This window comes from Alligator mississippiensis, chromosome 11, assembly GCF_030867095.1.
Source record: "Alligator mississippiensis isolate rAllMis1 chromosome 11, rAllMis1, whole genome shotgun sequence".
NCBI classification, from domain to species: Eukaryota; Metazoa; Chordata; order Crocodylia; family Alligatoridae; genus Alligator; species Alligator mississippiensis.
The window spans coordinates 64,947,006-65,088,388 of NC_081834.1; the positions used below are offsets into that span (position 1 = coordinate 64,947,006).

Consider the following 141,383-nt stretch of genomic DNA (forward strand, 5'->3'; position numbering starts at 1 on the left):
CCTCAGGAATGTATCCAGCTCAGGTTACCTAAAGACATAGGGTAAGGTGTGTATCCAGCCTGCACTAGTGCGTGGGATTATTCCATCCTCAGTGCAGGACTTTGCACTTGTCCTTCTTGAACCTCATGGCCCAATCCTCCAATTTGTCTAGGTCACTCTGAATCCTAGGCCTACTCTCCAGTGAATCTACTACTCCCCCCAGCTTGGTGTTATCTCCAGACTTGCTGAGGATGCATCTTCCAGGTTGTTGATGAAGACATTGAACAAAACTGGCCGCAGGACTGACCCCTGGGGCACACCATTTGATACCAGCTGCCAACTAGACATAGAGCCATTGATTACTACCCTCTGAGCCAGATAATCCAGCCAGTTTTCTATTCACCTTACAGTCCATTCATCCAGCTCATACTTCCTTAGCTTGCTTGTGATAATGTTGTGCTAAACCATATCACTCCTGCCTTGCTCCAGCACCAGCAGTGGCCAGGTTCCTCTTTCCTCCGCCTGCTCCCTGCCCTGATCCCCACCCACTCTGTCCCTCACTGGCCCAGGGGCTCCAGCCATGCCTGATCTCCATCCTTCCATGATTGGAGGGGCAATGCCAGAGGTATCTGCAACACCTGTGTTCTCTAAATCCTGGTGTTCCCATATGGTGGGGGGATTTGGGAAGAAAGAACAGGAATCTTAGAGCAGCAGTTTGCTCAGTTTGGGAGGAAGAGAGGACCATCTAGTGGAGGGGAAGTTGATGCTGGGGAGGCTGGGGTGGGTGCCCAGGGGGGTGGGGTGAGAAAAGCAAAGGAGCAGAGAACCCCGGAGGGAAGAGGGCCTGGTCACTGCCTGGGATAAGATGTCAAGGAGAGAGCAGTCAGCCTTGTGCAACACAGAAGGGAACTGGAGGGGGAGGGAGAAGATACCCCTGAATCTGGCCAGGAAGAGGACATGGCTCTCCGGGGGCTGTGGGGAGAAGGACAGGGCAAAGCAGGAGGAAGCATCAGTGGCTCCCATAAAATGGGGCAGGGACACATCTGGCCCTGGAGAATGGATGCACATCCCTGTTGGAGACAAGTAGAAACGGGCTCCAGAGGTGATCCTGGGAAGTACAGACCAGTGCAGCTCATTTCTACTCCAGGCAAATTGAGGGAATATAGAATGAAACCCGTGGTCACAGAGAAATGTGAAACACTCGGGAAGAGACACCATGGTTATGCTGGCATCCTCTGTTCTGACCCACAGGCTGCCAGGGCCCAGCCAGCTGGGGAGATGGTCTGTGGGATGGTGAATTAGGATCAGATTCACTCTGAGGTCTGTGGCTCTGCATTTCAATGGATATGCCAGAAAGGCATGTTCCTGATAGAAGTGAGATGCTGATGGGACCTCCCTGTGCAGTTTTGGCCGAGTGGTAAAGGTAATGGATTTGAAACCTTTGGACTCTCCCTGAAGAAGTTCAAGTCCTATTGTTTTTTTCTTGCACAGAGAGATTGTGGCATCTCCTCGCTGGAGATTTCAAACATGGGAGTCTATTAGGGATGGTGTAGGAACAGCACAGCCTGTGTCTGTGTAGCAGATCAGCCACGATGACTCCTGAGGCCCCCAGCAGCTGATTGATGATGCACTGCACCCCCTGCATTCAGCGCAGTAATTACCTACAGTATAGATAATGTTAAAAAAAGACACAACCAACTAGACAAAAATAGTCAAAATATATTGTATCATTAGTCCTGTAGACTTTGTAGTTAAATGATCATCTCTTACACAGATTCATGAAACAAAATCTAGCCTTATTGAACATCTTAATAGTGCCTCCAATATTTCCCTGTTGGTCACTTTTACACCTAAGGTAATATAACCACAACTGAGCTAAGGTTTTTACCGTGAGCTAAGAACAGTTTGCAGGGCTGTAAAATAATAACAAAAAAAAAGAGACATCGCCAGGGTTGGCTAACAGACAGGAGAATGGCAGAAGAACGTTTGAATAACAAAACCTCAAGACTATTTAGAAGGATAGAGGGTCATTAACACCTGTGGAGCAAAGAGAGATTAATAGGAATCAAGGAGAGGATATGAATGATAAAGTCAATGGAATCTCTCAGCATTGCCTGAATAGAAACAGTGCTGCCCACCCCGGCAGTTGGTTTTCAGGTTTGGGCAGAGCAGGAATCAAAACGGGGTACAACTGCACCTGCACAAGCCTCCATGGATCTGCCCCAGAGACTCCAAACTAAGCTGTTTCTGCCACCAGGGCACTTGGACCAGTCATGGGAAAATGCTCCCTAAAAGGGAACTGAAGCCATGTACTCACAGGTATCTGGGCACATGTCTTGCTCGTAACAGGCACTCACATGCAGGGAAAAAACAGGGGAAAACACCATATGGACCATGTGTCCAGTGACAACAAACCAGCACAGCTCCATGGACAGGCAGGAACAAGGTATTAAGTTGTTAAAAACAGCAAATGAGAACAAGAAAAGTGTGTACCATCCCCAAGGGCTTCCTCAACAAGAAATGAAGCCATAATTGACACTTTGCATGAGCCTCTTATATATTAATTGAAGCAGACATGATTCAACTTTCATCCCAAAGGCAAAAAAGGGGCTGGTAGTTGGTGCTTGGAGGGGACAGCCTGTGTCACTTTTGTCATTGCAGTGACATGGGTTCCCTCAGGGCTGGGCTGGGACTGGGCACAGGATCAGGGGAGCTGCATTTCTGCCTCCCTCATGGTGATCAGGATTGAAATATGGGCGCAGGGTCCCAGAGTAGGTGTCAGTGAAAGTGAAGAGGTGGGACCTGTCAGTCACATTATAAAATGAGACCTCACCTGCCTCATAGTCCAGGAAAACCCCCACCCATCTGGGCCGCACATGCATGGAAAGTGGAGGCAGGGGATAAGTGAGGGCCTTGCATCCCCCAGCCCTCAGCTGCATGACCCAGTACCCATCACCAGGTGTGAACATGACCCCCCCTTTCTGCGCACAGACTCCCTGCACACACCCAGAGTCCAGCATGTCTTTCCTCCCACCTCCACCTCTCAGTAGTGCCTCCCACTCACGAACCCCTCAGAGCCCAGGACACAGACACAATGATCAAATCTCTTAAGGTTGTCAGGAAGATACTGTCGTGTTTCCACGTCTCGCATGTCTCTGATCCTCAGACAGGACGAGGTTGGGATTTGCTGTGCCTGGGTCCAGAGTCACGTCCACTGGGAAGAAACTCACAGATCAGGGCTGGGGCAGGCGAGGCAGGATGCCACAGGGCATTTGTTGCATCCTAAGGAATCACCTGTCAGTCTCTAACTATGAAATCACCATTGCCTAGGGAGGAAATTGGGAGAACAGGAAATGGTCCCGGGGAGAGAAAGAGATGTTCCCACCTGGTTTGTTTGTTCCCTAGGGCAGAGCGGGGACAAGGGGGCGTGAGGAAAGGTGTAGGTGCTAGGGAGTAAGGGTACATCAGGCCCTTGGATAGGGCCCATGAGATGAAATCAGTTCACCGTAGGCTGGGCTGCTTTGCCTTGGTGGCACAGTTGCAGGTGGGTGGCAAGAGAAGCAGCTCAAAACCCATGATGAAGTTTCACGGGCACTACAGGGAAGAGGGGGTGAGGAAGGGCAGGCAGTGAGGCTGGGCAGGAGAGGGCTGGGAGACAGCAGAGCGGCACAGAGAGCACATTGCCCTGGGAGAAGGGGGTGGCAGGGATGAGAAGAGAGGCCAGGCCCTGGGGGACTCTGTGCTCTGGGGCCTGGTTTACTTGGTTTGTGCCCTGTCCCTCCCCACCCCAGGCTGGGCTGCTCCACCCCAGCTGGGACCCTCCATGTCAGCCCTATGGGAACAGAACTGCAGCCAGGGCAGCCCCACACCCAGCTCTTCCCCACACAGAGCCCAGCCCAGGGGAGGGCCGTGCATCAGGGCTATGGTCACTGGGTGGATGGAGGAAAGGGGTAAGGGCTGTGGGGAGCACCCACATATAGGAGTACAGGGTCCACTGTTGGTGATGAACAGAGATCTGGGTTTTCCATTTCCCATGGAAAAACAGAGAAAACCATTCTCCGCTGGCATGTGGCCAGAGCACAGGTCCATGGCAGGCTCTGCAGCCATGGCGAGGGATGGGGGTGGGGGCTTGGACTTGCACACTTACCTGGAGGCCCGTGATGGCAGTGATGGCTGCTGCCTCCAAAACCTCCTGCTGCCACCGCGGAGCTCTGCCTGGAGCTGTGCAGCTGGCTGCCGGGCAGCAGAGGCAGTGTGGTGGTGGCCAAGTGGCATGTGGCCTTCCCCACCACCCCATGTTGCGCCGCTGCCTCCGGCTGCACAGCTCTGCGGCGGCAGTGGGAGGTTTTGGAGTCAGAGGAAGTTGCCGCTGGCAGCGGTGCAGCGCAGGGTGGTGGGATGGCTGCGTGCCATCCGGCCACCACCACGTTGCCACTGCTGCCCGGTGGCCAGCCACACAGCTCCAGGCAGAGCTCCGAGGCAGCAGTGGGAGGTTTTGGAGGCAGCAGCCGTCACCGCCATAACAGGCCTCCAGGTAAGCGGCAGCGCCCCCTGCAAGCCCAAGCCCCTGCCCCCATCCCTCACCATGGTTGCAGGGCCTGCCACAGAGCTGTGTCCTGGCTGCATGCCAGCCTCCCTCTCCCCCTCCCTGGGGCAGCCAGCCAGGCAGCATGTGTGCGGCCTGCACATGGTGGGCACCACCACACTGTGCCCCGCATCGCTTGCCTGTAAAGCCCCATTGCAGTAAGGCACCCCTGCCCTCACCCCCTGGCCCTGCTCCCAGCTGCGATGTGCTGCCTGGGGCTGGCAGCACCCCCTGCTCCCTCAGCCCCCAACCATCTTCCCAGGCCTGTCCCACAGCCCGCAAACCCCACTTACCTCTTGGATCCAGGGGTGAAGGGCATGGCTCCACAGTGGCAGTGCTTGCACGCAACCCCCCCCCCCCCCCCCCCGTGTGCCACCGCTGAGCCGTGCAGCTGGTTGCTGGGCATGCCACTGAATTCAAGCTCCCCATTTCACCGCCTAGCTTGGCAGCACATACGTGGCCTACACACGGTGGTTGCCACTGCACTACTGCTGCCATGCCCTGTACCACTTGCCCACAAAGCCATGCAGGTGGCTGTGGGATGGTAGCACAGGGCGCAGTGGCAGAGTTGCAGCGTCAGCCTCCGTGTGCAAACCTCCTGTCAGGCCAGCTGGCATGTGTGTGGCCCACAGAGTGGCACCCCTGCCCTCACCCCCCGGCCCTACTCCTGGGAGTGGGCACAGGGGCACACTCCCCCGCTTCTTGATCTACCCCCCAGCACCTTTCCTTTCTCCTGCCCTGCCCCGCCCCTTCCCCCACACACACTTACCTGCTGGGTTGGGTCTGCATGTCTGTGGGTGTGAGGGGCAGCTACGAGGGGCATCAGGAGGGCTGCTGAGACTGTGGGGGAGGGGGAGTGTGGGGCACCAGCAGCACTGGGAGGGCCTGTGGGGGGCCTTTAATTTTTATCACAGATTTTGGGTTTTTAATCAGAGAATCTGCAGTTTTTAATCAGAGAAAACCAGGATCCCTGGTGATGAGTCTGGGGTCATTGATGAGGGAGAAGCCTTTTCCACACTGACTCCCCCTCCCTCTGGGCTGAGCTGCACTGGGAGCAAGGATCAGTTCACCTGCAGGCAATGCATCTGCTCTAGGGGCCTGCACTGGGCCAGCTGCACTGGGCCACAGGCACCCCAGACATGCAGTCTGGGATACTGCTGGCACAAGGGACTCCTTCCCATAAAGCACTATGCAGTCCCATGATGAGTTGTTACATGGAGAAGTCCCAACTCTGAATAGACAGATGAGGGATTCAAACACATCTGAGTAACTTAGGACCAGAAATCCCAACAGCTGTGAATAGGACTTCATGCCAAATCCAGTCTTAGGAAATAGCAGGAGACAGGCCCAGCTCTTGGGAAAGGGCAGGCTGAGGAGGGGAAGCAGACTGGTCTGTTCAGAGCATTAGTATAAAAAATATCTTCTCCTTTCTTTTATCCCCATGACCTGCTGTGACATTTGCCCTTAGGAGGAAATTGGCCCCTACTCCCTTCCCAACATCAGGCTGAAGATGGAGACTGCGCCAGCTGTACTGGTCAGTCCAGAGTGATTTCTTCCCCAGGGGCTGTGAGATGCACAGACTTGCTCCAGCTGCTCCTGGGCACCCCCAACATGTACACTGCTCCCAGAGCCCAGCCCAGAGCTCCAGGAAATGCCTGTGCCTTCTACCCCTCCTGCACTCAACAACCAGCCAGAGACAGAACCATGCCCTGCAGCTCCCACATACTAATCTGGGTGCAGCCTGGCTCAGGGCTGGCCGGATCCAGCCAGCCTGGTTCCAGGAACATCTGACCTACAAGGGCATGGTGACAGCTCTACACACCTGGATGTGTTCATGGGTGTGTGGAGTAGGACATGCCCGGTTCCCCCAGAGCCTGCTCCACTTGGGAGACCTTGTCTACAGTACAGAGCTGACCCGGTCAGCAAAGCCCTTTTAGAATGAATGCACTGATCCTCCTGAGCCCAGGCACGAGTCTCTCAGCTCAGGTTGAAAGCAGCTGCCTGGGTTCAGCTCTGTGTGGGTCACGGCTGGACTGGCTGCATGTCTGCAGTGTCACTACCAGAGAACTGCTGCAGAGAGCCAGTCTGGGAGCTGCCAGTTGGGTCCCTGCCTGTTGCAGGCTGGAGGGGGCTGGTGGCAGTAGGCACTGGTCTGCATTCTCAGGGCACTCTCAGGCCTGGTTGAGGCCAAAGTCTGTGCTACCTGCCCTTCCTGCTGCATCAGGGAAGGAATCATTATGTCCCTCTGTGGAGGCAGAGAGCTGAAAGGACAGTAAGCACCACTGAAAGCCATGTAGAAAGGGCCAAGAAAGAGATTCCTGGGAGAAGAGAGGAATTTCCCTGGGAGATAAAGGCAAAGGAAATGTCTGGCTATGGACAGGGAGTGAGGAGGGAGGAAGGAGTGAAAGATGGGGGCAGAAAGCTTAAACATGCCAAGAGGAAGCAGCAGGCTAAGAGAGCTGCGCTGGCCATGGGGATGGAAGAGAAGGACCAGAAATCTGTGCTCTGAGTTTTAAGAATGGCTGAAAAGGCAGCTGGAAAGGGAGCAAAGGGAACAACTTCTTGCCATAGGACCTGGCTGACATTGGGGTACTGTATCAATTATAGTGCCCACTCTCTAGGGATTGCAGCCTGTTGGAGCACTCGGGGACTTTCCCCATTGAACACACAGGCCTAGATTTCCCTGCATCCCCTTCCCATGAGCTGATAGACATGGGAGTCTAACAATTAAACAGGAGGTGGAACGGCAGTGACTGGGCCTGGGATACTTGGAAAAGGAGAATTCCAGAGCACTGGCACTTTGCTGTCCAGCCCTGGTCTTGGCACTAACTCCTCTCTCCCAAAGAAGCGGATCCACTTGCTTGACCTTATTTTCCTGTTTGCAACTTCACAAATTGCAGTGAACCTGCAACTGTGTCTGGCAGGGAAATTACAGGGGAATGTTTCCCCTGCTGATCCAGACTCCCTCAGACATGTGCTGTGGAGACCACTCCAGGACTCAGAGGTTGTCTGCTCATAAGTCAGTCACATCCCCCTGTGCTATGTGTGTTACAGTGCACTCACCACAGGTATTGCTGCTGCCAATTAATCTGACGTGCTCCCATGTACTTCTGAATTTTCTTAGCATTTCCACCATCCCTGGGATGCTGAACACAGTCTTCAGTTCTGTAAAAACAGCTTTTGCTACCTGAAGCTCTACATTCTTGCTCCTAAGAGGAACATATCCCCTGTTATTGCTCAGCCCAGCTCTTCCAAGGAGATATTCCTGCCATGCCCCAAGGAGGAATCTACTGGGAAGGGGAAAAAAGAAGACACAGCATCTGTCCAATGTCCTCTTCACATCCTAGTAAGGGAAAAAGAGGAACAATAGTGAATGGGGTGAAACCATCTGCACCAAAATTCAGTGAGTTCAGTGACTTCTCTGTTTTATGCTGTAGCAGGGCACCTGTACCAGGCCCTGTTACACACTGTATATGCCTGCTGGGTCGGAAGCAACTTAGGAATTTGCTGGTGGGACTTGGCAGTGTGGCATAGACACTGAAGGCTCAGGAACTGACTCCCCGTGGCAGGCCATGATGGGAGAGGTTAAGCTGGCCAGTGCACAATCACATGCAGCGGGAGCCAACTCCTGTTGCACCTTGTGACTCCTGCCGGATATTCAAAGGGCTGCCAGCACCTTTGTTGGACCCCCCAGAGAGGAGACAACATGGGTAGGCAGAATGCCATGTGAGTCACATGGAGATGCAGAGCCAGAGCTTGAGCCAGAGCCAGAGCCAGAGCCAGGTCTGAGGCCAGAATGAGTATCAGGGATGGAAAGTCCAGCCATTGAGTGACAGCTGGAGCGATCAGACAGACCTGTGGTGAATGGAGATGGTGAGTGAGGAGAGGTGGTTGGAAGGTCCTAATGGGACCAAGGTGCATGAGTAAGAACCAAGACTGGTGAAGACAGGGTGAGCATTGCCCCAAAGAAAATTCAGTTGATAATCCAGAGAATAATAGGCTATTAATTGATTTATTATGAAGAAATTGATTGATTTGATAAGACAGTGAGTAGTGAACTATTAATTGATAAATGAGGAAGATAGCTGATTGGGTTGCTAACCCAGCTAATGAAGAACTATTCATTGATGAATTATGAAGACAACTGATTGAGTTGATAACTCAGGGAATAACAGACTACAATTTGATAAACTTAATTCATATGTAGTGAGAGTGTTATATTGTTTGGAGAGTGTAATGGACTACTACTTCAGGAATTAGTTCCAATTGGAAGGAATGGCAATGAGCATTGATTGAATTGATGGGGAGGAATTGATGAACCACTGATTGATAAAAGAAGAAGTGGAGTGCTAACTGACCTAACCAGGAAGTGGGGCAGGTGCCTGGATAATCAACCTGATTTCCTACTGGTGATGGTGACAAATGGGTATTACTTTGGGGCAATGGACTGACTTTCTGCTATTACCTCTGTCTCAGCATTACTTTGCTCTGAACATTGGCTCAGCCACCTCCAGATGTCCTGTCTTGTCCAATTCATGCCTTCTGGGGTAGTACCACAAATAAATGTGGGGCTGAAGGCCATCAGAGACAAACTGACCCAGGAGCTGGATGGTGCACGCTTTCACAGGGACTCAGACTTGTGAAACAGGACCATAAGCCTAAATCCAACTGAGTGTGGCATGGAGCAGGATGTGGGGGAGGAGGATCCCTGTAAAAAGGATCTCCACCATCTCACTATACCACTAAACCTTGGATAACACCTCACCTCCTTTTTCTTTTTCTACTATCAAAACATCAAAGCATGGCAGGCAGAAGGAGGGAACTTGAGGCAGAGGCATGACTAGGAGAGATGTTCCTGGACACATCCACTAACATATACACATCACGTTTTTTGGTGTGTGAAAATCCTTAAGTCAGCCTTTATCTGGTGCACTTGAATGCAGCCATGGGGGATGGACTGACTCTCTGCTATTATCTCTGTCTCAGCATTACTTTGCTCTGAACATCGGCTCAGCCACCTCCAGATGCCCTGTTTTGTCCATTTCATATTTAGCAACTTGACATTTTTCCAAATCAGATTTCCTTCCAGCACAAACTGGCAGATTTCCACAATGATGGAACCTCTTGCCTGAATCTTGGTTCAGTTCCCACCAATTTTAGCATCCAGGCAGGGGGGCTACTTTTTTCCAGAAGGCAGCAGCAGGGAGGGGGAGGATCAGAAGCACAGACTGACCTTCAGCAGCTCAGCAGGTGCCTGCAGGCTCTTTTTCTCTCTCTCTGAGATCAGCTTGTGCAGAGAGGAGCTTTGCTTAGAGAGTTGGGCTACATTTTCCTCCAGGCTCTTCAGAGTCTCCCTCTCCTGTTCCTCCCGTCTTTGCAGAAGCAGCTGCACCTCCTCACATACAAAGCAATGCAATTTCTCACAGTCAGACTTGATTCTCTCTCTCTGTTGCTCTACTTTGTCCTTTCAGAACAAACAGCAAAAACAAGAGTGAGGTGTGATCTTTAATTTCATATTTGCATTGGCAGAGAGAGACCATCAAGTCAGTATGTGCCTCCCTTTTTCTTCAGACATGCTGTCATCAGATATACATTAGATAAATGAGATAAAGCCTCTGCTGCACTCCCTCCCTCAATGTGGGGGCCTTGATCTGCCCACTCCCGCACAAGTCATTCTCCTTCACTGAATAGGCAGACTGGTACTTGCCTGCTGTGCTGGGCAGCCAGTCATCCACAGGCTGGGCTGAGATCCTGGCTGCATGCATGCCCCTCCCCACTCCTGCTGCAGCCACCCAGAGCCTGTGGCTCAGCTGCCTTGTGGCCTTACCTACTGCCTTGCATTTGGGGGGGCTGAGCCCTGTAGCCTGGGCCTTCTGCCACCTATGCAGGTCAGTCTAACAATAACTAGAAACGGACTGCCCCACCCAGATGATCTCCTACACTGCTCCCTCTCTCCACACTCCTTTTCTTCCCACAGGAGAGCACGGGCACCGCACAGTCCCACAGTCCAGGGAGTGAGGCTCTCCCTGTGGACCTCAGCAATTCAGGGGAATTTGGGAGTTTCCTCCTCCTGCTGCTGCTTTCTTCTTTCCTCCAAGTCTTTCCTCCAAGCAAAAAAGCCCTCTTGGCTGAACAGGGAACTCCAGGAGAGTCTGGGGGCAAAGAAAGAGATGTATAGGCAATGGAAGCAGGGAGCAGCCACCAAGGAGGAACGTATCTCCCTGGCGCGCTATTGCAGGGAATCAGTTAGACATGCCAAGGCAGGGCTTGAGCTCAGGCTGGCTTCAACAATCAAGGACAATAAAAAGTCCTTCCTCAGGTATATAGCGGGCAAAAGGAAAGCTCAGAGCAACATAGGGTCCCTGCAGGACAATTCGGGACAGTTGGTGGTTGATGCAGGGAAAAAAGCAGAGCTCTTCAATGAGTTCTTCACTTCAGTATTTCTAAGTACCGATCATGCCAATTCCCCCACCTCGAATATTGACGAATGTCCACATGGCACCAGTCCGCCTACGACTAGTTCTGAAATAGTTAAGGAGCTCCTGGAGGAGCTGGATGGGTACAAGTCCGCAGGCCTGGATGACCTCCATCCACGGCTGCTGAAAGAATTGGCCAGTGTCATAGCTGAGCCGCTGGCACAGCTGTTCGAGCACTCGTGGTGCTCCAGCCAGGTCCCTGAGGACTGGGGAAGGGCCAAAGTGGTGCTCATTTTCAAGAAAGGGAGAAGGGATGAGCTGGGTAACCTTAGACCAGTCAATCTTACCTCTACTCCTGGGAAAATGCTAGAGAAAATAATCAACGAACACATTTATGAAGGCCCAACAGGGGAAATGATGCTGAGGGGAAACCAGCATGGGTTTGTCACTGGTAGATCCTGCCTGACAAACCTTGTAGCCTTCTATGACCAGGTCACACACTGCCTGGATGCAGGAGCTGAGGCTGATGTCATCTTCCTGGACTTTAGGAAGGACTTCGACACAGTTGCACAGCCTGTCCTCATTGGGAAGCTAGCAGAGTGTGGAGTGGACGCCTACACGGTTAGGTGGGTGGCCAACTGGTTTAGGGACCGCACCAGAGAGTGGTGGTGGATGGTTCCTTCTCGGCCTGGAGGGAGGTGGGCAGTGGGGTCCCGCAGGCTTCAGTCTTCGGACCGATAATATTCAATATCTTCATCAGCGATTTGGATGAGGGCATGGAGAGCACCCTCTCCAAGTTCGCTGATGATACCAAGTTATGGGGCAAAGTTAGTACACCGGAGGGCAGGGAGCAGATTCAGGCTGACCTGGACAGGTTGGATCAATGGGCAGAGAGAAATAGGATGCAATTTAATAAAGATAAATGTAAGGTACTCCACCAGGAAAGGAGGAACACACCTCCCCAGCACACCTATAGTTTGGGGATTATCCTTCTCAGCAGCTCGGAGGCAGAGAGGGATCTTGGAGTCATAACTAAGCCGGCAGTGTAACAAGGCCATCAACAAGGCCGATTGCACCTTGTCGTGCATTAGCAGGTGCATGACTAATAGATCAAAGGAGGTGATGCTCCCCTCTATGCGGCACTGGTCAGGCCGCAGTTGGAGTACTGTGTCCAGTTTTGGGTGCTGCACTTCAAGAGGGATACGGGGAATCTGGAGAGGGTCCAGAGGAGGGCCACTTGCATGATTAGTGGCCTTTGTGATAGACTCTACGGGGGGAGGTTGAGAGAGCTGAATCTCTTCAGCCTTCACAGGAGATGGCTGAGGGGAGATCTTGTGGCCGCCTATAAATTTATTAGGGGAGGTCAACGGGGAATAGATGACGCACTGTTTACTAGGGCTCCCCAGGGAGTGACTAGGAATAACAGGTGTAAACTAGTTGAGAGTGGATTTAGGTTAGATATTAGGAAGAAATTTTTCACAGTAAGGGTGGCCAGGATCTGGAATGGGCCTCCAGGAGAGGTGGTGTTATCACCTGCTTGGTGGTCTTCAAGAAGAGGCTAGATAGTCACCTGGCTGGGGTCATCTGACCTTAGTCCTCTTTCCTGCCAGGGGCAGGGGGTTGGGCATGATGATCCATTGTGGTCCCTTCCGACTCTACAATCTATGAGTCTATGAATCTATGAAAGTCTCTGCTATCTCCAATCAGAGTATGGGGCTGTGAAAATCCTTGGGAACTTTCCAGACTAATTTTCATTATGGTGAGATCAAGCATAGAAGTACGCAAGAGAATATTGTAGGTACTAGTAATACTGTTGTTGGAAGGCCTGGAAATTCAGGGCAACAGCAGTTTCTGCCACTTTAAATGGGCTGGAGAGCCTGGAGACACAAGGACAAAGACATGAATGTGGGAATATATACATACATACATACATACATACATACATACATACATACATATATATATATATATTTTAGAAAATTTGTCGTGTTCCAGGTCAAATTAGCCAGATCAGTTCTGGCTAATCAGTTTTGGATCATTCAGAAACCATCTGTGGCCCTGCTACCGGAAATTATCCTCCACCCCAGACTTTTCAGCTTGGGGCTTTAGATACTTCCAAAGTGTTTGGCAGGCATCCTACAGGCAGGACCAAGCCCGGAGGCTTGGGGTTCGGATGCCCCCAAGTTTCACTTGTCCTCAGCCAACCACCACAGGAGGAAGCAAGGGGGAGTCCCCCAATTCCATAAAGTCGGCGTGCAGCTGAGATCCTCCCACTGGAAGCTGGCCAGTGGGAAGCTAACTCTGAGGCTCTTGTAGGAAGTACTGTCCACATCTGGACTGGGGTGTACCCTCCACTACACAGCACCATTTTAAATCCATTTCAGCTTGGGTCTCAGACCAGTGCAGTAATTAGCCATAGCCACTGCCTTCTTCCCTGCTTGATCTTGGCCAACAAGAGGCCGAGAAGCGATAGACAAAATGTATCTGCACAATGGACTCCTCCAGATCAATTCTGTTTCATACCTTGTAATGGCTGGCAGCCTCCTCAATGGGGACCACTGTGTGACTGCAGTGATCCTGGGACTCCCTGCATACCACACAGATGGCTTCTCCATCCGCCTCACAGAAGAGCTTGAAATTCTCTTGGTGCTTCTCACACTGATTTCCCATCTGCTCCTTTCCTGGTTTCAGACACTGCTGTTTCACCTTCTCCACCAGGTTTCTCTGTTTCGAGTAGGGCTGGAAGCTCCCTCTGTGGAACCGTGCTCTGTAGCTGGGACAGAAGAAGGTGTCACCTGAAACATGAGCACAGTCCTCACAGTGTTGGGTGAAGAATTAAACTGAGTGGAGAGAAGGGAGGGATGAGAGCAAGAAGAGAATAGGAGCAGAGTGGACAAAGGATGGGGGAGGCAGGCTGTTCATGGGGAGGAGAGCAGAGATGGGAAACTACTAGGGCTGTGCGAGGCTTCGGACCATGCTTCAGACACAGTTGCACAAGCACCTATATCATGAGTTTTGTCTGTCAGCAGCTAGAAGTCAGGGCCCCAGTACCCAGAACCCCCGCACCTATATCCTTGACAGCTGGCAGGCTTTATGGCCTCAGCAGGGGCTATCAGGCCTGCAGTTTTCACCCTGCTGCACCTTAACACACAGTGTCACCCATGTCACGAGTTTTTCTTGTCTGCAGCTTGAGGTGCAGTTTCCCCAAACCCCTGTACTTATCTCCTTGAAACCTGGCAGGCTTTGTGGTCTCAGCAGGGGCCACCACCCCTGCAGCTTTAAGCCTGCTATGCCTTAACACACACAGGGTCATCTATGTCACAAGTTTTGCCTGTCAGCAGCTTAAGGTGCAGTTCCCCTCAAACCCCTGCACCTATTACCTTGAAACTTGGCAGGCTTTGTGGCCTTACCAGGGGCTACCATGCTTGCAGTTTTGACTCCACTGTATTTTTCACATTCCAGTCTGTTTTTCTGTCCCAGGTTGTACCATCTTCCACATTCCTGAGGCTTCACCTCATTCACAGCACACAAACTCACACAGACTCACTTGCTGCTTTTCCTCAGAAAATGGTTGACACAATTAAGATGGGTACCACACATGTCTAAGGCCTTCACCCCACTTCTCTGGTAAATGGGTGGACTTTGACATATAGATGTGACATGAGTTTTGCTTTTAAGCATTTGGGGTGCAGTTCCCCCCAAATCCCTGCAATGATCTTCTTGAAACTCTGCAGGCTTTGTGCATTTAGTAGAGGCTACTACTCCTGCAAGTTTCATCCACATAAGACAAAAAATAACCAAGTTATAGATATTTCATTGATTCCCCATTATACCTTATGGCCAGATCTCCAAGGCAGCTCTGAAGCTTCAGAGTTGCTTTGGCCGGATCGAAGTGGGAAACTGATTCAGAGCTCTGGATTGGATGTCTGGCATCCAAAAAGGCTGGATCTGAAGCTGGATTGAATAGCTGCCTATTTGCACAGTCCTAGAAACTACGCTTGACCTACACGTTAGACCCTGACTCCATGCGGCACCCAATGACTAGGGAGATGATGATCCAGTTGCTCATGGGTCCTGTTACTCATTAGCCAAAGGAAGCAGGGAGCAAACACCAGTACACATTGCTCACCAGAGCTTTATTCAGAATGGAGACAGCTTCGGACAAAGGTCCCAAAAAACCAACAAACCGGGGGACCTGCACTGACAATAGTTTTTTTCCACATTTATACACTTTGGTTTATACTCATTAACGAATGTGAATACTTCACCCTCGCTCCTCCTTTTGCTCCACCCATATCTCCTCCTATCTCAAGCTCTGCCTCTGTTTACTGTTTGTTTCATTAGCATGGAATTGCCTATGCATTCATTTAATTTACATGCCTCTTTGCTATGAACGCATGTCTAAGGTCTTCACCCCACTTCTCCGGTCAATGGGTGGACTTTGACCAAAATCTGGAAGCTTCTGGAGGCTCCTTCACCAACCGCCATTCAATTTTTTGCACACGTTCATCTTGGATTCTGCTACCAATTATGTGTTGTTTTTCACATTCCAGTCTGTTTTTCTGTCCCAGGTTATACCATCTTCCATGTTCCTGAGGCTTCACCTCATTCACAGCACACAAACTCACACAGACTCACTTGCTGCTTTTCCTCAGAAAATGGTTGACACAATTAAGATGGTTACTTAGCATAAGCAAATGGCTGGCTTAGATATTGTTCTGCCTTGTGGTCAGCAGCTTTTGCTAGGCCACAGGTTAAAGCCTTGTTTCAGCTGCAAATCCACTACTTCCCAAGATAGAAATATTTTCACCCTAACATTCCCTCACAGAATTAGTATAGGCAGCAAAAGAGAAACCCACCTGATTCTTCAGAGGTCATCTCTCTCTCCACACAATATACCCCTTGGCCCTGGCAAGGTAGATGGTGCTTTTGTGTTGCTTGGATAAAAGGACTGCCCTTTTGGCCATCATTGGTGATGAGTGGGAGAGTGCTCAGACTACTTGCTTTCTAGCCTGGGACTGAGCCAGGAACTGGGATGATGATACCATAGGGATAATTTCTTGCTTTTCCATTAGCATGAATATGCAGCTGAATTGATGTGCTTTTTATAAATGCAGCATATATATACAAGAACAAGGGGGGAAAAAGGAAACAAAAGATAACAATAAAACAAACAATTCAGTAGCCTTCTTGATCTTTGGTACGGCTGAACTCTGCAAGGTCATGAAGGTGATGTTCTGTATGATGTCTCATTTTTTGTAGCCACTTTTTAGGTATTTCATAGCTTATCAAGAAGTTTTGCTTTACATTTTATATTCCAACATAATTGACATCACAATTACTTATAATAATAGCATTTTACAGACATAGTAAAACACAGTTACTACACATAACACAGTTGTCAGGAATCAGAGCAGCCGCCAGCAGCTGCTTTCTGACTTCCACCGGAGCAGTAAAACTTTCACCTTAACAGGCGGGTGATTAATGGATGGGGTGAAATTAACCAGGCACAGACGCGTGTTGGTTGCAGGAGATTGTTTACTTATGTTGCCCAGATAGTGACGTGCGACGCAGGCTGAGCCTTTGTTCTGTTACAGTTGCATCGATTACAGTCAAGCGTACGGGTTGGGGTTACAGCCAAGTAATGATGAATGTGGTGCCGGAACAAACTATCGGGCCTGCAGGGCTTTAATATGTCAAGATTAACGATGACAGGGAGTCGTTAGTGGTTGATCAGAACACCAAGTCACTCTGGTGATGAGCTCAGGTTTCTCCTCAGAGATTTCCCCAGAGTTCTCGAACTTGGGCGGAAGCTTCTAAACTATTTATAGACAGAGGTATCTAATGGAGGTATCCAATGATGAACTGCTAAATGGAATCTTTAATTTTCTGGCAAGCAGCAGTTCTTTGTGCTATCAGGTTGCAAGGTAGTGGGTCAGATTTCCTGTCTGTTACGTGTGAGGGGCCTGAGCTTGTTTCTTGACCAATTATATACAGTTTTCACTCGGGTTTTATTGCAGGGATTTATGGCAGGGCTATTCCCTTTTACTCTGACCAATCATAAATCATGCTTAAGTTTCGTTTCTTGCTAGTAGGCTTAAGTTTCATTTCTTGGTTGTGACGTGGGCATAAATTTAAGTTTCTTGCTTGTGACATGGGCACTGATTAATTGGGTTGTGACAACAGTAAAACTTGATTTCTTTCTTGTATTCAGCAAAGTTTATGATGCTTCAGTGATGATTTTATCCTGTATAACACAAGAACAAAAAGGGAGGGTCTTACCCGCTTTTGGTTAGTTTATTTTTAAGCTCACACTTCTGGCTGGCTTTGCTTGGCTTATAGTTAGTTTATTCTTAAGCTCATTCAAAAATGTCCTCTCCTTGTGTTGGCTACAAATGTCCAACTTGGGATCCTTAAAATTCTAGTTTATTAGGTGGATTGAAACACTATAATCATAAACCTTGGGGCTGGTCCCCACACACACACACATGCACACACATATACACACACAGTAGCAGGCTACAGAGTCAGGTATACCTATCCTACAAGCGCTGGAGTCTGTTGCTGAGGCTTCTTTCAGCGTGGTGTTATCTTCCAGAAGGGGGTCGCCGGCTGGTCCTTCTGGCTGGACAGGTCTAGTCGAGTTGGAGATCAAGAGGGCGCCGTTGAGGGTCACTTTTCACTGCCTTTTATCTGTCCTTGGCAGACTTTGATGACTCCCCAGTTTTCTGGTTTGCCCAATCCAGGGGTCATTGACCCTCGTGGGACTTCTCCCCCCTTGGTGGCTGCTGGACAGCATCTGTCAGCCCCAGGGGTCGTCCGCATGTACGTGCAGGTTTGGGAGTCTGTTGATGAATTTAGAATAGGGCTCTGGGAGCGGTTGATCTGGAGATACTCAGCCCAAAAGTTGGTCCCTTGCATTGATTAACTCATGCCAGGGCTTCTAGCCCTTGATCAGTGACGTTTAGAGATTTCCTGGTTGTTACATTGTCTTCTATTGAGTTCTTCCGTTAGCTGATCTGCAGCTTCCCAGGTGTTAATCGCTGCCTGCTTCCATGTTACACATTCAATCATGTTACACATTCAATCACTGATTCACTCACTCTTTCACAGGCCAGCCTGATACAGGGAAGGACAGTTTGATTCCTGCCCTTGTTAACATTGTTACAATGTATAATTTACTTATGAAACTAAACATATTCAGTTGAAAGTTGAAAGGTGAGGAGTATAAAATATAAGCTACAAATGCCATGGCACACAAATAAATAAAAATACCAAAATATGAGGGGAGACACAAAATGCACACATACAAATTTTAAAACACAATTCCTTATCTTAAAGTGAAAGAAAGAGGAAGGAAGAAAGGTAGAAAAAGAGAAACATATCCAAAGAAGGGAGAGCAAATGCAGGCAAGAGGAAAAGGGGGCTTTCTGCTACACTTGCACCTTGCAGAGGCTGCTTTTACAGCAGTGGTCTTTTAAAGTGGTGGGCATTTTATGCCACACATTTCTTTTCCTTGGCTTGCACCAAGGGTTTTTTCTGTTGGAATATGCTTCCCTTAGCCTTTTGTTAATGAAGGATAACTTACAAGGAGGTAGGAGCTAGGTTTTTGAGGCATTCTATGTTTGTCTCTGCCTATTCTCCAGGGTGGTTATTCTGCAGCATTTTGCAGAGCCTACCCTGCTACAGGTAGCTCTACTACACTAACCACACCTAGGATTGTGGCAGTTTTAGGTCATACTTAGTATTACACTCTTTACTTTCCTGCTCTGATCTTCTTTACTTCTTATGGACACAGTTTCTGACTTCTGGGATTTTTGGCCCCCCCTCAGGATAGCTGAGATTGCAGGCTCCCAGCTTTGGCAGCTCTAACAGTGATTTTTTTCTTTGTGCCCCTTCCTTGGACTGCTAGACTACTTGGTCTTTTAAGGCTCTGCAGACTCTTTATTAGATTTTTCTTTTCCTTTCTCTTTCTCTCTAGCAACTCTCTAGAATCCTAACACTTTTTCTAGGTTTTATTTAAATTTTAGTTTTCCCTTCCTTAACAGATTTTAACCATAACTTTTCTGGGCTACAGACTTCACAATCTGTTCTCATTAGTGGTCCCTTCTTGCCTTGCTCTTTGCAAACTAATTTATTTATTAAATTTCTCTTTTTTACAGCTGTACAGCCCAGCAAGTCACTTAAAGACTAAGAAAATTCCTTTGAAAGACCATGGGTGACAAATTACACACTACATATACCGTATTTTCTCGCATATAGTCCGCAGGACCTGGTATCTCTCTGATAGAAAGGTTATGTGAATGAACAAGGTCCTTTGATGCTAAGGTCTTTGGGAGAATAATTACAGTCTTCTGTGCAGAAAGAACAAGAGCAGGTATGTGTTTGATGTAGAGTTTATAAAGTGTAAGTTACTAGTTCATGTTATAGTAAAATAAAGTATTATATAAGCAGTACAGCTTCAGAGAAATCAAAAACAGTTAGAGAAATGTAAGACAGACAAAGGACCTTGTTCATTCACATAACCTTTCTATCAGAGAGATTATTTTCTTTGCTTTTTTAGCTTCCCATTGCAAATACAACAGAAGATTCTTACTTAATTTCAAGCGGACCATAGCATATACTCATGTTCATTACTCTGCCTGACTGGGACAGCAAAGTCTCCTGGCCAGCAGTAACAGACAACATCTCCTGCACGATACTTATAACTTATTTTCTATACAACTCTACTTTACTACAAGTTTCAGCTAACCCCGCTAAAACAAATTACTCTGCATCAACAAATTCTCTGATCAGTTAGGTTACTACTTTTGTGTCCTGGTGAAGTTGCTGGGTGGGCACAACTTTTAGACTGACCACAACACTTGCCAGTCAATAATAGGTGAATTTATTGATACAGAGCAAGAACAAAAAAGCAACAATACAAACAATTAAAGAATATCATTCTGCTTTGTGGTTAGCAGCTTTTGCTAGGCTACAGGTTAAAGCAGGGGTGGATAAAATATGGCCCATAGGCCAAATCCAGCCTGTGGGGCTATTCTATCCAGCCAGTGGGGCCCTTAAAAAATTCAGAAAATTAATATTTATCTGCCCTTGGTTCCCTTAAAAAATGACAGGAGCCAGGGGCAGTAGGACTCAGGTGAAGCCCTGGTGGGTTCCTGCAACAGCAGAGCCCCCTCAGCCCCCCTACACCAGCTGGAAGCCTCAGCAGGAGCTTCTGGCCTAGGACCATGCAGCTGCACTGCACCAGAAACTCAGGTATTCCCACAGATGCTGGTGATGATGTCGGTGGTGGGAAGAGGGGGGTGGGGGGCAGCAGCTAGTGGTGAGTGGGGACTGCTCACCAATGCTGATGACAGTGGAGGCAAGTAGCAAGTGGGAATCACGTGTAGATTTTGGACATAAAAACATCACATGGGTTCAGCAATGTTACGTCTCAGCTCTGTGTTCTTGGGCAACCCTGGCACAGGACACAGCCTGTCTGACTCACAAAGGACTCACTTCTTCCCCCCCCCCCCACCAAATGACACTGATTAAGATGCAGTGGAAGACACACCTAAGACCCTCCAGATCAGGGTGACAAGAGTGAAACAACTGCCCTAGGCCTCATTTGCATCCGAGATGGAACCAGATGACCATTCATTTACATGAGAGATGGAGAACAGAAAGCCTGAAGCAGAGACTGCAGTGAATTCTGGGATCAGAGAAGCAGGGGAGGACTGCATGATGGGGAATCTGTGCTCCACATGCTAATCAACCCATGTTCACACACACCCAGCTCAGCATTTATCAGACCAGTTCTAATCTGGATTTACAAAGGACTTCCCCCCCCCCCCAAGACACACACACACCTCTAAGTTTAATAGGCATCTCGGGCTGTACAGTCCCCGGTCCCACTATGGGAGGCCTATTTAAACTTGATTGACTAAAACTCGGTTGCTGGGTTAGGGAATGCTGAGGCAAGAGACCGAGTCAGAGCGGGTATGGGCAACATTTGAACAACGGTTAAGGGTTCATCACAGCATCCAGCCCATTGGAGCCCTAACCACAGGTGTTGTCATACTTTTCCCGAGATGACTGGTGGAAGTCCTCCTGCCCAAAGGTTATGAACACTCCAATAATTGCCTTAAGTCTGTTAAAAGACTATAGTAAGATCTGGAAAAGTCATGCTAAGCTGAGGCTTGTTCACAACAAGTGAAAATACAAAACCCTGATGCTGCAAGCTATCTATTATTTCTGAAGAAACCATGAGATATCCCATCAGTATATCTGCTGAACATAGGAATTTCAAGCTGGTTCCCAAGTGTCTGGTTACTCCCTAACCTTATGTCTTTCCTGATTATCAATCAGTTTCTTGAGATTTGGCCCTTTCCTCATTCTCTAAAGGTCCACCCTCTGGGCCCTCCAAACAAGGGGTAACCCACCCAATTGGGTGAGTTTCTTGAGACCCCTGACTGGTCCATGCTGGGGCCAGGACTGGAAGGGTTGAAGGGCTGGGGGCCACTGTGAGGAACACGCAAGAGCTGAGGGCCTGGGGTTCCAGCTGGCCTGGAGGTGGGCCAGGGCTAGAGAGCTGAAGGTCCTGGTGGGGGAATCACACCCAAAGGGGGATCAGTTCAGGGAGCTATGTAGCCTGGTATGATGGCGGAAGAGTCCGCCTGAGGGGAGGAATCCAGGTGGGGTTCAATAGTAGGATTCTGGGGCCCAGCAAGGGGCTGGTGATAGTGAAAACATCTAGATGCTATCTGCGAGGCATGGGCTGTGGTGTAGGGAAGGAAAGGAGCCGCAGGTAGTGCCCCCTAGCATCAGGGCAGAAAATGGGCAGCCTCCCGCTTATTAACATCTACTAATAAAGATAATAAAGTTAATAAAGATAAATGTAAGGTACTTCACCTGGGAAGGAGGAATCCCCAGGACACCTATAGGTTGGGGAGTATCCTTCTCAGCAGCTCGGAGGCAAAGAGAGATCTTGGAGTCATAATTGACTCTAAAATGAACATGAGCTGGCAGTGAAATGAGGCCATCAACAAGGCCAATCGCACCTTTCATGCATTAGCAGGTGCATGACTAATAGACCAAAGGAGGTGATGCTTCCCTTCTTTGCGGCACTGGTCAGGCCACAGTTGGAGTACTGTGTCCAGTTTTGGGTGCCGCACTTGAAGAGGGATGTGAGGAATCTGGAGAGGGTCCAGAGGAGGGCCACTTGCATGATTAGCGGCCTTTGTGGGGTAGGTTGAGAGAGCTGAATCTCTTCAGCCTTCACAAGAGATGGCCGAGGGGAGATCTTGTGGCCACCTATAAATTTGTTAGGGGAGGTCAACGGGGAATAGGGGAAGCGCTGTTTACTAAGGTACCCCAGGGAGTGACTAGGAATAAGGGGTGTAAACTAGTTGAGAGTTGATTTAGGTTGGATATTAGGAAGAAATGTTTCACAGTAAGGGTGGCCAGGATCTGGAATGGGCTTCCAAGAGAGGTGGTGCTATCACCTAGCTTGAAGGTCTTCAAGAGGAGGCTAGATAGTCACCTGGCTGGGGTCATCTGACCTCGGTCCTCTTTCCTGCCAGGGGCAGGGTGTTGGACACAATGATCCATTGTGGTCCCTTCCGACTCTACAATCTATGAATCTATAATAAAATATTAACAACAAGGTGTGGTGGATGAGAACACGGGTGGTTAGCCCAGGAACAGGTGGGCAGGCTGCAGGGAAAGCAGCCCTAAGCAGGCCCCCTGTTACACCTTCTCTGCACCTTTTCAAGCTTATCCACATCCTTCTTGAAGTGCAGTGCACAGAACTGGACACAGTACTCCAGCTGTGGCCTCACCAATGTCAAATAGAGGGGGAGTAGCACCTCTCTGGATCTACTGGTATCACATTGGCTGATACATGCTACAGCTCTATTTGCCATTTTGGTGACTTCGTTACACTGGTGGCTCATATTCATCCTTTGGTTGACTGTAACCCCCAGGCCCCTTTCACATGAGGTGTCAGCCAGTGGACCACCATCAATAGTATAGTTGTGGTGAAGGTCCTTCCTACCCAGATGAAGGACCCAGCACTTGTCCCTATTGAACCTCATCTGCTTACATTCAGCCCATAGGACCAGCCTGTCAAGGTCATTCTGGATCCCTGCCCTATCAGATGTGCCTGCATTTCCACACAGCTTGGTGTCATCTGAAAACGTAAGCATTGCACTTTCTACTCCATCCAGGTCATTGATAAAGATGTTAAAGAGCATGGGCCCAAGCACTGATCCCTCCAGGATGAGGCCATCCCATTGATTACAACTCACTGGGATCAGCCTCTGAGATAGCTGTTAACCTACCTCACTGTTGACTGGTCCAGGCCAGCACCCTCCAACTTAATTGACAGGATCTCATGGGAAACAATATCACAGGCCTTGCTGAAGTCTAAGTAGATAACGTCCACCTCCTGTCCCATGTCCAGCTGGCTAGTTACCTGATCATAAAAAGACACTGTGTTCATTAGGCATGACCTCCCCTTGACAAAGCCATACTGGTTGTTTCTCAGTACCCCATCAGTTATGAGCTTGTGGTTGAAAGCCTCCTTGACAATTTTTTTGAAGATTTTTCCCAGGATTGAAGTCAGACTGACCAGTCTATAGTTTGCAGGGTCATCCCTCTTTCCTTTCTTAAAGATAGGCACAATGTTAGCCTTCTTTCAGTCATTCAGGACCATTCCTGAATTCCACAACTCTTCAAACAGCCTCGCCAGATGAAGGTCAATTGGCCCAGCCGACTTGAAAACAGCCATATGGTCTAAGAGTACCTGTTCAGGACTGATTTTATATGGACTGCTGTCATCAGCATATTCTTTGGGCCTCTGGACAGGTGATGAGTTCCCATTTGATTTCAAGAATACTGATGCAAAGTAAGTATTTAGGAGCTTCGGCTTTTCATGGGGATCAACTGTGGGCTTTCCCCTCCGTATTTAGTAGGGTCCCACAGTGGAGCTTGATTTTTTTTTTCTTGCTTTCTATGTACCTATAGAAGGACGTTTTGTTGTCTTTTATTTTGGATGCCAGCTTGATTTCCATGCATGCCTCGGCTTTCCTTGTCTCATACCTGCAGACCCTGACCATATGAGTTTACTCCTCTCCGGATCGTGAACCATTTTTCCAATACATGTACACTTCTTTGTTCTTTTTGAGAAGTTCCCTAATGTCCCTGCTGATCCAAGTGGTCTCTTAGCCTCCTTCCCTTTTTTTGACTGCTGACATATAAAATTAATGCAAACAAATTTTTTAAATAAATTACACTAAATATTTTGGATAGAAAAGGCAGGGTCAGAACAGGAGACTCATGAAATACCAGGTTCCTTCTCAACAACAGCACCATGGTCCTGATTGGAGACCTCACAGCAGTTAGATGAAAAGACAATTTCCTTATTAGCGTTTCAGGCTCTCAGCAGGCACAGGATACATCTGCATCGATAAGATTTTCTTTGTACTCACAAGAGCTGGAAAATTGCTCTTAATGATGCAATGAAAACAGAGGGGTTAAAGTCTGAGTTGTGTGGGTCACATGCTTCTCATAGATTTCATAGATTTCATAGACATTAGGGCTGGAAGGGACCTCGGAAGATCATCGAGTCCAGCCCCCCGCCCAAAGGGCAGGACGTCAGCTGGGGTCATAGGATCCCAGCAAGATAAGCATCCAGTTTCATCTTGAAGGTGTTCAATGAAGGCGCTTGAACAACCTCCGGTGGCAGGCTGTTCCAGACCTTGGGGGCTCGGACAGTAAAGAAATTCTTCCTTATGTCCAGCCTGAAACGATCTTGTAGTAGTTTGTGAACTATTAAAGGAGTTTGCCTTCTATTAAAGGCATGATGAATTTTTTTGTTTTTATTAAAAAAAGGACTAATGAGCAGCCTGGCAAGGAGGTCACTTTGTAGCAAATTATGGTTTACAGGCCTTGTCACAGAGGTCCTCAGCAGGGGTCGGAGGCAGGATGACCAGGGCACAGACTGCAGGCTCTCAGGACACGCTGTACTGGTCCCTCACATCACATATGGTGCTGTGTCTTCCATCAGGGTGCTTGGCTTTCCTCTGGCACAATTATCTGGCTGGCTGCAGATGAAGTTCCTCTTTGAGGAGCACCTGGAGCTGCTGACACCATCATCATTCACATAGGCACAGTCCCCCTCTCCTCTGATTGGAAACCTGCAACGACAGCAGTGGGGTTGTGTTGTAAAGATGACACCCTTCCCAGCCATGTACAGAGCAACAGCCTCAGGGGAATAGGCTAGGACTCAGCATCTGGGTTTGAACCTAAAGTCACAGTTATGGGAATATCTATGCCTTTGTTTTGGCATATTACCCCCAGTCAAATGTCCTGCACCACCTGTGTTCCCTTGCTGGGCTGTTGATGGTACAGCTGGCTAGGACGCTGACTGATTTCTAGGCCCCTCAGTGCCCAAGGGAGTCATGAACATGCTGCAGGGAGATGAGAGCTGCGGAGAATTTCACCTCAGCCCCCAACAGCCAGGAGGGCTTCTGTGAGCAGACTGGAGGGCTGCTGGGGCAGGGGAGACGGGAGCTTCTAGTGGGGGTGGGCAGTTAATGTGGGTGAGAGGTTGAGTCTGGGAACAGAACCATGTGGCAATGTAGATGTGCCCTACCTGCGTGACCTCCTTCAGCAAGTCACTTCTAGCTGGAAAACAAGCGGCCAGGTAGGTAATCGGTGTTTGAAACTTTGGCCTGTTCCATGCAGGGAACCGAATGTAGCAAGTTTCTTGTAGGTCCTTCTGATCAGGGCAGGGGGGAAATGGGACTTGTATGTTGGGAGAGGAAGGGGAGAGGGATATCCCCCTTTAATGGCTGCCCCATCAAAGGAGGCTTAGGAATTTTCTCCAGCTGGAAACCTGTGACAGGACCCGCTTCTGAGGGTGGCTGTAACACCCTCCAGTGACCAAATTACCCTCCTTCCTCAAGGCTTCAGGGTCACAAGGAGCACATCTGAGGGGGGCCTGCAGGGGAGATCATGCTCAGGGCAATCAGCATGGGTTCATCAAAGGCAGGTCCTGCCAGACCCACCTGATTTCCTTTTATGACCAGGTAACTAAATCCTTGGATGATGGTGTTGCCATGGATGTAGTCTTTCTAGAATTTAAGAAGGCCTTTAACACTGTCTTTTACCCCATCCTCATCAATAAATTCAGTGACTGTGGCATTGATGCCTACACAGTTGGATGGGTCAAAAATGGGCTGATGGGGCGCACCCAGAGTGGTGGTGGACGGGTTGTACTCAACCTGGCGAGATGTGAGCAGTGGAGCCCCCCAGGGTTCGGTCCTCGGGCCTGCACTGTTTAACATCTTCATCAGCGACTTGGACGAGGGGGTGGAAAGCACACTGTCCAAGTTTGCTGATGACACTAAGATGTGGGGCGAGGTGGACACACTTGAAGGGAGAGAGAGGCTGCAACTAGATTTAGACAGACTACAAAAGTGGGCAGATGAGAATAGGATGGGGTTCAACGTAGACAAATGAGGGTGCTGCACCTTGGGAGAAGGAATCCACAGCACACATACAGGCTGGGGAGTTCCCCTCTTGAAAGCACAGAGGCAGAAGGGGATCTTGGAGTCATTATTGACTCCAAGATGAACATGAGCCGCCAATGCCAGACCGCAGCCAGCAAAGCCAACTGCATCTTGTCATGCATCCAAAGATGCATCTCAAGCTGGTCCAGAGAGGTGATCCTCCCCCTCTATGCGACTTTGGTCAGGCCGCAGTTGGAGTACTGCGTCCAGTACTGGGCACCGCACTTTAAAAAGGATGTGGCCAGCCTGGAGAGGGTTCAGAGGAGGGCCACCCACTTGGTGAGAGGGCAGCAGGACAGGCCCTACGAGGAGAGACTGAGGGACCTGAACCTGTTCAGCCTCAGCAAGAGGAGGCTGAGGGGGGACCTGGTGGCTGCCTACAAGGTCATCAGGGGGGATCAACAGCAAATAGGCAGAGCCCTTTTCTCCCCAGCACCGCCTGGGGTGACGAGGAACAATGGTCATAAGCTGATGGAGAATAGGTTTAGGTTAGAGATCAGGAGGCAATATTTTACAGTTAGGGTGGTGAGAATCTGGAAACAACTTCCCAGGGAAGTGGTCCTTGCCCCTACCTTGGGCAAATTCAAGAGGAGGTTGGATGATCACCTCTCTGGGGTCTTGTGAACCCAGCATCCATTCCTGCCTGTGGCAGGGGGTCAGGCTAGATGATCTGTTCAGGTCCCTCCTGAGCCTAGCTACTATGAAACTTGCTCACTGACATGCAGCTGTGCCCCAAAGGAGAGTGTACTTTCCTTCCTGAGTGTACTTTCCCTCCCTGAGTGTACTTTCCCTCCTGAAAGTCCCTGATTGTGTCCCCTGGATCCACATGACCTAGCTGATTGGGCCCTACTGACTCTATCCATGCCCTCTGGCACCAAGCAGCCTTTGGGGCATTAATGCAGCAAGGTGTCAAGAAGGCATTCGGTGTTGAGCCGTGTATGGGACAGGGATGTGATGGGGCTGGGGTCAAGGAGTCAAAGCCTGAGAGAGTGGTCCAGGGCTGAGGGCCTCAGCAAGAGTCATGGGGCCAAGGCTGGAAGAAACCTGAGGCTTAGACAGAGGGGTTAGAGCCCAAGGGGCAGAGCGTGCAGACAACATGGGAAATCCCATGAAAGTAATGGTGGAGTGACACCTGTGAGGCATGAGCATGGCTATGAGGCAGTGTTAGAGAGGCCTTAATTGTCTCCAAACCTGCCCTATGGCTACTATCTGGTCCCTCAATTATAAACATAAACCAAGATACAAGCAAACTGCTTCCAACTAAGATCAAGCCCATTTTGGTTCACTGTCCCACAGCCCTTCATGTTCTCATCTTGGCTGTCTCCTTCCACCCTGATGGAGTAGTGGAGATGCCTGCAGGCCCATCTCCTGCCTGAAGCTCCTCTCTTTGTAGAGGGCAGGGCTAAACCTTCTGCTCCCATGCTGGAGCTGAGCTTCCAGTCCCTGGGCACCAGCCCTCCAGTCACATGGCTCTTCCATCCTGCTCAGGTGCTTCCCCTTAGCCCATGTAAGCCTCCTGCTCCTACTGTTACCTGGCTGCTTAGTCCCATATAGCAGCTACTAACCCAGCTCTTCTTTCTTGCTTCAAGTGACAGGGTAAAGGCCCCTATTACAAAGCCAAACAGCACAGGACCCTTAGCTCCAGCAGTGAAGGCCCAAGCTGTTACACAGGTATTTGCTTCCCTCATGCTGAGAAAGTGAATAGGATGAGCAGACTCACAGGTCATTGAATATGGTGCCATTGGTCCATCTCCAGCGATGATTTGTTTCCTTCCAAAGGCCAATCCAGTAGTAAGGTCTCCCTTTATGACGTAGCATGAATTTCTTAGGAAGATACCACATACATTATACATCACAGCTATTTGCACACCTAGCTCTCACTTCCTAATTTTCAGGCTTTTAAAACAGGGACAAGGCAGAAGAGTCCCTGCCCCCTTTTCCCTGAATACCAAACATAATTTTTTTGGTTAAGAAAAAAAAAAAAGACAACCCCCACTTTAACACTTGCTTTTGAAACGAAATGAGAAATCTTGAGAAGACCCAACAGTATTTCCCCCCCCAATAAACTAGTTAAACAATGCTTCTGCCCTCAGTACAAATTTCCATTTCTTTACCAGCTCCAGAGAGCATTTGCTCAGAGCATTTGCTGTCTGGATCTTGGGCTTGCAGGAAATTGCTGGCTCTGGGATAGTAAACTGTTTGGCTACAACATTTTTGGCTCTGGTTACAGTAAATGTTTACTTATTTCTTCTTTACCAAGTCATCTGGGGAGTTGATCACAGCCAGGGAGGCTCCATGCAAAGAGCAGTTGCTCTGACTCGAGTTCCAGGACTCTTCTGTGTCTGAGAAGAGAAAACACTTCCCTTGATATCCAGGCCAGTTGTCTGGGCAGGCAGCAGTGCAAGAAGGGCAGGGTGGAGATTTTCTGGCTGAAAACAGAGAAGGGGCATAGTGGTCAATCATCCAACAACTTCTTCCTAGTATCTGCACTGAAGAGGGAAACCCCACCAGGGAAGAGACGGGACTAGGACCCACACCTCCCTACAGATCTAGGGGCCTGGTCCTCAGCTGCAGGAGGCAGGAGCATCGGTCACAGGAGTCAAGGTGGTTCCATGACCAGAAACATCCCCTTTGCATGTGAATGCGCCTGTTTGCCACCTGAACTGGGGCCAGACCATGAATGACAATATCATGGTGGGGATAGACAGCCCAAATTCAAAAGCAAAAAGCAAAACCTTCATCTTGCAGCCAGGGGGGAAATCCAGGAAAGGCTTGGGCCTGTGGATGGATGCCCCACACGCCCTCCGAACATCCTCTTTTCTGGAAGGCCCACTGTGGGTGCTCCTGTGATGGCTGCCATCTGGGCTGCCCCAAGGGGAACTGAACAGGGACCCAGAGCTAATACACAAGTGGCCACAGGGTCAACAAGTGACCCAAACAGAGGGATGAGGCCTGTGGAGACTCCAGTCTCCCAGTGCACACACTCAAGCATGAGCAAAGATGTCTGTGCAGGCTCACTAGCTAGAAGGCCACATTTGGGAACAGGGCTGGCTCTGTGCTCCCTGAGTTTGGGGAGCACACAGAGCTCTGCTAATGATTGCTGCCACTAAGAGCAGCCTCAGGGTCCCCTGGGAAGCAGAGAAAGTCTGCTGAACAACAGAAGACCAACCTCAACTTTCATCTGTCCTTCACGCCCCCCAACCCTGCACCCTATATCATACAAAGCATTTGCTCCAGTCCCCCTAGCTGCCTGGACTGAGGGTGGGAATGGGAAGAGATGGGAGAAGATGTTAGAGCAGGGGTTGGCAACCCCTGGCACATGTGCCAAGCATGGCATGTGAGGCCATCTTCCTCGGCACGCACTGGGGCTTGAAAGGCAGCATCTGTTTGCAGCCTCCTGGTTGTATCCAGCCCTGGCTCTGGGTAGCTGCTGTTAGCCAGGAGCCCGGGCTGCTCTCAGCAGGCAGCTGGGAGGCTGTAAGCCCTTCTGGGAACAGCCTGGGCACCGTGGCTGGCAGAAGCTACACCAGAGCCTGGGCTGGCTGCAGCCAGGAGGCTACAAACATCTGCTGCCTCCCCGCCCTGGCCTGGCTCCAACGGGCACCTGCTGCCTTCCCGGAGTCTGGGGCCAGGAGACAGCTGGGGCCGGGGGTGGGGAGGCAGCAGCTGTTTGTAGCCTCTCAGTTGCAGCCGGCCCAGGTTCTGAGTAGCTGCTGATAGCCATGGAGCTCGGGCTGCTCCCAGCAGCTGGCTGGGAGGATGAAAGTCCTGCTGGGAGCAGCCCAGGCTCCATGTCCATGCTCCACACAGAGAGTAGTGGTGGACGGGTTGTACTCAACCTGGCGAGATGTGAGCAGTGGGGTCCCCCAGGGCTTGGTCCTTGGGCCTGCACTGTTTAACATCATCATCAGTGACTTGGACGAGGGGGTGGAAAGCACACTGTCCAAGTTTGCTGATGACACTAAGATGTGGGGCGAGGTGGACACACTTGAAAGGAGAGAGAGGCTGCAACTAGATTTAAACAGACTACAAAAGTGGGCAGATGAGAATAGGATGGAGTTCAATGCAGACAAATGCAGGGTGCTGCACCTTGGGAGAAGGAATCCACACCATACATACAGGCTGGGGAGTTCCCCTCTTGAAAGTACAGAGGCGGAAAGGGATCTCGGAGTCATTATTGACTCCAAGATGAACATGAGCCGCCAATGCCAGACTGCAGCCAGCAAGGCCAGCCAGACCTTGTCATGCATCCAAAGGTGCATCTCAAACCGGTCCAGAGAGGTGATCCTCCCCCTCTATGCGACTTTGGTCAGGCCGCAGTTGGAGTACTGCATTCAGTGCTGGGCGCCACACTTTAAAAAGGATGCGGCCAGTCTGGAGAGGGTTCAGAGGAGGCCACCCACTTGGTGAGAGGGCAGCAGGACAGGCCCTACGAGGAGAGACTGAAGGACCTGAACCTGTTCAGCCTCAGCAAGAGGAGGTTGAGGGGGGACCTGGTGGCTGCTTACAAGCTCATCAGGGGAGATCAACAGCATATAGGAAGAGCCCTTTTGTCCCCAGCACCACCTGGGGTGACAAGGAACAATGGTCATAAGCTGATGGAGAATAGGTTTAGGTTAGAGATCAGAAGGCAATATTTTACAGTTAGGGTGGCCAAAACCTGGAACCAACTTCCCAGGGAGGTGGTCCTTGCCCCTACCTTGGGCAAATTCAAGAGGAGGTTGGATGATCACGTGTCTGGGGTCTTGTGAACCCAGCATTCATTCCTGCCTGTGGCAGGGGGTCAGGCTAGATGATCTGTTCAGGTCCCTCCTGACCCTAGCTACTATGATACTACTATAATTTGATCTTCAACAAAGTAATTAGTGGGTGGATAAAGGGAATGCAGTGGATAGATACAGTGTGCTCAGACTTCAGTAAGGCTTTTGAGGAATAGGAACAAGCAAAAAGTCACTATAAAGGACTGACGTTACAATGGCAGGAAGTTTAGAGCAGGGTTCTATAGGGATCTGTCCTGGATCAGATGTTACTGATCAGGCTAATAATTTGGAATAGAGAGGTCCCCAGCAGGGTCTGCAGATGGAACCAAACCAAAAAGGACTTTGGAGGAAAAGAACAGAATTCAGAAGGGCCTTGACAGGCTGGAAAGCTGGGCTAGAGACAGCTTGATGAAGTTCAGTGCAGAGAAATGTAAAATGCTACATCTAGGGAAGGATGGCAAAACTGGGAACCAACTGTCCACGTGACAGCCTTGCTGGGAAGGATGTAGGGGTTATGGTGGATCACAGACTCCACGGAGTCAGAAATGAGATGCAGCTGCAAAAGAAGCAGATATGGTTGGGGTTGCAAGAACAGGGGTACTGGGTGTTAGATGCAGGAGGAAACTGCACCCCTCTGCTCAGTGCTGGTTAGACCTCATCTAGAGTGCTGTGTGCAGTTCTAGGCTCCACATTTTAAGAAGTATGTAAAGAAGATAGAGGAAAGCTCCAGAGGTGAGCAACAAAAATGACTAAGGAGTTCAAGGAAAGCTGGATGAGCAAAGGTTGAGAGAACAGGACATATTCCATGCTCAGGAAAAGAAAACTAAAAGAAGATATGACATATCTGAAGGGCTGCCCTGAGGGAGAGAACAACTCTTCTCTTTTGCTACGGAGGGCAGCATACAAAGCAATCACTTCAAGGTATTGGAAATCAGATGTAGATTCAATCTCAGGAAAATCTTCCTTACTATTAGGTCAGTGAGGCAGTGCAACCGACTGCCCAGGGAAGCTGAGGAATCTCCTTCCTTGCAGGGTTTCAGTAAGAGGCTGGACAAGCACTGAACAGGGATGATTTAAGAGCAGTGCTCCTGCACTCGGGCAGGGGGCTGGACCAGATGACCCTGGAGTCCCTTGCCAATCCTGTGATTGTGTTTCTATTTTTTAGGAAGGCCTAACAGTCACTAAGAAACAGCATGACTCCCAATCCCCACCCAGTTCAGCCCTAAGCCACACAGTTTGTCTCCCTCTATAAAAAATGGCCTTCTCCCCTAGCAGGAACACTGCCTTGGCCTGTGAAGATCAAGCAGCTAGCCCCTTCCCTGTAGCCCCAACAGCTGGGGCCACCCACCCACTGAAGTCTTAGCCAACAGTGCATGTTTCCTCTTATGAAGAAGCCTCAAAGGAGACCTTGGTTCCCCTGCCTGGGGCAGGGTACACACAGCCCATCTCACATGTCCTGAGCCACCACACCATGGCAGGCTTTCTATCCAGATTCAAGCAATTCCAGGCCATGAAAGGCATTCTTGAGACTTTGCTAGATACACTACTTTAGTTTTGCTTTCCCGGAAGCTTGTTTTGCTGCTGGCAACCTTTCTCAGAAGGGGACAAAGTGGGAATTCCCTTCTCTCATTGTGATCTGCAGTTGAAAGCGTAGTACTTACCCGCCTGCGTTGACTTTGTGAATATTGGAAATCCAAGCACCCCTTCTCCTTTTGAACAGAGAATGGGAAAGTGTTTGGAAAGACCCTGGGAGGAGAGATGGGGAAAAGGTTCTTCCTATGGAAGCATGCAACAGAGAAATAAGTGGGAAAGGCAGGGGTAGATCAGGGCATGGCAGCTGGATCAGGAAGGCAGAATGGTAAATTTGCCCTGCAGAACAGGACAGTAACAGCTCTTTACTCACCCACCAATGCAATGATGATAATGAGCAAAATTGTGATGGTCAGGCTAACTGCAATTGGGACCCATTTCTCCTTAATGTACTTTAGGCTGGAATCTGCCACAAAGACAAAACAGAAAATCATTGCACTTGGAGGCATCCACCAGATCATGAGAGATGCATGTCATGTCTGGCATGGGAACATGTATCCAGCTGCTTACAACTTCTTCAAACCCCCACTCCCCCCCTTCCTCTCTTTGCCCTGGGGCTGCTACTAGCTCTAGCTCCTCATTAAGTCCAGCTGCTGGTCTGAGTGCTGGGTGTGGTGGCGAGGTGTCTACAGCGTCTGGGGACAGCTTCAGAGATGCTAATATCAGCCTTACTCCAGACTCTGGACAAACGCTGGGACCAGGCAACCCAGATATAAGCAGGCATTTGGTCATTCCCACCACGGAGTCAGAAGGGACTGGATGCGATGCAGCCACATCACTTCCTTGTGTGCAGCAGACCTCAGGAGCTGGAAGGTCCAAACCAGGCCAGCCCCATGGGCCCATCAGCTTTGACTTATGACAACAGATGGAACTGTTGCAAACACATGGTGCGAAGTTATTTTCATTTCATGTAGCATGAAAGCCCACCAGGTTCTCTCATTTACTTAAATTGAAAAAGTGAAAAACAACACATTGACAAATTTTGTGGGGGAAAAGGCAGCTGTTTTACAATGAATGTAATACATTCCTTCCTAAAATCTGATCAGCTCATGCAGACACTTTCAGAGGGCCCTGCCAGCCTTCGCGGCTATCAGATCAAAAACTCAGGAGCCAGGAACTGGTTGATCAGAAGATAAATTCTTTGGGCCAACACTGAGATCTGCTCTTCTAGTTTGGGGCTCCCCAGAAACAGGGGCCTTGCCTTTCGAGAGGACACAGAACTAGTTTTGAAGATGAGACCAGCTCCCATTTATGCCCCTAAATGAGGCCAGTTTCTCAAAAGGGCTCACTGGCAAGCTGTCTGCAGGAGCTGAGCCAAGGATGCCTGGAGTTGCATGCAGAAGATACCTGGGCTGTATCACCAGCTCTGCCACTGACCTGCTGGGTGACTTTGGGCAAGTACTCCACTGCCCTATGCCTCATTTGCTTCTTCTGTCAAATGGGGACAACATTACTGACACTGCTCAGGTATTTGCTGAGGGAGACTGCAATGAAAAAGCTGGGTATTTTCTTAGCATTATTATTACTTCCTCTGCTACAAAATAACCACTTCTTGTCTCTGTTACTGAGATCCAACATTTTCAGGCATGAATAGTCATGTTAGATCAGGCTTGTCCAGCAGAAGCGGTGATGGAGCCGTGTGCTGCTCGGGAATGACCGGTGCAGGCAGGGGGAAAATGCAGCTGAGCCCCTGCCACTTCGGCCAGGCTCGTCCCGTCCCCTGCAGATCCGGCTGGGCTCCTCCCATCCCCAGCAGCACATGGGAAGCCAGTTTCAGCTGCATGCCGCTTTTCCTGGCCACTGCTGACCCGGCCGGGCCTGTCTCATCTGGAGCAGCATGTGGCTGAAGCTGGCTTCCCACATGCTGCTGGGGACGGGAGGAGCCTGGCTGGGTCTGCACCAGCCAGCAGAAGTGGCAGCAGAGCCGTGTGCGACTCGGGACGGGACAAGCCCGGCCAGAGCGGCATGGGCTCAGCTGCATTTTCCCACTGCCTGCACCGGGCAGTCCTGAGCGGCAAACGGCTCCACCGCCACTTCTGCTGGCTGGTGCCAACCTGGCTGACCTCCTCCCATCCCCAGCAGCATGTGGGAAGCCAGCATGGGGGCACCTCGGCAGGCAGGGTCCTGGCGTGACCTCTGTGGGGTGGGGCGGCGGGAGCTGGTGTCTGCCGGACACCGTGCTCCGGGCTCACAGCGCTGAGGCCACCGGGGCTGCGTGCGCAGGCAGCTGGGCACCACGGTGAGTGGGGCTGTGTGGGCAGGTGGGTGAGGGGCCTTGCTCCAGTCCCCCATAGGCAGCGCCGGCTCGTGGGGCTGCGCTGCTCAGGGGATGGAGATGTGGAGCTATTTATTTCTCCCCTTCAGTCGCTGGGGCAGTAGCTGGCTGGATGCAGAATGGGTCCCTCCTGCCCCTGCCCACCAGCAGCTACCATGAACCTTGCAGTAACAGGCAGGTGCAGTAGGGCTACACAGGCAGGGTCTCTCTGGCCCAGGACAGAGGGAGTTTGAATATGGCTCGCCGGCCCACTGGGTGATAAAAAGTTCACGATCCGGCCCCACATTCAAAAAGGTTGGACATCCCTGTTTTAGACGCATCAGTTCTTCTGAAGCCAAATGGCAACACTTTAGATATTTCTGATTTCAGTGGCTGGGTGTCCAAGCCTTGCTAATGAGCAGGTCCAAAGTTTTCTCACTCAACATTTTAAACAATGGAAAATGGTTAATATTTGACCAAATTAACTTTTTCCTCAGAACCTGCCTCCTTTTCTGCAGACACTGTCTTCTGTGATCATCAGAAAACCCTCAGCCAGTGGTTTTCAACCTTATTATACTCAAGGCCACTCTTTGTTACACTCAAGGCAATTTCTCAGAAAATGTCAGCACTTTACTTTCATTCATTTTTTGACTACAGAAAAATAAGAGAGCCATTCTTCTGCTGCAAACAACTAGGAAAAGCAGCAGCTGATCAGAGTGGTGTTGATATCTTGGTCTCCTATTTGAAATGTCTGGGGCTATCCTGCTGAACACGTGTAGGTGCTTTCACACCTGCCAGTCCTAATGTAATAATACCCTTGAACAGCTCTCCTGGCTCCTCAAGGTTAAGAATTGCTGTTCTAAATGTTTGGGTTTTGCAGGTTTTCACTGAAAGGTTTGGGGATCTGGTTGACAAGATTCAGTTTGCAGGTCTTTGCCAAGACCAACCGAAGAACATCTACTTGAAACTATGACTCACTCCTGTTTTGTAGAAATGACAAAGGGGAAAAGTCCAAGGCATATTTAGTCTTTATTTGAGTGCTCTGATCTCAGATGGGGCAGAGGCAGTTTCTCCCTATGTCTCTGTGCAGAGACCAGGAAAATGTGCCAAACAGATAAAAAAAAAAATTAGTGATTTACTGGCATCTCTCCTCTTATCTTCTGCTGTCCCTGGAGAATGCAGTATCGACTCTTCCACCTCAACGTCTGTGGGGAAGCAAAACAGACTCTCACTCTCAGTAAGCTACACCCCCATGCAAGGCTCAGAGCAACATACGGCTATTCCTGCATCTCCTTCTATCAGTAACCCCAAGTGAGAGCAGTCCCTGGGGACAAGTCATCCTGTCCTGTACTGAGGACCAAAGGGCATTACAGAACATGTGACAACTGGCACATCATGTCATCCCCTCCTGTGGTTGGCAACAGAACCAGCCACTGTTGCTACTGATAATGAAGCTATGGGTATGACAGCTGTGCTCTGGCTCCAGGCAGTCTGTGTTGAAACCCTGCTAATGACCCCTGCAGGAAATCATTCCAGGAGTGGGAGGAGGGGAAGATCTCTGCTGCAGAAAGCAGTGGGTTGAGCATCAAAATTCAGAAATATGGGAAGCTATGAGCCAGGATCCTCAAGGCAAGAGGGGATCTGAAAGATCAATAGCTGACTAGGCTAAGTGGGTGGCCCAGGCCTACTATTACTAGATCAGTGCACAAGGAAGGCACAGAGGGCTTTGTCTCCAGAACAGACACCCCCCAACTCCTCACCCTGCACACCTTGCAAGAGGGCTCAAAATCGGATTAGACACCTGGTTCAGCTAATCCAATGCGTCTGTCCGTAACACCCAGTGACCCCTTTTATAGCTGACTCATCTACAACATATAGTCTTATCTGTGCTTACTCCCATTACTCTTATCTGTGCTTACTTACCCTAGCCATGGTGCTACCCACGGCCTCAACCGGATTCAGGGTCCTGGGGTGTCAAACGGCCTCGGTCAACCTCCCAGCCCCTAAGGCTGGGGCCACCTCTCCGTGGAGTGCTTTCCTGTGGTTTCCCCATGCACTGGAGTACATACAGCCTAACTATTTACACAGTGTATTATTTACAAAACCGTCAACATATTGTGGTGGGCCTCCCTGCTTTTGCCCAGCAAGCCCGGCTTGGAGGAGGACAATTTGGATTGGCGGAACTTTTCTACCAATCAGGTAACAGCTGGGAGGGGCTTGCCCTGCCCCTTGCTCAGCCCCCGGACCTGATTGAAGACTGGGCTTTGCAGGTCTGGCAGACTTCAGGGGCGGGGCCTCCGGCATAAATAAAAGCCCAGCGTGCTCAGCAGGCTGGGCAGATGCAGTGAGGGGCTCAAGGGTGGAGCCAAGAAATGCTGGGGAGCTCTCCCCCAGCGGGCAATAGGCCCAAGGCTCCTGAAGCTGCCAGTGGAGGAGCAGCCTTGGGAGCAGTGCAAGACCGCTCGGGCTGTTGATGGCGCGCAGGGACTCAGCCCTGGGAGCGGTGTGAGACTTCTCGAGCCCATCACAGTGCACAGTTCAGTGCATGGAGCCCACGCTTAGGGAGCCGCAAGCAGTGGCTCAAGCCTGCAACACCAGAGGACCAGCAGGCCACATGGTACGCAGGGCAGTGCATGGGCCTGAGTCTTAGGAGCTGTGGCAGGGCAGCTCAGGCATCATCGTGAGTAACCCCAGAAGGCGGCGGGGCAGGGAAGTGCACAAGCAGTGCAGGGGAGCAGAGCCAGGGAGCAGCAGAGGCTGTTTGGGTTAGCCACCCAGCATAAGGACAGCTGGCCAGAGTCTGAAGGGCCCGGCCTGTGCTAAGAGAGCCCTCAGTGCCGAGCCAGGGCATGGGGAAATGGCAGTGCTGCAGCCTGAGGCCCAGCACCCAGGAGCCAGCAGCAGTGGTGCAGCAGCTGAGAGGACCTGAGCCCTCAGTGCCCAGAGTGGGGCACAGGGTGCAGAGGAGCCCTGCAGCATGGGAGAGGCCTGGAGAGGCACTCCAGCAGAGGAGACCCCATTGAGCTGCGCCCTGACCGCTGCCACCTGAGCGTGAATCATTTGGGCCCTTGGGTCCCACTGGGGAAAGACGTTTGGGGCAGGCAAACCCAGAGAAGGGGCTGGGTGAGCAGCCCTGTGCCTAGTCAAGGCCCTAAGGGGACAGGGCCCTGGTGCTTCCTGGACACCCCCGCAAGGGACCCCATTGGAAGGAGGGCCACCTCTTGCCATGCATCAGGGACTATATCAAGGAACAGATGTTATTAAGGTTGCTTATGTTTGCGCCTTATATTTGTAATTGAAATGGTGTATTGTGATGTTGTTTTGCGTTGATGCTGCTGAAATTATTTTATTGTGATGGGTAAATAGTGTTTCTCAGGGTTTGACCTTGGTTATTTGTTAATGTTCATTGTGTAAATATATGCATGTAATATTTAGTTTTATGTTTATGTATAATTCAATAAACTGTAAATAGTTAAGAGCATTGGCATGGGGTTGATGCTATAGAGCAGGGGTGGGCAGTTGTTTTAGGCAGAGGGCCGCTTACTGAGTTTTGGCAAGCCATTGAGGGCCACATGACAGGCAGCCCAGGGCAGATGATTATTAATTTTCTAAATTTTTTAGGGGCCCCGTGGGCTGGATAGAACAGCCTGGCGGGCCACATCCAGCCCCCGGGCCGCATTTTGCCCACCCCTGCTATAGAGGAAAGAGGGACCTGTGCTCAAAATCATTGGTGTTCCTCTCGCAGCACTGTACCTGCCTCATATATCCCTCCTAATTGAGGACAGGCACACCCTTGGGTATTCCTGGGTTACAGTATGAGTTAGGTTAATGGCAGAACAGGATATCAATAATTTAATTGTCAAAGGCAGGTATCAATGACCTAAAACACTCTGTACAAATTGAATCAAAGACACCCACGGTACAGCTCCCCAGCTTAAACCTTGGGACTCCAGTGAATTTCCGCAGGAGCACACGGGGTTAACAAGGCATCAGCTCTCCTTCTCACTGAAGCAGCAGCACCAGCCATGGCTATTGTGCTGCCAGGAAGTCCTGCTCTCTGCTAGAGCCTCATGGGGAAGAGCAGCTCTCCTCTGCCCCAGCTGTCTGTGGTAGCTGTAAAGAAATGCATGCTGCCCCCCCTCCCCAAAAGCACCTTTCCCAGACATGGCCCCTTGTGTTGATAACTGGAACAACTCTGGGTTTATCACCCCCCCCCCCCTTGGCCCCAGGCCAAGTTAACTCTCCCCAGAGCCTTCCCTGACCAACATCCTACCCTCCTAGGCAAGTCTACCTTACCACTATTTTTTTCCTCCACACCAATCCCTCTGCCTCACAGAGGTAAAAAGGATACCAGGTTATCTTCTCCTCATCACTAAGGGCAGGTTCATGTCATGGGCAGACTGCGGGGTGGTTCCTCCCTGAGCTCTGCAGTCCTGGCTCCTTCCCTCTCTCAGCCTGGCTGCATCCCCGGGGCTGAGACCCCTTCACTCTCCTGCCCCAGGAGCCAAGCAAAAACATGCACCTGCTCTTGCAAGCAACAACTTTCTGCAACCTTTCCTGCTCTGCCTTTGCAGGGATCCTGGGCCCTGCTGCAAATCCAGCAGCAGCTGTTACACTTATCTCAAAGAGAAACATCCAATCATTCCCAACACCTGCCTGACCTTTGTTAGGGGAAGTACTGAACTTGTGCAATTGGTGTCATTCAATGAAAATGGAAAAATCACTTTGACTAGACCATTTTCAAATGTGACGAGCCTAAAGATCCGAGAGTTTGGTTAGGTCATCTGGCCCTTGTCCTACAAAGCAAAACAGTATGGAAGTTTGGCCTAACAATACAAGGAAGTGCAGACTAAACACACTTTTAGTGCGGGGGACAGGGGGGGTAACATCTTATACAACTATGAGGACACATCCTGGTGTCCAAAACTAGAGATCAGCTTAAAAACATTAAGCACCAAACATAATATCCTTTCCAATATGTTGTTGTTAGTATGAACGAGGTTTATGCTGCATATTCTTCCTACCCTCAATAAATGCCCAATATCCCGTTGAAGCTTGCTAAAGTTGAATCTTGCCATGACTTTTGTCATTTAAACTGGCAGCACATCACAAGGAAGGAACACATATTTTCTTGCGATTCATTTCCAACTTTCCACTGAATAGTTTTACTGACTGACTCCTTAGTCTTGTGTTTTGAGACAAGAACAGGAGCTTAACATTCCCTTGCTTTAACCCAGGTTTTATATCACCCTTCTACGGCATGGATGAAAAATCTTTGTTTAAATAAGGGAGGGGGCAGAGGGAGGAATTACTTACTTGTATCCGTTTCTGCTTGTCCTCTGTCTTCTGCCATCTTCTGGATGATCAGAAGTCAAACCCACCCATTTCCACCTATCGGGGAGCAACGACAGAAGCAAGGATTTGAAGCGATAATTTGTATTGGATCAAATGTATTTAATGGGAGAGATGCAGATGACTTTTGGGTACAAAGTGCCCATGACCATCACTCAGGATGAGTTACCTGAGGCATGCCAAGAATACTTGGTGTAGGGCCAGTGCACATCATTCCTATGAAAGAACTCTGCTCAACCTAGGCACTTCTGGTGCACTCCGGGGGTCACTGGTTTAACTCACCTTGATGGTTATAGAATCACAGAAAATGAGGGTTGGAAGGGACATCAGGAGCTCACATCTAGTCCATGCTCCTTCTCAAAGCAGAGCCATCCCCAACTAAATCATTTCACCCAGGGCTGTGTCAAGCCGGGCCTTAAAAACTTCCAAGGATGGAGACTCCACCACCTCTTTAGGTAACCTGCTCCAGTGCTTCACCACCCTCCTCATGAGAAAAGTTTTTCCTAATTGTAGCAGCATTAGAAATGGACCCACCTGAAGGAATAGGAAGGGCTGCCCTGCAGAGGGACAGAGTGGGAAGAGACAGAGTTTGTCCCAGTAGGTTACCCTTTCCCCCAAGGGTGAGTGAAGCTGTTTTGGAGGCAGCCCTCTTGGAAGTGGGGGGGGGGGGGGGGGGGGGGATGATGAAACCCCAGCAGGGTTTGAATGAGAGATGTTAGCAAAAGCCCAGGAAGAGCCATGGCCTGGGACTGGCTGAAAGGCTTGGTTAAAAGAGGGGAGCAGTTTTCCCCAGGGAGAGAACAAAGGAGAGACAGGGGAGGGGGTGAGGGCCAGGCTGGAGACCAGGGAAAGGATCTCCCCACAGCCACCTCTCCCATAGCCCCTGGCAGAGCCCTGCAGAAATGGCTGCAGAGAGAGTGCTGAGCTGTCTCTTCTCCCTCCCTTCCCCTGGGAGCCCTGCAGGGCAGGACCAGAGAGGTGCTGCCTGTGAGGCGACTGAGCCCGGGAAGACCCTGCTGCAATCCCGGTGTGGCTGGGCGAGCACAGCAGGGCAGGGGCTGGCTCAGGTGCTGGAGGAAGCCCTGGGTCAGAGAGGCAGGGTCTGCTCCAGCCCCCAGAAACCCCGGAGCAGGCAGGGCCCAGGGAGGGGCTGCATTTGCTAGGTGATGTGAGGCTGTGCTGGGCAGGGGAAACTGTTACAACCTGCAGCCAGGACACTGCTCCCTTGTGAGCCAGGGAAGGGGTCTGGGCAGGAATCAGCTCTCTTGCAGGGACTGCAGGGGAGGAGAGGTCACCTGCTGAAACCCCTGGAGCTGGTGCAAGGGATGCCAGCACCAGAGACCACCCACAGATCCTATGCCAGGGACACAGACAGTCCTGCTCCCTGAGTCAGCCCTCCAGGGGCAGTGCACACAGGGTCCTCAGTACACACTGTACCAGTTATAGACTGCGTAAATAAGTTCTTGATGGTTTATTAGCTGGAGTATCAATGTATTTATGTATTGGTTCCTTATTTATTGTGGGTAATTTGTACACCTTCCCCTACTGTAATGTGTAATCAAGAAGCATTAACCCTTAAGCCACCATCACCAGGTCACGTGGTGTAACATTTGTTCGATTGTGTTTGTCATATGTTACCTTTGTGGAAATAAGTTTAACCAGGCCTCTTACTTGACTAAAAGAAGAGACAAAGAGAGAGAAAGAGAAGAGAAAAAGATGCTGATGCTATGTGTTTTAAAATGTTCTAAGATAAGGAAAAACCTTCATGCCTTATTTTGTCTGTGTGCGGATGTTAACCTCCTCCTTTCCAGGAACCAAAAAAACTCAAAACTGATAGCTGTTCCCAAAACAGTGTGTTTGCTGAAAAAGTAAACTGCTTGTGTGTGACAAACAAACGACCAACTTCTTCCTGTTTCTTTCAAGGTTGCTCTGTCTGAACCATGCATCTTTTCTTGCTGTCTAAAGTATAAATATGCTTGTAAACTTGTAGAGGTCAGAGTTCCTTTGAGACCCCTCCTTGTGATCACTTGTATAGCTTTAAATAAACCTAGATAGCTCTGCCAATTCTGATACAACCACAACGTGGTTTGATTTCTTCCACAATTTGGTGCCGTGACTCAGATAGAGACACCTGGAGTGATTGATTGAGATACAGACCGTCTCCTCACTGATGCCCCGGTGCCAAACTAAGGTAAGAGACCTTTTGAAGACTCTATTGGGGCTTTTCAGTGAGAGACTGCCTGTGTGTCTTCCTGTTCGCTGCTTGAGGCTTACCCTATCCCACCCTTTTGCTGCCAGAATTGTCAGACCCACTATGTAAGTAGGAACTGTGAGTAGAAAAGAGTTTGACACTGTGTTGCTGTTGTCAGTGAATGTGTTTCCCTGTGTGAGTTGAGTTAAGTTCTGCAAAGAACTATGAGGTCTTTCTGAAGCTAGGAGTGGAAACCTTGTGCAGCCGCCCCGGGGACACCAGACTTGTTCTGTGTAGTCTTTGAAAGCAAGAATACAAGGTGGAAACTCTTAGACTGAAGGAAATCAGGGCTGTGTGATGAATTTTCCCTACCCCCACTCTCATGAATGAGCCGTGTCTAACAGTGAGTAACTGCATTGTGTGCCGTTGCTGCAGAGTCTTGTCCTTGGACATTAGCCACAGCATTCCTGTGTCACTAGCTAATCTCACGACCTGACCGGACACCCTCAACAAGCCCCTCCTGTGTGAAAGACCTGTGTGAATTGAGCTTAAAGACATGGGGAGCAGAGGGTCTAAAGACATACCGGCTCCGCCAAAAGGGACTCCAGCATTGTACATGTACACACAGTATGGCCATAAGAGTTGTAAGTTTCTAGGTAAATGGAATTGGTATACCAGAGATGATGCTAGCTTGCAGTTTCCCCTGGAGGGAACATTTGATTTAAGTAAAATCATTCATCTCCGTGGAGCCCTTGAGTCAAGAGGCAGTAAAACACTACAGACTCAGTGGGATACATTTTTGATTGGTATGCAGAAGCTTCCAAAAGACGTCAAGAATCTCAAGTTCGGAGCCTTAAGGACTCCCAAGAAAAACTAAAATATCAGATAAAGGAATTAAAACAGAAAAATGCACCAATAGGGGATCCCCCATCAACAACATCATCAGCACCAACACAACTTTATCCACAATTGACTGAGAATGAATCTGTAGAAGACATCATTGATTTTTTCAGTGTGCCACCCCCATACCAGTCCCAGGCACAATCTGAACCCGAGGAAGTTACAAGTAACCAAATAGATTCTTCCTGCAGAGTCAGCCCACCCCATCAGGAAACCATCACTCAACAACCATCACCTGCCCCTGGGGCATGCCCGCAGCCACCGGAGACATTGTATCTGTGTCCTGAATCCTCGACCTCCTCTTATTTAAGGTCCGGCACCCAATATGGTCCAGTCCCACCTTTAGAAATGAAAAAGACTCGTCTTATGCCTTTATACCAACTCCCACGGCAGGGTCCAAATGGGGAAACTACAGTCACAGTCTATGCCCCCTGGACCCCAGGAGATCTCCTAAACCTTGTTAAGCAATTCCCCAATATCAGGAAAGAACCCCAGAAGTTTAGAGATGAATTAGAAACTGTAATCAATTGTTATGAGCCAACATGGGCGAATTTAAACCAATTAATGAGAAGTGTTCTGCCCTCTGAGGTCCGTAACCGCCTCATCGCACAGGCTAATTGGCCTCCTCAAGACTCCGGAATGGGAAGTCACTTGGTAGGTGCCCGAGAACGCCTTCTTGAGGCTGTGCTTAAAATCTGACCCAGGAAAACTGACTGGGCCAAAATAAATAACTAAGCAAAATAAACGAGAATTCCCAGCAGACTACATGGATCACTTCAAACTCACATTTGAAAGACATTCTGGCATTGAAGATGCAGCTGAAACTGCCCAGCCTGTAAAATTAGATTAAACCCAGCTAAGCCATTACCTAAAGTTGCTCGATATTCTTTATGCCCAGAAGCCAAAGAAGGGATACACCCTGTTATAACGGCTCTTTTGAAGCAAGGTATCATTGTCCTGACTAAGAGCCCTTGTAATACACTTATTATTCCTGTAAAGAAACCTGAAAAGAATACCTATCGCTTTGTACAAGACCTCTGTGCAGTAAATTCTGCAGTTTTACCTACTTTCCTGTTGTACCAAATCCAGCCACTATCTAGTCCTGTATTCCTCCTAATGCCTGTTATTTTACTGTTGTTGACTTGTGTTCTGCATTTTTCTCTATCCCTATACACCCTGATAGCCGGTTTCTCTTTGCATTTACCTATCAGGGATTTCAGTATACCTGAACTTGATTGCCCCAAGGCTATACTGAATCCCCTTCTCTTTTTTCTCAAATTTTGAAGAAGGATTTAGATGACATAATATTTAAAAAAAATTCTGTGCTTGTGCAGTACATTGATGATCTGCTCTTAGCATCTACCTCCCTTAAAACCTGTAAAGCTGATTCTTTAACTCTCTTCACCTCTCTTGCCCTAAAAGGCCATAAGACATCTAAAGAAAAGCTACAACTTTGTCTCCCTTGTGTCCACTAGTTGAGTCATGATATTTCCACTGAAGAATGACTGCTTTCTTTTTCCAGGATAGAAGCTATTCTTAAAATCCCTAGACCAACTACTGTGTCCCAAATGCGTACTTTCCTAGGCATTGCTGGCTACTGCCGCCAGTGGATACTTGGCTATGCCTCTACAGTCAAGCCACTGCAACACCTGACTCTTGTTAATACCCTTGAGCCTTTGCCCTGGACTTCAGAAGCTGAAGCTGCTTTTGGCTCTATTAAACAAGCTCTGTCACAAGATCCTGCCCTAGGCCTTCCTGATTGTACTAAATCCTTTATTCTTTTTTGTCATGAAAAAGACAGAGTTGCACTTGCTGTGCTCACTCAAGCACATGGAGACAAGCACCGTCCCATTGTGTATTATAGCTCTGCTCTTGGCTCAGTTGCAGCCGGACTTCCTCCATGTCTTCGTGCTGTAGCTGCAGCTGCTATTCCTGTTGAACTGTCCTCTACCCTTGTATTAAGTTCTCCCCTTACTGTTGCTGTCCCACACGCTGTAGCAGCCCTTTTACTAAAAACTAAAACTCAACACCTTTCAAATGCTAGATTGACTAAGTATGAAATTTTGCTTCTTTCTGTTGGAAATATTACTCTAACTAGATGCCCTGTTTTAAACCCTGCCTCCCTGTTGCCTATTCCTTCAGATGGTGAACCCCACGATTGTATTGTTGCTACTGCCCACCTAACAATGCCCTGCACTGATCTAAAGGACACCCCCTTGCAAAACCCAAATCTAGTATTTTATGTTGATGGGTCATGTCAAAGAAACTCAGAAGGTTCTCTTGTTGCAGGATATGCAGTATGTTCCCAATATGATGATATAGAAAGCCATCACTTGCCCAATGTGTATCAGCTCAAGTTGCTGAGCTTGTGGCCCTTACCAGGGCTTGCACCCTAGCCTCTTGGTACCTCTGTTAATATTTACACTGATTCTTGCTATGCCTTTGGTATTGTACATGATTATGGTCAACTTTGGAAGGAAAGAGGCTTCCTCACATCAGGAGGTGCCAAAATTAATAATGGTCCATATGTAAATGCCTTGTTAAATGCTTTACAGTTACCTTCTGCTGTTGCTATTATTAAATGCCAAGCTCACCAGAAACTTTATGATGATGTTACAGGTGGGAATGCTCTGGCAGACTCCACTGCCAAAGCTGTGGCTATTTCCACTCCTCAGGCTACACCTGTGTTTTTGTCTATCTCAACTAACCAGTCTCCTTTGGCAAGTCTTCATGACGCTGCCCTCCTCCAAGGTCAGGCTCCAGAACCAGAAAAATATATGTGGAGACTGGCTGGGTGTTTGTTACACCCTGACCATTTGTGGTGCTCCCCGGACGGCCGCCTGGTTGTCCCAACGGTCCTTCTTCCCTATCCTGCTCGCGTACACCACAGCATAGCACACGTGAGCAAAGGGGGGATGATAGAAGCTGTTAAGCTTGATTGGTTTGCTCCAACTTTTCCATCTGTGGCTCAACAATACTGTTATACCTGCCCTATTTGTGAAGCCCATAATCTGGGAAAGCCTGTAAAAACAAAAAAGGGCAGCACATCCCCCATCTTGGGGGCCATTTCTAAATTTACAAATAGATTTTATTCAAATGCAGAAATGTTGTTCTTATGAATATGTTCTTGTTATTACATGTATGTTTTCTGGATGGGTAGAAGCCTACCCATGTGCAAAAGCTGATACCACCTCTGTGAGCAAAAAGTTTCTCAGAGACTTTATTCCAAGGTTTGGTATTCCTTTATCCATAAACTCCGATAGAGGAACTCATTTTACTGGGCAGATAATGAAAGAAGTCTGCAAAGTCCTGCAAATCCAGCAGAACTTTCATTGCCTGTACCATCCACAGGCCTTGGGCCAAGTGGAACGCCAAAATGGCATTTAAAATAATAAACTGGCCAAAATTTATGCTGAGACTCACTTGAAATGGCCAGGTGCACTTCCCATAGCCCTTATGAGTATGAGATCTACTGTCAACCGAAAGACCGGACTTAGTCCACATGAAATCCTGATGGGAAGACCCATGAGGTTCCCCGTCTCATCACCTGCTGCCTCCCACTTTTGCGATATACATTTACTTGATGATACTATTCCAGACTACTGTCACTCTGAATCCTATCCCTACCCTCCAGCGTATCTACTAGACCCCCCAATTTGATGTCAACAGTGAACTTACTGAGGGTGCACTCACTCCATCCTGTCCTCCAGATTGTTACCTCTTACTGCAACCTGCATGGGGTAGAGGTAGGAAGGGAGAACGATGATCTTAAGTACGTGACCCTTACATAATAGGACAGGCAACCTAATAACAGATAATGAGGAAAAGGGTGAAGTACTCGATGCCTTTTTACCTTGTCTTCACAGCAAGGTCAGCTCCCAAACTGCTGCATGGGGCAACACAGTTTGGGGAGAAGATGAGCAGCCCTCAGTAGTAAAAAAGCAGGTTAGGGACTATTTAGAAAAGCTGGACATGTATATGTCACGGGGTCCAATACAATGCATCCAAGGGTGCTAAGGATGTTGGCTGTTGTGATTGCAGAGGCACTGGCCATTATCTTTGAAAACTCAGGGGAGGTCCCCAACCATTTGAAGAGGGTAAATATAATGCCCATCTTTAAGAAAGGGAAGAAGGAGGATCCAGGGAACTACCAACCAGTCAGCTTCACCCTAGTCCCTGGAAAAATCATGGAGCAGGGCTTCAAGGAATCCATTTCTAAGCACTTGGACAAGAAAGTGATCAGGAACAGTCAGCATGGATTCACCAGGGTGCAAGTCATGCCTGACCAACTCATTTGTCTAGGGGTGCACCAATCAAGTTCTTTTTGGCTGACAGCAATGTCCAATTATTAACCAGCCATATCAGTCAATACAAATCCAATTTCTGATATGCAGCCCAGCAGCTTGGGGAGCAGTGTCCAGCCGGTAAGTCTTGTGGGGGAAGGGGTAGGGGGGTGAAGATCAAGGCTCCCATGGTGAGGCAGGGAGTGGGGTTGCGGCAGGTGCTGCCCAGCTGAGGTGGGAGCAAAGGTTGTCTCGTCTGGGGAGTGGGGTGGCTCCCACCACTGCACACACCCCAGAGGAGGCATGGGGGGGGGCTGTGCCCCCTAGATTTGTGTGCAGGGTGAGGGTGGGCTGCCCACTGGGGGCTCAGAGCTGGGGGCTGCATCAACCTCTTTCCAGTGGGGGTGCTGTGCTGGTGTTGTGCTCAGGGCAGGCAGGGGTGAGGTGGGCAGTGGCAATGCTGGGAGCGGGGGCTACGGGATGGGCTATCAGCACCCCAAAATTCCTAATATAGCTCCCCTCCCAGCATCACCACTCCCCGCTCTGCCCCTGCACCCTGGATCAGCCCTCCCACCAGGAAGAGGCCATCGCAGCCCCTGGCCCCAGCCTGCAGCAGGCATCCTGCCCATACCCTAAACACAAATCCAGGGGGCACATGCCCTGCATGCCTCCCACAGAGTGAGTGCTGTGGTGAGAGCCACCCCCACACACACACTCTCTCCTTGCCCTTCAGACTTGTAGCCTGCAGCTCTGTTCCATGCTGTGCCCCACCAAAGCTGGGCAGTGCCTGCCACTGCCCCAGGCCCAACCCCAGCCCTCCCCCTCCCTCACCATGAAGGCCTTGAACTGCTTACCTCCTGCCCCTTCCCCCCAACAGATTTACTGGGTGAATGCTGCTTCCCCAGCTGCCAGGCTGCATTCCCAGTTGCCTGCATGCTGTGGCTGTGCGCATGCACACACAGAATCATAGAAGTTGGGTCAGAAGGGACCTTGTAGATCTTCAAGTCCGACCCCCTGCCTGGGCAGAAGGGAAACTGGGCTCAAATGACCTCAGCCAGGTAGGCATCAAGCCGCTTCTTAAAGACCCCCAGGGTAGGAGCTCCAGCTGAGGTGAAGAAGGCCCAACATCCCCAGGACAGGGTAGCCCACAGCCCTGTCCAGAGATCACAGAACTACCTGTGGTGTCTTGTTGTACTTGTGTCACAGTCCATGTTTGCAAGAAGGTTCAGTGTGTGCAGGGCAGAGCTCCAAGCAGTGGCGACATGCAGGGGGTGCACGGGCACCCCCTGACTGGCTGCGCTCACTGGTGCCCCCCCTGCAAGCGCTGGCTGGGGAGTGGAGCACTGTTGTACTCCCAGCAGCAGCCACAGCCACTTCTGGAAGCAGCAGCAGCGATTGGCCATCTCAGGATTGATCGCAGGGGAACCCCTCCCAACCAACCCAGTTGGCAGGATTAGCCACAGGGGACTCCCTTCCTTTGGTCGCTGACTGGAGGGGGGGGGGGGGCAAATGCCCCCCCCCCGACTAAGGCAGCACTGGTTGCCCATGGCTCCAAGAGCCCTTATAGTTACCAAACCCTGGGCCCCATCTGGCGCCTGTCTTCCTGTGTCTGTTATCATTCCATTCTTGATCCAAATGACCTGACAGTAGCACTTGACAGAGCTGTTGCTAAAAGCCTCATCCGCTGCCTTCAGTTCTCTGCACTGGGGAAACATTGGAAAGCTTCAAGCCCAGGGCCTGGATCCCTTTTCTCTGGGCACTGTACAAACTGACCAGGTGGCAATTTGCCCTCCATGTTGCTGCTGCTCCAGTAGCCCTGCAATGTCCCTCTCTACCCCTGAAATCTGCTCTTGCAAGACAGGTTTTTAAACTGTGCCCCATCTCTGCTGCTGCCACCAAACCCAGAGGAGAGCAGCTTCCCCTGCGCCTCCCCCTCATCCCCTTCTGAACAATCCAGAGATTTGCCCCCGGACCTATATTAAAAAAGCATCTCACTCAAGTGAGGCTCAAGCCTTGCTGGGAAAGCAGACAGCACCAGGCTGGGTGGTTTCAAGCTCCTCCCCCTCTTCCATGTTTTTTTTCCTGTGGCTGAGCTGAGCCAACTCTGATCTCATAATATAGCTATTGTGCCTGCTGGGGGGGAGGCAGGGGGATGTTGCACATCAGGGAATGGTTAGGGCCCAGCTCACACTGCTTTGCGTGTGTGAGGGAAGCAGTGCAACCTCACAGGGCCGATGAACAGGAGAAGCCACTTTCCCTGCAGCAGCACACAGAGTTAACCAGATCCCCGATGCTATTCTGTTAAGAGGCAGCAGAGCCCAGGACTGATTTTTTGCCCTGTCACGGCCCTACTCTGTGACCCAGCGCAACACTGAGCTCCAGCCAACATCCTGGGGAGCGGTGGAAGGAAGGAAGGGCGAGTGGTGAGAATAGTAGGATTGAGAAGACCTGCATTTTCTTCCCAGCTCTGCCAGTCTCCCTGTATGACCATGGGCAAGTCCCTTACCCTCCCTGTTTCTGTTTCCCTGTCCATTAAACAGAGCTGATCACCTGGGTGCGGTGGGGATAGATGGAGCAGAGCAACAGGCTGACTGAGGTCACATCCAAGAGCCCTTTTGGTGTGGAAGTGATGCTCTGAGCTCCACTGGCTGCCTGGGAACAGCCTGAACTTTGCTTGGAAGGCTCAGAGCAGGGTGGGGTGAGAGTTTGGGGTAATTAAACCACAAGTATGGAGAACATAGGGAAACTTTCACACTGTTCTTGTGAACTATTAAGTGCAACTTGGGTTACCTGGCTAAACGTCTTCTGACCTTGCTTTCTGCCTGATGTTTGAGCTAGAGTAGACATTGTGACTACCACTGTGGATCAGTCCCTCGACTGATGCCTTGGCTTTGATGAGTAGTGCCCGCTCCTGCATGGCGCACAGAATTCAATTTTATTTCTGGGGAATGGACTGTTCCATGTACTAAAGCTGAAAGGAGAAATTTACTGTTCCTGCTCCGCTTGACAGCCTTGCTTCTCCTGCAGGGTCTCTGGATTTCTATTTGCACCCTTCAATATTTACATTTATACTGACCTCTGTCCAAAAAGGCAAACTTCCAGGCACCTGGAGGCTGAAAGCCACAACAAACTCTGAGCAGGCACAATAGGGAATTGGGCATGATACAGCCAAATGCATCAAATGAAGAACTGTCCTGGCTTGCCTAGTGTGTTCCAAGCTATTAGGGATGTTTTGCCAACTAGCAAGGTGCAAACAGAAACTCAGGTAAGCAACAATGGGCACAGCATCCTGGGAGCAGGGGGGAGGTACGTGCCCTTTCAGGAGGCCTCACATGTCTGTACACTAATGCACATAGTACGGGGGGCAAGCAGGAGGCAATGCCTTCTGATAGCAGGGAAGAATCCAGACTTAGTACGGCTCACAGAAACCTGGTGGGATCCTACCCATGACTGAGTGGTGGGCATTCAGGGATACACACTATATAGAAGGGACAGGACTGGGAGGAAAGTTGGGGGAGGGGGGTCACCCTCTATGTCAAAGAGCAACTCACATCATCAAGAATTAGCTTTGGGGCAGAGGAAGGTCAGACAGAGGCACTGTGGGTCAAACTTCAAGGGGGGCAAGGCGAAAGGGATCTTACGGTGGGTGTCTACTACAGACCACCCTGCCATAGGGTTGAGCTGGACCAGGGCTTCTCAGCACAGCTTATGGAGGCGGTTAGGTCTAGGAATGTCATTGTCATGTGGAACCTAAAATACCCAGACATCTGCTGAGAGGAGCAGTCAGCTAGGTCTGACTATTCGCGTAGGTTCCTAGGTGAAATACAGGACCTCCACCTTATCCAGGAGGTGCACAGCCCCACTAGGGGAGATGCCTTGCTGGACCTGGTCTTGGCCACTGGGGATGACCTGGTGAGGGGTCTGCAGGTCCTTGACCACCTGGGTGACAGTGACCATCACCTGCCGGAATTCACCATCCAGAGCAGGGTGTTGAGGGCTCATACCAGGACTAAAGCCCCTGACTTCAGAAGGGCCAAATTCAAATAATTTAGGAGATTAGTGGGGGAGGCACTGAGGGCCCAGAAGGTAGAGGATATGGGAATCCATGAGGGATGGTCGTACCTTAAGGGGACGATCCTCCAGGCTCAGAGTGTGACAGTCCCTGAGAGAAAGAAGGGGGGTAAGAGTGCTCTGAAACCTCCGTGGCTCAGCAAAGGCATTCAAGAACGCCTGAGGGCCAAAAGGGAGGCGTACACCTGCTGGAAGAGAGGGGCTATCACCAAGGAGGAGTACTCCTCCTTGGCCCGTGAGTGTAGGAGGGCTATTAGGAAGGCCAAGGCAGGGGTGGAGCTCAGGATTAAGGACAACAAAAAGTCCTTCTTCAAATACATTGGAAGTAAGAAGAGAGCACCGGGTAATGTAGGGCCCCTGTTAGACTCAAATGGTGATCTTGTGGCTATGCCAGATGAGAAAGCTGAAATTTTTAACAAGTTCTTTGCCTTTGTTTTCTTGGACAGCTCACAGGACAGCTCACCCACCACAGGTAGGGGCAATCTTGGGGATAGCACTGCCTCGGGTCCGTGCAGAAGTAGTTAGGGATCTTCTGGAAGGGCTGGAAGTTTTTAAATCTGCAGGCCCTGATGCCCTCCACCCACGGGTGTTGAGGGAGCTGGCGGGGGTCATTGCTGTGCCCTTGGCCCGGCTGTACAAGTGATCGTGGTCCATGCGCCAGGTGCCCGGAGACTGGAAACTAGCTAACGTGGTTCCCCATTTATAAGAAAGGAGGACCCAGGAAACTATAGGCCCATAAGCCTCACATCGGTCTTGGGGAAAATCCTTGAAATAATTATCAAGGATCACATCTGTGGGGGGCCGGCAGGGGAGATCATGCCCAGGGGAAATCAACATGGATTCATCAAAGGCAGGTCCTGCCAGACCAACCGGATGGCCTCTTATGACCAGGTAACTAAATCCTGGGATGATGGTGTTGCCACAGATGTAGTCTTTCTGGACTTTAAGGCGGCCTTTGACACTGTCTCTCACCCCATTCTCATTAATAAATTAAGCAATTGTGGCATTGATGCCTACACAGTTGGATGGGTCAAAAATTGGCTGATGGGGCGCACCCAGAGAGTGGTGGTAGAAGGTCGTACTCGACCTGGCAGGATGTGAGCATTGGGGTCCCCCAGCGCTCAGTCCTGGGCCTATGCTGTTCAACATCTTCATCAGCGACTTGGACGAGGGGGTGGAAAACATGTTGTCCAAGTTTGCCGATGACACCAAGATGCGGGGAGAGGTAGGCATGCTCAAAGGGAGAGAGAGGCTGCAATTAGATTTAGACAGACTACAGAAGTGGGCGGATGGTAATGGGATGGACTTCAATGTGGATAAATGCAGGGTGCTGCACCTGGGGAGAAGGAATCCATAGCATACATACAAGCTGAGGCGCTCTCCCCTTGTGAGCACAGAGGTGGAAAGGGATCTTGGAGTCATTATTGACTCCAAGATGAACACGAGCCACCAATGCCAGACCGCAGCCAGCAAAGCCAACTGCACCTTGTCGTGCATCCAAAGATGCATCTCAAGCCGGTCCAGAGAGGTGATCCTCCCCCTTTACGCGACATTGGTCAGGCCGCAGTTGGAATACTGCGCCTGGTACTGGGCACCGCACTTTAAGAAGGATGTGGCCTGCCTTGAGAGGGTTCAGAGGTGGGCCACCCGCTTGGCTGGAGGGCAATGGGGCAGGCACTATGAGGAGAGGCTGAGGGACCTGAACCTGTTCAAGCCTCAGCAAGAGGAGGCTGAGGGGGGATTTGGTGGCTGCCTACAATCTAATTAGGGGAGATCAGCAGCAAATAGAAAGGGCCCTATTCCCCCCAGCACCACCTGGGGTGACAAGGAACAATGGCCAGAAGCTGCTGGAGAATAGGTTCAGGTTAGAGATTAGGAAGCACTATTTCACTGTTAGGGCGGCTGGGATCTGGAACCAACTTCCTAGGGAAGTGGTCCTCGCTCCTACCTTGGGTAAATTAAAAAAAGAGGTTGGACTAACACCTGTCTGGGATCATGTGATCCCAGCATGTGCTCCTGCCAGTGGCAGGGTGTTAGACTAGATGATCTGTTCAGGTCCCTTCTGACCCCTAACTACTATGAAACTATGAGAAAGAAAAGTAAAGGAAGTGAAAAAAAAGAAACCCCCCCCACTACCTACCTCCCCCAAAACAGCCTGGAAAGATCCTCCTTTGGGCCTTTCCAAAGGGCTTTTCCCCCCCCATTCTTCCTCTTTTACTTGCAGCCTCCAGCAGTTAAGGAAGTTCTGATTCAGAGGCCATGCCCCTCACTCAATATTGCACGCTGCATAAAAAAAAGAATTTGCCTTTGTTATTTTTATACTTCCTACCTACTAGTTCCATTTTATGAACTCTAATTCTTGTATTTTGAGAGACAGTAAATAATAAAATCCCTATTAAACTTTCTCTATGCCATTGAGTATTTTGCAAATACTTATCAGGTCCCCCCTCAAGCATCTTTCTTCTAGACTGAATAGACCTGGCCTCTTTAGTCTCTCCTCCTATGGAAGCCCCTCTTTACCACTGATCATCCTTGCTGACCTTCCCTGCACCTTCTATAGTTTTTCTACATCCTTTTTTGAAGTGTGGAGACCAGAAGTGGGAACAGTACTCAAGATTTAGCTGCACTATAGTTTTATAAAAGGGGAATCATGATCCTTTCAGTTCCATTTAGAAATCCCTTTCTTCCCTAATGGTTTGTTTGTCTTTTCCGTGGCTGCTAAGCACTGAGCTGATGCGCTTAGCAACCTGTCCACAGATACTCCCAGATCTCTTTTCTGTGTGGCAAGAGCTAATGTAGAGCTATCATAGTGCAGGCAGTGTTCAGGTTATGTTACCCTGTGTGCATCACTTGGCATTTAGCTACACTGGATTTAGTCTGCCATTTAGCTGCTCATTCACTCAATCATGCCAGATCCTTCTGTGGTTGCTCACGGTCCACTTTGATCTTTACTACTTTGAATAATTTTGTATCATCTGTAAATCTGGACACCCCACTACTCACACTGCTGAGTCCTAGGTTTGCTCTAGAGTGGACAAGGTAAAGGAATCCAGAAATATTAGTGCAGATGTGTAGGATCAAGAGGTCTTTAATAGCAAGGAGAAACCATCCACTGAACATAATGCAGTCTCAAAAACCATGTGGAATGGATCTGCAGAGACCACAGCAAGGAATGAAGGCCACCACCGCTGTCACCATAGGGCAGGAGTCAGTAATGTTTTCTGTTGGCAGGTGAAATGACCCAGCTCAGTTCAAAGGCAGGCCAGCAATGACCAGCAGGCAGGTTCAGCACAGGGTCTCCATGCCCAGGCCTCTAGAGGTCTGCTCTTCAAGAAGCCTTTCCTACTTTAAATCTTCCTTCGTGTCTCATTCTCAAGAAACCAAGACGCTTCAATGACCTGTATCTTTTCTACGTGCCCAGTGCACACAGCTCTGCTGGGAGGACTCTACAGCATGGAAACAAACATCACTGATCACTGCACGAGCCATTTGTTTCCTATGCGCGGAGAAATAACTTGTGTTTCCTGCTCGCATGCAGAGATAACTTCCATGAATGTGTCTAATTCTCCCTGACCCTGAATCTACTGATTTGCTGATCTGCTGATTTCCTGTCACGAACGATAGATTTCAAAGGAGCGTTTACATGTCTGGCACGGAAGGGAGGCCCTGTCCCTGCCCATCTGCTGCCCCTCACTCCCAACCCACTGACCCCAGCCCTGCCCGTGCCCCTCACTCACTAAACTGCAGTACCCTGGCCCCCTGGGCCATGATGGTGCCCCTCACTTCTGACCCGCAGCCCCTCATCCCCATCCCTGCTGGTGCCCCTCACTCCTGACTGACAGCCCCCCACCCCCATCCCTGATGGTGCCCCTCACTCCCAACCCACAGTCCCCGCTCCCTAGCCCCATGACCCTCAGTTCTGACCCGCAGGCCCCTGCCCCCCAGTGTGGCCAGAGGGCCCCAGCTGTCCTTGTCTTGACCGGGCCGGAGCACGGTGGCTCCAGTTGATGCAGGTGGTGGCAGAGCATGTCCGGCCCTAGCGTGGGCTGGATGGGAGAAGAGGGGAGGCTTGTGGCACCCCCTGCCCTGGGATAGGGCTTCAGTACCCTGCGGGTAACCTGGCCAGGGCCCCCTCCTTCTCCCACGCCCTGGGCAGCGGCTTCCGCCGCTCAGCCCCTCCGAGTACAGGTACCTGCACTGCCACCGTCCAGCCAAGGAGCTCCGCACTGCCCCACCCCCCCTTCCCCCGCTGGAGGGGCAGGAAACCATCCCCCACCCTTTGCTCTGTCACAGCTGCAGCCCCCACTCCCCCTGCCCTGTTCAAGTGTCTGGGATGTTGCTGTGCTCCAGGGGTGGGAGCAGGGGGAGGCGATCAGAAGCAGCAGGAGCACCACAGGGGTCTGTGCCTCCGCAGCTGCAAGCAGGCCCGCTCTTGTGTGCTCCCAGCCACGGGCTACACGTAGCGGGGGGAGGGGGCACGTGCCCCTCCCCCCGAGATTGGCCACCACTGAGCTGGCATGTTTCAAAAGTGGGGTGGTCCCCACTTGCCGCCATGGTGCCCCACCCCAGTCGCAGGAGAAACCAGTTGTTCTTTAGGGCTGTGCAAAACAGAAGCATCCCACTTTGACTTCTGTTTCAATGGCACAGTGTTTCATTTCAAGTTTCATTTAGTTTGAAAAGCACTATTCCATTCTGTTTCATCGAAACAGGAGCTCTGGGGAACTGAGCCCAGCGCGGGGAAGCACCTCCCACCACTGGGCTCAGCTCCCAGCGGCTTGCAGCCCCGTGCCACTCAGCCCAGTGGCTGGCGGTGGAGCACGGCGCCGCTCTGCCCGCCTTCCGCCACTGGGCTGAGTGCCACGGGGCTGGCGGAGCTGATCGGAGAGCAGCCCGGCGGCGGGAGGCAGGGAGAACCAGGGCTGCGCTCCCCACCAGGCTGAGCCACTTGGGGCTGCGGAGCTGCTCAGAGCACAGCCCTGGCTCTCCCCTGCCTCCCACCACCTGGCTGGCCGCTTTGAAATTCAAATGTTTCAAAACGTTTGAAATGTTTCACCTGGCTTCATTTCATTTCAAGGCTGTTTTGAAGCCCTTTGTTTTGTTACGATTTTGCCGTTTCGAGAGTAAAATGATTCGAAACAGCATCAAAACGAAACAGCAGGCAAAGCTTCACACAGCCCTATTGTTCACGCTCCCGGCTGCCTCGGATCATCCTCCCGCTGCTCCCACCAGCAGAGCAAGGGGAAATCCTGGACATTCAGGCAGATTTAAAGAAACCTGCCCAGACTGTGATCAGAGGGCTTAAAAAGAGCGGGGACACATTCGGGGAAACCCAGACCTATGGTAACCCTATCTCAGCAGCATATGTACACTTGAGCAAAACCATTACCAATAGACACACAGATTAAGCCCTCTATTAAATTAGAAACCTCAGGATTTTAAAGATTCTTATTTTCCCCACAGCAGCAAATAATTTGACTAGGTCCTTTTGCTCCATGACCAAACTCCTGCCTCCCCCACACAGTTAACTATTAATAAATTATTCAAAACAGGACTGCAGAAGTCACCAGCTGGGCTGCAGGTCCTGCCCTAGTCCATCTGTTTTGGAAAGGCATGATTCTGGCACCCAACTCCAGGCTGGGAACCCCAATCCCACACCATCACCTTCCTGCAGCCCAAAATCTGAATGGCTCTCCCCTCCCTGGCCCCCCAGGAACTGCATAGGAGTCTCTTCCTGCTCTGTGACAGGTCATGGCGCTGGAAGGAAAGGAGAAATTGGAGAACAACAATTAAACCAACAGCAGGTGCAAGCATAGCAGTTAGGCCTGAACAAGGATGTTTGCAGAAAAGTTAATAAAAAAAAAAAAAAAAAAAGCTTTTATTGGGCCAGCTGCCTAGTTGAAAGAGATACAGACCAGATGCTGGTCACAAAGTACCCTTCCTCCTGGCTGAGAAAGAAGCAGGCACACCTTGAGCTAAGCAGCAGATAGAGGAGGCCCGTGCAGAACTCCACAATAAATGTAAATAAAAGCAGTTTGCTTAGAGGAATGGAGGAAGGCTTTAATGAAGGAGAAAAGAGGGATTTATCAGCAGTAGCTAACAGACCAAAAAAAAAAAAAAAATGTAGCAGAGATTCATAGATTCATAGATGTTAGGGTCGGAAGGGACCTCAATAGATCATCAAGTCCGACCCCCTGCATAAGCAGGAAAGAGTGCTGGGTCTAAATGACCCCAGCTAGATACTCGTCTAACCTCCTCTTGAAGACCCCCAGGGTAGGGGAGAGCACCACCTCCCTTGGGAGCCCGTTCCAGACCTTGGCCACTCGAACTGTGAAGAAGTTCTTCCTAATGTCCAATCTAAATCTGCTCTCTGCTAGCTTGTGGCCATTGTTTCTTGTAACCCCCGGGGGCGCCTTGGTGAATAAATCCTCACCAATTCCCTTCTGTGCCCCCGTGATGAACTTATAGGCAGCCACAAGGTCGCCTCTCAACCTTCTCTTGCGGAGGCTGAAAAGGTCCAGTTTCTCTAGTCTCTCCTCGTAGGGCTTGGTCTGCAGGCCCTTGACCATACGAGTTGCCCTTCGCTGTACCCTCTCCAGGTTATCCGCATCCTTCTTGAAGTGTGGCGCCCAGAATTGCACGCAGTACTCCAACTGCGGTCTGACCAACGCCCTATAGAGGGGAAGTATCACCTCCCTGGACCTATTTGTCATGCATCTGCTGATGCACGATAAAGTGCCATTGGCTTTTCTGATGGCTTCGTCACGCTGCCGGCTCATGTTCAACTTGGAGTCCACTAGGACTCCAAGATCCCTTTCCACCTCCGTGCCACCCAGCAGGTCATTCCCTAGGCTGTAGGTGTGCTGGACATTTTTCCTCCCTAGGTGCAGCACTTTGCATTTCTCCTTGTTGAACTGCATCCTGTTGTTTTCTGCCCACTTGTCCAGCCTATCCAGGTCTGCCTGCAGCTGTTCCCTGCCCTCCGGCGTGTCCACTTCTCCCCATAGCTTTGTGTCACCTGCAAACTTGGACAGAGTACATTTCACTCCCACGTCCAAGTCGCTGATGAAGACATTAAAGAGTATCGGTCCAAGGACCGAACCCTGCGGGACCCCACTGCCCACACCCTTCCAGGTCGAGACCGACCCATCTACCACAACCACACCCTTCCAGGTCGAGACCGACCCATCTACCACGAGAGGTTGTTTCCTCCAGAAAAATCTACAAAACACGTTCCAAGGATGGACCTGGGAATAGAAATTCATATGCTCTCTGGGTGTTGAGAACCTGAGTGTCACAGGATGGTAGGGTCCTTGCTTGGCCTTCCCACCCTGGACCTCACCTTGGGGAAAGCCTGCCTCTGCTCCAGTGCTTGCCATATGGTTTTGGTTCAGATGCGATGAGGATTTGGGAGGGGAGACTGCTCACCGCTCAGGAGGATGTCACCTGGGGGCGCTTGGCTGTCTCTCTTGCTCTATAGTCCCCTTATTCTTCTAGTCCAAGCCATGGTCTGTGAGCTCTGTGGTACCCGTCTGCAGAGCTCTGGTCTCTATCAGTGGGCACTGGCTGTGCTCACCTGGGCTCCTGTGGGGACCTCCTCTTCACCCCTTTTTAGTCCTCTTTCTTCCCCTCCACCAGCCCTCTGGAAAGTAAATAAAGATCAGGCCCTTCCCACTCTCTCAGTAAAGAAGAGATGCTTCGCTTTTTCTTGGGACAGGGAAGGTGCACTGTTCCTTAAAGGCTGGGATCTTCACTGGCCTTTCCCTGTATGCCCAGCTCAGGGACTCCTTTGTCTTAGCAGCTTCCTCTCTGCAAAAGGGACTCTCCTGACCTGGCCATGCTTCCCTTTCCCCTTCTTTCTCATAACGGTTTTATCTGCCCTAGGGCAGCTGCTAATAAGTCTGTTTATGTATCTTTCCTTAACCAGGCAGCTGGGGCTTGTTAATCCTCCTGGGAATCTCCCCTGCAGGCTTGTTGGCCTGTGCCCTGTGATGATGATGCCAAGGTAAATATTTCACCTGAAACAAAGGAGCATTTCTATGAAGAACAGTCCTTACTTCAGCCAGGAGAGAACTATATAATTGGGAATGCAAAGGGAGATTAGAAAAGTTGCAGAAAGCCAGCTCCATAGTAGTAAAGGGGTGTTTGAAGACGTTTCATGTCAGGTGGTACCTATCTCCTCAGACTGAAATGTGGGGGGTTCACACCAGTATCAATCATCCCGGTGCTATGGAAATGAGTCACTAAGGAGACTCCAGGCCTGGGAATGTAGGGACTGAGTGACATTGGCTCAGGGAGCCATGGTGGCTACTCCCCTACTGCAGAATTGCAGCCCATGGGCAATGTGTTCGACACCCCTGGCCTGTAGCAAGTGCTGCACATCACTGCTTCTAAGAACCGCACTGTTTGCTTCAACAGAACTAACACCTAAGGGACACACAAGCACCAGATCAAGCAGACTTTCCACCACTCCCTTTTCTGGCCTTAGTACCCTCTTACTCAAAGGTACTTACAAGACCCCTTCAGAAAACAGGCCTTGGAACAAATTGTCATAGCTGGACCATTAAAAAGAAATAAAGAAAAAAATCTAGGCTTAACACAGAAGCTTATAACAAACTAACAAATACTGCAGCTAGTCTCCCTGCACTCCCCAGGTAATAGCTACTCTCTTCCTTCTTGAATGATCTCCTCCCTGCAACTACCCTGCCTGTTCTCCTGCACTTCTTTTGTCTTCCAACCGCTCCCGATAACATTTCTTTGCTCCTCGTTCACAGCCCTCCTCCATCCCTAGAAGCAGTCCTGCGTGCATTTACTTGTAGTCCTGTAACCAAGAGGGGTGAGGGGGTGAGGCTGTGGTGCCTCAGTCTCCCCAAACAGGGCATCACTTCAACAGAAAGCTACCGACGTCTGATTGATTGGCACCGTGAAAGCATCAGAAAGCAGCCCACGGGATAACCCACCAAGCCCAGTTTGGAGACCAGAAGGGATTATCACAGCGTGACTTCAAGCCTGACCCCAAACAGCCCCGCCAGGCCCCTCCAGTGGCACTCCTCCCCAGCTGTCCGCGGTGCGCAAGGCGTGTCCCTGCTCCGCCATCGTACTGACCGCCGCGTGCCTGCAGCCGTGCAAGCGCAGCTCCCCCGGGGGCGGCTCCGCAGCGCGGTCCATGGCTCCCCGCTCGGGTCTCCTGTGCAGGGAGGGCGCCCCTGCTCCTGGCGGCACTCACCCCCGCTCCTCCACCGGCTCCCGGGGCGTCCTGCACGATTTACTGGAGTACGTCGGGGGGCCGCTCAGCCGCTCCTCCATCCGCTCCGGCCCAGGGAAAAGGGCTCCTCCCTCGGTTCCGCTACAGGCACGCGGGGGCTGTCCTGGCTGCAGCACCGCTGCCCCTTCCCATGGCTGGTTTTCCCGGGCTCGGGGCGCTCCCTGCCCTGCACTCCCGGGGCCCTTCTGCCGCAGGTACCAGGCGATGCACAGCGCTGCCGCCCCGGCACGGCCTGGTCCGGCGGTGTGGGCTGGGCTGGGCTGGGCCGGGCCGTGCCGGTCCCGCAGTTCCAGACTCGGCTGGAGCCGCGGGCACTCCGCCTGCCCCTGCGCTGGGGGCTGTGCACAACGGGAGGGGGCACATGTCTGCCCACAACCCCCTCACCGGCTCCTACACCTCAATACCACCCCCCAAAATCCCAAACACCCCTCCCCGCCCCCTTCACATGGTTTCGTCTGCCACCCGGTGGCCTATAGCGGTGTGCACACTGGGGATGACGATGCTTTAAGGCGGCTGAAACGTGCTGAAACCACCTCGGTAAATAAATACTGCGCTGTTGTAGCCAAGCTGTTCCAGGCCTGGAACCGGGCAGTGGGATCCGGCTGGTCCCTGCAGGGCTCTGCGTTAGGCTGGAGGGAGCTACCCGGGTCACTGATGCTTTTGGGAAAAGCTCCTCAGTAACGCACCCAGCCCTTCCCACTGCCCCCAGCAGCTGCCAGGCGGGTCACACCGGAAAGCCATGACTGCAAGCAGGCACCAGCACAGGCTGCCTAAATGATGCCAAATCAAGCTGCGTCTCTCCAGTGTGAGTCTGATAGGATTTTGAAAAGCAAGGTGCACGTGGGATGGCACGTCATCACATAAAACACAACAAATTTTTCTCCAGTTAAAGAGAAACTAGTCTTACCAGATTTGCCCATCGCATTTATTAGGGATACGTTTCTAGGGTCTTGGTAATTCTATCAATGAGCTGCTTGTGTTACTTGTGTTTCTACACAGAGCTGTCTGTCTCCCTTCTGCAAGTCCTCCCCCCCCCCGCGATGGAGCTATGTTGCAGAACTCAGGTTAAGTGGGGCTGGGTTCCTCCAGCCACCAAATCAGCCATACACACAAACACACACAAATTAACGTGACACGCCTGACCCGGCCGGGTTGATCAGCATGGACAGGCTGACACTCATATGCCAAGAATCAGTTCATCAGAGCAACAATGCACTGCAGTCAGACACAAGCACACAGGAGAACAGAATCCCTCTGAATCCGGCTGGGTGTCCAGCTGACACCCTCACGGGCCAGCATTCAGTTCATTGGGGCACGTCTGAACCAAACTGGGTCAATCAGCCTGTACAAGCTGATCCTCTTATGTGTTTCAAACTAGGCATGTCTCAGTCTTTAGCCCCTTGATGAGCAGACCCCATAGTATCTCTGGGCTTCACAGGGATCTTTAGCTTAGGTAAAAGAAGCGCTGCTGCAGAGCAAGTGGGGAAGGAGAAGTAGAGAAGGAAAAATATACCCAGTTACAACCAGTTTGACTGTACAAGTTATTTATTGCTAAGTATACGAAATATATAATGGTACTAGTAGTAATAGACATGCAAAGTAAAAACAAACACAAACAATTACAATACTACCCTGGTTTCACTAAGTATTTGGGGAAACTTAGCTCAAGCTTAACTAATACAGTTCAGGTTCAGAAATCTTTACCTAGAGCTAAAAGAGAAAAGAGAGAGAACGAGAGCTGAGATCTCCCCAGTCCGAGGCACTCAGGTTGCAATGTGGACAGGTGAAGTTCTCAGCACAATCCTTGAAGGGAGACGATCTGTTTTTTCCAGCTTCTCGGAAACAACAATGGATGGTGTCAGAGAGACTTCTCTTCTTGAAATGCACACATTTTGCTGCTTTTTTTACAGATTTTTATACCCTCAGTTCAGCTTCTTCCAAGTATTTTCAGTAGTGTAAATCATTGTCTTTTCTATTAACAAGGGGTTATCTTGTTTGGAACATCTCAAGAAACTGATTGATAACCAGGAAAAACAAAAGGTTAAGGAGTAACCAGACACTTGGGAACCAGCTTGAAATTCCTATGTTTACCAGATATACTGATGGGATATCTCCTGGTTTCTTCAGAAACAATAGATAGCTTATAACATCAGGGTTTTGGATTTTTACTTGTTGTGAACAAGCGTTAGCTTAGCATGACTTTTCCAGATCTTCCTATAGTCTTTTAACAGACTTAAGGCAATTATTGGAGTGTTTATAACCTTCAGGCAGGAGGACTTCCACCAGTTGTCTAGGGAAAAGTATGACCGCACTGGTGGTCAGGGCTCCAACGGGCTGGATGCTGTGATGAACCCTTAACCATTGTTCAAATGTTGCCCATACCCCTTCAGACTTGGTCTCTTGCCTCAGCATTCCCTAACCCAGCAACCGAGTTTTAGCCAATCAAGTTTAAATAGGCCTCCCATAGTGTGACCGGGGAATGTACAGCCCAAGATACCTATTAAACTTTATTTCTGCTTAGACGTGTGTGTGTGTGGGTGGGTAGGGGGGGAAGTCCTTTGTAAATCTGGATTAGAACTGGTCTGATAAATGCTGAACTGGGTGTGTGTAAATGTGGGTTGATTAGCATGTGGAGCACAGATTCCCCATCATGCAGTGCTCCCCTGCTTCTCTGATCCCAGAATTCACTGCTGTCTCTGCTTTGGGCTCTCTGTTCTCCATCTCCCACGAAAATGAGTTGTCATCTGGTTCCATCTCCGATGCAAATGATCTGATGCAAATGAGACCTAGGGCAGTTGCTCCCTTATCTGGAGGGCTTTAGGTGTGCCTCTCACTGCATCTTAATCAGTTTTGTTGGGGGCGGGGGCAGGGGCGGGGAATTCTTTGTGAGTCAGACAGGCTGGTCCTGTGCCAGGGTTCCCCAACAACGTGGAGCTGAGAAGTAACACTAGAAATGTTACTAATATGGTAGCACTGTAATATTCAGTTTAAGATCAAAGCAGAAATAAATATAAGCTTTGGAATGTGCACTGGTTTGCTAGAGTATATTTAATATACATAGGGAAGAGGGGATGGGGGAGAGGACAGTGCTGGGAGGGGCCTCCAAAGTAACACAGTAATAAAACCATGGGGACTGCACTGGTATACAGGGATCCTGGTTTTCCTTGTTAATAACAATCACAAATTCTCTCATAAAAAATTGCAAATTACCTGACAAAACCCCCAAAATCTGTAATTAAAATGAAAGGCCTCACACAGCGCATGCCCTCGGCCCTGCTAGTGGCCCTCACCCCCCACAATCCCCGCCATCCCTGCTTGACACCCTTACTCTCCCCCCACAACCCTTCTGGGCCCTGCTGGTGTCCCTCACTGACCTCTGCAGCCCCCCAGACCTGCTCATGCCTCTCACTCCTCCCCACAGTCCCCTAGCCCTGCTGGTGCCCCTCACTGCACCCCAAGCCCTGCTGGTGCCCCTCGACCCCCCCACACAGCCCCCTGCCCCCCCAGCCCTGCTGGAGGGGCCCTTCAGCTGCCAGGACTATGGGGCCAGGAACCTGTGTCTGCAGCTCCCTGCAGAAGGTGGTGGCTACTGCAGGGAGTGCAGCCTAGCTCCCCCCCTGCTGCGGGTTTGGGGCGCCTGGCTCCCCCCGCTGAGCACTCTAGGGGGCCGGGGGGATCTGCACCCCCCACATCTGTGGGCAGGGCTTAGGCTCCGGCCCTGCTTCCCTCCCCCAGGCCCTCTGCAGCCCGGTGGGTGCAACCTGGCACAGCAGGGCACAGTGAGCCCGTGCAGGAGAGCTGCTTGCTGCCACGTCCTCTGTGCACAGGGCAGCAGCAAGGGGAAGAATCCCATGCCACTGCCCCCCACTGCTGCCCTGTGTGCAGGGGGCACATCACCAGGGCAGCACAGAGCTTGCAGCAGAAAGCAGCTTCCTGTGTGGCCTCCCTGTGCCCTACTGTGCTGAGTTGCACCCGCTGGGTGTGGAGGCCCTGTGGGAGGGCAGAAGGGTAGGAGCCTGAACCTGTGTCTGCAGTGGCCTGTGCCTGTCCACATCCCACGCACAGATCTGGGGAGCATGTACCCCCTTACCCCTGGGAGTGTACACAGCTTCAGGGAGCCAATCACACCCCCATGCCCTCTGAACAAGCCACCTGCAGCTCCATCTCCTTCCCCGCTGGGGCCCTGCGGCCACACACTGTGGTTCTGGGCCCCAAGCCCCACACACTGCCTAGGCAGCAGCCCGAGCCCTGTCCAACTCCCTCCCTCCCTATGGGGGCCTCAATCCCCCCCACTTACCTGTGGGAGCTGCTCTTCAGGCTGCCTGGGGCCATGTGCATATACATGCACTGGCGCCCATGCATATCCCTCCTCCTCCCACTCCCTCTCAGCCCCTTGCAGGCTGGAACTCCGCCGGCCTGCAGAGAGCTCTTTGCAAAACAGCAGGGAAACCCTTGGATTTTGCAAAAATGAGAAATCCACATTTTAGTCTGGTAATGGGGAAAATCCATGTTTTACTGTTTTTCCAGGGGAAATGGAAAACCCAGATCCCTAGGGATGTGCAAGTGAAATGTTAGGATTTGGAGATAGTCCCTTCCAGTCAGTGGCACTGAGAGTGTGAGAACTGGGAGCTGAACCCTGGGGCACAGGGAGGTATAAGGGACCAGAAGACTGGGAGACCCCAGCCTCTGCCCCACTCCCACCTCAGGGCCGCCCCCCGAGGCAGTTGGGTGGCATGGGGAGGGGACAGTCTGTGCCACACGTGTCATGGCAGTGACAGGGATTCCCTCAGGGCTGGGTTGGGACTGAATACAGGGTCAGGGGAGCTGCATTGGTGCCCCCAGCATTGATACCAGGGCAGAACAAAGGGCGCAGGGTCCCGGAGAAGGTGTCAGTGAAAGTGAAGAGATGGGACCTGTCAGTCACATTGTAAAATGAGACCTCACCCGCCTCGTAGTCCAGGAAAACCCCCACCTGCCTGGGCTGCACACGCACAGGGAAGGGGGCCGTTGGGGAGGTGAGGGCCTTGTAAGCTCCATCCCACAGCCACACGGTCCAGTACCCATTGCCAGGTGTAAATGTGACTTGCCCCTTCTTCCGCACAGACTCCCTGCACACCCCCAGAGCCCAGTCTGTTTTGTCTCCCACCTCCACCTCCCAGTAGTGCCTCCCGCCTGTGAACCTCTGAGAGCCTAGGACAAAGACACAAGGATCAAATCTCTCAGGGTTGTCAGGCAGATCCTGTCGGGTGTCTCCATGTCTCACACATTTCCGATCCTCTGACAGGACAAGGTTGGGATTTGCTGTGTCTGGGTCCAGAGTCACATTCACTGTGGAGAGAGTCACAGATCAGGGTCCACAGAAGATGACTATTAGAAGGGCTGGGAGACCGCAGGGGAGCAGAGGGGCCCAGAGAGCAGTCTGCCCAGAGAGAAAGTGGGGACAGGGATGAGAAGAGGGGGAAGGTCCTGGGGATCTCTGTGCCCTGGGGGCTGGTTTACTTGATTTGCTGCTGACAGCAAGTTGGTGCCTGCCCCTCCCCACCCCAGGCTGGACTGCTCTGCCCCAGCTGGGATCCACCATGTCCCCAGACCTATGGGCATAAATCTGCAGCCAGGGAAACCCCACAGCTAGCTCCTCCCCTCACAGAGCCCAGCCCAGGGCAGGGCAATGAATCAGGGCTGGGTTCACTGGGTGAGGGAGGGAAGAGGAAAGGGCAGTGGGGAGCACTGAAAAGCAGAACTAAGGACAGGAGAATAGCACCTATTTCTGATGAGCAGGGATCTGGGTTTTCCATTTGCTGTGGAAAATCATGGATTTTCCCCTTTAAAGGAGAAAATTGTGGGGCACTGTGGGGTTCCCTTTACAGGCTGGAACTGTTCCAGCCTGCAAGGAGCTGCTTGGGGCTGCAGGGAGCGGGAGCAGGGCAATTGGAGGCAGAGGGCATCACATCCATGTGCATGTGCACATGCAGGTGGCTGGCATACAGCCATGCAGGGTGATGGGAGCAGCCCCAGCAGCTATATACAGTTAAGTCTATGGGGGGAAGGAGTGGGGTTGGAGGATCAGGGCTTGGAAACTGCCTGGGGGGCTATTTGTGTGTGTCTGAGAGGCACTGGTGTTTGGAGGGGGTGGGGATGTGGAGGCGGGGGTGGGGAAGGTGTCTGGGTGCTGGGGCTCTGGCAAGGCAGGGGGTCTGAAGCAGCGCTTGGTGCTGCCAGTGAGCTCAGCTCCATGCTATTGCCAGTGGGGTCCACCTGGAGGCACCTACTTCTTCAGTGGGGGAAAGGGTGATGGGGTCCTTTGGAGGCAGTGGGGAGCTGTGTGGCTGGGCTGGTGGTGCCAGGGGCTGGTGCCTGTGCTCTCAGGGGCAAGATGGCTGGGAGATGCTGCCCGGGGGGGGGCATGGCCAGGCAACCTGTTGAAGCACTAGAGCCCCAGCCTGAGTTGGGGAGTGACAGAGGCCTCCCCTACTCCTCTCTCCAGCCTGTATCAGGGCTAGACTCACTCTGTCACCACCCCTGTGAGCTGGAGCCACTGCACTCCAGCCTGGGTGGGACAGGACCTGGAGACCTTCACCCTTTTCCTGCTACCCACAGCATGGCAGGGCCAGAGCCACACTGCTTCATGCTGCTGCTGTGGAGTGTAGCCCTGGTCCTACAGGCTGCACCCCAGCCCCAGTGCAGGGCAGCGACCTGTGCTTCTGCATAAGGTGAGCTGCATGCACCTGGTGCTGGAGGCCATCCTCACTGTGAACCCACAGACCACCATCCTGTGAGCCTGTGCAGGGCTGGACAGGGAGGAGTCAGCTGGAGACCCCCTCTGGCAGGGCTGGGGGGTGAGGGGGCTATGGCTTGGGAATGAGGAGCACGAGGAGGGGCAGGGGACTGTGGGTCAGGAGTGAGGTGCACTGGTGGGGACAGGAGGCTACAGGTCAAGAGTAAGGGACACTGGGTGGGGAAAGGGGGCTACAGGTTGGGAATAAGGGGCAACAGGGGGTGGGGGACTCTGGGTCAGGAGTGAGGGGCACTGGCAGGGTTAGAGGGCTGTGGATCATGAGTGAGGGGCATGAGTGGAGAAAAGGGGTTGCAGGTTGAGAGTGAGGAGCATTGGCAGGGTCAGGGGGCTGTGGGTTGGGAGTGAAGGGCACCAGCAGGGCTGGAAGGGCTGTGGCTTGGGAGAAAGGGGCAACCACATGGGCAGGGCACTAGCATATCAGGCCCCCAAGAAATGCTAGAACACCAATGTCAGCACTTGGACAAGGGCAGGAAGGAGAGGACAAGTGTATGGGGGGGGGGGGGTGGGGAGGGGGTGGCAGGGTCTGTTCAGAGCATCAACGTGAAAAATATTTTCTTTTCTTTTCTTGACCTGCTCTGACATTTCCCCTCGGAGGAGACTGGCCCCAGCTCCCATCCTGACAACCAAGCTGAAAATGAAGACCAGCTCCAGCCTGACTTGCCCACCCACAGCAATTTCTCCTGCAGAGGCTGGGAGCTGCACAGACATGCTCCAGCTGCACTTGAGCATCCCCGCATGTGCACTGCTTCTAGAGTCTGGCCCAGGACTCCAGGGAGTGCCTGTGCCTTTCACAACCTTTGCTCTCCACAACCAGCCAGAGGCAGAACTGGGGCGGTGTTGAGGGATCCCTCAATCTCACATCCCCATCTGGACTCAGCGGGGGTCAATCAGGCATCCTCCTTGGAGGTCCAGGGTACTGAGGATCTAGACCTGACTCCATCTGTGGTAACATCTGTTACACTTGAGCATCAAAAGGCCCTTTCCTTTCAGAACAGCTTTTCTGGAGCTCCGCAATCCATACAAACCCTCCCTGCGATGACTCGCTGACTTTGTTCAGGGAATTCACTTCAGCCGTCCCTAGTTTCCTGCTGCAAGCTGTTGCTGGGAATGCTTCAGGGCTGGGACTTATGCACCCACAGAAATGCCCTTGGGAAGTGAACCCCTGGCTCCCTCCCTGTCCGTGTCCATTCAGACTGGGGCCTCTGGCTCCATGGTGCCATCTCCAAGTGTCAGGATCTGAGCAGCAAGCAGCAAATCCGAGACAGTGAAACGGCACACGTCTGTACAGCACGGGCTGCCAAGAGCACCAGACCTGTGCTAAGTGCCCAGGGCCTGAGCAGGACACAGCAGAACCACACAGATTTGAAATGACAAATGATGTGCTCAGCTTCTTTCATCCCCATGGAGTCCACCCTGTGCAGCCTTGGGGAGCTGGGGTGCCAAGGGCTTTCCCAGGATTTGGGTCATTCTGGGCTGGGGCACAGACCTCTGAGCTGAGCTCTGGTCTTCTGCAAACATGAACACAAAGGCTCTGATAACCCAGTTCCACAGCTTCTACTACACAACCCACTCTCATTTCCCCTGCCTTTACCCCAGGACCATGGAAGAGAGGCCCTAGAAGTGCCCCTTACCCAGGAATCCCGTCTGAGCCTCCTGCAGCTTCTTCTCTCCACAGAAATTCTGGATTCTCTTCTGCTCAGGAAACTTGGGGGCTGGATGCAGAGGTGTCACCTCCTCGCCCCTGCAGAAACATATGGGCAATTTTATTCCTCTCAGTTCACAGCCAGAATTTCCCACATCCTCAAGGCCACATGGGGAAATGAATGTGAGATGGGGCCACAGGGAAGAGATTCTGTCTGATTGGCCAGCTGGTGCAGTCTGCTGGCTCCCCTCTGGTTGATGCTTGTACTTGGAAGGTTTCAAGTTGAGCTATTGCAGCAGGGCTCAACCTGCAAACCCTTCTTGTGCAGCCACAGCTCACATCCACAAAGCGGCAGTATTCCCTGTATGGCTTGTATCAGTGTCAGCGGGAAAAGCTGTACTGGGAAAGAACTGGTTTCTTTTGTAACAAGATTGTCCCAGGGCTTTTGTCCAGAGAGCTGTACGACGCAGGGCTTGGAGATGTTCACACTCCATCTGCAGAGAAAATGCAGGCCAAGCAGTGGCAGCCTGAGTCCCTCTGACATGTGGCCTGATCACAGGCCCCTCTGGGACAGGGAGAGGCTGCTTCTGGGACTGAGGGGCCCATTCTCTAGGCCCAGCTGCTCTCAAGGTTTATTTCCAGCCTCCAAGGGGCCTGGTCCCTGGTGAGGTCTCTGCCCACAGACACTGTTCCCCTGGGGCCTGGGTTGAGACACTTAGTTCCCTCCCCACAAGCTCCTGAGCCCATCAAACAGGACAGACTTCAGACATTACAGAGGCCAGATCAAAATCAAGCCCCAGGGAGTGCAGGTCACAGGGTGGCAGCAGCAGCATCAAGGCCACAGGGATGCAGGAGGCCAGATCCAGAGTAGAGACTGCTGCACAGGTGGGTGCTGGTGGCTGAGGCTGCCACCTCGTCTTGGCCCGTGGGACAAGAGAGGGGAGATGAAGCCCAAATGTACCTGGTCACAGCACTTCTGACACCCTGGAGGGGACAAGAGAGAATGGAGTCAGTGTCACGTTACAGCCCAGCCCAGCCCTTCCTTGTGCTACCAGAAGCAGACCCCTCCTACCCCTGTTGCTCTGCAGAGATGGACACCGCCCTACGCTGGGTCCTGAGACTAGGGCAGAAGCAGAAGCACCCCGGAGTTGTGACCTCTGCTCTGCATCAAACTAAGAGGTCTCTGTGACTCAGAGATCATCATATCTCTATGCTGGGCATGTCTGATGCTGTCTCACCTGTAGGCGCTCAGGCCCCAGCTGATGACACTTCTCCTCCAGCTCTGTGATCAGGGCGCTGAGGCGGGCAGTCTCTTTGCACAGGCGAGTGGCATTTTCCTCCCTCCTCCTCACAATCTCTGTGTTCAGCTCTTCCAGCCGGGTGAGCAAGAGGTGCTTCTGCTCAGCCAGGAGCTGGCGCAGCTCCTCGCACTCGGACACCACCAGCTGCCTCTCCAGCTCTGTCTGCCTCTGGGGTGGGCAGGGAGAGGAAATGGGAGGGCAGGGCAGGGCAGGGCCATGGGGCATAGTGGTGCCATTGTGGGGTGGACAGGACAGGACAGTCAGGGGAGAGGCTCCAGGCCTTTTCCAGGCTGCACAGAACACCTCATTCCAGCCCAACAGGGTCCAGCCCAGGGCATTGCTGGGGGATGTAGCCCTGCCAGTCCAAAAGGGGATTTTCTCACCGTTCCCAGCCACCCCTGCACTCCAGCTGCACCAGGACCCCCATGACCCAGGGGTTTGCAGGGCAGGGCCCTGAGAGCAAAGCGCTGCCCTGACTCGCCCAAGATGGAGGAGCCATCCCTTGCGAACGGTTCTGCCTGGCCCACTGAGGGAGCTCCAGGAACCTCTGCCAGGCCTGACCCTGGGACCAGCAGAAACCTTCCCCTGTTCCACCCCAACCCACAGAGACCAGTACATGTGTTGCAGTTACACTGCCCCTCCCCTCCCTGCCCAGCCAAGAGGGCAGGGCCAGAAGCTGTTCTCCATACCCCAGTGTAAAACTTCAGGATCTCCCTTGATCTAAGTGCTGGCACTCCTGATTTACACCATGGGAATTGGCTGAGTCAGCCCTGCACCACTTATACCTCACAAATCTCCTCTGCCCCCATCCCCAACCCCCCTGGCTGCCACTGCTGCCGTCCTTGCACCAGGCACCTACCAGGAGCCTTTCGCTCTCCTGCTCCCAGGTGCATTTCAAGCTCTGCAGCTCCTCTCTCTGGTCCTTCAGGTGCTCCAGGCAGCTCTGGATTTTCTCCTGCAAACACAGGACACGTTTCTGGTGCCTCAGTTTGTGGCCAGCAACCCCTCCCCCCCCCCAACCTTGCACAAAGCGAGGCTGCATGATCGCTGCCCACAGCTCTGCCCCCCGAGCGCCCGCCTCCAGCTCCAAGGAGGCTGGCCAGAGAGGCCGGGCCTGCCCCGTCCCTCCCCGCCACTCTGGGCAGGTCCCGGCTCTGGTCCGGGCTGATCACACACACGGGTTGCCTGACTGCGGAGCAGCTGCAGCTGGACTCCCTGCTCGGGACAGCTGGTTCCTACCCTGTAGTCCTGGGCAGCCTCCTCCATGGGAACCACGGTGTGAGCGGCGTGCGCCCGGGACTCCCCGCACCCCGCGCACATGGGGGCTTCGTCCTCCCGGCAGAAGAGCGTCAGGGCCTCCTGGTGCCTCTCGCACACGCGCTGCCCCCCGGGCCCGCTCGCCGCCGGCAGCCGCAGCCGCTTCACCAGCTCCAGCACGTCGCCCAGCTGCCTCTTCGGCCGGAGGGGTCTCTGCGGGGCGGCTGCCCGGCACTGCGGGCACAGGACGTGCGGCTCCGGCTCCGGCTCCCCCGTGCAGGCCTGGCAGCGGCTGTTCCCGCAGCCGGGAGCCCCCGGATCCGCAGCGCAGTCCGGACACACGGAGCACGTCACCTGCTTCTGCAAGCTCCGCGCCGGGCCCTCGGCAGCCATGGCTCCGGCTCCGCGGGCCGCACCACCGGCACGTTCACCTTCCGGAGCACAGCAGCCCGTTTCCTCCCTGCTGTCGGCGGGGCCGGGCCGGGGCGGAGCTCCGCGGCGCCAGCCCCGAGCCCGAGCCCGAGGCTCACAGGAGCAGCAGCCCTGCCCCACGCGCCGTCTCGGCGGGGTCTGCGGTGCCCTGGGGCTGGACCTGTGCGGGCTGCTCCTGGCTCCGAGTTAGCGGCAGTCTGGTACGAGCTGCTGCTGCCTCCTCCCCTGTGACCCAGGGTCCCGGGGCTCAGCGGGGCTGTTCCCTGAGCGCGTCTGTGCTGGGGAGACATGACCTTCCCCCTCTGCACAGCCCAGGGGCGACTTTCTCTGGCGCTGGAGCCCTGTGCTCTGCTCAGACCCGCTCCTGTGCTCGGGCAGTGGTTCTCCAACTTCTTCGACTCAAGGCACCTCTCCAGCCACCCCTCATTAGACTCCAGGCACTCCTCAGAAAATGCCAGCCCTGAGCTTTACTTACTTTGTTTGAGACTGGAAAAAGAGTAGAACAATTCTTCTGTTGTAATAACCCGGGAAGGCCACAACACTCGGGATGTTTCCAACACTCTGGGTTTTGGACTGATCCCCTTCGGTTTATCTTGTGGCTCATATCTGCACACCTAACAGCATTAACATGGAGTGGCGCCTGCGGCACCCTGGCATGGCACCCTGGTCGGGGGTCCCGGAGCGTGTGAGGCAAATCACACAGTAGGAAGTGGCTGAGCTGCTGAAACCTGGACAGTGGGTCCTCAGTGCCCCTCTTCCCCTCTCCGTCCTTGCCCCCTGGGAGAATCGCTGCGCTTCCTGCCTTGTGAATGGTGCCCCAAGCCCTGGGTGCCTGGTGCTGGCCAAGGCTCAGGTGGGATCTCCCAAGTGCATGAGCATCACACGGCCTCTGGTCCTGTGACCTGATGCCCTAGTCACTGCCCAGCATGGCCACGAATTGCCCAACCCTCCCTAGTGCCCAGTCCCACTCCCTGAATGGCACATGAGGCCGTTTCTGTCTTGAGAAAACGGGTTTGGAGGCCCAGGCCAGGGAGAGGAATGAGCTTCATGTCCAGGCTTTCTGTTGTGCAAAAGTGAGAGCCATTGTCACTGGGACAAGTGCCAGCGAAGGCCCTGCACCCACATGCCGGGCCCTGAAGCTCTGCCAGGAGAGTCCTCTGGGTCTCAGCCCCCAGTAAGTGCTCTCTAAAGAAGCAGCTGTTCACATGTGTCTGAGCCCAACACAGTGGCTTTACCAACCAGGCTATTTCACTGTCCCAAGCTACTGCTTATCCCTTAAATGCACCTTTATTGATTGCTGACCAGCCTCCGTGAGTGGCTGGTCATCCATTTATTAATTCTCAGACTTCCATCCCACCCTTCTTGAAAAACTCAGAGTGGCTCACAATAACCAACCTACCCACAAGCAGGATTTCCTGAACAACAACCCAAAAACGGGAACTCCAACCCCTACCCCTGCTGCATAAGCAAAGCCCTTGCCACAATCCCAACCACATCTCTTGGCTGCCTCACACATCTGGATACAAGAAACAAGAAATCTCTCTTCTCCCATCCCACCCTACTTGACTCGCAGGCTGCCCCATCAGTGTGGTCTGTCAGTCGGTGTCTGGAGCCTGCACCCCCATGACCCCAGAGGACATGATGGGCAGGGCCCTTCTCTTGTTTGGGGCCTGGGAGTTCTGGGGGCTGCAAAATACAAGTAAATCTCCTGTTTGCCCCTCTCCAGTGTAATGAGTCCTGCTTTCTCCCCCAAGCCTCCAGACTGGGCCAAATGAAGGCAAGAATGAAGGACTCATGGAAAGATGGGGCTGGAAGGGACCCCCGAAGGTCATCTAGTGCAGCCCCTGCCTGAGGTAGGGTCATTCCTGTACAAACCATCCCATATAAATCTATTGTCTAACCCAGCATTTCTCAACTGATGGGTCTTGACCCAAAAGTGGGTTGCAAGAATATACGAAAGGGCTGTGAACAAACTTTAAAAATGGATTGTTCTTTAGAAGGGAACGTGGGAAACTGTGGCTTTTCCCTTGCAGGCTGGCAGAGTCCAGTCTGCAAAGGGCTGCTTGGGTCTTCCTGTGCCCCCCCCCCCCCCCAACACACACTTGCCCCTTGCCCCACCCCTTGCTGGGGCCTGGGGCTAGTGGGTTAGGAGGGAGTGGCACTGGGTCAAGACTGACCATCAATTTTTTAAAAATGGGTCCTGGTGCAAAAATGGTTGAGAACCACTGGTCTAACCTAGTGCTGTCACTATGTGGGCAACCCCATCTCATATTCACAAGGCCCAGCAACCAAATCTTCCACAGGCAAGGCAGGGGGACCACAGTGGCCAGTGTCCTGCTACTACCAGAGTTGTTACAATAGCTGGAGAGATCCCAGGAGGAGGGTTACATACAACCCCTCCCCGCAGCCCATACTGATCTGACTGGGGGTAAAAATCCTTCCTCACCCCAAATGCAGCATTAGTCTTACACTGAGCAGAGGGTCAAGACCCTCTAGCCAGGAGCATCCAGGTTTCAGTCCTAGCAGGAGTGCTGGCAGAGCCCAGTCCCCATCCCCAGCCTGGGCTGCAGCCAACACCCAGTGCCTCTGAGGGAAGTGAAAAGAATGAAGCCAAACAGAGCTGCGTGTCCTGCCCTGACATGGCAGTGAAAGGCCCGGGTGTGGGGAAGTGGCAGAGGTGAGGGGGGCCACCCAGACGCCTGGGTCCCTCTGAGGGGTTTTGGGCCCCTCCCAACAGCACCCTGAACAGCTTCTGCCTGAGCCCTGTGACCCTAGGAGTAGAGGCACATTAAGAGTTACTGGGGCTTTGGGCAAACACAGAATTGGAACTCCCCCTAGAGATGCACCCCTATATTGATTGCATATGAGATCAGCACTGATAAAAGGAAAATTAACATTAAACAGCTATTGGCTTTTTGTGGCTGATGCACCTGAGCATATCACTGATAAATGCCATGTGCACTGAGCAGCTGCCATGCAGGGGCTGGGAATGCAGCTGGATAGTGGGAGAGCAGAGTCTAGGTGGTTAGTCTTTGGTGGGGGAAAGGGCAGGAAGATTGAGGCCCTCACTGTGAGGGAGGGAATGCAGAGGGGCAGGCCCTAGGGCTGGGAGCTGGATGAATGGAGCTGTGGGTAGCTTGTCTGGTGGGCACAGGGATGGCACCACTAGAGGAGGCAAGGAGGGTACATGTCCCGACCTGTGCTGGGGTGAGGGTGGGCTGCTGCTGCACCAAGGGATGCACTGGGGCAGGGGCTGACAGTAGGGTTGCACCAGGGGATGTGGTCATGCCAGACTCCTGTGGGAAAAGCAGAGTTCAGGGTCCCACAGCACCATTCCCAGCCCACCTTGCCCAGCTCCTGCCTCCCCATTGCCACTGGCCCTTGATCTGTACCCCCCCAGTGCCTTTCATTCCCACCCCTGCTGATTGGTAGAGTGGCCACAGTTGAGGCTAAATCCTCTGCAGGGAAGCAAAAGCTGCAGATTTAAACTTGGTGCCATTTTTTTCTCCCTGCCGCTGATTGGCTGAGCAGGCAGGGGGGAGGGGAGGTTCCCTCTGCAACCAGTTCAGACCAGGTGGAAGCACAGGGTCTTACTCCCACCCCTGTGGAGTAGCTGCTAGCAAAGCCTCAGGTCAGCAGTGGTTCGGCCCCACCACCCTGGTCCCTTCATCAGGTAGGCAGGGAAAGTGGTGCAGCCAGTGGGGTGCAGAGCCCCAGCCCATAGTGGCAACCCTCACACAAGTCCGAGGGGTATGTGGCCCCCCTGCTTCCCCCAGGGTGTGCAGTGGTGGGAGCCCCCCTCAAGCTTTCTGGTGAGCCACCGGGGCTCTGACTGTCCCATGACCCCACCCTGCGGCCCCGTTCACCCCAGCCCCTGCCCATTTTCTCCTTTACAGTGTAGGGCTTGATATGCCCCTTCCCCCCACACTCTTACCTGCTGGGTGGTGTCTGTGTAGAAGTACAGTAGATGTATCTTTTAAGTTTAAGTTTTATTCAGCCCCCCCAAATAGTATTTTCTCCCACCACCTACAGGGACTGCCCCGTGGGGCTCTTTCTAGCTTGAGACACCCCTGCCTTGGGGAGGGCTGCAACAGGCAGTGGTATAGGCAGGGGGTCCTGGTAGGAGATGAAGCAGCTGGGAACATCCTTCCTGGTATAAAGCAGCCTCCCCTGGTGCTGCTGCAAGCAGGGCTGTGTGCAGTCAGAGCCATGCCAGGGCTTGTCCTGGTATAATTCCTGAACACACAGTCCCACCCAGCATTGCAACAGGTAGGTACAGGCCATGCCCAAGAGAGACGGGTGCTGCCCTGCTGATTTCAGTGGTCTTTTTTGTTTTGCTTCATTTTGTTTTTTGCCATTTTATGTTCAGCCAACTCAGTTCTGAGTTCTATTGGCTAAGCAGAGCTCAATGGTTGCAGTCTGTGTGACTGTCCCCAGCAAGTCTCCTCCCTCCCACACTCTTCATGTTGGGCCTTCAGGTCCCCCCAGGCCAAGTCCATGACATGCATCATGTGTGGAAGCCCCCCTGCCTGGAGGCCCTGGAGTTCAGATGCCCCCAGCCTCCCTCACCTGAAGCCAAAAGCCAGAAGGAGCAAACTAGAAGGAAAGCTCAATGGCAATCCCGATCACCATAAATTGCATAGCTGTGCTCCTCCCATTGTTGCCAAAACGGCTAGTTTCGTTCCCCTGGAGGCTTGTTCAATTACCCTCAAGGAGAGAGTCACACATACAGGCTGGGTCCATCTAGGTTTATTGTTTGCAAACAGTTCGACCGGGGAGCAGAGAGCTCAAATCAGGGCCGACGATGAGTCCGGCCTGGAATTACATTTTTATAGCTTACATTCAACAGAGTCTTGACGTATTAGAAGTTTATTGGCTGCAGTACCAGTTCCTAATTGTGACGTCTTATCTTGTAGGCTGTACTTAACTAGTTATTGGTTAATGTGACTTATCAGGGTTAGTACGTGCGCACTCAAAGGTAGAATTGCAGCATGCTCAGAAGAAAAGAGCAATTTCAACAAAGTTAGTTAAACTTTAGTAACTTCTTATCTTAACGTAACCTTAAGGCACTGGACAGAGATGATTTCAAAATGCAAGGCAAGCAGTAAGAACCACAGACCACAGCTTGGACATTAGACCTCCTGATCTTTACACAAAAGGGTCATAAGATTGGGTCATAAGACACTTCTATCATACGGTTGTTGCTCAAGCATTACTGCAAAATTATGGGGGCTAACGTCTTTTTACTACACTGTCAGGATGGCCGAGTGGTCAAAGGCGCTGTGTTTAGGTTGTAGTCTCCTCTGGTGATGTGGGGTTGCGTCCTGCTCCTGACAGCTGCCTCCCCTTTTCCCTCCAAAGCTCCCTCCCTGCACAGCTCTTGCTATTGCAGCTGAGGAGCACCCAGCAGCTTCTCCCAATAGGCTGTAAGCTTCTCCATGGCCCATAGGTGATGGGGCAGGTGTCCCCCCCTGCCCGCCTGCCCAGCCTCACCCTTCCCTCCCAGCCCCCGGTCCACGATGGGCTGCATGTGGGCGCAGCCCCCAGGGCCACAGCTTCTTTTTGCCTCCGAGCCAAGCTGATAAGCGCCAGCATCTCGAGCTGCACAGGGCAATGCTGAAAGTGGGGAACAAAGTAACAAAGTGATAAGCCCAGGGGGACTGCAGTGATTTTTAAGTGAAGGATAAGAATTTGGAGATGATCCCTTCCAAGTGGGTGGTACTGTGGGTATGGGGATTGGGAGATGAACCCTGGGGTGCAGGGCAGCCATCGTTGGGAGACCCCAGCTCTGCCCTGCTTCTCCCCAGCCCCACACCAGAGGCACCAGAGGGGCTCACACTTGCAGGGGGCATGGATAGGGCTGGAAGGGGACAGTCTGTTCCACATGTATCATGGCATGGCAGTGACAGGGATTCCCTCAGGGCTGGGCTGGGACCGGGCACAGGATCAGGGGATCCGTGTTGATGCCCCCAGAATTAACACCAGGCTAGAAATACGGGTGCAGGGTCCCAGAGAAGGAGTCAGTGAAAGTGAAGAGATGGGACCTGTCAGTCACGTTGTAAAATGAGACCTCGCCCAACTCATAGTCCAGGAAAACCCCCACGCACCTGGGCAGCACGTACACAGGGAGAGGCATCAAGGGGGAGGTGTTGGCTTGGTATTCCCCATCCCGCAGCTGCACAGCCCAGTATTCTTCCTCCGGTGACACTGTGATGCCCCCCTTCCTGCGCGCAGACTCCCTGCACATGCCCAGAGTCTAGCGCTTCTTGTCTCCCACCTCCACCTCCCAGTACTGCCTCCCACCTGTGAACCCCTCAGAGCCCAGGACGCAAGCACAGCAATCAAATCTCTCAGGGCTGTTGGGCAGATCCTGTCAGGTGTCCTCATGTCTCACATGTTTCCGATCCTCAGACAGGACGAGGTTGGGATGAGCCGGGTCTGGGTCCAGAGTCACGTCCACTGGGGAGAGAGTCACGGGTCAGGGCCAGGTCAGGCGGGTCCCCGAGATCATGGGGAATTTGCCACATCCTCAAGGCATGGCAGGTCAGTGTCTGCCTGAAATCACCATCGCCCAGAGGGGAAATGGGGAGAACAGGAAATAGCCCAGGGACAGAGCAGGATGTTCCCACCTGGCCTCTTCAGGGGCAAGAGACAGGGGCTAGGGGCAAGAGAGTGGGAGAAAGAGGGGCGTGCGCCAGAAACATGAGAGGCAGGAGCCATGGTCCATGCCCTGCCCCTCCCCACCCCAGGCAGAGATGCTTTGTCCGGGTGGCACAGTTGCAGAGCAGGGGAGGAAGAGGGGCAGGCACCAAACCCATGAGATGGTGTCGCAGGGGCTATTGGGAAGAACGGAGTGAGGAGGGGCAGGCAGTGAGGCTGGATGAGATGGGCTGGAAGGTCTGGGAGATTGCAGGGGAGCAGAAGGGCCCAGAGAGCAGCCTGCCCTGGGAGAAGCAGGTGGTCGGGATGAGAAGAGAGAGCAGGGCCTGGGGGTCTCTGTGGTCTTGGGCCTGGTTTGGTGCCCTGCCCCTCCTCACCTCAGGCTAAGACTCTGCACCAGCAGGCAGTCTCCGTGTCCCCAGAGGTATGGGCACAGAAATACAAACAGAAAGAGCCCACAACCAGCTCCTCCCCTCGGAGATCAGAGCCTAGGGGAGGGATGTGAGTTTAGGCTGGGCTCACTGGGTGGGGGAGGGAAAGGGGAAGGACAGTAGGGAGCACTGACTAGGAAAACTAAGCACAGGAGAACAGGACTCATTACTAATGAATTTGGGTCCACTGCTAGCAGGGAGATGGACATGTCCTCCATGGCTGCCCACTCACTCTGAGTTCAGCTGCACTGGGAGCAAGGCTCAGGCCACCCCCTGCAGCATGTCCTTGAGAGCCTCCAGGCCACACCACAGAGCCAACCTGGGTCATGAAAGCCCCTAGAAGATCTGCAGGATTGCCCACCGCACCCCCAGGTGTGGCGCTCCCAGCTCAGGGTAAAAGCAGCTGCCTGGGTTCAGCTGTGTGTGCCAGGAACGGGCTGGTGGTGGGTGGCACCACCGTGGGCAGAGCACGGCTGGAGGGAGCAGAGGGACCTGTCATGTGGGTGGGTGTCTGTTGCTGCCTGGAGGGGGCTGAACTTTGGCAGTGTCTGTGCTCTCTGGGCAGCCCGAGGCCTGGCTGAGGCTGCTGCTGCCCTTCCTGCTGCCTCAAGGATGGAGCCAAGAAGACCCTTTCCTGGAGGGAGGGAGCTGAAGTGACAGAAGCCACCACCCAAAACCCAGACTGGGCAAAAGGCCTGAGCAAGATCTGCCATACCAAAGGCAAAAGGAGCAGCTGGGCACAGACTAGACTGCAGCTGGGGAAGGGTATGAGTGTCAGAGAGAGAGAGCCCAGAGGTACCAGGAGGAAGCAGCAGGCAGGGACTGGCTGCATGGCTGGGAGAAGCAGCTCAGGGACAGCACATCCTGGGGGCTGAGTGTGTCTGGAAAGGAGCTCGAATGGCCTCTGGCTGCCTCATCCTCTGTGCTCAGGACCCTGTGGACAGGACAGTGCCAAGGGACCCCTTATGGTAGCCCTGGTCTCACTTGGGGATGCTCCTAGGAGAATGCAGAGTCCCCCTGCAGCATACGTGAGCCATGGGGGGCACTGGCTTTGGTTTGATCCAGGCTGGGGAGAAGGTGGCATTTCAATATGCTCCCTTGTCCCTGCCCACACCTGGCTGTGGCCTGGAGCAGATGCAGCCTGACACACACAATGGGAGGACATCCTTTCATCTCTTTCCCAGACACAGAGTGAGTGGGCAGAGCAGAGAGCAGGGGGGAGTGCAGCACGTGGTCTGGCGCCAGCTTGCTCTGAGCAGCCCCTCAGCCAGACAGCCCACTGCCATCCCCTCCCCCCACCCCACACACACATTGTCCAGGCTGACTCCTGGACGCCCGGTCACTGTTGCGGTACTGGGATGGGGGTGTTGAGACTACATGCTGGGATCCAGATCCAGGCCAGATTTCCTGCCCCCAGCTCCCATACTCTGCCCTGTGCCCTCCTCCCCAGCCACTGTTGCTCTCCCACACACCCCATTTCCCCAGCACGCTCCCTTTGTGTCCATCTCCTGGGCTGGAGAAAGGCCCTTATCCTGGCCAAAAACAACCTCTGCCTCTTCCTTCCTCCCCAGCCGAGGCCTCAAGCAGTTTCTCTTGCACCAACTGTCTATCCTCCACTCCTGGCCCATTTAGTTTACACTCATATGGGCAGTGCCAGTACAGAGCATCTGGGCAAGGCCCCATGAGCTGGAGGACACCAGAAACCTAAGACCCAGAGGATGTGACAAGAATGATGGAGATGAGGGCTGTGCTTACCACCTCTCTAGCTGAGATTGACACCCCCACCCACATATCCCACCCAGGGTCCCTTGTATGCTGGACACAGGAGATGGAGGGGCTTGCACCGCAGGTGATGGGCCACCACCCAAGAGATTGGGGTTCCCTTCCCTTCTCTGCCACTAACTCACTGTGTGACCCTGGGCAAGTCACTGGAGTTCCCAGGGCTTCAGGCTGGAGAGAGAGGATCATGGGCTGGTCCTTGTCTGCCCTATCTCTTTAGATTAGAAGCCCACCAGGCAGGGCAGGAGTTGTCCCAGCAGCATTAAGTACAGCAGGGCCTGGTCTCAGAGGGGATCTCCTGGCGCTGCTGGAATAAACAGCTGCATACTGAGAGCCAGATCCTGCCACAGACACTGATGCTGAGCAGTACCTTGCTTCTCATGCCACATGGAGTCATGGTGCTAGCACCTGGCAGGGATCCGACATGGAAACCCATGGGTTTTGTGCTGCACCAATGCCTCATGAGCTGCTGCCTGCCCCTGCTCACAGGGGAGGGATGTGTGGCTGTTTTTCAGGGTGTTGCCAATGAAGTCAGGATGTCAGTGAGACAGTAGCAGGCACTTACCTTCATTGCTTCATAGTCACCTGCAAAGTGAAAGAGAATTAACCTGGAGTCTCACAAATTCCCTGACCCTGGCCGAGTTGGGGCAACCTCTCCTGCCTGAGGACATGGACAGACACTGGCAGTGATCTGTGCTCCAGGCATTCAGCTGAGTCCAGCCCAGGGGCCATGTGCTGTGTGGGCAGGAACAGGCTCTGCTGTCCCAGCTCCCTTGGGGACATCCTCTTCACCCAGGCTCTGCACGGACACCCGGGCACAGGGCACGGCTTCCTGGTTCCAGGATACCCCACCCCCTTCTAGCCCCCTCTCCAGCAAGATGACCTCTCCTCACTGGGCTCTCCAAGCACTTCCCCCACCTCTGTCTGCCCTTCCACCACCTCTTCCAGGGCAGCTGCCTCCTTTTCCTATCTTCTGCGGGGGGGTTCTCCAGAGCCTTGCCCTCCTTTGCCCTTCTCCCTTCACATCAATCATCACTTCACATCATCTTCATCTGGCACTAGGTGCTGACAGCTCCCAAATCCACCTCCTGCTCCTCAGTTGCATCCTACCCCCTGCCTCTCCCCGCCACCACCTGTCACACTAGCCTGTGCTCTAGGTTGTGTCCTGCTCACCTCAGATGGATGGAGGCCAAAGAAAATTCCTCCTTTCCCCTCTCAGCACTCCTCTCTCACACAGCACACTCATCCCCGTAGTCTCCGGGTGTCTCAGACTCCTCTCTCCTTTTGCTTTGGAACCCTCCACCCCAGCCCTCTCAATCCCACTCCCAAATACTGCTCCTCCGTGACCTCGTGATCCAGCCTCCTCTAAATCCTGGTAGCCCAGTTTCTCATCAGTCCTCCTTCTCTCCTGCCACAGCTAATCCAGCCTCTCCTCTCTGGTCCCCCACATGCACGCTGCCCCCTCACCCCCTGGCACGCGGAGACAAGCGCTGCCCCTGGGAGCTCCCATGCAGCCCTGCAGAGGAGTGACACAGAGCAGAGGGCTGGGGCTGCTGGAGGATGAGGTTTCTTGGGGAGTTCCTCAGCAGACAGCACACATCACGTACAGATTCTGCTCCAAGGAGAGCCCTGAAGGCCTGGTGGGACATCAGCTGCAAAACATGAGATTTCCCCCTTCCCTCCATAGAGAAATTCATAAAGAAACATTACCTTTATCTGCATGGTGCCTCTCTGAAACAAACACCCGGAGATATGTATTACAAGGATGGAGATTGGAACCCTGTGATGAAGAGTGCCAAGCAGTGACTTTCACTGCCACCTCTATACACAGGGTCTGTCCCTCACTCTTCTCCTTGGCAACAGGATACCTGGTTCCCCAAACCCTCTGCCCTTCCAGATGGGGTGAAAGGAGCTGTCACTAACTTATGGGGGAACCATATTGCAAGGGTGGTGTAAATCAGCCCCTGTCTCAGAGTTATGCACCCAGGAAAGCTCAGGGAAACTGGAAAGGAGTGTTGCAGGCTGGAAATGCAGATACAGCCCCTGAGCATCCTAATCTCTGCCCTGCTGTGACTCCCTAAGGAGGAGGAACCCTTAAAGCAGTTTTAATAAGCATGAGACATTGATTCAGAGCTGCAGACCCATTCCTACATTGATCATGGCTGTGGGACTAGTACCTGGGGTCCAGCCAAGGCAGAGTTAAGGTTGTTTGCATTTTCCAGGGTAAAGTCCTTCCCTTCACCCCACTGCAGGCTATAAAAGAGCTAGAGCCCAGGGCGTCCCATGGGAGGAGGGATCCTGCTACATACTAGTCAGGTCTCCCAGTTTCCTGCAATGCCATGGACCAGGCAGAGCAAGGACTGCTCAGGGCTGTGGGCTCAGGGACCCCTTCTGTACTAGTCACAGTGCTGGTAAAGACACTGGTCTGTTCCCATCAGAGCTAGTCTGCGTCAGCAGGAGTAGCCCTTTAACACACTGCTGGTGTCTGCAACAGAAATGGTGTCTGCTTCTGATCCTTAGTTGGGAACAAACCAGGCTGTTACCTGGCCTGCTACAGTCAAGCAGGCACTTTTGGCTCGGTCCCCTGAATGTCCCTGCATAGACCTGAGCTGGCTTAACTGAGCCAAGGGGACTGAGGAAACCACATTTCTTCTGTGTCTGAGCTCTTGTATGCTTCAGCAGAAACCTATTTCTTGTTATTTTTTTCATACTGCCCAGTCATTTAGTACTAAATCAGGTACTGCTGGACTGTGTAGTCCCAGAGATGCATGCTTATTTTTAGATGCTACATCACCATGGTGATGAGCTATGGCAACCCAGTTCATAGCTATGGTGATGTAGTTTTGGCATTGTGGTTTGTGCCCACTGATGCTACTTTGTCCTAGCAACAAGTTATGTCACTTTAGCTTATTGCTACAGTGATGGTGACGTAGTGTCTTGTGTGCACGCGCCTACTGCCACATAAACTGTTTAACACATCCCACATGTCCCTGGCACTCACCTTTTTCACTCTCTGGTTCAGACTGCAGGGCCGCTGGGGAGAGAAGGACAAGAGGTGAGACTGCACCTCAGCGAGAGTCATATCTCTGGGAATCATCCTCCTGGTAGCACATATAACTGGCCTCAGACACTCACCTTTCTCACTTTCCAGCTTAGATTTCAGAGTCATAGTTTTATAGTTGGTCGGGTCGGAAGGGACCTTGACAGATCATCAAGTCCGACCCCCTGCCATGGCAGGAAAGAGCACTGGGGTCAAACGACCCCAGCAAGGTGTTCGTCTAACCTCCTCTTAAAGACCCCCAGGGTAGGAGCCAGCACCACTTCTCTTGGAAGTTGGTTCCAGATCCTAGCCTCCCTGACAGTGAAGTAGCGCCTCCTGATGTCTAGTCTGAGTCTACCCTCTGCCAGCTTGTGACCATTATTTCTAGTCACTCCTGGCAGTGCTCAGGGGAACAGGGACTCCCCCAATGCTTGCTGGTCCCCCCTGACTAGTTTGCAACAGGCCACTAGATCCCCCTCAGCCTTCTCTTGTGGAGGCTGAACAGGTTCAGGTCCCTTAGCCTTTCCTCGTAGGGCCTGCCCTGCTGCCCCCGATCACACGAGTCCCTGGGGGAGAGAAGGGTCAGAGGTGAGATTTCATAGATTTCATAGACATTCAGGCTGGAAGGGACTTCGGAGGATCATCAAGTCCAGCCCCCTGCCCCAGGGGCAGGAAGTCAGCAGGAGTCATAGGATCCCAGCAAGATAAGCATCCAAATGTGCCTTGAAGGTATTCAAAGTGGGTGTTTGAACTGCCTCCGGAGGCCATCTATTCCAGACCTCAGGGGCTCAGACAGTAAAGAAGTTCTTCCTTATGTCCAGCCTGAATCAGTTGTGGTGGAGTTTGTGACCGTTCGATCTCGTCATCCCTTGGGGCGCTCTGGTGAACAATTGTTCCCCCAGATCCTGATAAGCACCTTTGATAAACTTATAGATGGCCACCAGATCACCCCTGAGCCTGCACTCTTCCAGGCTGAAGAGTCCCATGGCTCTCAGCCTCTCATCATAAGGTCTGTTTTCCTGACCTCTGATCATGTGCGTGGCTTTCCTCTGGACTCTCTCAAGCTTCTCCACATCATTTTTTAATTGTGGGGCCCAAAACTGGATGCAGTACTCCAGCTGCGGCCTCACCAAGGCCGAGTACAGGGGGAGAATGACATCCCGGGATTTGCTTGAGAAGCATCTATAGATGCAAGCCAGCATTTTGCTAACTTTACTAGCCGCAGCATCACACTGCAGGCTCATGTTCATCTTGTGGTCAGTCATGACCCCCAAGTCCCTTTCATCTGTAGTGCTAGCCAGTGTAGCACTGCCGAGCCTATAAGGATGCTGCAGGTTTTTCCTCCCAAGGTGGAGAGCCTTGCATTTCTCAGTGTTAAACACCATCAGGTTCTCATCTGCCCATTTGCTGAGCCTGTCCAGGTCAGCCTGGATCGCCCTCCTGTCCTCAGGTGTGGATGCTTTACCTCAGAGTTTGGTGTCGTCAGCAAACTTGGCCAGTCTGCTTCTGACACCAATGTCCACATCATTGATGAAGATGTTAAATAGTATAGGCCCTAGGACAGAGCCTCGAGGGACCCCACTGGTCACAGTGCACCACGACAATTGGCTTCCATCAACCACCACCCTCTGGGACCTACCGCGGAGCCAATTCCCCAGCCAGTGGATCGTGGTGAGGTTGAGGCTGCAGTTAGCCAGTTTTGCCAAGAGGTGGTCATGGGATACCAGATCGAAGGCTTTTTAAAAATCAAGATATATGACATCAATCTCTTCCCCCTTGTCCAGGTGATAGGTCACCTGGTTTTACAAGGAAGTGAGATTTGTCAAGCAAGACCTACCCATGACAAACCCATGCTGGCTATCCCTCAGGATATTGCCGTCAGCTAGTCTGTTAAGGATGGCCTCTTTGATAATCTTTTACCTGTTAATAAAATAACTTTTATGGTCAAGCTGGTTCCTATACTCTCTCTCCAAACCTCGTTTCCTCTTTCTTCTCTTCAACCTCCCCATTTGCTCTGCAGCAATGCTTCTTTTACTTAAGTCAAAGATCCCTGTAAAGCCCAAAAATCCTGTGGGGTCTACTCATCAAGGGGATTACTCTCAGGACAATTGGGACAAGAGATTGGGAAGTGCTGAGCCATGGCATATGAGGGTGTCAGCCTCTAAATGCTGATTGACCCGGCTGGCTCGTATGTGCTCTGTTTCTGTGCTGAGTCTGTGGCACATAAGGGCATCAGTCTGGAAATGCTGAGTTACCTACCTGCTTAGATGTGCTCTGTTAATCTGTGTGTGTGTGAGTGTGTGTGTGTGTGTGTGTGTGTGCGTGTGCGTGTTCAACTATTCGGTAGTTGAAGGAACCCAGCCCCATTGCAACTAAGCCCTGCAAGGTAGCTCCACTGGGGGTGAGCACTTGCAGAAGGGAGAGAGAGAGCTCTATATAGAAACACAAGTGACACAAACAGTAAATTGATAGAATTGCAGGGACTCCAGAAACATACCCCTAATAAATGAGCACACCCCAAAGGGATGGGCAAATCTGGTAACACAGGGGCATTAAGGGCCAAGGGACAAGGTATCTACAGAGTAGCGGATGCATGGCAGGAAGGGGAGGGAAGTAACTAGCAGTGGGCTGGTTCAGGGAGCAAGGGTGGGTCAGGGACAGCAAGTCCAGCAGCTGGGCAGACAGTCCTGCAGGAAGGGGCTCTAGGGGGGTGGTTCAGTGCCTGCCCTGGGCTGGGCCTGGATCCCATGAGGGCAGCTGTGCAAGGAGGTGACATGCTCACATCTCTGCTGTGCAAAGTACTGCAGGGTAGCAGAGCTCTGGATGAGAACAGCTGTAAATACCATGAGGATGTAGAGGCACATACCTGCCATCAGATGGTGAATCTGGAGTGTAAGAAGGAGAGCAATGCAGCCAGGCAGAGAGGGCCCCCATGCAGGGCTGAAGGAGAGTGAGGAAATCCCCCTCTTCATGGGGATGTGGCCTGGGCAGCAGGGAAACACAAACCCAACAGAAGTGTACGCAGGGCTGTGACCAAGACACCAGGGCAGCTGGCAGGATGTGGGGTGCAGAGGGAAGGGGCTCTCCAGGGGCCTTTGTGCTGGCCTGGGGAGTCTTACACAGAACCACGGGTTAACCAGCAGCAATGTGCCTGCCCCAAGGAGATGCCCTGGTACTGCAGCAGGGCTGGAGAGGAGGGCGGGCTAGAGGTGTCCCAGGGACAGACCTGCAGGAATAGGGCTGGGGTGTCATCAGGCAGCTGGAACCCCATGTCCCTACACACCCCAAGGTGTGACTGACCCAGGCTGGCCAAGGGGTGAACATGGCCAGGGAGCAGCTGCAGCCCCTCCCTGTGACTGCTGGGAGGGAGTGGTAGCAGGAGCAGCATCTACTTTGCAGGGAGGGGGCTCTGCCCTACCCCAGGGATGGCAGTGACCCTGCTCACACCTGCTGCTTTGCAGTTGAGCTCAGTACCAATCCCCCAGCAAATGGAAATCCTATCCAATGGGGCCTGATGTGTTTGTATGAGCCAGGACTGTGGTCTGGGACTTTCACCAACTCCTTGCTGAACGTCTCAAGGCATTCAGTCTGACTAAATGCCTCTCCAACTGTGCCTCCTTCAGGCTGGGCTGAAGGCTGAGCCAGAGGCTGTGGGAGAGGGGAAGTGCTAAGGGCTCCACATGGCCATTAAAACATGCCAGCACAGACCAGACTGCAGGATGCTAACATGGCAGAGACGGTGGTTTGAGGAAGGTGCATTGTGACACGAGGTCCCTGCTCACACTGGTTTTGCTGAGCCTGGCTCCAGGATGCCCCCTCTCCTTCTGCCATCCTCTCTTTCACTCCACCCCTCAGCCCAGGGCCAGGCTTGTCAACACCCAGGAGCCCTGGCCCATGCGCTCCAGGCAGGGGCACCTCCCCATGCCCACCCTCCTGGCAGCAACCAGAGCAGATCAGCAGAGAAGCAAGCTCCTCCCCTGTGGCCCTCTCAGCCTGGACATGTAATAGGGAAGGGGCTGGAGAATCACACCACATGCATACAGAAATAGCCCATCTCAGAGCAGGTTTTGGGGTCAAGGACCAGGGTCAATGCCACTCGCTCAGGGTGCGGGTGGGGGAGGAGGGCCCAGGCGTGACTCCATGGCTGGGCTGTGTCAGTGAGCGGTGCCTGCCCATCCCAGCAGGGCCCTGAGACAGAGACAGCTCCCATGTTCAGGCGGTGGGGTTTGAGCTGGGATCTCTCTCACGGAGTGTGAACACTGTGCCTGGAGCCCTCCTCCCAGCTGATCTCTGGAGAGTGGATGCTCAGCACCTTTCTCCAGTGCTAGAGGGGCTCTGTGTCTCTCCTTAGGGCTGTTTCCCAACAGGGCCACTCTTGTGGGGGCTGAAAGCTCCAAGCAGCTGGTCCTGGACCAGGGGCCTTGGAAACTTGGACCTGACTTTCTTAATTTAATGCATTGTACAGAGGCTGCACACCCCACTCCTGCCACCTCCAGCAGCTGAAAAGCTGAAAGTGAAAAGTAACAGGGAAGTGACAGCAAGGCCTCCTCTCCCCACTCCTCTCCTCTTCCCACCTCTTCCTTGCCCCTCTCCTCTCCCACACACATACATGCCCCTTTAGACAACATATTAAAGTTTCCTAAAAGACACAGACCTCCAGGCTACGACATAACATCAGACTGAGCCAGAAACTGCTCTCCAGAGTCCTGACAACACCTGCCCTGCCCCCCAGGGACTGCTAAAAAGTGACCGTCAATGGCATTTGTCCTGTGCCAGCTTCCAGGGCCCCTGCTCTCAGCAATACCCTGAACTCCCTGCAGTGTCCCTGTCTATAACAGGTGCAAAGGCCCCATGTGCTTTACACCTATCCCTTCCATGGCACACCCCCCTAAACCCTTAGGCATTGTAGAGCAGAGAGGGGCTGCACCGTGTCAGGAATACATCCAGTCTCTGTAAGGATCACACAAAGTACTGAGCTGAGAGAGCCAGTCTGGGCCTCTGCCCAGGGTGCTGTGGGTCCTTTCTTCCCTACACGCACAGAGATGGCTTGCATGAAAGCACAGGACCCAAGTGACCCAAAGCAGATCACAAGCTGTGCTTTAGCCCCCTGTGTCTGCTGCCAGGACCTGGACACAAGACAGAGCAATGGCCTGGAGGCAGTTCTCCCCATGCAGAGCCCACATCTCTGTGTGCCATAACAGCTGGATACCCAGCATCTGCTGGGGGGTGAAGAGGAGAATTTGAATCTCCAGTCTGAGGAGGAAGCTGCAGCCCAGTGTCCCTTCCCCCAGCAAACAGCTCTCCACACCAGGCCCCAGCCCCGTGCCCCCATGGCGTCAGCTGCCATGTGGAAAGAACAAGCTGGGCAGCTGAGTGCTGGGCCTCTGAGGCTGAGTCTCACAGAGGTGCTGACAGCTGGGCAGAGCCAGGAGGTCCTGCATTTCCCTCTCCCCCTCCACTGCCTCCAGCAGCTGCTGCCCCCATTCCTGTCGCTCTGTCCCCTTGTGTCACAGGGTTGGGATGTGGAGCTATTTCTGTCCTCATCAGTCTCTAAGGCAGTGGCTGGCTCTGCATCAGCCCCTCCTGCCTTGCCCACAGTCCCTGTAGGGACAAGCTTGGGCACAGGCTGTGATGGGGTCGCACAGACAGAGTGTCTCAGGTGTGAGCCCTGGCCCAGGAGGGGCTGTGACAGGGGCTCTGCCCAGGGGGCATTTGCCAGAGGGAGGACAGGAGTCTCCCTTGAGCCTAGTGCTTTCCTCAAATGAGGTGCCCAGGGCTTGGGCTCAGGTTGCCAGCTCAGTCTTGGGTCTGGGGCCTGACGTGGGCAAAAGCCCAGCCCTGCCCAGGGCCCAGTGGACACAGAGCGTGCTGGGAAAAGGGACAGTGAAGGCAGAGGCCAGCAGAGATGTGGTGACTCTGTCCCATTCCAAATTCAAAGCCCACATGTGGGGCACTGCTATGGTGCAGGAAGTGGCTGCAGGAAGCATGGCTGCCCCAGGGAAGGGGCTGGGGTCACTGATACAGGGTCAGGGTCACTCACCTGCGTGTCCTCAGACTCTGCTGAATCCTGCAATCAAACAGCAGAGAGGTGAGACTTCACACAGCAGAGACACTGCAGCAGGACCCAGCACTGACACTGGGGCAACCCTGCTGTCCCCAAGTGGCCAAACCCCTAGGGCTGCCTGGAGCTGGGGCAAGGGAGGACTCAAGGCTGCAGTGTTTGGCTTCAGATCCCTGCAGCAGCCAGGGGAGAACTGAAGCACTCACGACTCAGGGAGTCCCAGAGCAAGGGTCCCGTCAGCAGCACCAATTCTGCCCCATTGATCTGACCTAGAGGAGGGGGCCATAGTCCTGCCTGGGTGGGGAAATGTCGGCTTCACATTGCAGCCTATTGGGGAATCGGTGTCACTGTGCAGCCATCACTTCTCCATGCCCTGGTGTCTGAGGTCTCAGTTCTCAGCCTTCCCTTCTCGGCAGCCCTGGCTTGGTCCCTGTGCACATCTGCGTGCTTGTGTCTCAGACCGTTATTATCTCACAGCTACAGGCACATGTCTGGCAGTCCAGCTGCATATCTAACCAGGCCCACCCATGGGCCTCCTCCCCACAGGGCCCAGCTCAGCACTGTCTCCCCGCAGATACGGGATGAAGAGTACCAACTCCCCCTCAGCTTTTTCTGACCTATGCCCTTGACACTCACTCCTCTGCTGTGTTTCACTCATTGGGACAGTAATTTTACACCACCCTAAATCTCGTGTGATACCACCTCTCACATCCAAGATAGAAAACAGATACTTCACACACTCCTCCACCACTGGGTCCAAGCCTGGCATTCAGGTCTCAGATGGAAGTAAATGACACCACTGTCACTTCGCTGATGTTGCAGAACTGCATGTTCTCTATGAACTGAGATATGGGCCCCAGGTCCTCAGAGCCATGTGGAGGGTATTGCCTGGACATTTGGAGTACTCCTATGAAAACCTAAAGAACATGAGGAGTCTCAGCTGTGTGAGTTAAGGAGGCAGGAGCTCTGGGGTAACAAGGTCATCAGGAGTTCAGGTCTTAGTGGACATTAGCTGGGGTTTTTGCTGGAGTCATAAATGCATTTCCTTCAGTGCTGCTCACAGCCTACCTCAAACTCACTGTTCATAAATGGGTTTGATAACTGATACCACATTGTGCTGCACAGCTCACTTGGATATTGCTTGTCATAGGCAGAGGATGCAGTACCACACATTTCCAACACACAAGGATGGACACTGACTCCTATTGCTGCTAATATTCTCCATATAAAAGGAAGGATCCATGTTCTGCCAGTCCTTGTTTCCACAGCAAATGTGCTCCTGTTTTCTAGCCTTTTGTATTCTTTTTCATACCAAATAGTCTTTCTTTAATTTCTCCCAAAGCCAAGTCACTGCTCACTGGGCAGGTAATTCAGGATATTCCCTTTTTGATGCTACAGTAATTCAGGGTTTGGAGGAAGACCTGGAAAAAACCCCACCTCTACAAAAATATTGATACAGGCCTCTCAGAACTTTTCCCTCAGGCAGTTAGTCCTGTCCTGCCTCAGTCCCATAAATATCTGGGTTTTAGGTACTGTGGCAGTGCGCAACCCTGCAGTCTTGGGTCTATCTTCCAGGTTACAGAGTCCATCTGTAGAGAGAAAGAAGGAAGACTTTAAACAAAATGGGTCAATCATATCTTCAGTGTAATAATGTCAGTTCTGTATTTTGCTGGGGCTGGAGGGTGGGCTGGGGAATGAGAACCACCTTTAACATGGCACCAGTCAGTGTGTTCATAAATGTAGTTGTACCCTCCAGTCTGGATTAGGGGCCATGGCCACATCCTCTAAATATCCCAGCATCACCTGAAGGTGCAGAGCTCGTGTATGTGTAATAAATATACTACAATGTGTCTTCTTTGAGCAGAGGGTGTTGATTTGTCTCCCTTGTTAGAGTGAAGGAGACAATGCTTTGACACATGCTCCTAAACCTGTGGGCCAAACATGATCATTTATCATGGGTGAATGGTGCTTCCCAAGTCTGGCGGGGAGCACCAGATCACCAATGGTGGGGGGGTCCCTGAGCTGCCAATCACCAACCAGAGCAGGAGGGCCCAGTGGCAGCCAATTGCCAGCCAGGGGTGGGGTGGTCCCCCAACAGCTGGTCACAACTATGCACTTCCAGTTCACTTCCAGTTTCACAGCCGACACTTCCAGGGGGTGCATGGCCAATCTCAGGGGGTGCACATGCACCCACTTGCACCCCCTACACATCGCCAATGCCATTTACTAACAAGACTGAGAAGCTGCCTCACACTGAAGTGAGGGGTTCAGAGCAGGTATTTGATAAGGCTTTGGGGTGTCAGAGCCAGGTTTCCCACGGCAGAGTTGGGGCCAGGGACAAACTTCCCAGAGTGTTTGCAGTTGAGGGTGGGCATGTTTTAGGGGTGAGGTTGGGTATGTTGCCCCTAGGATTCCTTTTACCTGAGACCCCCAAGGATTGACATGGCCCTCATCTAATTTGGTATCAAGTGAACTTTTAATAGTAACTCCTAGGCTTATTATAAGTATTCTTCCTTGCAATACGACCTGGCAAGAGGTTCCTTCAGATGTTACAGCAGCGACCTTCGGTGGTACTGGCCTCAGATCTGCTGAGTGTGCGGGATGCTAGTTTCTGGATTCCTTGTTGTTTGAACAAGAAGTCCAAGGCTGCTTCTGTCCCCACAGGGTGACAACACGATGGATACTGGGCCATGCAGCTAGTGGATGGGGAATACAAGGCCCTCACCTCCCCCTTAGCCCTCCTTCCTGTGTGCATATATTCCAAGCAAATAAACCCTTCTGAGTGGTGTTCTCACATGCTGGTGGATACAGCTTCATATCCGCCTGCAGTTTTTCGAGTCCAATGTCTGTTTACTCAGGGGAGTAATATAGATCCATTAATTCATGCTCTTAATACAAAAATAGGAAATGCTAACTCTTTTTTTGCTTTCACTATAGCTTCAATTTGAAGACATAAAGCCATAGTATCAGGACCATATTTGAATCCTATGAATTAGTTATAAGGCCATAACCATGCTGGTTGCTTGGTAGTATTCCAAATCAAGTTTCATAATTCCACAGGTATATGCCAATTTGCTCCTTGTTCAATTAGGCTGTGAACTACACCCAGAGACCATAACTCTGTTTGTACACACATTAAAGCAATGGATACATCTCAAAATTTATAAAAGCATCAGCCAATGCCTGAGTATCAGTTCTTTGTTCCTTTTCCACTGTTTTTACTATGTCAGCCAATGACATCTGGAATAACATAATTACAGCTAAACTCTCATCAGTAGGACCACGTAAGTGAAACACTGTGCTTACAAAAGCATTTAATTTATTCATCCGTATTTCCTGATTAATGGAATTCAAAACGCCCATTCCAGTGCCAGCTACACCCAGCGCTGTGTCCCATGGTCGTTTAGCTCTGTGATTTTGATTGATTTTTCCAGTGCTATCTGCCCAATTATTCCATCCCTGTGTGGATGGAGATAGCTATCTGATACATTCTGGGTGTGTTATTAGTATGTCATTGGGCTTTAGATCTATGATGATTTGCCATCATTGTTTTATAACTTAGTAGTGCTTTTATCTAACCTATTTTAATAGCGTGTGGATAAACTTTTACTTTGCTTGATTTTCATGAGCAGGCTTTTCTTTGAACCAGAGCATACTATGGGTTCATATTTTTGCTACTACCAAGAGTGTGTGTGACTTTCCCATAGAACCCATGTGTCTTTTTAGATGGGGTATGTACCATTAAGGGGGTTCTTTCCCAGGTACTTGCCAATTCATAGTTGATAAATCCTGTAATAATTCAAATTACAAAAGGCATATCTCCCTTCCAGTCTGTTGCAGCTGCCCAAATGGCACTGCACCATCACTGAGCCTAATTTAATTTTGTTTGTAACCATTGTTCTGGCACATGGGCTCCAGATTTAGGGAAGTTTTGTCTCTGTATATTCCTGTTTTCTTTAAAACTGTTGGTTAATGAGATTTTTCTCTCATAACCTGGTAAGTTAACATTATATATTACATGTAAATGCCAATGAGATTTTCTGGAAAATAGCAAAAATAAAACATGTGTGTGTGTGTGTGTGTGTTATATAGAGAGATTTATAAAGAATACACACAGTTATAAAATTATAAAGAATACACACATTACCAAAACTGTTACTTCTTACTTTAAGGAGCAGGACAACATTCCAGTCCAAGCTGGACAGAAGTGTCCTGGTCTGGGATCCACAGATGAGTTTAATTTTTAGATGGTGTATTACCCAATAATTTTTATTACATCTATATGATATTTATATGCATTCAAACTTTTAGCAACTAAATAAATTAAACAACAAAATAAACAACACAAAACAGACAAGACAATGTTCGTTGTTGTGGCAAAAACATAACTTATGTGAAGAAGATGCTGTTGATGGTACTGAGGCCTTGTAGTATATCAGTCACCTTGTTACTCGGTTGCTGACATGATGGTTTCTGCAAAAGAAAATACACACACCCTGCCAAGGAAAATTCCTTGCAGCAAAATATTATTCATATTTATAAATTTACAGTGCAGATATTATTGTAATTCTGGGGGGGTGGGGGAGAACATATATATACACATATACATGTACATATTAAATGAGGATAAAACAATGCTGTTGGTTTTAAAAAAATATAAATTCAAAATTATACCAGCACTTTTGTGCCAAGGAAATAATCAAAAAACTATATTAGCCAAATTTAATACTTAAAATCAGTTTACCCCTTCTGCTGTCACTGCTGGAATTGTAGGGTATTTTGCTATATCAGGAGCTATGACAGTTATTATTTCATTCAAAGCTTTGAAGTTCATTGTTTGTTTCTAGGTTCTTGTTTGTTCTTAAAATGGACCAAAATGAAAGACTTATCTATACTAAACATTTATATTTTTTTAACTTAAATTATCTAGTATGAATTATAATTTTATTTTACTCCATAGTGAATTTTACACTCATTTTGTGAGGAGGAAGTTTCATGCTTTATTTAAAACACATGCTGGTATCTTGCTGTATTTTAACTTTTTTTCTGCCAGACTTTAGGAAAGGTCTTTATTTGATTGTTTTGATTAACTGTACTAATTACTCAATAACAGCAAAAGCTTTCATAGCTGCTAACACTTTTCTTTTTAGAATATTGACACTTTACCCACACTATTTTTAGATCTATCTTGTCCCATTACCAATGAGAGTGCACACATTCATACTTTTGACAGTCTCTGCCTTACACTATAGGCACAGAGCAAACACATAACACTGTTTACTGTTTTACATAAAGAGCGTAATAATTGCTGTAATGCAGCCCATTTTTTTTTTTAGGTTTCATTTTTATTATAAATATTTACATAGTTTTTTAGCACAGAGTCTTCTCTGCTACTGACTTCCCATCAAACCAGCGATGGAAGGTATTATACTTAACCACAGCGTGATGGCAGGTATTCTGCATTAGGTTATGACTTAGAGCAGGTTTTGTTTTCCTTAAGTTTCATTTTTAATCTTCCTTCTCCTGCCCCCTCTTGTACCTACAGTGTTAATTTCTTTAGTGCCCTTCTTGTTTAAACACATTTTGCATTTCTTTTTGTATAATAGCTACTTTACTGTTTTCATTTTTCTCGTTTTCTAAATGGCACTTTTCTGGGGAAAAACAGGTCCAGTTTTAACACTGAGTGTCACTAATCTATTTTTTACACTGGGGGAAGTGCTGCAAAACCTTTTGGATTCATTCTTTTTTTACATTAATTAATCAAATTACCACAACATAGTGATTTCCTTTTCTTGGCAGAATTACTGTCGCTGTGCCTCATAAGGCTGTAGCAATCTGTAGTGCTTCTGCAGTTACACCCGAGATCTGCACTTTATATTTATTCACCTTTTTTCTTAAATTACTTCTTTTTTAAAATATATATAGTTCAGCTCTCTCTCTTTCTTTTGTGATTCTGAACTAAATTGGTATAGTACTTTGCAGCCTTTCAGAAAATTAAAACAGCTTCTGTTTTTTTTTAGTTCTTAGTTACTTTTGGTTTGGTGGTAGTAACCAGAACATTACATGCCTTGTAAGCCTGCTTCAAGGTGTCATGTCTCTGAAAGGCGCTCAGACTCCAGGGACAGGTACCTTTTTCTTGGACCCACTGTTTTAACAGGGTTGATTCCTCTACCAACGGCTGGTTCCCATGCCCCCTGAAAAGTCTTAGTCATAAACCACATCCACTTCCATTCTTTTAAAATTCGTTGGTCTCAAGCCGCACAACTCTTTCTCCGTTCTGACAACTTACCAGTTCCACCTGCCCTGAGCTTGCTAGTTTCTACTCATGCCAAACTTCTATTTCTAGCCTTGCTGGTCACAAAGCCACACAAACTTTCCTACATTATGCCTGTCACTGAGACTGGACTTTGAACCCACACAGCTGGTCACAAAACTACTCAACTTCCTCACATACACTAAGCCTATTGCTGCAGAACAGGAAAAACCAAATGCTATATTTTGCTTCTGAGCATGCCGGTCCCCAACCGCTCCAAGCTGTTCTGAGCCTTGAAACCTGCCGGCCCTAGACCACATCGAGTTTTGCACCTGGGAGTCTGCTGGTCCTGGGCCACGTCAAGCTAAGTCTGCCAGTTCTCAACTGCATCAAGCTTTTTGCCTTTCAGCTTTTTTGACCCTTGGTCACTCAAAAGCTTTTCACTTTTATCAGTATCAGAGAAAAAGCCTGAAATTTTCTCTTATTCCTTGGCATCTACAGCCGAGGGGTGTGCACACCAAACATCAACAGACAAACATTGATGACTATAATATTACTAACAATAACAGACATCGATAACTGTGGCATCTGCCATCTCCCTTTTGCGTTCTCCACCAATCAAATGTTGTGCATACAGCATTACCAGATTTGTCCGTCACGTTGGGGTGTACTCATTTATTAGGGGTACATTTCTGGGGGTCTGTGTAATTTTATCAATGTGCTGCTTGTGTTATTTGTGTTTCTATATGGAGCTGCATCTCTCCCTTCTGCAAGTCCTCACCCTCAATGGAGCTATCTTGCAGGACTCAGTTTCAATGGGGCTGGGTTCCTCCAACCGCCGAATCAGTCAAACACATGTATGCACATGCACACACAGATCAACAGGACATGCCTGAGCCAGGCTGGGTTATTTAGCATTGGCAGGCGAACACCCTCATATGCCTTGAACTCTGTTCATCAGGGCAACAATAAATGCAGTCAGACACAAGCACACGGGTTAACAGAGCGCATCTGAGTCAGGTTGGACTATTCAGCATTGATAGGCTGACACCCTCATGTGCCTTGAACTCAGTTCATCCCTTATTTCAGCAGGACAATAATGAGTGCACTTAGACACACATACACACATGCTACTGAGTACGTCTGAGCAGGTTGGGTCCGATCAGCACTTTCAGCTGATACCCTCATGCGCCTCAAAACTCAGCACGTCCCAATCTCTTGTCACAATGGTCCTAGTAGTAACCCCCCTGATGAGCAGATCCCACCATAGTACTGGGCGTTACTGGGGTCTTTGGCTTAGGTAAAAGAAGCGTTGCTGCAGAGCAAATGGGGAGGTCAAGGGGAAGAAAGAGTAGGTGAGGTTCAGAGAGAGAGGAGTTGGAGGTACCTGAACCGCAACAAGTTGCTGCCCCTGTGAGTGAGTAAGAAACAGCTCTGCATGTTCCTGTCTGACACACCATGACCAAAGTGACATGGACTTGCATCTGTCCTGGCAGGCTCCTCACACAGTGTTCCTCACTTGTCATTGCAAGAGGATCATGGGATGTGTCAATTCTTGGTTCTTTTCTCATTCAGGAATCTTTTGGGAGTGGTTTCCAATTTTATTGTCTACATATGAGTAGATTCACACTGTTGAGGGATGCAGCTGGATTTGGCATCCCTTAAACCTATTCTGGGGTGTGTTTGCAAAGAGTGTTGGTCATAGCCATGTTGGTCTAAGGACATAAACAGACAAGGTTCTTTGGGTAAGTATGATATCTTTTATTCAACCAAATAAATAGTTAGAAAAATTGTTTTTGAAAGCTTTTAGGCACAAACTCCCTTTTTCAGGCATAGGCATAGTCTGTTGGTGTTTGATGGAATAAAAGCCAATATGCAAAATGCAGGTCTGTCAAAATGCAGATGCACAGCAGTGAGGATCAGAGGCGATGGGAGACAATAGGTCTGAGACAGGTGGGTGGGGGGAGGGGAAAGCAGGAATGGCGACCTGGTGCTAGGGTGCAGCTGGTAACATGTAGAAAAGTTCCCTGGGGTTGCCAGGTGGCAGGCAGGTGATAATGTGCCATAAACCCACTGTGTATATTTAGTCCCTGCTTTTTGTATCCAGCAGATTTATGAAGTGTACAAGGTGAAGAGGCCCAGAAAAATGAATCAGATGCAAAGACTGGGTCCAATCCATGCAACTCGTTTATAGACATGCAAAGCAGCTGCAAGAGTAAGCATGGCTGATGTGGCAGTCACTTGGGATGTGCTGGGAAACCCATGAATGGCATTTGATGTTGTAGGTAGTTGATACGTGCAGAGAGGAAGCTGTAAAAATGTTGCTCTGCTCTCCTTTTTTGTTTTGTAAACTTCTCACAGGAAACAATAGGCAGGCTACCTTTCTGTCATGTTTCTCTTTTGTGTTAGGAAGCAAGCAGTGTCTTGCAGGTGGCAGAGGGAGCTAAGAGGGACTCACCGGAGAGGAAGAGGGCTCAGGCTGGAACTACACGAACCCAAAGCCTGCGCTGGTCAGGTAATGTCTCCCCAGCAGCCGAGAAGTGTTGTGGCTGCAGGGCTCCTGAAGGGCCTGGATATTGCTGGCCAGGTCTGGGAACTGAGGCAAGTCCCTGGGCTAAGAAAGACTGGTTTTACAGATGAGTGGCCTGTTTATGTTAAACCCCTACCCTATGAGGGAGAGGTGCCTGCCAAAGGGTGGTGATGTTTCTAGTTTGTTTAAGCTAGGTTGTTTAGCTTTGAGCCCTGCTGGGGCAGGCACCAGGGGTATGTCGAGTATAGGAACCTAGGAGCCTCGGACTGAGACTGGGTCCCAGTGAGGAGCCCGGGAGCCTAGAAAGACTGAGACCCAAACCCAAAGGCCCAAAAGCCTGGGAAAGGTGGAGCTGGGCCAGAGGGTCCACAAGCCCAGAGCAGGCCAAGCCAGACCAGAGGATCTGGGAGCCTGAAGGAGGGGTTGTGTGTGGGACTGGGGGTCCCACAAGTCTGAGAGAGACTCAGACCCAACATGGGTTCATTGGAGGCAGGTCCTGTCAGACCAACCTGGTGGCCTTCTATGACCAGGTCACAAAATCCTTGGACGCAGGGGTAGCAGTGGACGTAGTCTTTCTGGACTTCAGGAAGGCCTTCAGCATTGTCTCTCACCCCATTCTCGTTAACAAACTAGGGGACTGTGGCATTGACACCTACACAGTTAGATGGGTCACTAACTGGCTGGAGGGCCGCACATTTTTGACCTGGATGGATGTGGGCAGTGGGGTCCTCCTCGGGCCCATGCTGTTCAACATCTTCATCAGCGACTTGGACGAGGGGGTGAAAAGCACCTTGTTCAAATTCGCAGACGACAGTAAGATGTGGGGGGATGTGGGCATGCTAGAAGGGAGGAATAGGCTGCAATCAGACCTGGGCAGGTTACAGGGGTGGGCAGATGAGAACAGGATGGGTTTCAACACTGACAAGTGCAAGGTGCTGCACCTGGGGAGGAAGAACCAGCCGCAGACCTACAGGCTGGGGAACTGCCTTCTCGTCAGTGCAGAGACAGGAAAGGATCTTGGAGTCAGTATTGATGCCAAAATGAACATGGGACGAGAGTGTGGGGATGTGGTCAGGAAGGCCAACCACACCTTGTCGTGCATCCACAGATGCATCTCGAGCAGGTCCAAGGAGGTGATCCTCCCCCTCTATACGACATTGGTCAGGCCGCAGTTGGAGGACTGCATCCAGTTCTGGGCGCCGCACTTCAGGAGGGATGTGGACAACATGGAGAGGGTCCAGAGGAGGCCACCCTCATGATCAGGGGGCAGCAGGGCAGGCCCTACGAGGAGAGGCTACGGGACCTGAACCTGTTCAGCCTCCACAAGAGAAGGCTGAGGGGGGATCTAGTGGCCTGTTACAAACTAGTCAGGGGGGAACAGCAAGCATTGGGGGAGTCCCTGTTCCCCCGAGCACTCCCAGGAGTGACTAGAAATAACGGTCACAAGCTGGCAGAGGGTAGATTCAGGCTAGACATCAGGAGGCGCTACTTCACTGTCAGGGTGGCTAGGACCTGGATCCAACTTCCAAGTGAAGTGGTGCTGGCTCCTACCCTGGGGGGCTTTAAGATGAGGCTGGATGAACACCTTGCTGGGGTCGTTTGACCCCAGTACTCTTTCCTGCCATGGCCGGGGGTCAGACTTGATGATCTGCTCAGGTCCCTTCCGACCCGACCAACTATAAAACTATGAAACTATGAGTAAGGAACCAGGGGTCTGAGGGCCCAAAGGTATCTGAGTGTATAAAGAGAAAGATCAGAGGGAACATCTGTGAGGCTTGGGGTGAAGTATAGGGGAGGTGAAGGAGCCACACAACTTGCCCTTAAGGCTCTTGGTATCCTATAGGGAACTAGTCTGGCTGAGAGGGACTTATCAAGCCTGAGGGCTGGTTTGAGGGCAGTGGGGTCTTGGGAGAGACCCAGAGGGAATTTATTGGGACTAAGCCTCTCTCTAAGGCCTGTTGGCAGCTTCCCTGAATCAAGCTATAATATTTAAGAACAAGGCATGGCAGAGGAGTAATGCAGGGGGGGTGGCATTAGAGCATGAGCCAGGCAAGAGCGACAGGGCTGCTGTGGGGGTGTCACAGACACCCTGGTAGCAATGAGCCTGCCACAGTTAGATGGCTGATAACGTCTCTCCTCTCATATATTACAGCCCTGCTTCTTTCCTCAAAGCAGACTCGGTTTCTGTCTGCATGTGGAGGTCTGCACAGGCCTCTCTTCTATCTCACGCTTAGCTCAAGCTGCTCCTGCTTCTTTTCCAGACCTGGGGAAACGTGTTTTATCTAAAAGACAGTCTGGATCTCTCTGAACTAGGGAGCTGGTGCAACAAAAGATAATTTCCCATAAAAGCCCTTTCCTTTTACATAGATCAAGCAGATGTTGTGGTCCAACTGCTTTCCGCCAACTGTTGCCTCTCCTGTCAGCCCCCTTTCCTGTCTCAGAGCAGGGAGAGCGCAGACTCTCCCTTTCCGTCCCTGGGGGCAGGGAGTGTGGAGGGGATCAGACTCTGGGCTGCAGGGAGGTGCTGGTTTCAGATCAGGGTTTACAGCCTGGACTTGGGCATCAGACTCTGCCTTTCCTAAAGAGAGTGGCTGCAGTGAGCAGTGTGAGCTGGGCAGAGCAGGTGGCTTGCAGCTGTTTCCAGTAATTCATTAACAGTTTGGCCGTGGATTGAAAGGACCGACTCAAATTACTGGCAGGTGAGAGAAAACAGTTGTTCCTCAGGATCAAGGGATTAAAACAAGTGGGAACTTGCCTCTTCTAAGGCCACTGCAGGCTATTAGACTGATGCCAGGTAGCTTTAGTGTCAGAGGGAATTTGGAGGCATAGGTTGTAGCCATGTCGGCCTAAGGACATAGACAGAGAAGGTTCTTTGGGTAAATCTGATATCTTTTATTAGCTTGATACAAATAGTCGGAAAAAATCTTCTTAGCAAGCTTTTGGGTATAAATACCCTTCATGAGGCTAAGGAAGCATCTGCAGTTGGTGTGTGCCCCCTTCCTGGGTAGAATGAATAGTAACGAGGCCAGAGGCTGGGCTGCAGCAAGGAAGCCAGTCAGTTAGATGTTAATTTAAGAGTCAGTGGGTGAGAGGCAGGCTGGTGTGGGGGGAATGAATGTAGCTGGTAAACAGTGGAGAGGTGCCTGGGAAATCAGATGTCAGGCAGGTTATAATGTGTCATAAATCCAAAATCTCTATTTAGTCCATAATTTTTTGTATCCAGGAAGCTGATGAAGTGAAGCTCATAGGTTCATCTGTGAAAAGTGTTTTGTGAATTCCCTTTGAGGATTAATATTGAGAGATTGGAGAGTGGTTTTCTTGTGAGAAATATGCCCCCATGGGTAGTTGGGTATTCCTGACGTGCGTTCATTCTGGTGCACAGGTGTTGTTTGGTCACACTCATGGAAGCTGTTTCTGCATGGGAGCATGGATACACAGGCAATGCACTGATATCTGGTGCTGCTCCATGCTGCGGAGTCCTTCTGCAGGACTGTGCATGCTGGGCATGTGGAAAAGACACAGCTCAGTGGGTTTGAGCTGTTAATATGGGCCCAGTCTTGACCTCCCTGGACCACCCTACAGCAGGGTCAGCAGCCTCTGGAGCCACTGAATCCAGTTCATGAAGCAGGGCTTTTGTGGCAGGGGGCTTTGCCCATGCTGCTCTTGCTGCTCAGTGGCTGGGTGCTTCACCTATGCCACGCTGTAGCTGTGCAGCAGAGAAGTGGTGGCAGGGTGGAAGCGATGGCTGCTGGCTTTTAGCACTGGCCTGCCTTTGACCCAAGCCAGGTCATTCCAGTCCGCAGATGGAAAATATTGCTGATGTCCCTGCTGCCATTGATGCATAGCAGTGTCTCCCGTGGTCCACTGAGTCTAACAGGAGGTGAAAGATGGATTGTTACTGCAGCTTCCTGCATGGGGTAGAGGTAGCAGCGGGGAAAGATGATGATTATAAGTATGGGTCCCTTACTGAATAGGGGAGACAACCTAGTAAAGGGATGCAGAAAAGACTGAAGTGCTCAATGCCTTTTTCACCTCTGTCTTCACAGGCAATGTCAACTCCCAGACTACTGCACTGGGCAGCACACGTTAGGGAGAAGCTAAGCTCAGTGGTGAAAGAATAGGTTAGGGCTGTCGTGGAAAAAGCACGCTGTAGAATTTGGAATCAGGTCAGGCAGAAACTTTATTTCAATAGCTATCGGAGAGAGACCCTTACAGGAAGATTTCTGCTGTGGCCTCTCTACTTTACATCCAGGGCAATTAACCTTTTATAGATTAAAGACAAAGGGTTGCCTAAACTAACTTTTCCTGCCTTGGGGCTATCTGTCTTGTGTCCTTCAAGATAGTTTAATGGTCATCTTCCTCTTATCTAAGGAATTTCTCTCTCCCCCCCTTGAGGCCTTAGCCATCCTTTGCTTCCACATTTCCCCCCTTTGAGACTTACAAGTCTCATCTTATTCTATTTCTATTCCCATGAGCCTCTCTATTTCATCTTGCATCTTTCTATGTCTTCTTTCAATCTGCTCACATCTTTTTAGTACCATCATTTTAGTTTCTGTGGTGTGTTTTCTTTCATTTTCCTTCTGCTGATTTTGTTCAGATATTTGCAGGAACATTAATCTATTCCCTGGTTGGGTTTGCTTAGATATGTAGCTTAGACAACAGCGTACGATCATGAAAATTACACATATCAGGACGATAATAATAAAAAATATCAATAATCCATGAATAATGGTGGATCCTAAGGAGCCAAAAAGGGACCTAAACCATGAACTTAAATTCCAGTCGTCTGGCTCATGTAATTTGGCTGCTTCCTTTTGAATATGTTCAGCCAAATCTTGTATTTTTTCGGAATTATCAGGGATGTAAGTACAGCATTCTTTACCAATTAAAGCACAGACTCCTCCTTTGCTGGCTAACACGTAATCTAAAGCAAGTCTGTTTTGTAAAGTCATCTGTCTTATTTCCTTCATTTCAATATTTATTTCGTGAAGTCCAATAGCAGTAGCATTAGCTATCTTCTCTAGGGATGCTGCAACTTTCTTTATTTCAGACATGGCCAAGCCTGCGCCATAGTTGGGAAACATGATTCCACAAAATCTCTGAGTTTCTGTAATTTCCCACATGTTGCGAATCTTTCCTTTTGGCAAGTAAGATCTAACAGCAATGGCGGGATATATTGCAGAGACATAGCATGTTCCTTCCCATGCGGAAGGAAGGTGTTTATAGGCCTTGTCTCCACATGTGAAATAATGGCCAGCCAGTGCAGTAAACCCGTGGCTATCATTACAGCGTGGTCTCATCATCCATTGTGTATAATAACCTGAAAATCCACTTTGTTTGGGAGTATAATTAGATATCCAGGAACCATTAGAGAACCACGCCCCATTTATCTTAAATTCTATCTCACATTTACTGATTCCTACTGAAAATTCAGATCCGTTACAGGTCCAACAAAATTTTCCCAGGGTGGCATAGGCTAACCGTATATAATCAAATCTGTTACATTTTATATCCTGCCAGGTTTCATTTCCTTTAAAATCTGAATAGTAAGGGGCTGACATTTGTGTGGCGTTTAAAGGCATTGATATTATGGGTATTCCCCTGGTAAAATGAATAGGGGCATGACTGCATACCCAACATTGAGAAACATTTAAGTCCTTTGCAAATTGGTAAGATAATTGGAGGAAAACATTTTGGTGATGAAATAGTGACCTTCTTGATCTATTTTGCAATATTAAGTTGTTTATCATGTTTTCTTCAGTTACTGAGTCTTTAAGTTTGTGTAAGATGATCCAAACAAGTAAACTAAGAATTACCCAAGTCACGACCAACCAATCCCATCTTGGGAACCAGGAGCTAGGTGGAGGCCTTTTTCCTTTCCCGGAGGGCATAGTGGTGTCACGGGGGCACATCTTCTTCACTCTGTAGTGGTAAATCCTCTTCATCAGTGGGCGGTATGCTCACCACTGGTCCTGAATACTTCTGTTGGCAGGCGCTGAGCTCACTACCAGCTTGTGGAGTCTTTCTGTCCGGTTGGAATTCAGCTGCTTTGGGGTCCAACGGAGGTGAAACCTTTTTACAGTGCGAGGCGTGAGTCCACGTCTGGTGTCCTTGGCAACGAACGGCAGTGTTAGTGGTTAGGAGCACCTGGAAGGGGCCCTTCCATCTGGGTTGGAGTGAGTTTTTTCGTTGATGAACCTTGATATATACCCAGTTTCCAGGCTCAAGCGAATGGCACGGGACGTCTGCAGCGGGTGGCAGCGCTTCCTGAACCTGTGAATGAATAGATCTGACCCATTTCATTAGTGCCTTACAGTAATTTAAAACAGTTTCATCATCCAATTGAAGATTAGTCTGATGAGGAAATGGGGGTGGTGTAGTGGCCATTCTCATGGGACGTGCCATGAGAATTTCATGCGGGGACAGTCTGTGTTTTCTGTTGGCAGTGTTTCTAATGTGCATAAGTGCCAGTGGCAATGCATCTGACCATTTCAAGTTAGTTTCAGCACAAATTTTAGACAGGTGTGTTTTTAAGTCAGAGTTTTTTCGCTCTACTGTGCCACTGGATTGGGGATGGTAGGCACAGTGCAGGTGCTGGTGTATGTTCAGGGCCTTACAGATGTTTCTAACAATCTGCCCTGTAAAGTGTGTTCCTCGGTCACTGTCTAGCGTGAGTGGCAGGCCAAATCTGGGGATGAATTCTTTCAAAAGTTTCTTTGCTACAGTGGTAGAGTCTGCATGTTTACAAGGATAAGCTTCTACCCAACCAGAGTACATATCAATAATGACAAGAATATATTCAAAAGAACAACATTTTGGCATTTGAACAAAGTCCATTTGCAAATTTACGAAAGGTCCCCATGGTGGGGGGTGCGCTGCTTGTCTAGTTTTAACCTTCTGAGCAATGTTATGGGCAAGACAAATGGGACAAGTGCTACAGTACTGCTGTGCCATAGAGGGAAAATTTGGGGCAAACCAATCACGCTGTACTGTCGCAATCATCCCCCCTTTGCTTGTATGGGCCACTGAGTGAGCCAGACGAGCAAGGTAAGGTAGCAAAGCCTTGGGCGCTACCAGGCGGCCGTCGGGGAGCACCACAAGGTGTCAGGATGCAACTGGCATCCTTTGTGCAGCCAGTCTTCTTTCTCAAATTTTGGATCCTGTTCTTGGAGCAGGGCCAAGTCGGAGAGATTGGCCAACGGAGACTGGTCTGCTAAAAGGCAAAGAAAAATATCATTAGGAGCCTGAGGGCCAGAAAGGGCCGCGTTCCTAGCCGCACGGTCAGCTAGGGCATTTCTGTGTGTGACATCATCATTAGGGATTTCATGGGCTTTACATTTAACAATAGCAATAGCAGAAGGCGATAGGAGAGCATGCAAAAGAGCATCGACATAAGAACCATTACTAATCTGAGTCCCAGCCGAAGTAAGGAATCCTCTTTGTTTCCAAAGTTGACCAAAGTCATGTACGACACCGAAGGCATATCTGGAATCAGTGTAGATGGTGGCAGATTGACCCTAAGCCAAGGTACATGCTCGAGTGAGGGCTACCAGTTCAGCCACTTGAGTAGAGCGGGCATGAGGCAACTGGTAAGCTTCTAAAACTTGGTGTTGATCACAGACTGCATAGCCAGCAGTGAGCTGTCCCTTGGAGTTTCTAAGGCAGGAGCCATCTACATATAGTAGGAGATCTGGGTTCTGTAGTGGTGTATCTTTAAGATCAATACGAGGGGTCAAAAGCTGGGTAGTTACAGTTAAGCAATCATGAGGTTCTCCGTCTGATGGGGTAGGAAGTAGGGAAGCAGGATTCAGGATAGAGCAGTGTGTTACCGTTACATTGGCAGCTGAAAGAAGAAGCTTTTCATATTTGGTAAGTCGGGAGTTAGAAATATGTTGTATTTTGCCTTTCAGGAGCAGGGCCATAACAGCATGGAGAACAGCAACAGTTAATGGGTGTACAAGAACCAAGGAATCAGCCTTTTCAACAAGCAGGGCAGCAGCAGCTACAGATCGGAGACAGGGCGGAAGTCCTGCTGCAACAGGGTCTAGGGCAGAGCTATAATAGGCAGTGGGACGTTGCTTGTCACCATGAAGCTGAGTGAGCACCCCTAGGCAATGCCATCTCGTTCATCGCAATACAGGGTAAAGGGTTTCTTGTAATCAGGAAGTCCTAAAGCGGGTGCTCTGGCGAGGGCTTGCTTGGTCTGAATAAAGGCTTGTTCGGCTTCTGGAACCCAAGGTAGTGGTTCGGGAGTAGAATCAAGGGTAAGGGCCTGTAGGGGTTTGACGATGGAGGCATAACCCATAATCCATTGCCTGCAATACCCAGCCATCCCTAAAAATCCTCTCATTTGTTTCCGGGTAGTTGGTTTAGGGACTTGGAGGATGGTGTTAATTCAGGATTTGGACAGATGTCTTTGTTCTGCTGAAATATCATGCCCTAAATAATGAACTCTGGGTTGGCATAATTGCAGCTTGGCTTTGGAGGCCTTATGTCCCTGAGAGGCCAGGGCAGTGAGTAGGGTGAGGGAATCCTGTTTACATGCTTCCAGAGAAAGTGAGGCCAGCATAAGATCGTCCACATACTGGATTAGCGTGGAGCCCCCCTTGAATTCTACAGCATCTAAATCCTTTTTGAGGATTTGGGAAAACAAGGTGGGACTTTCAGTATACCCTTGTGGAAGTCGAGTCCAGGTGTACTGAAGACCTTGGTAAGTGAAAGCAAACAAAAACTGACTATCAGGGTGAATAGGAATAGAAAAGAAGGCAGAACAGAGATCTATTACAGTAAAGTGAGTAGCAGTAATACAGGATAGTATAGTGGCTGGGTTGGGAACAACAGGGAAAGTAGGTAGGACTGCAGCATTGACAGCACGAAGGTCTTGTACAAAGCGATAAGTATCTCGACCGGGTTTTTTAACAGGAAGGATAGGAGTGTTGCATGGGCTACGGGTCAGGATGATGATCCCTTGTTCAAGGAGGGAAGTAATAACAGGTCGAATGCCCTCCTCGGCTTCTTTAGAGATAGGGTATTGCGGAACACAAGGGAGAGGTTTGGCAGGATTAGAGTGATGTGCACAGGCTCTGCGTTGAGCATGTAGCCCACCTCATTGGCGTGAGTAGACCAAAGTTGTGAAGGGACTTGAGCCAACAGTTCCTGTTGCAACGAGAAAGTGTCAGCTTCAAAATCATCCTCCAGTTGTTCTTGTAACAGAGCCAAAAACTCGGCCTCCCTTGGTTCCAGCACTTCTAGGTATATGCCATCTGGAGAACAGTAGATGACACAGCCCAATTTACACAACAAATCCTTTCCCAAAAGATTTACAGGGGTAGAGGGGCTAAGCAAAAAGGTGTGTGTCTCAGAAATGGGACCAATAGAGACAGAAAGGGGTTTGGAAACAGGGAGGGGTATAGGGTGTCTGCTAATGCCGACAGCATTAACAATTTTTTCAGAAAGAGGTATATTAGAGAAATCAGAGGCTTTTAAAGTGGAGAGGGAAGCTCCTGTGTCTACCAGGCAAGACATAATCCTGCTGTTTACAGAACAAGTTGTGCGCGCCGGGTCTGACCCCAGGTCGCTTTCGTCGCTCTGCACGCGGGCTGTGGCCAGCAGCCCGGGCAGGCCGGGTCGGAGAGGGAGTTCGCCGAGCTAGAATTAGGCACAGACACGTAACGGTTGATTTTAAGATTATTTTACTTACACCGAGATGGTCGTGGTGTAGTTTGAGAACTTGCTTGAGTTACGGTTACAACAGAAAACACGAACACATGTGGAGGTTGCAAGGCTCCACGCAGACAAACTCCGGATGTCCAGGACAAGCGCGCATAAAACTCATCGTTACGTCTTATAGTAGGCTCCGTTCGAAGACGGGAAGAGGTGGGCGGTGGATCAGGCCGCCAAACCCCTCTGAGTGACACACAGGGTTTCTATTACCCTGCCGCGCACACCCAGAGTCCCCACGAGATGGATGCAGAGTCCTCTTCGGCTTGGGCGGAAACTGCTCAAGCCTCTTATACGGCTAGCAGGCCAATCACTAGCCGCCACATGTGAATAATTTAGAACTAGCCAATTGCGGGGCACAAATTTGCATACGACGAGCGGGAACTCTTTGCACCGTGCATTTCTGTGTTGCAAAGGTAATGCACCCTGCAAAGATCGCTGCAAAGTGGCGGGAACACTCCCCTGCACGCGGGTTCTCTGCGCAGCAGAACTCCTCCGTGCAACGAAGCGGTAAACCCACGGGGATAATTCTTAGTGCCGAAGCACACACAAAAAATCAGACCTTTGGGTTATGACACAATTAAGAAAAGGACCAGATTGGTCGAGTGAAACAAGTGGGGCGATGATGTCATCCCTCAGGCTGTCCTATGCTCGGGTAGGGAAAGGAGGAATATTCTGAAGTTCAGCTGCTGCAGTGAAAACTTGGTCAGAAAAATATTCTTGGGACCCTTGTGGTGCTCAGTACTTAGGTATACCTCCGGGTCGATTTGGGCACTCTGACTTCCAATGACCCTCCTGTTTGCAATAATTACATTGAGTGCCATACTTGGAAAGGTTCCTAGCCTGGCCTATGCCCTTACCCCGTCCTCTGTTTAGCATTCCCAGTCCTCTTCCCCTTCCCCTTCCTCGTTGTCCGCCCCTTCCGGCTTGAAGTTGCTGAATCTGGAGGGCCATCAATCTAGTTTCATTGCTATCCTTAAGTCTTTCTGCCTTATGGAAAAAATGTTGCGCGGCTGCCAAAACCTCCTCTAAAGTTTTGGCTTCCCAGCCTATAAGCACAGTTCGAATTCCTTCTGAAATTTTTGGTTGGAGTCCTTGAACAAAAGCTGCCACTACAGCCTGTCAGGCATTTTCAGCAGCATTAGTCATGCCTGAATGGCAATCAAAACAGTTTTTAAGTCTTTCCAGAAAGTCAGCTGGGTTTTCATCCTTTGTCTGTTTACAAGAATTAATTTTGGTCCAATCAGTCTTTTTGGGGCAAACTTCAAGGACAGCTTTTAAAAGGTCTTTCCTACTGAGCCCCAACTCTGGTCCAGTGCCAGGATCCTGTGCTGGCCATTTAGCCTTTTCTAACACACGTTGTAACGTTTCACGTGGTAATACAGCACGTAAAAGTTGGTTCATATCAGCCCATGTGGGGTTATAACAGTCAATTACTACTTGAAGTTCTTCCTGGAATCTTACAGGGTCATCTCGAATCTTAGGGAATCTCTGTACTAAATTAAACAGATCAGTAGCACTTCAGGGAGCATGTACAGTTACTATCGTTCCCCCCTCTTGACCTACACCCGGCATTTGTTGGAGTGGGGCCTGGAAGGCTTCCTGGCCACTACGGATGCTACTCCTGAGATTGTAGGGTGTCTTAGGTGTGGTGGGTGTCGGAGTTTCGTAGTTCTCCTTGCCCAATACCTTTTTCAGGTGAACTGAAGTTGGAGTGTGCTCAATGACTTGCCAGGGCGTTGAGGTGCTGGGATGTGGCAGTGGTTCTGAGATGGAGGAAGGTGGAGAATAACCTGGAGGGGGAGCTGACGGCCTTGGTTTGTTTTCTGGTTCAGATGGGGCCGGATTTTCAGCTAAGGCTGGATTGATACAAAAGTCTAATACGTCTTTTGGAGGTTCAGTTAGTGGGGGTACCCCTTTCAATACTGGGTATAATGGACTGCAGTTTGAATTTAGGGGAGCGGCCAATTTCTCCCGTGTTTCCTTTAATTGTTGTTTAAATTTTTCCTGTGAGTCTTTCAGGCTCTTGGTCTGAGACTCAGTGTGCCTTTTTGACATCTCTTCATACCAATCGAAAAATGCGTTCCACCGGCATTGAGGAGTTTTGGATCCACGGGACTCTAATGTTCCTCTTAAGTGCACTATTTTATCTAGATTGAATGTGCCTTCCTCAGGGAACTGCTTGGAAGGATCATCCCTGGTATACCAGTACCACTTATCCAGGTACTTGCAAGTCTCGGGAGAATAATGTGTGTACATATAGTACCCCGGAGTTCCCTTAGAGGGGACTGGCACTTGCTTTGACTGTCCTGTACCCATTTCACAATCACACAGGGAAAGACAAGACAAGGGAATGGCTTATTGAGGAGGTCCATGCCAATCCGAACTTCAGCCCGCAGCGCTGCCAAGCTGTGTTCTGGATTTGGCAACGGCTCATAAACAGGCCGTTTATCTACACGGTAGAATAAGGGTGGGGAAACAACAAAAGGAGTCCGCTAAAGTCACAGAAACCTGCTTGTAGCCCTGTCTGATGACCGAGGCTACGTACCTTCTCGTAGCCCCGTCTGATGACTGAGGCTACATACTTTCAGGCAGCGGATCTATAGTGGCTCATGAATGGAGGGGAGGAACACAAGACACAGAGCAAAACAAGAGGGTGAGGGACCAGTGAAAAGTTCACTGAGGAGGAGGGAAGGGTTGATTTTTATCTCTCAACCTTGGCTCCCAGTGACTATTCTTTCACCATGCACCCTTGCATTCGAGTTGCGCCAGTCATCGCCCAAACCAGGCTCGTGTACGTCTCAGGGCGGCTGCACGTGGTTTCAGAATTTGCTCTGGACCAGTTCCAAATCACCATTCAATCAGGGTCACAATCTTATTCCCGTCACCCACTCAGACTTCCTAAAGCCCAGTGTTGTGCTGGATGCAAGTGCTTGTGCAACAGACAGGTTCTCCCTACCAGTTATGCGCGCTTTCCAGAGACAGACAGACTTTACCAGATTAGTATGACTGGTCTTGGTTCTACACTGACCTGTAACAAAGGTTCGAATCCAGCTACCCAACACGAGCAGGGAGCCTGTGAGCAATCCTCCTCTGACACCCCAATAGAGATTTAAAAGGCCTCTTACCTTTATTGGTGGTGCCGGGGTTCAGTGGGGAACGGCTCACGGTCCTCCGAACACGGCGTTGGCTGTGGATCCGAGTCACGGCACCATTTAATTGTCGTGGAAAAAACATGCTGTAGAGTTTGGAATCAGGTCAGGTGGAAACTTTATTTCGATATCTATCGGAGAGAGACCCTGTAAGGGGATTTCTGCTGTGGCCTCTCTACTTTACATCCAGGGCAATTAACCTTATATAGATTCAAGACAAAGGGTTGCCTAAATTAACTTTTTCTGCCTTGGGGCTATCTGTCTTGTGTCCTTCAAGACAGTTTAATGGTCATCTTCCTCTTATCTAAGGAATTTCTCTCTCCCCCCTTGAGGCCTTAGCCATCCTTTGCTTCCACAGGGATATTTAGAAATGCTGGACATGTACAAGGCCATGGGACCAGATGCAAAACATCTGAGAGTGCTGAGGGAGTTGGCTAATGTGACAGTTGAAAACTCATGGTGTTCAGGGGAACTCCTGGATGCTTGGAAAAGGGAAAATATAGTGCCCATCTTTAAGAAAGGGAAGAAGAATCCAGGGAACTAGTGACCAGTCAGCCTCACCTCAATCTCATGGAACAAGTCCTCAAGGAATCCATCTCTAAGCACTTGGAAGAGAAGATGATTAGGAACAGTCAGCTTGGGTTCCCCAAGGACAAGTCATGCCTGACCAACCTGATTGCCTTCTATGATAACTGGCTCTGTGGATACATGGTGTCAGTCCTGGGGCCGTCTTTTTAGTTCAATTTCTTCATTAATGATCTGGAAGATGGGATGGAGTGGACCCTCCGCATGTCTGTGGATAAAATCAAGCCTGGGGGTGTAGTAGATATATTGGAGGCTGCGTCTAGGATTCAGAATGACCTAGGCCAGGAGTTTTCAACCTTTTCAAATAAGTGTACCCCCACTGCCTGGATGTGGGATGTGGGGTGTCAGCAGCCACATGCAGAGCAGCACCAGCGTGGGGTGGTGGGTGGCGGTGGCACCTGTGTGCAAGCTCCCCCCCACCCCTGTGTTTGGCTGCCTGGACCTGTGCAGCCCGCAGAGGGGTGCTGCTGCCCTTGCCTCACCTCCAGCTCTGATCCTGGGAGGTGGCAACATTGGGTGGTGTGTGGCTGTGCTCCATCTCTGCCTGCCCGCATATACTTCCTAGGGCCTTCCCAAGTACCCTCTGGCATACGTGTACCCCTGGTTGACAACCCCTAACCTAGACAAATTGATTGATTAAGCCAAAAGAAATCTTATGGGGTTCTATACAGACTAGTGCAAAGTCCTGCACTTAGGATGGAAGAATCCCATGCACCGGTGCAGGCTGGGGGCTGACTGGATTATTTGCAGCTCTGCAGAAAAGGGCTTGGGTGTTACAGTGGACAATAAGCTGAATATGAGTCAACAGTGTGCCCTTGTTGCCATCAGTGTGTACTGGGCTGCATTAGGAGGAGCATTGCCAGCAGATCAAGGGAAGTAATTATTCCCCTCTCTTCTGCACTGGTAAAGTCACTTTTGGAGTACTGTGTCCAGTTCTGGGCTCCCCACTACAGAAAGGATGTGCACAAGTTGCAGAGAAGTTGGAGAGGGTCTGGCAGAGAGCAGTGAAAATGGTATGGGGGCTGGGCTATGTGACTTGTGAGGAGAGCGTGAGAAAAATAGGTTAATTTAGTCTGCGGAAGAGAAGACCAGGCACGGGGAGGGGAAGGGGGGCAGTTAATAGCAGCCTTCAGCTACCTTAAAGGAGGTTCAAAAGAGGATGGAGCTGTATTGTTCTCAGTAGTGGCAGAAGAAGGAGCAGTCTCAAATTGCAGCAAGGGAGGCTTAGGTTGAATATTAGGACACACTTTCTCATCAGGAGGGCAGTGAAGCCCTGGGGCAGGTTACCCAGAGAGGTGGTGGAATCTCTGTCCTCAGAGGTTTTTAAGTCCTGGCTTGACAAAGCCCTGGGTGCAATGATCTAGTTGGGGCTGGTCCTGCTTTGAGAAGGGGTTTGGACTAAATGTGACGTCCCGATGTCCCTTCCGACCCTCATTTTCTATGATCCTTTGAATATCTGGGTAAGTTTTAAACGGTCACCCTGAGGAGTGCACCAGAAATGCCTAGGTTGAGCAGGAGTGCTGTTGGAGGGGTGATGTTGCACTGGCCCTACACTGAGTATTCTTGGGGAGTCTTAGGGCTGCATGCCACAGATAACCCATCCTGAGTGACGGTCATGGGCACTTTGTGCCCAAAAGTCATCTGACATCTCTCCCAATAATATATTTGATCCCATAAAAATTGTTGCCCAGAATTCTTGCTTCTGTTCTTGCTGACTGATAGGTGGTAACGATTGGGTTTAACTTCTGATTGGCCAGAGGATGGCGGAAGAGAGAAGAAAAGCGGCAAGTGATGCTAGTAAGTAAACTCTCCCTCTCATCCCTTTTCCCTCCCTTATTTAAAGAGAGAGTTTTCATTCCCAGGCTGGAAGGGAGAAATGAAGCCTGGGTTAGAGAAGGGGAATGTCAAGATCCTGTTCTTACCTCCAAACACAACACCTGACGCAGAGTCAGTGAAATTATTGGAAAATTCCAAATGGATCACAGGAAAATATGTTCTCCCTTGTGATGTGATGCCACTTTCAATGGCAAAAGTCATTGCAAGATTAAATGATAGCAAGCTTCAAAGGGGTATTGGGCATTGATGAGGGTGGAAGAATATGCAGAGTAAAGCTCATTCACACTAACAAAACATATTGAAAATGATATTATGTTTAACACTATAATGTTTTAAAATTCATATCGTATTTTGGACACCAGGATGTGTCCTCCTGGTGGTATAGGATATTAGTGTTAGGCCAAACACCAATAATGCGTTGCTAGACAGGTCTTCTGGCCTTTGCTCTAACTAAACTCTCTGATCTTTAGGTTTGTCACATTTGAGAACTGTCTAGTCAAGGCACTTCTTCAGCTTGCATTGAATGACATGGATTGCACAAGTTCAGCACTTCCTCTTACAAATGTCAGGCAGGTGCTGGTAAAAATGACTTGTGTGCCTGGGATCATGGGATGGTTGGGTATTTCTTTTTGAGAGAAGCAAACACAGATTAGCTACTCCTATAAGATTACATGTTACTGACAGGTTGGCTATAAAAGGGGTCACTGGGTGTTACTGGACAGACACTTTGGACTGGCTGAACCAAGTGTCTGACCCCTTTTTTACCCCTTTTGCAAGGGTTGAAGGTGAGGACTCTGGGTGTCTGTTCTGGAGACAAAGCCCTCTGTGACTTCCCTGTGCACTGATATGCTAGAGTAGGCCTGGGGCACCCAATTTGCCTAATTTTGCCTTGATCATTCAGATCCCCTTTTGTCTTGGGGGTCCTGGCTACCCTTTTCTCTTCTCATGCTGGGTCATTGCTTCCCATATCTCTGATTTTAATGCTCAACCCACTACTTTTTGCAGCACAGTTCTCTCCTTCCTCCCTTTCCTGATTTCCTACAGGGGGTATTAGCAGGGTTTAGACACAGGATGCCTGGAGACGGACCATACCCAGTAGCTTCATCAGCTGGTAGAAAGTGTCTAGTTGTGATGCCAGCTACAGGAGGGGATGATGTGACAAGCAAGTTGCCACATGTATTGCATGTTCTGTAATGCCCTTGGGTCCTCAATCCAGGAAAGGATGACTCTACTTACTTGGGGTTACTGTGAGGAGGGGAAGCAGGAGTAATCATATGCTGCAGTGAGCCTTACATGGAGGACATAATTGGCAGCATGACTTTACTGTGAATGAGAATCTGTTTTGATTTCCAACAGGCGGTGACATGGTGGAGTCAATGGTGCCTTCTCTGGTGACAGCAGAAGATAACAGGAGAGCTCCCAGTAAATCAGTATTTTGTTATCTACTTGGTGCATTGCCTAGGAATGACTGGACTTCATTTTGCTGGGCTCTGCACAAAAACAGAGAGAGAGACTGCCTCTGCCCCATCTGAGATCAGAGTACTTGAAGGCTAAATGTACCTTGACCTTTTCCCCTTTTGTAATTTCTACAAAATAGGAGAGAGTCATAGTTTCAAGTAGATGTTCTTTGGTTGGTCTTGGCAAAGACCTGCACATTTACTCTTGTCAACCAAATCCCCAAACCTGTCAGTCAAAACCTGCAAGACTCAAACATTTAGAATGGCTATTCTTAACCTTGAGGAGCCAGGAGACCCATTCAAGGGCATTATTACATCAGCACTGGCAGGTGTGACAGCACCTACACATGAGTTTCAGCATAAACCCAGACATTTCAAACCATAATGCCAAAACCACTCTGACCAGCTGCTGCTTTTCTGAGTCGTTTGCAGCATAATAACACCTCTCTTCTTTTTCTGTAGTCAAAAAATGAATGAAAGCAAAGCACTGACATTTTCTGAGAAATTGCCTTGAGTATAACAAGGATTGGCCTAGGGTCTAATGAGGTTGAAAAGCACTGACTAAGGGTTTCCTCATGCCCACAGAGGACAGTGCCTGAAGAAAAGGAGGCAGGTTCTGAGGAAAAAGTTCCTTTGGTCAAATATTCACCATTTTCCATTGTTTAAAAAGCTTATTGAGAGAAGTTTGGACTGGCTCATGAGCAAGGCTTAGACACCCAGCCACTGAAATCAGCCACCTCTATAGTGTTGCTTTTTGGCTACAGAAAAACTGGTGCATCTGAAATAACTAACTGTGCTGGAAAATGTTGGACCCAAACAATGGAGACAAGAAGTGTTGTTCTGTAGCAGAGGAAGTAATAATAATGCTAACAGAATACCCAGCTCTTTCACTGCAGTCTTCCTCAGCAAATCTCTGAGCTGTGTCAGTAGTTCTATGCCCATTTTAGAGAGGAAGAAACTGAGGCATAGGGCAGTGGAGTACTTGCCCAGTCACCCAGCATGTCAGTGGCAGAGCTGGTGATAGAGCCCAGGCATCTCCTGCATCCTTGGCTCAGTCCCTGCAGACAGCTAGCCAGTGAACCCCATTGAGAAACTGGCCTCACAGAACTAAAATGGGAGCTGGAATAGTTTTTAAAACTAGTTCTGTGTCCTCTTGAAAGACAAGGCTCTGCTTTTTGGGGACCCAGAATGAGAGCAGAAGCTCTCAGTGTTGGCCCAAAGAATTTCTCTTCTGATCAGCCAGTTCTTGGCTCCTGAGTTTTTGATCTGCTATCTGGGAAGGCTGACGGGACTCTCTGAAAGCATCTGAATGAGTTGATCAGAATTTAGGAAGGAATGCATTACATTGCTTGTCAAACAGCTCCTTTCCCCCCCCCACAATTCTTCACAAAATTTGTTAACATGATGTTTTTAACTTTTTAAGTTTTTCAATTTAAACAAGTGAGAGAACCCGGTGGGCTTTCAGGCCACATGAAATGAGAATAACCCTGCCACCACACCCAGCACTCAGACCAGCTGCTGGACTTAATGAGGAGCAGAAGCTAGTAAGCAGCAGCCCTAGGGCAGGAGAGTAGCTGGTGGGTGTGTATGGAGGGAAGTTTGTGGAAGTTGTAAGCAGCCAAATACACGCTCCCATGACAGATGGCATGTGCATCTCCCATAATCTAGTGGATGTATGTACCAAGCACAGTGATTTCTTGTTTTGTCTTTGTGGCAGATTTATGCCTAACGTGCATTAAAGAGAAATGGGTCCTAATTGCAGTTACCATGGTCATCACAATTTTGCTCATTATCATCATTACATTGGCAGGTGAGTAAAGAACTGTTGTTACCCTGATCTGCAGGGTAGATTTACCTGATCCAGCCACTACGTCCTGCTGTAGCTCTGTCTTCTTCACTTATTTCCCTGTTGTATTCTTCCACGGGAAGAACCTTTTCCCTATCTGTCCTCTCCCAGTTTCTTTCCAGATGTTTTCCCATTTCCCTGTTCAGAGGGAGAAGTGGGGTCTAGATTTCCAGCACCCACAAGGAGCAACCCAGGTTGGCAAGTACTACACTCTCAAATTGCGGATGACCAGTAGAGAAGGGACTATTGCTAGGAATTCCCACTTTGTCCCTTTCTGAGAAGTGGCACCAGGAGTAAAGCATACTTCAGGCAAAGCAAGACTAAAGTAGTGTATCTAGCAATGTCTCAAGAACACCTTTCATGGCCTGGGGTTGCCTGGATCTGAATGAAAAGCCTTCCATGGTGTGGTGGCTCAGGACATGTGAGGTGGGCTGTGTGTACTCTGCCTCAGGCAGGGGAACTAAAGTTTCCTTTGAGACTTCTTCATAAAAGGAAATGCACCGTTGGCCAAGACTTCAGCTGTTGGGGCTGGAGGGAAGCAGTTGGCTTCTTTGTATGCACAGGCCTTGGTAAGGCAGTGTTCCTGCTAGGGGGGAAGGCCCATGTGGCTTAGGGCTGAACTGGGTGGGGGTTGAGTGTCTTGCCCAGTTCTTAGCAACCCTTAGGCCTTCCTATAAATAGAAACACAATCACAGGATTGGTAAAGGACATAAGGGTCATCTGGTCCATCATCCTGCCCAAATGCAGGAGCACTGCTCTTAAATCATCCCTGTTCAATGCTTGTCGAGCCTCTTGGTAAAACTTTCTAAGGAAGGAGGTTCCTCAGCTTCCCTGGGCAGTGGGTTGTGCTGCCTCACTGACCTAACAGTAAGGAAGGTTTTCCTGAGATTGAATCTACATCTAATTTCCCAAACCTTGAAGTCATTGCTTTGTGTCCTGACCTCTGCAGGAATGGAGAAGAGTTGTTCTCTCTCTTCTTCGTGGCAGCCCTTCAGATATTTGAAGATTGCTGTCATATCTCCCTTTAGTTGCTTTTTTCTGCAAGATGAACATGTTCAGTTCTCTCAATCTCTGGTCGTCCAGCTTGCCTTGAACTCCTTGGTCATTTTTGTTGTCCTCCTCTGGAGCTTTCCTCTATCTTCTTCAGATTCTTCTTAAAACGTGGAGCCTAGAACCGCACACAGTACTCTAGATGAGGTCTAACCAGCACTGAGCAGAGGTGTGCAGCTGCCTCCTGTGTCTAACACCCAGTACCCCTATTGTTGCAGCCCCAGCTGCATCTGTTTTGTTAGCAGCTACATCTCATTTATGACTCACATGGAGTCTATGCCATAAGCATAAGAGCTTTCTCAGCAAGGCTATCACCCAGCCAGTTAGTTCCCATTCTGCATTTGGCCTTTTGCTCATTCTTCCCTAGGTGTAGTATTTTGCATTTATCACTGCTGAACTTCATCAAGCTGTCTCTAGCCCAGCTTTCCAGTTTGTCAGGGAGCTCTCTATTCTGGCAACCAAATTATTAGCCTTTTCAGTAAAATTTGATCCAGGACAGACCCCTATAGAAGCGTACTCTAAACCTCCTGCCATTGTAATGTCAGTCCTTTAGGGTGACTTTTTGCTTGTGCCTATTGAGCCAATTATCTACCTTTATGAGACAGTCAGACGGGACTTTATCAAAAGTCTTTCCCTTCATCCACCCCACTAATTACTTTGGTAAAGAAGGAGACAAGGTGATTTGTTCTCAGCAAATCCATGTGGCTGCTTGTGACCAGCTGCTCCTCCTCCAGCTGCTTACAGATTTGCTCCAGAAAGTTCCTGGATGTTGCAGGCAGGCTGACATTTTTGAATTCTCCAGGTCTGTTATGCCAGTCTGGGGCCTTAAAGTGGATGGAAATGACCCTCTAACATCTTCTCCTGTCTCCTGACCACACCCTCAGTCCAGGCAGCTACGGGAGCAAATGTTTTGCATGGTGTAGGGTGTCAGGGTTGGGGGGTCTGAAGGGCAGAGGAGAGTTGAGGTTGGTCTTCTGCTGTTCAATAGATCTTCTCTGCTTCCCAGGGGCCCCTGACGCTGCTCTGTGGCAGCGGGGACTAGCAGAGCTCTGTGTTGTCCCTGAACGCAGGGAGCACAGAGCCAGCTGTTCTAGCTGCTGTGTGGCCTTTTAGATGCTGAGCCTGTGCAGGCATCTTTGCCCACTTAGGAGTGTGTGCACTGGGGGACTGGAGACTCCACAGGCCTCGGCCCTCTGTTTTGGTGACTTGTGCCCTCCTGAGTGTTCCCTGTTGGGGTGCATGAAGTGGTCCCCCTGGCGGGCCTAGCTCTTGAAGAGCTGTGAGTCTGCACCCCATGCTGTGGCCATGTGTGTTTTAGCTCTGGGTCCTTGTTCAGTTCCCCTTGGGGCAGCCCAGATGGCAGCCATCACAGGAGCACCCACAGTGGGCCTTCTGGAAGAGGGGATGTTTGGATGGCCTGTGTGTGTGCAGCCAGGGGCTGGGTGTGTGGATGTGGATGTGTGTGTGTGTGTGTGTGTGTGTGTGTGTGTTCATTAGGGTGAGTCCCATATGCACACCCCAGCATGCACCCAGAGTTCCCTTGCACTGGCATACATGCAGACCCCCACACCCCCCATCCCACATATCCGTGCACATACCCACATGCTCCCTCACCCCACATACTTACACCCACCCCCCACAATATACAAGAGTAAGACTTCATTTTAAGCTATTGTGCAATCACCTCTATGTAGACTATATAAACACATGTAAATCAGGCCAAAAATATTTTTTGATATCAGATTCATGAATGCTGTAGATGTTCACTTTTTGGAATGTAATTTGGTATTTTTTCTGGTATCAAGATGGCAAAACCCCTTGCTGAAAGGAGTACTTCTGAGGGCAAGGGAAGGGATTTCTGGTGGCAAAGGTCAAAGGTTAGGGGGCAGGACTTCCAGTCACAAGATGGTGACCATGGAGGAGGGGCACCTGACAAGGGGCGGAGCTACCCCTGCAGCCCTTGACAGTTTGCCAAGACATGGTGAGCAGCCCTCTGCCTGAAATAAATGCCCGCCCCTGGTTTATATGCCCGGCCCCAAAGGGTGAGTGAGGGGGCAGGGCATGCAAACACTCCCTGGAAGACTCCATCATTCATGATGGACGATTGGCTAGTTTGAACATAAAGGAGATGTTTCTGGTTGTGGAATCATTTTGACTCCTGTGACCAATGCTCCTGCCTTCTGCAGCTGAGGACCAGGCCCCTAGATCTGTAGGGAGGTGTGGGTCCTAGTCCCTTCTCTTCTCTGGTGGGGATTCCCTCTTCAGTGCGGATACTAGGAAGAGGTTGTTGGATGATTGACCACTATGCCCCTTCTCTGTTTTCAGCCAGAAAATCTCCACCCTGCCCTTCTTGCACTGCTGCCTGCCCAGACAACTGGCCTGGATATCAAGGAAAGTGTTTTCTCTTCTCAGACACAGAAGAGTCCTGGAACTCGAGTCAGAGTAACTGCTCTTCACATGGAGCCTCCCTGGCTGTGATTGACTCCATAGATGACTTGGTAAAGAAGAAATAAGAGGGCAGAAGCAATGTTTAACTAGTTTATTGGGGGAAAATACTGTTGGGTCCTCTCAAGGTTTCTCATTTCATTTCAAAATCAAGTCTTAAGGAGGGTTGTCTTTTTTATTTATTTTTTTCCTTAACCAAAAATCATGTTCAGTATTGGGGTAAAGGGGGCAGGGACTCTTCTGCCTTTTCCCTATTTTAAAAGCCTGAAAATTAGGAAGTGAGAAATAGGTGTGCAAATAGCTGTGATGTATAATGTATATGGTGTCTTCCTAAGGAGTTCATGCTACGTCATAAAGGGAGACCTTACTACTGGATTGGCCTTTGGAAGGAAACAAGCCAGCTCTGGAGATGGACCAATGGAACTGTATTCAATTATCTGTGAGTTTGGTCATCCTATTCACTTCCTTAGCATGAGGGAAGCAAATACCTATGTAACAGCTTGGGCCTTCCCTGCTGAAGCTATGTGACCTGGGCTGTTTGGTATTGTAAAAGGGCTTTTATACTGTCACTTGAGGAGGAAAAGAAGAGCTGGGTTAAGAGTTGCTATATGGGACTAAGCAGCCAGGTAACAGCAGGAGCAGGAGGCTTATTTGGATTAGGGTAGGGGTGGGTAAAATACACCCTGCAGGCCAGATCTAGCACACCAGGCCATTCTATGCAGCCTGCAGGCACCCTAAAAAATTTAGAAAATGTAATGTTTATCTGCCCTGGCTTCCTGTCAAAGATGATTAGAGACAAGGGCAGTAGGACCCAGGGAGAGCTAGCAGCAGGACCCAGCAGTCACAGCAAGGCTGGCCCAGTCTGGCCCCACCCCACCCCCAGCCAGAAGACTTTGCCTTGCACAGGCTTCTGGCCTGGGACCCTGGGTTTGTTCTCACCTCCCTCCATCAGAGAGGGAAATTCAGATAAGAAGTGGGTGGGGGAGGCAGGGGAGGACCACAGGTAATTGCCCTAGTCCTCAGGGCTGGACTGGGTCCTGCTGAGATTTGCAGTCATGGCCATCCAGCTGGGAACCATGTGGAAAGTGTCTAAAGGTGGTGCTGGAGGGGGGCAAGTGGGAGTGAGCGAGCGCACAGGGGTGCAGTGACAGCTGGGTAGGAGATCAGGGCCCATGCCAGTGTCCCAGGGCCAGGAGTGGGAGGGAGATGTGCTCATCTGTGCAATGAGGAAGGAGGAGAGAGAGACAGAGAGAGCAATGAAGGAGAGACAGAGTGTGCGCATGTGTGTGTGCATTTGCATGCAGTTAGAGAGGAACAGAGCACCTCACCATACACATGCACCCACACCCCCCTTGCACTGCCATACATGCAGACCCGCACAACCACACCCTCACACATCCCAGCCACACTCCCCCAACACAGGTCCACAGAAACCCCATACCCAACCACGCCCTCCACACACACCCACATGCTCCCTTAACTCACACTCTCCCCCACACACCCACAACCCTCCAAAAGCCTATACACACTCCTCCATGCTCCCCCTACAATATTCAAGAGTAAGACTTCATTTTAAGCTCCTGTGCAATCACCTCTGTGTGCACTACACAACCACATGTAAATCAGGACAAAAATATTTTTTGAAATGAAATTAATGAATCTTATAGTAGATATTTGATTTTTAAAATATAATTTGGTATTTTTTGGGTTCCAAGATTGCACAACCCCTTCTGAAAGGAGTACTTCTCGGGGTAAGGGGTGGGGCTTCTGGAGGCAAAGGTCAGGGGTTATGAGGCGGGACTTCCAGTCACAAGATGGTAACCATGGGGTGGAGCTACCCATGCAGCTCTCAACAGCTTGCCAAAACTCAGTCAGCAGCCCTCCAGCCAAAAGCATTGTCTGCTCCTGGGCTCGGCCTGAGCGTGATGGAGGAGCCATGTGACCAGAGGGCTGGTGCCCAGGGACTGCAAGCTCAGCTCCAGATTGGGCGCAGGAGGTCTGGCCCTGCACTCTGCAGGGAGAGCAGCTTCAGGCAGGAGATGGATCTGCAGGCACCTCTGCTCCTGCAGACGGCTGGAAGGAGGCAGCCAAGAGGGGAACGTGAAGGTGTGTGGGACAAATGTGTTTGATTTTAGTTGGAAGCAGTTTGCTTGTCTCTTGGTATATGTTTATAACTGGAGGACCAAGTAGTGGCTATGGGGCAGGTTTGGAGGCCGTGCAGCAGGTGCCAAGCATGTGCTTGGTGTTGAGTCTGACATGGGGCAGGGGACATGGTGGGGCTGGGGTCTGGGAGCCAAAGCTTGAGACAGTGGGCCAGAGATGAATGCCTCAGCAAGAGACAAGGGGTCAAAACTGGAAGAAGCCTGAGGCTCAGACGAAAGGATTAGTTCCCAAGGGCAATGCATGTAGACAACATGGGAAGTCCCATGAAAAATAATGAAGGAGTGACACCTGCACAGCATGGGCATGGCTAGTGGGGTCACAATTAGTGCCCCTAAGGCAGGTTGGTGCCTTAAGGGACCTTGGGGAACAGCTTTCTGATGTAAAATACACTTTCCATTAGGGCACAGCCATGGGACAGTGAGCAAGTGACTCTGAAGATTGGAGGGCGATGGGTAATTCAGCTACTGAAGGGTGTTAAGTCCACCCTCAGAAGTGGGTCCTGGAACAGGCTTCCATCTGGGGGAAACTCCTAAGCCTCCTTTAATGGTACAGCCATTAAAGGGAGATATCCCTCTCCCCTTCCACTCCCACCACACAATCTCGAGCCCCATTCCCCCCCTGCCCTGACTAGCAGGACCTACAAGAAACTTGCCTCTTGGTGTATGTTTGTAACTGGAGGACCAGGTAGTGGCTGGAGGACCAGTGCAGTTTCCTGCATGGAACAGGCCAGTTTCAAATGCTGAGTGCCCACCTGCCCCTTCCCCCTGGTTTTCCAGCCAGAAGTGACTTGCTGGAGGAGGTCCCACAGCCATGTAGGGCACATCTACACAATATGTGGTCTTGTTCCCAGGCTCAAGCTCTCACCCAAATCAACTTCCCACCCCCGCTAGAAGCTCCCATCTCCCCTGCCCCAGCAGCCCTCTAGTCTGCTCACAGAAGCCCTCCTGTGTGTTGGGGGCTGAGGTTTAACTTCTCTTCAATCCTCCCCTCCCTGCAGCATGTTCACAACTCTCTTGGGCACTCAGGGGCCTAGGAATGAGTCAGCGTCCTACCCAGCTGTACCATCAACATCCCAGCAAGGGAACACAGGTGGGGCCGGGCATTTGACTGGGGGTAACTGTGGGTGAGCCTTCAGCTTGCCCCAAAATAAAAGCATTCCTATAACTGTGACTTTGGGTTCAAACCCAGATGCTGAGTCCTAGCCTATTCCCCTGAGGCTGTTGCTCTGTACATGGCTGGGAAGGGTGTCATCTTTACAACACAACCCCACTGCTGTCATTGCAGGTTTCCAATCAGAGGAGAGGGGGACTGTGCCTATGTGAATGATGATGGTGTCAGCAGCTCCAGGTGCTCCTCAAAGAGGAACTTCATCTGCAGCCAGCCAGATAATTGTGCCAGAGGAAAGCCAAGCAGCTTGATGGGGAACATAGCAGCAGACGTGATGTAAGGGACTAATGCAGGTTGTTTTGAGGGCCTGCAGTCTGTGCACTGGTCATCCTGCCTCTATGACCCCTGCTGAGGACTTCAAGCCAGTGTCCATCTGGGAGGTGTGTGACTCCAGTCTCTGTGTTTCTTTAAGTCCTCAGCTATGGGCATCATGTGATGATGATATAAAACGTCTTTTCCTCTCAGGTTTTAGTTGTGTAGAGTTTGAAACTGAGCAATGTAAAAGGCTGAAAATGGAGAGCCAAAATAAAAATGAATCCAGCCATTACTGGCAATACTGAATTAACAAGTTCCAAGGCCTAGATTTTGGTCACATCCTCCCTAGGCCTTGACATGTTCAGAAATTTGAGGCAATGTCCAGGTAAGATGGGAAGTGGAACGAATTGTGAGGCATGAACCAGAGGTATGTTTATGGCATCTCGAGCACCTGCAAATGTTCCTCAAGCCCTCTGGGGTAGGGCAACTTTCCCTTGTGCCTTCAAGAGAGATAAGGAACCTGGTGTTTCATGAGTCTCCTGTTTTGACTCTGCCTTAAAACGTTTTTGTTTACACTAATTTTATATGCCAGGATTGTCCACAACAGTCCCCTGGAAAAATAAATCTTCAGTCACAACAAGCTTTCTTTTGGATGTGTGTAAACTTTCTTTCTGTGGACATATATTTTCTACTGGAAAATTATTTTTGTCTGGTTTTCTTTTCTTTTTTCCAAACCAGTTCCCTTGATTTGTAATATAGGGTCACCGTCCCTTCCCATGACCCCGGTCCTTACCCTGGAGGTGATTAAAAGCAAGCACCTCTTTGGAAATGCCTCATACATGGGAAATTGCTTTGCAAGGAAATAGGCAGCCTGTAGGGCCATGCAGAACAGCATTGTTCTGCTTTGACATCCATTTAAATTTTTTTTGTTTCAAGTTTTTTTTTAGTGTGCAGCCTGTGTACACCCGGGGGGTGTGCCCTGTCCTCCGATGACAGTGGTGGTGGTCAGGCAGGGAGCTGAGGAAGAGGTCAGCTAGTAGAGCGGCTTCCTCCCCTCTCTATAGAGCTAGATGAAAACCAAGAATTTAACTATGTACAATTTAGTACAAGAAGAAATACAGATACTTAATATAAAACATACAATGTTTACAAGGCTTAACATATAATACATACACTATAATATTTCACAGTTCACATATAATACCAAATATGAACCAAATAACTTACAACCTATACAACACAATTAACACATAGGGATATTAACCTTTATAACACAAGTAAATTAACAATAATATTTCTTTAAACCTTTACAAATAACAATACCAAGATACACATTGAGGCATTAAAACACACAAACTATATAAACCCCCTTAAATAATACCCCTAGCTCTATAGCCCTTAACACAAGGACAACCTCAAAATAGGGAGTGCACTCAGTACCTCCCCGAGGGGTTTCCCTGAACTCGCTCCCCTTTAGCGCCCTGGGACATGGACATGGCCCTCCTGCAATGGAGGGTGGAGGCAGCAGACCCTCCTCACCAGTGTCAGCCTCCCTTGTGGGGCCCGCTTTCCCAGTAACTCACGTTTCCTCTCTGGAGAAGTCGAGACTCGTCCTCTGGTGGCCAGTCCCACAAGAGCCTCTCCCCAGCGGTGCCTTTGGCTCTTCTCAATGGCCTGGCACCCCACACTGAGCACCCAGGACTCTCTTTCTCTCATGGGAGCCAAGCTGTGGCAGGCTCTGGCTCCCTGGGTGCACACCGGGGTCCTTCCCTTTCCTGGGCCCTGCTCTGGGCACCAGGGCTCTTTTAGTTAAAGGTGGAGCCACACTGTGGGCCTCCGGTCACTCAGCCTAGGGCTGGGGCTAACTTGAGCAGCCGCGAGCTGCTTCCAAGGCTGTTTCTCTGTGCACCGACCTGTGGTATGAGCTGCTCCCAGGGCGGACTCTCATTGCGCTGACCTGTGCACTGTGTGGAGCCCGAGCAGCCTCAAGCTGCTTTCAGGGCCAGTGCCCTGTGCACCGATCCGTGAACTGCTGAAGCTCAGGCAGGGTCCTGAGGACAGTCATCTCTGGAGCTCCTGTCTCCTCGCTGTCCCTTGTCATCTCTCCCCACCCCGCCGAGCACATGTCACTTTTATACTCTTCCGGGGCTCCCCCTGAAGCTCTCCAGACCCGGCTGGCACAGTTTGGATTTGGGCCCAGTTGCTCCTTGCCCCCTCCCTTTGGAAAAGGGCATGATATTGCTTCCCTTTGCTGTCTGCAGATTGGTGGATGAGCTCCACCAATCAAACAGCAGACCCTCAAGCCTGGGACTATACCCAAACCCCGAAAAAGATAAGCCTGCTACATTCATTTTGAAAGCACTGTTCCGTTCCGTTTCATCAAAACTTTGGCTGTTTCAACATTTTGCCCACTCAGTGCTGGGAAGATTGGTGCCACCACTGGCTCCAGGCAGGAGCACCAGCCGCCTGTCATCCAGCAGGCAGAACAGGGGCCTTCACCCCCAGGAGAGTCTGGCACAGCCCCCGGCATGCGGGCATGTCGGCGAGCCCCCGATCTGCCTGCCAGATGACAGGAGGCTGGCGCTTCCAGCTGGGGCCAGTGGCAGCACTGATCTTCTCCAGACAGACTGTGCGCAGCTGGCAGCACCAGCCTCCTGTCATCCGGCAGGTAGATTGGGCCCACCAGCACCCCTAGAAGGGCTGCGGGGACTGTACCAGACTGCTGCTGGGGGTGCAGGCTCCTGATCTGCCTCCTGGATCACAGGAGGCTGGTGCTGCTGCCTGGGGCCAGTGGCAGGTAGGCCCAGGGCAAATTAACTCATGCAGGGACCCTCTCCTGCCCTGGGATTGTTGCGGGGGGGAGGGTCCCCTCATGAGCTCATACGTCCAGGGCGCCATACTGGAGCCGGCCTGAGGAGGGTGTGAGGCCCAGTGCAAATCAGCTCATGCAGGGACCCTCCCCGCCCCAGCACCGATCTTCCTGAATGCAAAGAAGGACTCTGGCACATCCCCCGCAACCCTCCCAGGGATGTGGGTGAGCCCCCAGTCTGCCTTCTGGATAAGAGAGGCGGGTGCTGCTGTCTGGGACCAGTAAGCCTGGCTTTGAAACTCAAAATGTTTCAAAATGTTTCGAGTTCTCTTGTTCCATTTCAAAGCTGTTTTGAAGGCTTTTGTTTTGTTTTGATTTCACTGTTTCGAGCTCGAAACACATTGAAACAGTTTTGAAATGAAATGCGGATGAAATTCCACACAGCCCTACCAGCCAATGCTATTACAGGGAAGCCTCACAACCAGTGAGATCCTGGAGGTTTCTGTGCCCTGGTCCAAAATCAAGAATGAAGTTCATTGACTCTAAACTTTGGGTCAAGTCTTACCACTGAGTCTCAAGCAGAAGTACTGAGCTGCCACCTAGGAGCACTCATGCTTTGATTCCTGCCCCCCAGGCTCAAATGGCTGGTGGCCGAGTAGCTCAGGAATCTTAACTGTGGCTCCTAGTAGGAACTATCTTGAACCATTTTGTCCCATTTTGCATCTCTACAGCTTGCTGGTCCTCCAGCATCCCATCATGCAGAGTCCACCCATTCTCCCCATGCCTTGGCTGCTGCTGGCCCCACATGCAGTGCTGAGGCTCCAAAGCACTCAGGGTGCTGCTCCATAGCTGGAAGACCTGTGCCCAGCCCCACTGCTTGCCCCTTTGCTGCCAGTGCCAGGAACCAGCTCTCCAGGTGAGGCTGCAGAGTGGCACAGAGGGTATGCTTACAAGGGCTGTGTAAAGCGTTTGACCACGATTCAGACTTAGAAAAGATTCAGACAATTCAGAGGCTGAATCTGTGAGTCTGAATCGAATCACTAGCTGCTTTTGGCTTTCCAAATTGATTCAGAAAAGATTTGGCAATTTGGTGATTTAGAGGGCCGTCTGTATGGGGAAATAGAAACTTAGAATAGGGAGGGGGAGCTGCGGGAGGGAGAGGGAGCAACAGGGGAAAGACTGACATGTCTAGGTGGCCAGTGAGCATGATTTCTCTCTGACTGCCTTTCTGTCTGGGGGGGAGGGACATAGAAACAGCATAAAAGCCTCTATGTTCAGGCTTGTTCTGCCTTTTGTGATCTGGTTCTGTCTGAACAGCAGTGTCAGAAAGGTATTGTGCTGCCTGGCTTGCTTCATAGTCAGTCAGCTGCAAGTTGCCTGCTCCTTTTTGTTGTTAAAAAGGATTGGATAGGATTCAGCTTATTTAGCTTAGAATCTCTTTACTTAATACTATCCAATTCATTTCTTTCAATTTATATTTTCTCTCTTTGTTTTGCAAACTTTGAAAAAAGAAAGCTCAGTGTTTTCCCTGCAGTGTGATCCATCATTGTGCAGGTAGGCACACAGATTGCACACATACACTTATACTATACACACATAGAAGAATAAAAATCAGATATTCATAGAAGAAGAGAGTCAGATTATATATAGTAGTTATTAGTTATTAATATTATTATAGTTAGTTTACTTAGAGACTGAAGACAACACAGAAGTCAGATTCAGATTGAGACTAACACAGAACCCAGGGTCTTAGAAGAAGGAAATATATCATTTTTGGTACACATTACAGCATAGAAGAAGAACAAGAAGTACAGTAGTAGTCACACATTCACATTAAGAGAACATCACAGAAGAAGGCACCATATATAGTTATTAATAATCAAAGCAGAGTACAGTGCACGCACGCAACACAGAGGGAATAACACAGAGGGAATAAAACACACAACAGAGTCACACTTCACATTCATAATTCATAGTAAATAAATACACCACAGCGGAGAAGAAGACAGAGAGATAGACAGCACACATTTTTTTACATAGTTCTTAATACTTACTACTGAATCAATCAAACAATCAAAGAAGAGTCCAGTGCACACACGCAACACAGAGGGAATAAAACACACAACACAAAATGAGTGACACCCACACACACATCTTTTGCAGCATGGGAAAGATTAATATGAAGTGTGCTGGAAGGGCAAGTGCCAGGTCTTCTGGCAGGGGAGGAAGAAAGGGTAGGGGGAAAGCTAGAACTGCAAGTCCCCCCCCACAAAACATAGACGCATTCTCTTCCTAAGCAGCCATGATGCTTCTGTTGCCAGTGGAAGCCAGGCGGTGGGAGCAGTGTCTGCACCTCATGTCCCTGAACCTGCACCACCTCGCCTAAGTCCAGAAATAGGCACCAGCAATGAAATCACTGTCTCCTCCACCCCAACGTCATCTCTCAGTGTGAGCCTCCCACTGCCAGAGGAGGAGCTGGAGCTTGAACCAGGGATGCTGAGCATGCTGGCTCAAGCAATTCTGGGGACCGAGGGGGAATCAGAATTTGTTCTCCACACCCCTCAAAGTTCCCCTAGTCCCAGGTCTCCTCTGGAAAGCAGAACCTTGGAGGAGGTTGAGGTTGTGGAGGCAAGTAGCTCAGCTGAGGCAGATCCTCCTGCTGTTCAGCCTCAGCCTGCTGAGGAGTGGGATAAGGCAGCATCTTCACCCTCAACCCAGAAGCCGGCGAGTAGTGTAGTGTGGGAGGATTTTGAGCTGGCAGATGATCCCAGGTTTGCTATTTTCCAGCACTGCCAAAGGCACATCTGCTGGGGCAAGGACATGAAACACTTTTCCACCACAGCGATGCTACTGCATCTCAGGAGGCAGCACCCCCTTGACCTTCTTGCTTCTTAGCCTGGTACCAGTGTGAGCATGCCAAAAGGGAAGTCCCCCACTCACTCCAAAGCCCCCTTCTCCCCAAAGCAGAGGTGGGCCACCCTGGACCAGTGTGGGAAAGCTGCAGACAGAGGCGGGCAAATTGCAAAGGCGAGCAAGATCACCCAGAGCATGGGGGAGATGCTTGCTCTGGATAGCCAGCCCTTCTCCCTAGTTGAGCGGCCAGGGTTCAGGTGGCTCATAGAACTTCTGGCCCCATTTTACAAAGTGCCCACATGCACCACCTTTAGCAGGACGGTGGTACCCTCCCTGTATGAGGCATGCAGGGAGTAGTTGAGGGATGAGCTGTGCAAGGCAGGGCCTCAGGTAGCCTTGCACTTCACCTCCAACATCTGGAGCAGCTGGGGTGGTGATCATACCTACCTCTCCCTCATGGGGCACTGGTGCAATCAGTCAGGCCATTGGTGGGCTCTACTGCAAACTGAGGTGCTGGATGAGTCCCACACGGCAAGGGAGATCATGGGGGCCATGAACCGCATGGTGCAGGCGTGGCTCGTTGGGCAGGCTGAGCTCACCTGTGAGTTCATAGTCACCAACAATGGGGCCAATATGGTGAAAGCTGTCCATGATGTCAACTTTGTTGACGTCCGCTGTGTGGATGCACCTTATATTCAGGAATGCCTTGGAGGGGGACAGGGCTGCTGGTGATGGTGCCACCACCACTACTGCTACAAGCCAGGTAATTTTGAAATGCAGGAAGGTGGTGGGCTACTTCCCCGCAGCATCAAGGAGAGCAAGATGCTGTGGGAGAAACAGGCAGAGCTGAGCATCCCGCAGCACAGAATCATACAGGATGTGGAGACTCGGTGGAACTCCACACACCTGATGCTCGAGAGGCTGGTGGAGCAACAGAAGGCTATCCATAAGATGGCATTGCTTGGGGAGATAGGGATCAGCGCCACACTGAACAGAGCTGAGTGGGGTATCATCTACCAGATCTTGGTGGTCCTCAAGCCCTTCCTCAAGGCAACCGAGACCCTTCGCGTTGGCAATGCCCTCCTCAACCAGGTGATCCCCCTAGTGAGGGAACTGGAGAACCAAATGGAGAAGTTCCAGGGGATCAAAGTTCCTGGCTGGGGCAGGCCGCTGTCACCAGATGTGCAGGCACTGGTGAGGTGGTGCATCGTGGTGGATGGGTCGGTTTCGACCTGGAAGGGTGTGGGGAGTGGGGTCCTGCAGGGCTCGGTCCTTGGACCGATACTCTTTAATGTCTTCATCAGCGACTTGGACAAGGGAGTGAAGTGTACTGTGTCCAAGTTTGCGGATGACACAAAACTGGGGAGAAGTGGACATGCTGGAGGGCAGGGAACAGCTGCAAGCAGACCTGGACAGGTTGGACAAGTGGGCAGAAAACAACAGGATGCAGTTCAACAAGGAGAAATGCAAAGTGCTGCACCTAGGGAGGAAAAATGTCCAGCACACCTACAGCCTAGGAAATGACCTGCTGGGTGGCACGGAAGTGGAAAGGGATCTTGGAGTCCTAGTGGACTCCAAGATGAACATGAGTCGGCAGTGTGACGAAGCCATCAGAAAAGCCAATGGCACTTTATTGTGCATCAGCAGATGCATGACAAATAGATCCAAAGAGCTGATACTTCCTCTCTATTGGGCTCTGGTCAGACCGCAGTTGGAGTACTGCGTGCAATTCTGGGCACCGCACTTCAAGAGGGATGTGGATAACCTGGAGAGGGTCCAGAGAAGCGCCACTCGTATGGTTAAGGGCCTGCAGGCCAAGCCCTATGAGGAGAGACTGGGGCACCTGGACCTCTTCAGACTTCGCAAGAGAAGGTTGAGAGGCGAACTTGTGGCTGCCTATAAGTTCATCACGGGGGCACAGAAGGGAATTGGTGAGGTTTTATTCACTAAGGCGCCCCCGGGGGTTACAAGAAATAATGGCCACAAGCTAGCAGAGAGCAGATTTAGATTGGACATTAGGAAGAACTTCTTCACAGTTAGAGCGGCTAAGGTCTGGAACGGGCTCCCAAGGGAGGTGGTGCTCTCCCCTACCCTGGGGGTCTTCAGGAGGAGGTTGGATAAGCATCTAGCTGGGGTCATCGAGACCCAGCACTCTTTCCTGCCTATGCAGGGGGTCGGACTCGATGATCTATTGAGGTCCCTTCCGACCCTAACATCTATGAATCTATGAATCTATGGAGGGCATCAGGAGACAGATGGATCCCTTGTGGTCCAGTGCGGTCCACATGATTGCGGGCATGTGCAACCTGAGGGTGAAGGGGAGCATGTGCACTGGCAGCCCCAAAACCCTCGATCACTAGATGCAGGTGCTGGTCAACAAAGTCAGGGAGGCCGAAGTACAGAGGTGAGGGGATGTGGAAGAGGGGGATCCACTTTCCCATGCCAGCACTCCCAGCACCAGCACTGCCACCAGCACCAGCCAGTGTCCTCCACGCCAGCCACTGCCAATGTGGGCCATGGGCATGGCTTCAATGCTGGGGTCCAAATGCACTAGGATGCTACTGGTGCTATTGCTACTGCTCAGTCAGTCACTAAATTATTTTACCTGTTGTCATGTGAAGTGGTGGACTGGACTGAGGCTGTAGGGGAGGAGGAGACCTCACTGGGGCAAAGTACTGTGTTGTGTAGAGGCCCCAGTGCCAGTGGGGGCGCACCTTAACACACACACAGTGTCACCCACACATGTCACAAATTTTACCTATTAGCAGCCAGAGGTGCAGGGCACCAGAACCTTCCCTTGCACCTGTCTCTTTGACAGCTGACAGGCTTTGTGGCTGCAGCAAGGACTGGCAGGCATGCAGTAGTGCCCGCCCTTCCCCCCAACACTCCTCCCTCCTAAGAGAGAGACAGCTGGAAGACTTTGGGGCTGCAGCAGGGGCTAGCAGGCCTGTAGTTTTCATCCTGCTGCGCCTTAACACACACACAGAGTCATCTATGTCATGAGTTTTGTTTGTCAGCAGCTTGAGGTGCAGTTTCCTACAAACCCCTGGACCTGTCTTGAGGAAATTTGGCAGGCTTTGTGGCCTTATCAGGGGCTACCAGCCCTGAAGTTTTCACCCCACTGTGGCTTAATACATACACTTGACATGAGTTTTGCTTGTCAGCAGCTTGAGGTGCATTTTCCCAGAAACCCCTGCACCTATCTCCTTGAAATATTGCAGGCTTTGTGGCCTCAGCAGGGGCTACCAGCTGTGCAGTATTCTCCCCACTGTGGTGTAAAACACACAAGTGACATGAGTTTTGCTTTCAGGATTTGAGGTGCAGTTTCCCAGAAAATCCTGCACCTATCACCTTGAAGCTTCACAGGCTTCATGCTCTCAGCAGAGTCTACCGCCCCTGCAAGTTTCATCCGAATCAGACAAAAAACAACAAAGTTAGAGATAGTCCATTGATTCCCCATTATACTCTATGTCTGCATCTCTGAATCGGCTCCGAAGCACAGCCCGCACCGAGGCGCACACGCAGTTGCCGCCAGCACAGAGCTGATACCAGAGCTGCTTGCAGCCTGTCCATTGTTTGCTGCAGCTGCTCACAGCCCAGGCTGGCTACAAACAGCTGTACTGGGCTCTTCACCTCTGTGCCCTGGTGGGGAAGCAACCGGGGCTGCGCTGCCTCAGGCCCAACCTCCACTGCCTGCTCTGATGCATGGGTGCACGTGCCAGTGTGGAGCAGATGCTGGAGCCCGGCACAGCTGTTTGGAGCCTCCCAGTTGCAGGCGGCCCCGCCTCTGGGGAGCTGCTGCCAGCCGGGATCCAGGGCTGCTCCCAGCAGGCAGCTGGGATGCTGCAAGCCCTGCTGGGAGCAACCGGGGCTCCAGCAGCTACTCAGAGCTGGGGCAGCTGCTGACAGCCACAGAGCCTGAGCTGGGGGGCAGGGGCTTTGGGTGGGGGGCACGGGGCAGCAGGGCTGGGGGGCAGGGGCTTTGGGTGGGGGGCAAGGGGCACGAGCAGGGCATCCTGCCATGTACCCCTTGCCCTCATTTTGTTTTTCTGCCATGCTGGCACTCCAGCACCTTCCGAGGTAGGCATTGTGGTGTTTTTCGGCACTCCGGCCAAAAGACGTTGCCTACCCCTGTCATAAAATGTTCGGTGTTTAGAGTAGCGGGTGGGTGGGTGTTTGTTGCTGCCCAGTTGATTGGCGATTGCTGTCAGTGTTGGTAGGGGTGGTGAGTTTTTCTGGCTTTTTTTCCTGTTTATTTTGGACTACATTTCCCAGCATTCCCGAGCTCGTTGGTCTTCATACAGTTTCCAAAGGGGTCTCCCATTGGAACCCTCCCAGGTCCCACCATCTACTAGCACTACAAATACTGTCAATCTATCTAGCGCCACATGTGGCTTTTGGAGGTGTGTTGTGGAACGTTTTATAATGTTTTTGAAAATGTGGGTTTCTGTTTGGTTTGGTCCCCCACCTGCCTAGCTTGCCAAGAGCTATAGTTAACCTTCTTGTCCATGTGGGGGAGGGGGCTCATTCAGATGTAGGTGATGGGGCATAATGCCCTCTTCCACCAAACCACTGACAGTCTGGAAGCAGCAAACCCCTAGCTCAGTCCAGATTTCCTCCCCCTTCCCTTGGCCGTCCTCCCCCTACCTGCCTTTGTATACAGACACAGATTTAAAGTGTAAATGAACTTATTTTAACACAACCAAGAGAACGAACAAAGCACTCCTAGGCGTTGTTGTCAGCAATATATCATGCCAGACAATCACGCACAAGGGTTGCACAACCGGCCTCTCCTTGAGGCTATCTCCTTGGTTCCTGTGCTCCTGTTGCTGCTGCCTGGATATGTCTCTATTGTCTGGCCACTGCCTGTTGCACTCCTTCCCACGACTCCTGAAAAACCTCTCCACAGCTCTCACAAATATTGTGCAGCATACAAACTGCTACTACAAAGGCCATGATATTTTCTGGCTCCACCTCAAGCTGGCACGTAAGTGCCCCGCATTGTCCTTTCATTCGGCCACACACACATTCCCTGGCCACCCTGCAACTGCTCAGATGGTAGTTAAAAATACCTTTGTGGGTCATTGACATTCCCTCCATAAGGCTTCATGAGCCACGGCTTTAGGGGGTAGGCAGCATCCACTAATATAACCAGGGGAATGACGACAATGTGGATCACGGTCTCCTCCACACTGGGTGTGTAGTTTCCTTTCTCCATGAGGCCATAGATTCATAGATGTTAGGGTCGGAAGGGACCTCAATAGATCATCGAGTCCGACCCCCTGCATAGGCAGGAAAGAGTGCTGGGTCTAGATGACCCCAGCTAGATGCTTATCTAACCTCCTCTTGAAGACCGCCAGGGTAGGGGAGAGCACCACCTCCCTTGGGAGCCCGTTCCAGACCTTGGCCACTCTAACTGTGAAGAAGTTCTTCCTAATGTCCAATCTAAATCTGCTCTCTGCTAGCTTGTGGCCATTGTTTCTTGTAACCCCCGGGGGCGCCTTGGTGAATAAATCCTCACCAATTCCCTTCTGTGCCCCCGTGATGAACTTATAGGCAGCCACAAGGTCACCTCTCAACCTTCTCTTGCAGAGGTTGAAGAGGTTCAAGTGCTCTAGTCTCTCCTCATAGGGCTTGGCCTGCAAGCCCTTAACCATACGAGTTGCCCTTCTCTGGACCCTTTCCAGGTTATCCACATCCCTCTTGAAGTGTGGTGCCCAGAATTGCACGCAGTACTCCAACTGCGGTCTGACCAGCGCCCGATAGAGGGGAAGTATCACCTCTTTGGATCTATTTGTCATGCATCTGCTGATGCACGATAAAGTGCCATTAGCTTTTCTGATGGCTTCGTCACACTGCCAGCTCATGTTCATCTTGGAGTCCACTAGGACTCCAAGGTCCCTTTCCACTTCTGTGCCACCAAGCAGGTCATTTCCTAGGCTGTAGGTATGCTGGACATTTTTCCTCCCTAGGTGCAGCACTTTGCACTTCTTGTTGAATTGCATTCTGTTGTTTTCTGCCCACTTGTCCAACCTGTCCAGGTCTGCTTGTAGCTGTTCCCTGCCCTCTGGCGTGTCCACTTCTCCCCACAGTTTTGTGTCATCCACAAACTTGGACAGAGTACACTTCACTCCCTCATCCAAGTCGCTGATGAAGACATTGAAGAGTATCGGTCCAAGGACAGAGCCCTGCGGGACCCCACTGCCCACACCCTTCCAGGTCGATACCGACCCATCCACCACGACTCTCTGGGTGCGACCCTCCAGCCAATTCGCCACCCACCGGACTGTGCAGTCATCCACGTCACAGCCTCTTAACTTGTTCACCAGTATGGGGTGGGATACCGTATTGAAGGCCTTCCTGAAGTCTAAGTAGACGACATCCACCCCATACTCCTGCATCCAGGTGTTTTGTAACCTGGTCATAAAAAGAGACTAGATTAGTCAGGCACGATCTGCCTGCTACGAACCTGTGCTGGTTTCCCCTCAGCATAATTTTTCCTGCTGGGCTCTCGTAAATGTGAGCCTTGATAATTTTTTGAAAGACTTTGCCAAGGATGGAGGTGAGACTGACTGGCCTATAGTTGCCCGGGTCCTCCTTCCTCCCCTTCTTGAAAATGGGGACCACATTGGCTCTTTTCCAGTCCTCCAGGACTTGGCCCATGCACCACGAGCATTTGAATATTCCCACCAGTGGCTCTGCAATGATGTCGGCCAGTGCCTTCAGCACCCTCGGATGGAGCTCATCCGGGCCTGCCGACTTAAAGGCATCCAGTTCCTCCAAGTGCCTCTGCACTGTCTCAGGGTGTACGCATGGTAGTCTGGTGCCTTGCTGCTGCCTCTCTACAACCCCAGTGAGAGACTTGTCGTGCCCCTCGCTTAAGAACACTGAGGCAAAGAACTCGTTGAGGAGTTCAGCCTTGTCCCCACTGTCCGTCACCAATTGTTTCTGCCCATTTAGAAGGGGTCCTATTCCTCCCTGGGCCTTCTTTTTACTCCCTATATATCTAAAAAACAATTTCTTGTTGTCCTTAACTTGGGATGCCATCCTCAGCTCCATGGTAGCTTTGGCCCGTCTAACTGCCTCCCTACAAGTGCGAGCAGAGGAGGTATACTCATCTTTGGTAATCTCTCCCTTTTTCCACTTTTTATGTGCCAGGCAGATGGGAGTTTCTGAACATGCATGCATCATGTGCTCTACTGGCCCACCCGGTATAAATGTTTGTGAATCAGCCCCAGGGGACCAGCACAGCTTGCAGGATCATGGAGGCATATCCTTTCCTGCTTATAAAGCCCTGCCCCTCACCACAGGGCACAGTACTGGGGTGTGAGTGCTGTCTAAAGTCCCCATGCAGTTTGGGAACCCCTTGTCATTGAAGCCATCTATGACTTGTTGTGTATTTGCCAGGCAGATAATTTTGTTTGAAGCGGTTTCCTTTAGCAGCAGGCATACCTCATGAGTTGTCAGCCTGACTGTGCAGGCAGCCACACAAAACTGGTTCACGATGTAGCGGAGGCTGGATGGACTGGCCAGTTTCATGATGGCCATTACAACCCTCTCGTCTGGTGGGATGGCCCGATGCATGTTGGTGTCCTGCCTTGTGATGTGGGGCCACAGCAGCACGACAATATGATAGAACATCTTATGTTTCATTCAGAACATATCCAGGCACTGCTGGTTATTCCAAGTGGTCAGCACGATTTACTCCCACCAGTCTGAGCTGCTCTCGCGGGCCCACAATATGTGGATTGTGGTCCTCCTCCTCAGGTTTGTCAAGAAATCTAGGTCAAATTCCACTTTGCTCTGTGTATTCCAAGCCCCCTGAATATCTGTTCTATCTTCTTATCATTGCTGTTATTAAAGCAGGACCACAACTTGCCACTGAACACTCTAAGATAGTTCCTATCCTTCTCAAGCATTGCAGCAGTAATCCCCAGGTAAACAGCATTTTCAGAAACAGTACTGCCACCTCCTCCTTCCACTCACCCACCTGTGCGGGCCGGGAGCAGTCCGCGGCCCTTTTTCCGCGCGGCAGGATGTGGCCAGCAGCCCGGACACGCCAGGTCGGGGAAAGCAGGCGGCACGCTAGAATTAGGCACGGACACTTAATGGTTGATTTAAGTTTGTTTACTTACACCGAAGATGGTCGCGGTGCAGGCTGGAAAGATTTCCAGGAAAAGCTTCGCTTAAGTCCCAGTTTAAGGACTCGGACAGAGCTCTGGATTCACTCACAATTCACTCAGACGAAGTTTTCGAGGCTTCGTGGAACTTGCGCGCTGGGAAGGGTACGTCGAGGGATCGTTCAGCGACGGGGAGAGGCGAGAGGCTGATCAGACCCCTGTAGCCTTCTTGATATATACGCTGGGTCCAATAGGCTCTGCAGCACTTAGAGATCTTCACGAGACGTGAAGTCTCCTCCTCCTGATGTTCGTGGAGTCCTCCAACTTGGGCGGAAACCACTCAAGCCTCTTATACAGCTAGCAAGCCAATCACTAGCTGCCACATGGGAATAATTTAGAACTGGCCAATAGTGGGGCACGAATCTGAATACAAATGGTGGGAACTCCTTTCAACATGCATTTCTGTGCTGCAACGAAGAAATGCACCCTGCAAAGAAAGCTACGAGTGGCGGGAAATAATTTAGCAGTGCCTAAGCACACGCAGACAAAAATCCTTGGGTTGTGACGCCACCCATGTCCTCCATATTCTCCATGTTGGAGGACTCTTCACTGTGTTGTTCTTCATCATCACGCATTTCATCCTCATTCTCCATTTTGCCCCTCTCCATCAGCAGCGGCTTCTCACCCATCTGCACCAAGTGTGGTGGGTAGAGCGGGGGAGCAGGGACTGTAGGGTGTTGTGCTGTCTGGAGCTTGGTGTAGCTGCTTTTTCAACACTTCACCCTGGTGCCCCGGGGCATTGGGGCTTTTGCACATCTTTTCATCCTAAGCATAGCAGCCAATGGTGTTCTGATCTAATGAAGCTTGCAAACAAAAAATGTCTTGCCTACTCCTCTCCTGTTAAGCTACTCAAAACTTTTGCCAACTATTGCCACTTCATGGAAAACTGGCTGTGCTTCTGCAATAAAATTTTTCTGCACAAGCAGGCAGGTAGATATTGAGTTTTGCAACGTTCCTGGTCATTGAGCAGCCATCCCAAAGTACAATGGCCTTATTTACCCCATCATCAGGTCTTTGTTGGTAGACTGGGTGCTTCATCACTTTTGGGTGTTTTGACACTTACAAGTAACGACTTCACAATCCTTGGAATTTTCCCAGACACTCATGCAAGCACAGCCCGAGTATAAAACCACCCCCTCCCCCGCCCAGATTTTGCCAGCCCTCTCTTAAACATTGCTTGTGCTATTGACCATGAACCGCTTCACCCTGTCTCAGAAAGCCAAGGCCAGCAGTATGGAGCTGATGGCCCAGGAGGCTGATACTTCCAATGCCCATGGACCCAACTGGACCCAGGAAGAACTGGAGGACTTAATCGACATTTGGTCAGAGCCAAGGATCATAGACAGGCAGGAAAGTAGGAGGAATAACCCTCTTTATGTCGAGATTGCAAAAGTCATGCAGGTGCAAGGGCACAATTGTGACTGGGTCCAGGTCCAGTGCAAGATCAAGTCCCTGAGATGAACGTTTTACAGAGCCAAAGATGTGAACTCTCATTCTGGGGCAGGTTGTGCAATTGCTCCCTTTTGCAACAAGCTGACCATCATCCTCTCCAAGGATATGGGCGACAACCCAGGTATGGAGACTGAGTTTGGACAGGAGGATGAGGAGGAGGAGGAAGAGGAGGAGGCAGCAGCCCCTCTTGAGGGTGAAACCATGAGCATGTTTCAGCTGTATGCAGACCGCTCTCCCTGCTCCCTGATGATTATGACTGGCAGGAAGAACTGTCGGTCACCTTACACTTAATGCCACTTAGCCCCGGTCCACAGACTAGCACAGATGATGGAGCAGAGGAGGTAGAGGGTCATGACGAAACCCATGCAACTGATATATCATCATCTACTGCTACTGAGACCCAGGAACATACTGGACCTGGTAAGTCTCTTGTAATGTGCTTCTTGCCACTGCCAGGCAAACCCCTGGGTTCATGCTGATTGAGTTTGGGGGGCTGGAGGGGAAGGGGAGAAATTCATGTGTTGCTGTAGGTGGATTGCCATGTTCTTTTGGTGGTGGTGCAGGATGGGTTTGATAGCTTGTAATGTAACAGACATCAAACTAATTATTTGCTTTTATTATTTTTTTTGCAGTTAGCATGGGCAGTGGCAGCCATGGACCTGTTTCCAAAGTGCCAAGCCTATCCTGTAGGGCCCCACGTTACCCGGTGCCACCTTCTTACTTCCTATGTATTTGAAAAAGGACTTTTTATTATCCTTAATTCTGGTCACTAGTCCTAGCCCCATCTCTGCCTTGGCCTTCCTAACAGCCTCCCTGCGGTCTGAGCAAGGGAGGTGTAATCCTCCTTGGTGACAGCCCCTTGCTTCCACTGTTTGTACGCCTCCTTTTATGCCCTCAGGCATCCCTGGATGTCTTTGCTGAGCCATGTGGGCTTCTTAGCACTCCTGCCAACCTTGGTGCACATTGGGGCTGACTCCTTTTGATATTGGAGGATCATTTGCTTGAGGAACAACCACCCATCTTGGACTCCC

The 141,383-nt window shown here is 50.8% G+C and overlaps 3 protein-coding genes and 1 long non-coding RNA gene across 12 annotated transcripts; 1 reads left to right on the plus strand and 3 right to left on the minus strand.

Annotated features, from left to right (window-relative positions):
* Window positions 1-1,678: 1,678 nt before the first annotated feature.
* On the minus strand, window positions 1,679-61,575 carry LOC106738419 (C-type lectin domain family 2 member D). Of its 6 annotated transcripts, XR_009455778.1 has the most exons (8): window positions 61,041-61,575; window positions 40,458-40,532; window positions 36,281-36,346; window positions 33,201-33,293; window positions 28,794-28,966; window positions 28,258-28,361; window positions 23,304-25,160; window positions 15,098-17,227 (listed from the first exon to the last, which is right to left on the minus strand). XR_009455778.1 is itself a non-coding variant. In XM_059715350.1 (7 exons), exons 2-7 carry the CDS (start codon window positions 40,492-40,494, stop codon window positions 24,998-25,000), a joined length of 636 nt encoding a protein of 211 aa, XP_059571333.1. In that variant the 5' UTR covers window positions 40,495-40,532; window positions 61,205-61,575; the 3' UTR covers window positions 15,098-24,997. The 6 variants fall into 6 exon arrangements, 5 of the variants coding, with proteins under 5 accessions (XP_019337967.1, XP_019337966.1, XP_059571331.1 ...); XM_059715350.1 differs by having other exon boundaries at window positions 15,098-25,160; window positions 61,205-61,575; XM_059715349.1 differs by having other exon boundaries at window positions 15,098-25,160; window positions 61,162-61,575.
* A 2,655-nt stretch (window positions 61,576-64,230) lies between these two features.
* On the minus strand, window positions 64,231-72,721 carry LOC102576257 (E3 ubiquitin-protein ligase TRIM39). The gene is made up of 6 exons (XM_006275173.4): window positions 72,179-72,721; window positions 71,799-71,894; window positions 70,877-71,107; window positions 70,600-70,622; window positions 69,628-69,737; window positions 64,231-66,528 (listed from the first exon to the last, which is right to left on the minus strand). The coding sequence occupies exons 1-6, from the start codon at window positions 72,587-72,589 to the stop codon at window positions 65,987-65,989; spliced, it is 1,413 nt and encodes a 470-aa protein (XP_006275235.1). The 5' UTR covers window positions 72,590-72,721; the 3' UTR covers window positions 64,231-65,986.
* A 4,640-nt stretch (window positions 72,722-77,361) lies between these two features.
* Window positions 77,362-87,508, minus strand: LOC106738279 (uncharacterized). Its single transcript, XR_009455779.1, has 4 exons — window positions 87,405-87,508; window positions 84,500-84,532; window positions 83,209-83,229; window positions 77,362-79,087 (listed from the first exon to the last, which is right to left on the minus strand). It is a non-coding gene; the product is annotated as an uncharacterized LOC106738279 (long non-coding RNA).
* A 14,323-nt stretch (window positions 87,509-101,831) lies between these two features.
* LOC109281938 (C-type lectin domain family 2 member D-like) lies at window positions 101,832-125,698 on the plus strand. Of its 4 annotated transcripts, none has more exons than XM_059715355.1 (7): window positions 101,832-102,081; window positions 114,562-114,636; window positions 116,032-116,097; window positions 117,850-117,942; window positions 121,441-121,526; window positions 121,809-121,912; window positions 124,921-125,698. In XM_059715355.1, exons 2-7 carry the CDS (start codon window positions 114,600-114,602, stop codon window positions 125,081-125,083), a joined length of 549 nt encoding a protein of 182 aa, XP_059571338.1. In that variant the 5' UTR covers window positions 101,832-102,081; window positions 114,562-114,599; the 3' UTR covers window positions 125,084-125,698. The 4 variants fall into 4 exon arrangements, with proteins under 4 accessions (XP_059571338.1, XP_059571335.1, XP_059571337.1 ...); XM_059715352.1 differs by having other exon boundaries at window positions 101,834-102,081; window positions 121,354-121,526; XM_059715354.1 differs by lacking the exon at window positions 114,562-114,636 and having other exon boundaries at window positions 101,836-102,081; window positions 121,354-121,526.
* Window positions 125,699-141,383: the final 15,685 nt, after the last annotated feature.

Coding starts and splice junctions, on each gene's coding strand:
- LOC106738419 (XM_019482421.2), bottom strand. CDS start 23,464: ATGAACACAGTGTCTTTTTATGATCAGGTAACTAGCCAGCTGGACATG. Junction 10,029..13,503: donor AGGCTGCCAGCCATTACAAG/GTATGAAACAGA, acceptor TTGTTCTGAAAG/GACAAAGTAGAGCAACAGAG. Junction 7,908..9,797: donor CACCTGCTGAGCTGCTGAAG/GTCAGTCTGTGC, acceptor TTCCCTTACTAG/GATGTGAAGAGGACATTGGA.
- LOC102576257 (XM_006275173.4), bottom strand. CDS start 72,589: ATGGCTGCCGAGGGCCCGGCGCGGAGCTTGCAGAAGCAGGTGACGTGC. Junction 71,895..72,178: donor AGGCTGCCCAGGACTACAGG/GTAGGAACCAGC, acceptor CTGTGTTTGCAG/GAGAAAATCCAGAGCTGCCT. Junction 69,738..70,599: donor GTCAGAAGTGCTGTGACCAG/GTACATTTGGGC, acceptor ATGTTTCTGCAG/GGGCGAGGAGGTGACACCTC.
- LOC109281938 (XM_059715352.1), top strand. CDS start 114,600: ATGGCGGAAGAGAGAAGAAAAGCGGCAAGTGATGCTA. Junction 114,637..116,031: donor AAAAGCGGCAAGTGATGCTA/GTAAGTAAACTC, acceptor GATTTCCAACAG/GCGGTGACATGGTGGAGTCA. Junction 121,913..124,920: donor GGAACTGTATTCAATTATCT/GTGAGTTTGGTC, acceptor CTGTCATTGCAG/GTTTCCAATCAGAGGAGAGG.